Here is a 121,896-nt window from a genome sequence, read left to right as displayed (position 1 = left end):
CCTTTACCCACACACTTGAGTTTGTTTTCCGAATCTTGTCATGTGCTCTGAGAAACTGAAGTTTGAGGCAAGTATCTGCAATTAATTTTGGCTGCAATCTTGGCCTGCAATTTAGGCTTATGAGATCTGAGCAGGGATCTTTGCTGAATGAGACACCAGAAAGCTGGTTAACTCATTGCATGAGTGGATTTCTGGTCAATATGTTAAAGAAGAATTGGCCTCTTTTGTGACTCTCTCAAGGCACACACTCCTTGGCTAACTAGTCAGAGCAGGAGGGGTGGGAGCTATAGCAAAACAATGCTGCCCCTCACAGTGGAGAACAGAAAGGCTGCTTGGAAACTGCAGCTGCTCCATTCCTACCTGGCATGCAAAGACCCCAGAGGCTGCCACTCCTTGTCCCCGAGTCCCATTATAGTCTGGTTACAGTTTCTGATTGTGCAAAAGCAGAGGTCAATGCACACACAAACACAGTGTGTGTGTGTGTGTGTGTGTGTGTGTGTGGCTGCCATGTGAAGGAGGATGCATCACCACTGTGAGCAAGCAAACAGGAGACAGAGAAGCAGGTAAAGCCTCCCAAGCCAAATCTGCTGGCCCTTCCAGAGTGCTGCTTGGTAGCTTTGGCCCTGGGCTGAGAGAAGTCGGGGGGTTGGGGGTTGGGGGGGGAGTCATAAGTGGCAGAAGGTCTTGTGACTGCTTCTTGCCAGCTTTTTCTCTGCTTAGTGTTGCATATTTGTCTCTCACATACACTTTATTTGGTGGCACACTGTAAAAAGATGGTTCTGCCACTGTTCATTCCCAACCACCATGGAAGTGCATCTGACACCTTCATTGTATAGTTTTTTGTCATGAGTTGTGGAATTCCCTCCCCATCTAGCTTTTAAATTATACCACTTTTAGCAAATGTTGAAGACTCATTTCTTTACCCTGGCCTTTGAAACCTGAGATGTGTGTTTTGAGGACTTCCCCTATTTTTGTGATTGTAATCTGTTTTAACTGTTTTTAATTCTTAATTTGAAATGGTTATAAGCCACCCTGGGACCAGCTGGTGGAAGGCAAGTAATAAATGTAAATAATAATAGGTTGAAGATATGCCTCTTTCCATTCTTAAGGAAATGAGCCCTGAGTGCTCACTGGAAGGACAGATCCTAAAGCTGAGGCTCCAATACTTTGGCCACCTCATGAGAAGAGAAGACTCCCTGGAAAAGACCCCGATGTTGGGAAAGATGGAGGGCACAAGGAGAAGGGGATGACAGAGGACGAGATGGTTGGATAGTGTTCTCGAAGCTACCAGCATGAGTTTGACTAAACTGTGGGAGGCAGTGGAAGACAGGAGTGCCTGGCATGCTTTGGTCCATGGGGTCACGAAGAGTCGGACACGACTAAACGACTAAACAACAACAATGCCTCTTTACCCTGACCTGGGATAGCTCAGTTGGTGGAGCAGGATGCTCTTAATCTCAGGGGCCTGGGTTTGAGTCCCATGTTGGGCAAAAGATTCCTGCATTGCAGGGGGTTGGACTAGATGATCCTCGTGGTCTCTTCCAACTCTACAGTTCTATGATTCTGTCTCTCTCTCTCTCTCTCTCTCTCTCTCTCTCTCTGTGTGTGTGTGTGTGTCTGTTTTAAACTGGTTCTTCTGAAACTTAGCTCAGTTGCAGCATTAAGGGGCAGTCTTGCCCACATACCTGCATTTCAAATCACATGTGACTTTACCTCATAAATCTGTGGATATTGTGGAGTATAAAACATAACCACAAAAATGCTCTTAAAATGAACTGCTTACAGTATATCAAAGAACAGGCCTCGGAACCTCGGTACGCATCTTTCCTTCCCTCACTAAAATCTCTCCCCCTTCCCCCCACAACATGAAACAACTCCCCTAATTCAGCTTCACATGTGGAACACCTGTGGAACACACCTTTAATCCTTAGAGCAATTACTTAAATAGCTTGCATTCCTCTTCTGTGTTGTCAATTGGGAATAACTGTAGGATAAAACCTTAACAGATGTGGTATTATCAGCAGACCGTGTCACTTTTCTTTTATGTCATCTCCCGTAAACTAGCATATCGGCTTGTCAGTTGTGCTTAGCTACAAAAGAAGAAAAGAGTAAAATATGTAATCCGGAATAGCCAGAAGAGAATTTAAAACATTCTGTCTGTACAGATAGAAAGCTTTCCAAAGCAGACTATGAACCTGTTGGAAATTGGTGCCTATTACATCACTGTTTACATGGCATAATTTTGTAATGGTTTTTGCAAAGCAAGCGTTCAGCTTAACCTTCAAGGATCTTCAACATTTTTGTTAAATAACTTAATTACTGTGATTATAAATTTATATCATCAAATATATACCACGATGGGAAAATTGTTTCCAGCTGCCCACTCCTTGCGTTTGGAAACCTTATAATGGCTGTGGGAACCTTTGGCCTTCCAGATGTTGATGAACTACAACTCCCATCAGGCTTGGCCAGGCTTACTAGGGCAGATGGGAGCCGTAGTTCAACAACATCTGGAAGGTGGAAGGTTCCCCATAAGAAGATTCAGTAGGAGAGGGACTGTGAGTTACAGCATGACTTCAGCAGCTGCCTGAATGGCAAAGTGAAAGGGGTAGTGATACTTTGTGGAAGCTGAGGCCTAGATACAGTATTTGATCAGACTAACTTGATTCTTGGCTAATTTGTAGCAAGCAAAGCAGCAGTAACAGAACCATCAAGGACAAAATCTTTAAACTCAATTGTTTTGCTACTGCCTGGAGGCATAATGTTGCTATATTTATAGTACTGAAAAGTTGTGGGGTGGGGATTGTTTGCTGTTACATTTGTTACATACTGTATTGCTGTTGTTACGAAATTACTCCTGTAATTGTTGATTTTGTGTGTTCTAATTGTTTGCTGCTTTGACGATATGTTGTCTCTGGACAAGCAGCGTGGTGAGGATGGTGATAATATATACTGCTACGATTAGAGAGAAATCCAAACATGATATCAGACAGAATGAAGGGGATATAGGCAGATCTCCACCTGAGCTGAAGTTCCCCATTCTGGCTCAGCCAGAGAGACACCAGTGTAAATCCTTCATCTCAAAAATGGCTGAACTAAGGTTGGGGTAAGTCCGGACAAAGTGTGTGCTTTTTTAAAAACAGTTTATAGGTTCTATTTACAATCAAGTAGTATGCAAAGTGTGTTAAGTAAAATAACTATGGATTGTCTACTTTCCCTTTAGCTCTCTTTCTCGCCTATCAAAGAACCTGTATGTTTTACTTCAGGATGCAGACACACCTGGTTAAGAGTATTTCCAGAGATGAGGAATCAGCAACTGCATATTTATTTATTTAGCCAGTGCAGGAAAGGGGATGCATGACAAGATAGCCCAGCCTTCATGTGCCTGCTGCCCTCCAGATGTTTTGAACTACAACTCCCATCAGCCCCATGATGAGAGGCTAACAAGCAAGATTTGAGGGGAAAGTACTCTCCCTCCTGTGGTTCCCAGCAACTGGTATTCAGTAGCATTGCTTCCTCCAACTATGGCTGGCAGAGCATAGCCATCATGGCAAGCGGCCATCCATAGCTCTCTCCTCCGTGAATTTGTCCAACCCTCTTTTGAAGCCATCCACTTGGTGGACATCACTGCCTCCTGTGGGAACAAGTTTCATAGTTCAAGCTATGTAAAAAAAGTACTTCCTCTTTCTGTGTTCTGAATCCTCCAAGAATTCACCTTCATTGGATGCCCACAAGTACTAGCATTAGAGAGTGATCCCTATCCACTTTCTCCATGCATAATTTTATAAACTTCTGTTGTGCCACCTCTTCTCTGAACTAAAACGTCCTGAACGCTGCAAACTTTCTCTATAGGTGGAGTGACACATGCATGCAAAACAAGCACTGTTAAAAGTCACAACAGCAGACACTGGTGACAACAGTAATCTTTGAGAAGCCATGAGCTTCTCTTATTTTTGGCTGGGGCAACCCAGCCACATGGGTGGGGAATAATAATAATAATAATAATAGTTACATGTGGGTAGCCTTGTTGGTCTGCCATAGTTGAAACAAAATAAAAAAAATTCCTTCCAGTAGCACCTTAGAGACCAACTCAGTTTGTAACTGATATGAGCTTTCGTGTGCATGCATGCTATCTGAAGAAGTGTGCATGCACATGAAAGCTCATACCAATAACAAACTTAGTTGGTCTCTAAGGCAGTGTTTCCCAACCACTGTTCCGCGGCACACTAGTGTGCCGCGAGATGTTGCCTGGTGTGCCGCGGGAAAAATTAACAAATTTGAAAGATATATTTTTTTTAAAGTCAAATTTTCGATTGGGGCGCCGTCACTAGATGACCCCTGGGGTTCCCTCCCTCCCTCCCACTCTGCGCCTCCCTCCTCCTCCTCCGGGGAGGCCCTTCCTGGCTCTCGGCCAAGGCTTGGCGGCTGCCACTCACTCACTCGCTCGCCCACCCGTCCCTCCATCCCTGCACCTGGCCTCTCCCCCTCCGTCCCCGGCGCGGGGGCTGCCGGGATCCGTAGTCCCCGCGCCCTTGGGCTCCGCGCCTGTGCGGGGTGCGCGAACTATGTTTCCCAGCGTGGCCTGGCGGGCCGGGCATTTTGTTTGAAGCGCTCTTCTCCCGGCCATGGAATGAGCGCAGCGGCGGCGGCCGGGCGGGCAGGGGCTCTTCCGCGCAGACCCCGCGCAGCCTGCCTGCGCCCCCGCGGAGATCGGGCGGCAGGATGGAGCCCGGGGATCCCCGCGGAGGCGGAGCGGCGGAGGCGGAGGCTGCCCCCCAGGTAGGGCTGCGTCGGGGGGGGGGTTATTTTTGCAATGCTGCATCCGCGCCGGAGGGGACGCATCGGACCGCGGGGAGACCCCTTGGCGGGCGTGCAAGGCAATGCATGCGTGCAGGCGTTGCATGGAGTGCAGTGCAATGCAATGGCAACGCGGCGCCCTGCATGCATGCATGCAACTTCCACCGGCGCTCCGGACTTGGCAGGTGAGGGGGGTCCCCAGTGGGCGGCAGAGAGAGCCGGGAGGGCGAAGGGGAGCCGGGGGGGAGCAGCGCTGCTCCCCGAGCCGAGCCCGGGGGGAAACTTCGGCGTCGTTGCGCCGGGTGTTGGAAGCGGAGGCTGGCGGGGGCCCCTCACCTGCAAAACCTGGTCGCCTCTCATATATTTCGTGCATTGCATTCATCGCCCGCTTTCTCCTCCAAGGAGCTCCCGGGGGCGCGCGTGGTTCTCCCCGTGTTATCCTCGCAACAACAGCCCTGCGAGGTGGGTCAGGCGAGTGGCCCAAGGGAGCACCCAGGGATTGTCCTGGCCAGGTGGGGTGATTTGAACCCTGCTCTCTGCCCGGTCTTCGTCCTCATTTAGCCCCCACATGTGCATGACTGTGCATGACTGAGGTTTTCCCCCCTCGTCTTGGCTATGGTGTGAGTCTGTGCTGTTAATTAATGGGGTTCTGCCTTCGGAGAAGATGAGCCAGCCCTCAAGGAGGTGATTATGTAATTTGCTAGCAATTCATGTCCCTCCCAGCGTGACGCTGCGCGCTGACGTCACGGGGCTGTAATGGTGGTGTGCCTCGAGATTTTTTTCATGAAACAAGTGTGCCTTTGCCCAAAAAAGGTTGGGAAACACTGCTCTAAGGTGCTACTGGAAGGAATTTTTTTTTTATTTTGTTTCAATAATAATAGCTGCTGCTGTGCTACCCTTCAGGCATGCATTGTCCCTCAAGGAAAGCTTTCTAATAAAGCTTACTGTGACAATAGTCTGCTCTGCCTCTCCTTTTTTTTGGTAAATGTTTTGGGCCACGGGGGAAGCAGTAACTCTGTACTGTTATGTTATGGATGTTTGTATGTGATGCCAATAAAAGGTTTGATGATGATGAATGAAGCTTATGCGATTCTTCCATTCCGTCCCCGCTTCCTTAAGAACCCCGATCCTCCCCTTTAGCAGTTCTGCCTTCCCCCCGTTCATCAATTCTTCCTTCCTCTTTGGGAGCAACGACTGGAAGAGCGCGCCAGGGCAAAAGGCTTCGCCAGAGGCACCGCGCATGCTCGACTCTTCTCCCACTTTCGCCAATGATGCGCTGCTTCTCTGACGCTTGTCGGCGGCGGCGCGCGCTCTCCTCCGGGCCAGCTGGGGCCTCGCCGCGCGCTCCCGCGAGCACTGTTAGACGTGGCAGTTCACTGAGCGCTCCCGGGCGGGGAGAGCGAGCGAGCGAGCGAGCGGGAGAGGCGGGAGCCTGGAGCCGGCTGCCACGCTCTCCCTCCCTCTGACAAGCGCCTGCTGGACCCGCTTGGAACGGCGCGACCCGCGGAGCCTCCGCGCGGCGAGAAGGGCGGACGGGAGCGCGGGAGACTGGCCAGGTGAGGGGGGGGGCACCTGTGCCCAGGTGGGGAGGGGGGAGAGGCGAGCGTCCTGCGATGGGGGGGGCGCATCCTGGATGTTTTGCTCAGTGAGTGGAGCTCCTGTCCTCCAGGGAGCAGGAGGGAGGGGAGCATCCCAAAAGAAGGAGCAGCACAACGGCTGGAAGGACCCCAGGATGAGCCACGAATTTTGTAGATTTGGCATAGGGGGAGTTCTATGGGGAGGAGGAGAGGGGTGTCCGAGCACGAGAGGGGACTGGGGAGAGTTTATCCTTCTCCCACAGCAAGTTGGGTGCAGTTGCGGGGGGTGGTCGCCAGGATCTGAGCAGCACCAAGGAGGCACCTCCAGCCTTCTAGGGACTGGCATAAGTCGATGTAAATGGCAGGAGTGTTCAGCTCTCCTTTGAGATTCGGGAAGGTTTTGGTTTAGGGATTTGCTGTATCCTTACAGACAGTTTTAAATTTGTTTAACTTTTTTTTTTTTTTTTAGAAAGTTGCCTCTATTAGTACAATGGTAAGGTGCTTAAAAAATACACACACCATCACCTGTCTAACTAGCACCTAATTTTGCAAAGCTTCTGTGGTTTTTCTAGATTGTATAGGCATTGAAATTTTGACAGAATGCATCTGGGATGTTTAGGTGGGCACAGGATTTTCTGTGTGTGATGAGTCAAAAGTGTGATGTTGGCACCTTGGCATATTGGGAGACTGTTCTTGCCATGCACATCAGGGTTGGGCAAATCAGCCTAATCACCATAAAAGTTGCATGCTTCTTCCCTTCCTTTTTATAATCTTGGGTTGCCCACTGACACTCTTTTTGATGGGTTGTGTAGTCTTTTGGTAAGCATCTTAAATACTGGGGGCGCTGGAAAGAGATTGCACAACTGCTTCACCTTCACCATGCACCAATCATTGTAGAATACAACACAACCACAAATCATCTCACCTGTTGATCATGGGAAACTGATGTTAATTTCAGAAACTGCCACTGTCCCCAACAATCTCCTTCTGATTTACTTCTAGTATAGCCTTTGGATTAATTCTTCTGGCATAAGAAGAAAAGGAGACTCATAGAGTTGGAAGGGACCACAAGGGTCATCTAGTCCAACCCCAGGCAATGCAAGAATCTTTTGTTCAACATGGGACTTGAACTCACAACCCTGAGATAAAGAGTCTCATGCTCTACCTACGGAGCTATCCCAAACAGTTGTAGCATTTATTATTTATTATTATTCCTTATTACGTTTATTTGCCACCTTAATTTTTCAAGGATCTCAAGGTGGTGCACGTGCTTCTCCTCCTTTCCATTTCATCCTCACAACAACCCTGTGAGGTAGGCTAGACTAAGAGATGGTGACTGGCCCAAGGTCACCCAGTGAGCTTCATGGCCGAGTGGTTTGTTGATTTAACCTGATTTAATCATTTTTGTTGATTTTTAGATCTTCCTTCCTCCTTGCTCACCATTCCAGCCAATACGACATGTGTGATATGCTTATGAATGAAGGCTCTTCCTAGTGTTTTTGTGGAAAATCATGATATGGGTCAGGCGTCACTGCTAAACCAAAGATCTGTCACCTGGGCCATGCCTTGGACTCACAAAGCCCCACTCTATCCCATACTTCCTGGTTGGCAGTACTTATAGTTTGCTGTGATGTCCAAATCAGCCAAAGTAGTTACTGCAAGCTATAGTTTACCACAATACCAGAATTGCCACAAAACCATGGCTTGAACTGGGCTTCTAAAACAGTTTTGTGAACATCTGTTTTTGGCAGTAATCATATTTTGCTTGATTTGGATGTGGAAGAAAATGAGGAGTAGGCGAGGGAACTGGGGTGCACAAGGAGAGGAAGATGGAAGTATCTAAGCTCCAGGTATGGGCCAGATCACAAGGTGATTTAGCTGTGATAGCTAAACCTGGCCTAAGCATGACTAGTTCCTTCTATGGTTTGCAGTCAGTCACCTCTTTCAGCATGACTTTGGGAAGTCTACCTGAGTCCAATCATTTGACCGCACTGGTAGTACTAGAATCCCTAATAACTTTAGACATATCCTGGAGGTAGATGAAATGGCAAAGAGTACTTCCGGTTGGCCCAACAAATTATATAGGTGTAGAAAGAGTTTCTGACACATGTTTTTGGACACCTTGGAATAGGGAACTTCTGTCTCTTTGGGGAAGGGCAGTAACTCGATGGTGGAGCATCTGCTTTGCGTGCAGAAGCTCCCAAGTTCAATCACTGCTACCTCCAGTTAGGGTAGGGAATGTCCCCCGTCTGAAACCCTTGGAGAGCCACTGCCAGTCAGTGTAGACATTACTAAGCCAATGACCCACTCCACATAAGGCAGCTTCCTATCTCAAGTGGCCAAAACCAAATACATGGTTTTAGTACTGTTTTGTGTGCCCTTTGTGATTATGAGGAATGGGTTAATTATACTGAAATCTGATGTACTTTGCAAAATAGGGTTTTACTTGTACTTTGTATCGTATTTGTTTTGGGGGAAAGGGTGTGGTTTATTAAACCACCTATGTTATCTGTAATGTGTTTGGAAGTGGATATAGGCCACTAAGTCAGCAGTACTATGTTTGTATTTCTAAGAGTCTATTTAGTTGTGCATAGGAAGTCTGACGTGGCACACTGTCTTTCCCTCCTACTGAACTGTGCAGGAAGTTGTTTCCTTTAGATACTATCAAAGCTAAGAGCATTACCTAGTCCTACAACAATTGCCCTGAACTTCATTCTTTATACTGACAATGAAAATGTAGTGTAGGTGCTTTCATGCTGGCTGCTAACTAAACTTGCTGAAGTGACCGGGGTTTAGACTGCCACGTTTCAGTCTAACCAGAAGGAGGGAAAACACCTTGGCACTGGGAGAAACCTGATGTGCCTATGTGCTTTCTTTCCTATTTCGTTTTCTAAATCTTGTAGATTAAAAAGATTCCAAGAAAGGATTTGCAATTTTATATATGCATGAAACTTGAGAGGCTTGGGAATTTTTTAAACTGGAATTTGTTCAGTTAATAGAAACATTCAGTATAGATAAAACAAAACAAATATTTCAACAAGGGGGGGAAGTAGTGTACATTGCAGACCAGACCTCTACATTAGCATCCATAATCCAGAATGATAACATTGATAAATTAACACTCTCGCTGTGCGTCCTATATTAATATTCAGTGAGATATCTCCATTGAATTTGGTAAAGATTTGTTGATACCTTTCCTTATGCACACCTGAAAGTTAGCAGCATATATAAACACACTATCCACAGAAGTTAGTTTTTTTAAAAGCAGAGCAGATATAAAGCATTTTTTAATGCGTTTTCACCCTAACACTTTTTACTAGTGGTGTTTCTGCATATATATAATATAGGTAATATTTCTTCCAAAAAAGTTGATATACTCTTTCAGCACATTGAATTATTACAAGCCGTGTGCACCCGGAATACACCCATGTTGATTTCACACACAGAGAGACACTCAATCCCGCCAAATGGCAATTGAATATGGTAGCTAGGCCTGCGTGATCTTTGCTACCTTAATTTTTATCTTGGCTAAGTTGGAAGTAGATAATGGCTGTAGTCATAGGGACTGAAAGTGATAATTGCAACCCTGGTACAGTTTTTTCTAATGCCACGTCATCATACTTACTTTTTTATTTGGCATTTCCCCTCTGTACTTCTAGTTTTGCTCTGAAGAGCTAAAATGTTAAGTAGGAGATGTTATTGGGCAGGTGATTTCTTTGGCCGCAGTTCTTCTGTACATGCTTTTTCGGGAGTTAGCCTCATTGAAATCTGTGGGACTTGCTTCTGAGTAAACTTGCATAGGCTTGAACCATTAGGTCACATTTGTCATCTTTGCTGCCTTCCGTCACTGTAACCACCATTGTAATGTACTCTGTCATGTTTACTGAGTCACACAGCATGACCCCATCTGCATTTACTCAATATGCTGTATACACATCATACCTTTAAAGCACCTTCTTTCCCTCAAATAATTGTTTGTTAGCATTGTTTGTTTAAGGGTTGCCAGGAACTGTAGCTCTGTGAGGGATGAACGTCAGTGCCCAGAATCTTTTGATGGAATGAATGTGCTTCTAATGTGCTTTAAAGGCATCGTGTACGCGGTCACAAGTAAGCCTTGTCATGCTCAGTGGGGCTTAACTGAGAGCCAGTGTGAGTAGTGGTTAGAGTGCTGGACTAGGACTTGGGAGACCAGGGTTCAAATCCTCCCTCAGACATGAAACTCACTTGGTGAATTTGGGCCAGTCACACAGTCTCAGCCTAGCCTACCTCACAGGGTTCTTGAGAAGATAAAATGGAGATGGGAAGTGTGTGTACACCGCCTTAGGCTCGTGGGAGAAAAGGTGGGAAATAAATGCAATAAATAAAGAGTAAAGGGGCAAACCATTGCAACCCTCAAGAAGAAGTGGAAGAAGTGTTTGGATTTGATATCCCGCTTTATCACTACCCGAAGGAGTCTCAAAGCGGCTAACATTCTTTCCCTTCCTTCCCCACAACAAACACCCTGTGAGGTGAGTGGGGCTTAGAGACTTCAAAGAAGTGTGACTAGCCCAAGGTCACCCAGCAGCTGCACGTGGAGGAGCGGGGACACGAACCCGGTTCCCCAGATTACGAGTCTACCACTCTTAACCACTGCACCACACTGGCCTGAGTTACTGCCTGAGTTACACAACTGGAAAAACATGTCTGGATTACACTTGCAGGACTATATAACTCCTGATATGGTTGAGTTTTTTGTGTTTTGACTGGAAGTTGGAGACTAGATTGTGGTATACTCAGTATACATAATAAGTATTGGCTGCCACGGTGCCCAGTTATAGGCCAGGTCTCATGGCTGTTGGTGTGTGGCTCTTGGACTCTCTCTCTCTCTCTCTCTCTCTCTCTCTCTCTCTCTGTCTCTGTCTCTGTCTCTCTGTGTGTGTGTTGGTTACCTACCGATGACCACTTAGTTGTGTGAAGCAACTGCCATGGATGGGTTCATGCCTTTTGAATCTTGTGGTGGCAACTGTTTGAAAAGACAGATTTTGCAGCAGTGTGCAAATGAAGGTCCATAGGCAGGAAAAATGACCTGAATGAGGAATATCAGGGGCTTCTGTGTGCTCAGTGACTATGGAAACTGGCCTCACTTTAGAGCAAATATTTAGAAAAATCAGTGAGCACTGCAGTGTGTGCCCATGCACATGTGTTGCAAATTCCAACAAAATGTAAGCAGGGCTGGATCCACTTCATAAAGTGCTCCTGGCAAGGTCAATCACTAGAGTTTGAATTCTGTTGTTCCCTGGTATAATACAGGTGACAAGGATAGCTTTGGGTTCAGAATGTGCAATGGAAAGACCCAAAAGTGCAAAATAGGGGAAGCTTGGTGTTCCTACTGTGAGTAGAGGGTGGCCCATTAGTGTGGATGGGGCAATGCCCCACCAACCTCTCTTCTTACATGCAACCAGTCATGAGGAGTCTCCACCTGTCCTTGGTTTTGGCTCCACCATCTCTTAGGCTCTCTTGTCTTCTGCCCTTTCAGCCCCAATGGGCATTGTCCACCACTGCCTACTGGTATCTGATTTCCTGTTTGCATTTTCCATGGAGCTGGAAAGGCAATGGCCCTTTCTACCCAATGGTTGGATCTGTCTGGAAAGTCATCTGTATAATATTTTCAGGTGCTAAAGATAATATTATCGTGTCAAAACCGTATGGGTTGTCAAAATATGTTTGGAATCATCCGTAGACATACCTACTTTTTTCCTACATTGTGCCACAAATCAGGAAATTTGGCCATCCTACCAGATAACCACTGGGGGCAAAACCTGGTTGTTTTCACAACAAGTAACAGTGGTTCAGTCTGTGATTTATGTTATCCACCTATTCTAGCTGATTTTTTTTTTAAAAAAAGTGTTTGTATCAGTGCCTTTGCTACAAGAGAACGTCTGTGCGTTTTGTCCAGATCAAATAAATAATCTGGTAGCCATTATGCAAGAGAGCTAATAAGTAGGATGCTGTCCTCTTGCACTGTAACATTGCTTTTGGGTCATAAAGCTCATTCTGTGCTTTACCTGCACTATGTATCAGTGAAGTATTGCTGATTTTATTACTTCTTCTAATTTCTATGACAGGTTTTCCATCAGAAATAAATCGCTGCTAAAATGAATCAGCAAGGATATGTTGCAACACCTCCATATTCTCAGCCCCAGCCAGGAATGGGGGGATTCTCTGCTGGTTTGGGGCAACCTGCTTCTTCACATATGTATGGACACTATGGTGACGTAAACTCATCTTCTTCTGCATCTCAATCAGGTAAAGTAACATCAAGGCATTGGCCATATAGCGGTTGATGTCTCCACTATACTAGTGCATGTCATTATCCATATCATTACATTACTGTTCAGTGGTACCTTGGTTGTCGAACTTAATCTGTTCCAGGAACCTGTTTGACTCCTGGAACCATTCAAAAACCAAGACGCAGCTTCCGATTGGCCGCAGGAGCTTCCTGCATCAATCGGAAGCTGCAGAAGCCGCATCAGACATTCAGCTTCCAAAAAGCGTTCACAAACTGGAACGCTCACTTTCAGGTTTGCAGCGTTCGGGAGCTGATTTGTTTGGGAGCCAAGCCATTCAACAACCAAGGTACCACTGTACTTGTTTATATTTATTTTGCACTATTAGTGAAAAGAAAAGCTCCTGGTTTAATCAGGTATTACAATGGGAAGACCATGAGCAAAGAAAGATGCTTGGTCTTGGTATTATGTAGACTGTGCATATTCTGTGAGTGATCTGCCATCTAGAATTTACAGTAAATACTAGAGCATAATATAACTTCCTGAGCATTTAGACTTCCTTTTTATCAAGTCCATAAATAAATTCCATACTTATTTTGCTTTAGCTGTTGGTAATGTGTACCTCATTTATGCAGTGATTTTCTATTGTTATCCACTATGTTCATGCCTGTGTTTTACTTTAGCTATGTTGAAACCTAATGTGCCTTTCGGGTCTGCTGCTCCCATTGGTTCACCATCTAGTGCTCACCAGTTTAACCAAACCAATATCCAGAATGGGCCCAGCGCTACAGCACAACAATCACAGAGGTGATTTTTATTTTTTAAAAAACAAAACAATAAATGTGTTTATGCTTAGAATTTCTGTTTATCTGCTCAAATATCTACTACACATACCATTGAAAGCAGTTTTAAACTTGCCCACAGCTTTTTTGTCATAGCACTAATCCATACCAAAAATGAGTAAAATAATATTCTGGCTCCATTAGCAGAACTCAGGTAGTGGCTAGCACTTATCTCAATTATTTCTTCCCATCAAATACAGTATATGGTGTACAGAATAGTCTCTGTCTCTATTTGGGCATCTTAGTCCTGTAAGATGTGTGGAGAGAGCAATTAGACAGCTCTAGCTCCAGCTTTCATCTTCATTCTGATTGCTTTCCATGAGTTGTAGGGATAACTTCTGCATTGGGGAGTATTTCCTATTCACATAGGTTCCCTGTAACATGTAGGCTTTGCCATTGCATGTGGAATGCACATGAGTAGAAAAGGCTCCCATTGCAGAAGCTGTTCCTCCAACAGATGGATGATAATGGTTATCGGTGATGTGGCAGTGGAGCTATCATGTGCATCATTGCTCTCCCTCTTCACATGAAACGCAGAAGAAGGATGCCTGCACAAGGCTAGACTATAACCATATCCTACATTCCCAGATATATGCTGCACATGGCAAGCCAAAGCCAGTTTGGTGTAGTGGTTAGTGTCAGACTAGGATTAGGATCTGGGGTACCAGGATTCAAATCCACACTCAGCCATGAAACTCACTGGGTGACCCTGGGCCAGTCACTGCCTTTCAGCCTAACCTACCTCACAGGTTCTAGTTACAGGTAGGTAGCCGTGTTGGTCTGCCATAGTCAAAACAAAATAAAAAAATTCCTTCCAGGAGCACCTTAGAGACCAACTAAGTTTGTTATTGGTATGAGCTTTCGTGTGCATGCATGGTATCTGAAGAAGTGTGCATGCACATGAAAGCTCATACCCAGAACAAACTTAGTTGGTCTCTAAGGTGCTACTGGAAGGAATTTTTTTTATTTTGTTTCGACTGCCTCACAGGGTTGTTGTGGGGATTAAATGAGATTAAATGAGATGGGGGGTGGGGCGGGAAAGAACTATGTATGTCTCATTGAGCTCCTTGGAGAAAATAAATGATAAATAATAACTATTGTACATTTCTACTCAGAAGTGCCACTGAGTTCCATTAGATTTACTCCCAGATATGTGTGTGTGTAGCAAAAGCATCCCATTCCTGGAGCACTAAGGTCTATTGCCAGTTTGGTTTGTGGTGTTGATGAGGCCACAGTCCTTTGCACTCAAATCCTAACTTCATTACTGCGCATCCTGTAGAGTCCTCTCATTCCTTAAACATTTGTGTAGGTGACATACTCTCTGGATAGAACTTAGTGCTTCCTTTCAAACAAATAAAGCTGTTCACTGGAATGCTTATTAAGAAATGTCTGTATAAATCAGATTAATCAAGGGGAAAAGCCCGACTCTTTCTTCCTGGATCAAGCAGTTATTTAGATTAGAGTCCAGAGCCTAATTTGATCCATATGTTTAGTGCAGTTACTATATGGAGTGTATTCTATGGGCAGAGAATAGCCTTTGACCTCCATGCCTGATTTTAAAAGATCAAAGCAAAAGGTCCATGAGCCATAAGACGAGGTTTAGTCCTATTTCAGTTCTCTTTGTTTCTTCTACCCTACCATCTGAATGTGCCGGGCAAGAATTAGTAATGCTACATTTTATCAAAATCACAGGTTATTAATGCAAGCCCTAGTGCTTAGGTTTGTCTGCATGTTAATCATTTTAGAGTTGGTGTTGTTTTCTATCTCTGAACAAATTCAAATGTGTGTGTGTGTAAGGTGATTTAATAATAATAATAATTACAAATGAAAATATACCATAATTATGCATTTTGTCTGGTCTGGAAAACACAAAACTGGATAGTGAAGGAGTGAAGTAAACATTTCTGAACTCCTTGTGGCTGCTCTGGAGAAGTACAGTAGAGGGAAAGGAGGAGTATCCTGTGATCCTGAGGCTTGCCTGGGTTTTCTTCCATAGGTTTACAAACCATGTTGTTTAGACTTTGAATTCTAGGAGTTGTTTGTGGAGTGGATATTACATTGTCAGCTGTTTGGTGTTTTTTTGGTAACACTTCTTTTTCTCTTCAGGTTTCCACCTTCTGCACCTTCCTTCCCCCCGTACAGCCATCCATCCCCGTCCTCCTATCCAAACAGTCCACCCCCTTCTTCTGCACAGCTGGCCAATCAACTTGGCAACATGCAAATAAATAATTATGGTAAGGACTACATAGTCTTCCATAAAAGCTTCTGAGAGATCACATGCATTTTTATTTTAGCTTGGGTTGGTTCCAGAGAAAACAAATGCTCACAAGTTCAAGAGGTCTAAATCTACTGGAAGATTTTGATAAGAAAGGTTGAATTCTAATGGGACTGTTCTAAATCTTGTTGGAGTTCTCCAGAGGAGGGCAACCAAAATGGTCAAAGGCCTGGAAACGATGCCTTATGAGGAACGGCTAAGGGAGCTGGGCATGTTTAGCCTGGAGAAGAGGAGGTTAAGGGGTGATATGATAGCCATGTTCAAATATATAAAAGGATGTCACATAGAGGAGGGAGAAAGGTTGTTTTCTGCTGCTCCAGAGAAGCGGACATGGAGCAATGGATCCAAACTACAAGAAAGAAGATTCCACCTAAACATTAGGAAGAGCTTCCTGACAGTAAGAGCTGTTCGACAGTGGAATTTGCTGCCAAGGAGTGTGGTGGAGTCTCCTTCTTTGGAGGTCTTTAAGCAGAGGCTTGACAACCATATGTCAGGAGTGCTCTGATGGTGTTTCCTGCTTGGCAGGGGGTTGGACTCGATGGCCCTTGTGGTCTCTTCCAACTCTATGATTCTATGATTCTATGAAATCCCTGCTCAGCTATAATTTTGCAGCCAAACCCTACCTCGGAGGGTTATTGTGAAGATGTCTTGGGCGGTGGTGAACCATGTGGGCCGCCGTGAGTTCCTTGGAGGAAAGATAATATGAAAATGTAATACAGCACAATAGGGCTGTGTATTTATAGGTTGGAATTAAGTTTGTCCTTAAAAAAAATCCAGAGCAGCGTGTCCAGTTTGACATCCAACTCTGATCTCACTGCTGCATCAACAATTGCCTGTGAGCTTCAACAAGGTCAGTTAACAAGTATTCTCAACACAGTAATGGTGGAAAGTGTTAGGTGTGAAAGCAGCGTCCCCTCTCTCTTTTACATCTGGCCCCCTGAAACTCTCCTGCTGGGCCCCTGTTCATATGTGTACTCCATTTATATAAAGAAGACAATGCACAGGCCTTGGTTGGAGTAGGAATTTCAAACTGGCAGTGTTGAACTAGCCAGCAAAAGACTCCTTCAATAAATAGAACTTGGACAAGTATCACTTAGGAAGTAAGGCTTCTGGCAGGATATATTAAACAACACCCTCCCCCCAAAACTTTAATTTGGCTGATTGTTTTATTTTATTTTATTTCTTTTCCAGGAAATTTTGGTCCTCAAATGGCAGGTGCACAGCTGTCTTATCCAGGGGGGCTCCAATCAGGTCCAGCACAAATGGCTGGACCACAGCAGAAGAAACTAGATCCTGATTCCATTCCAAGCCCGGTGAGTAAGAGCTTCTTGTAGGAAATGTGGCTAAAACAACAGCATGAGAGGGAAAATGGGGAGTTTTCAAGCAATTCCACATTATAGTAAGGCATAACAGAATATTGGGTGGTATCCAATGAAGTTCTTCTGCTAGCTCTAGGACTTTGGGCTGTGAAATGAAGTTCCCCTCCCTCTCCTCTGCCCATGCGCTCTTGAAATTGGTTCTGGGATTCCTACAACCTTCTGGAGTTTGAGGGGAGTGGGAGTGGGCAGAGGGAGAGGAGAGGGAAGAGAAGTTCCATTGCACAAGCATTCTTCCAACAAAATGGAAGCATTTTGTTGGATACTTTCCACTGTGGTTAATCAAGCGCTTAAAGATGTAGCTTTGAAATGTGAAACTTTTCGTGGCTAAGCCAGTTCCTCAGGCTAAGGTTCAAGTTCAAGTTGTATGTTTTCTCAATGGATTTTAGCAGTATAAAGCAACCAAATGTCCATAAATAATTTATATTTTAACTCTTCCCTGACAGCAAATGAAAAGGGCTCAGTAAAAACCCAGAAATGTAGGTTCCTCCAAAGAACAATGAAGTCTTTAGACACTTTAACAAATAACAAAATTGTTGCAGATCAAAGTCTGTTTCAGAAAGGATCCACATGATCATTTCTAATTGAGACAGTTTATAATCTACAATCTTATGCATATCCCCCATCCCATTTTTTAATATGCAAACGGTGCGATGAAATGATGAAATAGTGTAATCGAGACCATAGCACAATTTCTCAAATAGGAGGAAAACAAAACAATAGTTATTTTAGTTTTACCCATTCAGTTTCCTCCTAGAAAAATTCTGAGGCACTTCTCTGGAATGCAGCTGAATCCTTTCGCTCCAAGTTTTGATCCAGAAATCTTTCCAGAAGAACCAAGCTGCAAAATCTGAGGGAGAATCCAGTTAAGGCACATTCTGTTACCATTCCAAACAAGTTTAATTGTGTATGGTTTTTCAGTTTTGGTCCACACACAGAGTTCCGGTACATCCTCAAATCTCTTGAGAAGTGTGGAGCTCTGAGCAAAGCCCCCCCAATATATTTCAGTAGACAAGGGTGTGGCTCCTGGGATTCCTATCTCTTATATCAGAAGCAGGGAACTACTTACCCTCCAGATGTTCCTGAACTCCATCTCCTATCAATCTTAGCAAGCATGACCAATAGCCAGAGATTATGGGAGTTAGTTCAGCAACACCTGGAGGGCCAAAGGTTCCTCATCTATGTCCATAAATGCTGGATATAGAAATTGTCCTGTACACATAGAAGCCCTTATTCTTGAACCACTATAAAGCTCACATTTCTTACAATTTTAAACATTTTATCCATAAGATCCAGGTTATCGAAAATGACAAAGTGTCCCGGGGAGGTCAAATCTATGCTACCAACATCAGGGGTCAAGTTCCTCCTCTAGTTACTACAGATTGTGTGATCCAAGATCAAGGTAAATAGGAAACCATTTTTGGCTTCATTTCCTATGAGAAATTGAATCCCCCCCCCCTTTCTCTTTCTCTTTCTCTTTCTCTTTTGATAGGAATGTTCATGTTTAATTTCTATGATGCCTTTTTAAATTGGCCAGGAAGATATTTTGGAGGGTTGCCTCTGTTTGTCAAGTGGACAGGGCAACAATACAGTGGTACCTCAGGTTATATACGCTTCAGGTTACATACGCTTCAGATTACAGACTCCGCTAACCCAGAAATAGTACCTCAGGTTAAGAACTTTGCTTCAGGATGAGAACAGAAATCGTGCTCCAGCGGCGCAGCGGCATCAGAAGGCCCCATTAGCTAAAGTGGTGCTTCAGGTTAAGAACAGTTTCAGGTTAAAAACGGACCTCCGGAACGAATTAAGTACTTAACCTGAGGTACCACTGTATATAGAAATGGGTTCTTGGTGAATGGTCACAATTGTGGAATTCATTTTCCTTGACAAGGCTGACTTTAAGCATCGTCTGACTACAGGCAGCCCCCCCCCCACACTTATGTGAAGGTTACGTTCCAGGCCCCTCTGTGCATAAGTGACATATTGTAAAGTGGGGAGCACCCCACTGTAATACGGAGGGTGTGTGGGAAGGAAAGAGAGATTGGGGGCGCACCCTGGAAATCACTCGGGGCCACTGCCTGGCCTATTTTGAGCCTGCCTGCCTACAGCGAGCACAGGGCTGAAGAGGCTGGCCACAGAGGGCAAGGGGTGAGAAGGGTACCCAGCAATACTGGCATCAGGATGAGGGTGAAAAGATGTCGTGGAGGGGGGAGAAGGCGCCTCTTGCCCCATACCACTGGTTGATTGAAGGCTACATTCCCTTGTCTGGGCATCAGCCCCGAACAAGGGGAGGCCAATCTATTTATGTATTTAATACATGTAAAGGCGTCATGCATGAGTGGGATGCATGTAAGGGCGGTGCTGTATAAACTTTTTTGCTTGAAATTACTTTTAGTGACTGGGTTTGTGTTGGTTCTTTGTTAGGATTGACTGGTTCTTTGTTAGGTTTGACTGGGATTTTCTTTGTTTAGGATTGACTGGAATTTGATGATACTGTTGTGTTTACTGTTTGATCATTAAACTGACAATGCTTTGAGCTGTTAAATCGTAACCAATCCTGATTTTCTTTTTCATAGAGCATAATAAAAATCAAAAGGTTTATAAGAAATTACTAAGGAGTTCAGTGGAAGGAGCAAGATGTTGTATTTAAGTAGTGCTAAGCCTCAATCTCTATACTTATTGTGAGATGTGAATTTCTGAAGGTTATTGATGGTGATGCAAGTGATGCAAACTTGCCAGTAGCTGTGACTGCACACCTTTTTTGATCCACAAGTTTTCCAGAGAGAGCAGGATGCCTTGCCCCCTCTCTGATTTGGCTTCCTGACAACACAAAGTGATGACATGGCTTTGGCATGAAGCCAAGGCCAAGTGACCATAATGCTTCCTGCTCTCACTCTGGAAACTTGTGGATTTAAAACATCAGCCAGGGAGCATGGAGTGCAGTTATTACAGCTCAGACCACAAAACAAGTGGCATTGCTGGAAAAAGTTGAGGAAGCAGTTTTGAGAAACTTTCCCACCCTGCAATCTCTCCTTTTCCTGCTCTAAAATGTTATGTGATGAACTTCTGTCTCATTATAAGAATTATAAGTTGCTTTTAATTAGCCCTAAACATGCTATTTTAATTTTTTTAACTTCATCAAATCTTCTCATTGTTTTGATTGTCCTAGGTCATGCCAGCCCTCGCTTCATTCGATGTACCACATACTGCTTTCCTTCATCTTCAGATCTGGCGAAACAGGCTCAAATTCCGTTAGCTGCTATCATCAAACCGTTTGCCAATGTTCCATCAAATGAGGTAAAAGAATAAAACTGAAGCTCTGAGAGGAAATGTTTTTGTTCACAAGTTAAGGTTTTCAGTGGCTTTGAATTCAGCTGGGATTGACCCTTGGTCTGGGGGATTGATCATCCTTTGACAGGAAAGAACAATCTGTGTGGAGAAAGTATCTATGAAACTGGGCCTCTTGTTTTACAAATTTTAAGTTCATGGTATCATCAAGGAGGATCTGTTGAATTCTCGTAACCTGTTATCACAATAAATGTCTTGAGATGCAATTGTCAAGGAGAGCCATCTTTGAACTTTAACAGGATCTTATTTATTTATACTTATTCAAAGATATAAGAAAATGCATACCCATTACAATGTGTCTTTTTATAATATACTAAGATGAAACAACTACTTAGTCTATAAGAGAACAAAGTCAGAAGGAAGAAAAGATGAGGAAAATAGAAAACTTGAAAAAAGATTCTATGGCCTTAATGTTTAGATATAACAGGGAGAATACTTTCAAACTGCAGGAACGAAGCTACATGGACAGTTTTATCCTGACTTGTTCTTGCTAAACCATAGTGTAATGGGAATTGGGGTTGCTCGTGCGTAAAGGATGCTGAAGTTCTAGGCAACGTTGCCTGGCTAAACCTTTCCCTGGCTGGACAGCCCTTCCTCCGTGGCTGTGTCAGTCGCTGGCAGAATCCGTCAGTGGGCGTTTCCTGAATTTCTTCCAACATAAAAATTCCTTGACGCCCAGTCTCCGCCTAGCCTCCCTGCGCGGAAGCTTTCTGCGTAGAGTAGGCGTAGCCAGTGGAGGTCCTGGACTCTCCCCACTGGTCTCTGTGGAAGAGTCTTGGAGCCCTCTCTCCGAAGTCCTTCCCTGGTCCCCTTCCTCCCCGGTGTCACGCTGATAACCTTCCCCAAAGGGAGTGTTCTCTCTCCCTCTGCTGGTCCCTTCTCCTGCATGGTCGGGGAGCCTTACCTCCACTCTTGGCTCCGATGGCAGTTCCCTGACACATAGTTTTTATCTCTAACCACTGGTCATGTTGACTGTAGCTTATGATGGTTGTAGTCCAACAACATCTAGAGGGCACCATGTTGGGGAAACCTGATTTAAATAAACCTCAGTTTCCTAAGTTTACTCTTCTTGATGAAATTATGGTTTCCTGCTACGTGAATGAGCCTGCATGAGCCTTGGGTTCCCTCCTCTTCTCATTTACAAACCACAAGAGAAGATTAAAAGCATCTACTTCTGATCTTTAACCTGAGGGGTTTGGCAAGTGTGAAGAGCTGTTTCAGATGCTATCAGTTTTCTATATAGTCCATGTACATGAATTTTCCACATGTGAACCATTAAGAGACTTTGATCTGTAATTCCTTGGTTCTTCACATACAAATTCTAAAAGTTGTTTTTTCAAATTGAATGATGTATTGATGAATATTTAGATAAAGACGTCCACACAGAACGGATCCAGGCTGTTCTGTTCATTTCAAATAAAGCGATTTGGGGTTCAACTGAAATAAACATTACAGCTCTCCATGTTTATCAGAACTCCATACAAAAAACAACAGCATTGGATTGTGGCAACCATCTTATGGATCCAATTTTGGGTGTACAAGGATGTGTTGGGTGTAAAGAATTCTTTGAAGAAATAATTTCTACTCAAACACTTAAAACTATATTGCTGTCTGTAGTTCTGTATTTCAGAACCTTGTCTATACAGATTCCTTCTATATTCATCAACAGAATTTCTTTTTGTTTTCCTCGCTCCAATAGGGATGACCTAGCAGGGGTATTTATAGGGTATTTCTTTGAGAATACGATATCATTGTTTGACAGAATATATTTTTAGCCGACCACTGCTTTAGCAACAGACTATAAAAATAAAAGACAGCAGCTATCATGCTAGGCCAGGCGTTCTGCAAGTTTGTTTTGGAGATGTATGACTATTTGCCAAGCCTGGATAAACCAGATGATCTTTGTTTAACATTTTATGTTACTTGCCACTAATATTATCTTGGCTAGAGGTAACATTCTACAAATTCAAAAATCTTATTCCAATTCCAGATAATATATGTATGTTTGTTTAAAATGTCTAAAAAGAGCTTGGATTGCTAGCAAATGATCCCCCCCCCCCCGTGATCTTATTACAATTGGTAAAATGTACTTTGGCAGGAGACACTGGTAAGTTGAAAGTTAAGTGGGTATTGTTATTGGTTTTCATGTTTATTATGTGTACCACCTGGGACATTTAGGGTGTGGATTACATATAAGTAACATAAATATATTCCTAGAGATTAGATTTCATTATTTGTGTAAGATTTCTCTAATAGAGGATGAAATTTCAAAAGTGGGAAGTAAATAGAATAAGAGAAGGTCTTGGAACTTAAGTGGTTCATAGTGTACATTGTCATAAGCCCCAGTACCTGTTACATACTGCACGTTTCACTAGCATAATACCAGAGTTTGAAGAGACATAGCATTCTGTAGCTGAGGCTGGTCTGAACAGTGCAGTGATCTTTGAAAGCACCCCATTTCATAGGATTTTCCACTCCTATTCTGACCTTTACTCCCATACCTATTAGCATTTAGTAGTCCAGACCTTTCAGATTACTGATGGCAGAGAATCAAGACTCTTGGCTGTAGTTTGTCTGTTTTTCAGACACTGTATTTTCATAGGTTTCTTTGAAAACATGGGGGATTGCCTATCTGGGTTTTCTCAAAGCTGACCCCCTTTTTTCTCTTGATGATGGAGAAATCATTTTGTGTGATTGCAGAATCAGAACTAAAAAGAAAGCTGCTGCCATCTTTTATTTTTTTTATTTCCAAATTCATCTAGAAATTGATTGATAGAGGCAGAATGTGAGTGGCATGGAATTGCACCAAACATGGTTTTCTTTTGCAATGGGTCACAGAAATATGTCTATGCTTTGGATGTACTTTGAGAGGTAAGAATCTAGACTCAACCTGCACATGTTTAACTCCTAGATGTAGACTCCAGTTAACAGTTTCATCCAATATGTGGACCAGGATGAGTCAGGATGTGGTGCAGGAAGCAGTTGCTGCTATTATTATTATTATTATTATTATTATTATTATTATTATTATTACTATGACGCAGGTGGCGCTGTGGTCTAAACCACAGAGCCTAGGGCTTGCCGATCGGAAGGTCGGTAGTTCGAATCCCCGTGATGGGGTGAGCTCCCGTTGCTTGGTCCCAGCTCCTGCCAACCTAGCAGTTCGGAAGCACGTCAAAGTGCAAGTAGATAAATAGATACCTCTCTGTCGGGAAGGTAAATGGCATTTCCATGCGCTGCTCTGGTTCGCCAGAAGCAGCTTAGTCATGCTGGCCACATGACCCGGAAAAACTGTCTGTGGACAAACATCGTCTCCCTCGTTGTGTGTACAGACCTTCACTCGATGGTCTTTGCTTATATACAGAGCTGCTAAACTTGCAACAGGAAGGAAATTTTGTGGTGGGAAGTTGATCATATTAGTGACAAACCTCAGTATTTATTTTGTGGTTGTTGTTGTTTTTCATTTTTGTGTGCCAGGACTTTCTACAGTGCACATGCTCTCTGTTTCTAGTGCACTGTGGCTCATCTGAATTGCCTAGGTCGATTGATGGTTGGAAGGCCTTGCATCTGAGTGCTGAACTAAATAGCACTTTGGAAATCCTGGTTCTGTTATCTTTGAGCTGGTCAAGATCTTGTTTCATGTCTGAATCTAACGAAAGTAAATGCATGCAGGCCAGGTTTTAGCCCTCTTTGGGGTAAAATGAGTAGGTAAGGGCTGTGGTCTTAGTCACAAGGACAGGCTTTACCATTGGGCAGAATGAGCTAGTCGTATTAGGCAGTGGATGCTGGGGGCACAGAGTGGCAGTGTGGTGTTGGACAACAGAACTGTCCGCTGTGCAACCTGCTCTACATTCCCTAACCTAATCACTAAAGTGGGGGCGGGGGAGCACCTCACTGCTGCTCCACCCTATCCTGGTAAGTTGCAGACACCACCAGTGACAGGAAGACAGCTCTGCCCCACCACTGGCTGCATCAAATGTGTACATTATTCAGTATTTCAATTCAGCTGTACAATTCTATTTAAGGACTCATTGAATGGCCAAGTGTCAATGTGTCACCCTTCAAAACTAACCTAAAGGTAGCAATTGCAATTCTGTGCCAGGGGAAAGCTAGTTGACAAAAGGTCTTGCTTCCCACTCAGCAAATACAGAACAGGCCCTGTGCTTTTCATTTGTTTGTTTTTTGCTCTGGCAATTATATGACAATGTTTTTGTGGGGGGGGGGTTGTCCTTTATTTTAGTGGGCTCGTCTGCACCTCCATTTGCCCTACCTCTTTTCCCCAGGAAAACCCGCAGTTTGCATCTGGATTGGAACATACGGCAGTCAGGTTTTCTGAGGATTGCTGTTTGTTCAGGTTCAGTGGTAAACAGCATATTTTCCAGGGGAAATCTGTGTGGCTAACACAAAACCTCTTGGACCTGTGCCTAGGAAGCAAGAGACAAGCAGAAAACCACTTAGATCCCTGCTTTATAGGCACAGGACAAGGAGAAGTATGGACGAGTCCATATTCTGAAATGGAAACTGTGTTCCGCTCTTTTGCTGCCAAAATGGATTGTAAGAGCAGTCATAAATTAAAGAGTGTTAACCCTGCTCCAAGCCTTAAGGGACCTTGCACATTTTACAAAGCTGAATCGGAGGAAGATTTAAGGCACTGGTTTTCAAGAAATCATACAAAGTTGTATGGAGTTTACATGTGCAAAGGAAATATCTCCTTAACTGACTTTACATAAGCACATTTCTATTTCAAACGCCCTACTTCTCAGCATTTTGAGGGTGATGTTTCATTTAAAGATTAATTTCCATGGAACTGAAGGAGCCTTCCTGGGAAATAACTAGATAGTTGTCTGGGTTGCTGTTGTTGTTTTTATTCAGGCCCAAATGATTCTCTCCTTCCCACTGGTTAATGTTGAACATAATTCACCAGTCCTGCTCTGCATAGGCTTCTACTTCTTAATTTTGATTTATTTATGATAAAATATAAAGTTGACACTTTAGATCTGCAAAGTGATCAACACTTCCTGTTGCGTGTTGAGGTTCCCATGCCGCCCCCAAAATAATTCACACATCACACATAAATTTTTGTTTAAGGTTTTTTGGCATAATTTTGGCCACAACTTTATTCAAAATACAAAAATGTGAGTGGTTGCTTAGGCATTGGTTATGACTATCTGTCCTTGCCCCAGGAACAGAACTGACTTCCGGATTCCAACGGAAGCCAGCGTGGGAAACAATTATTGGGTGAGAAATGAAGCTGGGCCTCAGTCCCTCACTTCTCACCCGCATGTTCCTGTGGGGCTTGCACAGCCCAAGTCCGATGCCAGGGACAAGGACGAAAAGAATGGCAAGCCCCTGGATTCCTTTAACGGAATTCCCTTTCCGCAACACCATTGGAGGGGTAGGCACTTACCCTCCACCAACCAATTTTAACCAATGCCTAACCGCCAACCTTACAAGTTGTGATGAATTGCTACGCAGTAGGCAAAAAGCAAATGGCACCAGCCAATCAGCCAGATGGCAAAATTCCTACCAGGCCCCTGCACCAAGGCAGATGACCCCATGACAGGCATAGCAAGGTCAAGCAAACGAACCCCCCCCCCCATTACAGGGAGGGTGGGCGGGTGATCCGGTGCAAACAGCCAAGAGGATGCCCAAAGTTGGGCATCCAGCATTTAAAACCTCTGACCCCACCTCCAAATTTGGCAACATTCAATTCTCCCCAGCGACCCAATTAACCATTTTGCTGCCTGTGTTCTTCGCCAAAATCCGCCCAGCAACAATGGGGTGGCTTGTATCCCCAACCGCAACACGTGCTCTCTCCTATGGAGAACATGCTTTCTCAGACACTTTCCTGTATATCTAGTCACTAATCCTGTTTTCCTAATGGGAGAAGAGAGAATGAGTTTGTTATATGATAGAACAGAATTTTGGATCTATGAACCCCACTTTCAGTATGAAAATACTATTTTGGGGACCATATATGCAGGGCTGGTGCTATCATTAGGCCAACTAGGCAGCTGCCTATGGCCCAGACCTCAGAGGGAGCTCTACTGACCTTTGAGAGGCACAGATTTATTACAGATAAGTTTTGTTATATCTTATAAATTTCTGATAATATTTTACTTATATTTTTTCTACAAGACATCTGTTTTTGAAAACTGAAGTTAGCAATTTGGGGTGTGTGTAATTAGTTAGCCTTACTGCATGTATGTCCCATTATAGGCATAGGAATTATTTCCTGAATGTGTTTAAAGCATCAAGAAAACCAAATTAATTTTGGGCTCTTTTGCTGGGCAGGCTTGAAGGATGCAAAGAATGAAGGGTACAGAATAAACTTTTAGTTAACAGAAAATATCCTTTATTTTATGCCAGTGGGAAACAAACAGTGATGGTGCTTGGAGCAGAAATTAGAAACTTGCAGATTTTCTCAGAACCCTTGTGTAATGGTTTGTACAAAATCACAGATACATGGTATTCTGTTAGTTCTATATGGACGGCTGCAAATATCAGTAATCCAACCACATCAGTTCAGCCCTGAGTGAAAGCCATGGAAGGCAAAGGCTTGGTATGGAAGCAGAGGCTTTGTTGTAAATTGTTGTCATGACCTTCTGATAACAAAGTTAAAACTATAACTCTCTTATTAAAGTAGCAATTACCCATCAGTTTTGCATACAAGCTTTGTTCAATTTCTTTCCTTTCAGTTCCTGCATTCTGATTGCTTCTGTTCACTGACATTTTGGAGACATGTTGTCTAAGTACAGTTTCTTGATTATCATCACGCATTCCATTTCATGTTTCTGCTTCCATCATTGGTTAATCCTGACTACTGACCTTCCCTTGATAAACAGTGTGGCCTATCATCCAAATAACAGTTCAGCACTTCAAAGCTGAGAAGTAGTTGCATGTACTTTGTCTTGTTAATTCAGGCACTCGCCCCTTGGACTCCACAATCACTAGAATTTGTGGTATTCTACTCTGCTGTCAATACCAAGCACATCATACATTTGTAAGAATGTGTGTGTGTGTGTGAGAGAGAGAGAGAGAGAGAGAGAGAGAGAGAACTACACAGAATTACAAAAATAAAAACGTCGCCTTGTGAAGATGTACACATATAAGATATTGTGGAAAGCAGAGGACATGGCCTGTTTTAATTCTTTTTTGAAAATGGACTTTGTATTTGTTAATCATGCATTGTACAATGCATTTGCAATATCTACTTAAAGAAAAGTTGTAATACTAGAATATTGTTAATGACTTTATTACATGTATTCCCTGCTGTGTCATAGTACAACCAATTGTTGGTTCAATGCATTGTCTCATCCCATTAGCTAAAAATAGCCAGATCCAGATGATTTTGAAGGTTTTAGTTGCATGGATCTTAAAAAATGACAAATTTTGCATAATTACATAGCCGTGCAACTTCTAAAAAAAAAAATACTGAAGGTCACTCACATCTGGCTTATGGCGCCAATTCTATAGATGCCACAATCCCAATTAAAATGGTGTCTTTGACAATGGAATGTGGTAATAAACCTTCAGTTTCATGCATTGGTCAATGTTGTCTTGGTTCCCTTGGCTTTGTTTGGTGGATTTAACGTAAAAGGGTTTTATTTGCCTTTTTGATTTCATGCTATGCCGGTGACATAGAAAGTGACATTATCACTTGACATCTGTGAACATGTTGACCGCCCAGGCATGCCTCTGTTACTTCTTACCTCAAATGATGGATGTGAGGGAAATTTGTGTTGGCTGTTCTTTGGATGGGGTCATCTTTGTCTTAACAGCATTCACACATTATTAAGTTGCAACATACAACAAGAAAATCTTTGAACACTAAGGCAGTTTTCACCAGAATCACTTCATCTAATTTATAAATGTCACATGTATGATGGTGTCACTCTGACCAATGCTACCATATTCTAAGAACATAAGAGCCTGCTGGAACAGTCCAATATCCTATCTAGTTCAGGATCCTATTCTCCCAGTGGCCACACACATGCCCATGGGAAGCCCCTAAGCGGAAGTCAAACGCAAAGTACTATCCCCTCCTGCAGTTTCTAGCAGCTGGTATTCAAAACCACACAGTCTCCAATGAGAAGCCCGAGCAATAGCCATCATGGCTAGTAGCCATTGATAGCCTTTATCTCTATGAATATATCTAAACTTCTTCTAGTCATCCAAGTTGTTGGCTTCAGTTCCTTTTCTTAATGGAATTTGCCTTTCTCACAGCTGCTGAGCACTGGGTTGACATCTTCATCAAGCTAGCTACTTTAATCCCAATGTTTTGTTCCTCGTCAGCCACTGCCAGTTCAGACCCCACTGTGTGTATATGTGAAATTAAGGGGAGTTTGCCACAATATGCTACTGCTGCTACTACTGTTTTAATAGCCCTGAACAATTTAGAAACACCAGCAAGCCTCCACACCTTACTGCTTACTCCTAACCCTAGATCATTTATGAATACGTTAAAAAACATGGGTCTCAATATCAACCCTTGGGGACTCCACTTTCTATATTCCTTCATTGAGAGAACTAGCCATTTATTCCTTTGTTTTGCATCCTATTAAGTAACCAGTTTCTGATCCATGAAAGGACCTTTCCCTTTATCCTATGACTGCTAAGCTTACTCAAGAGTCTTTGGTGAGGTACTTTTTTCAAAGCTCCAAGTACACTGTGCCAACAAGTTCACCTCTATCTATATGGTTGTTAACACTTTCAAATAACTAAAATAGCTTAGTCAGACTGGAATTACTCTTGAGGAAGCTATGCTGGTTCTGCTTCAGCCAGGCTTGTTCTTCTATGCTTCATTATTTTATCTTTAACAACACTTTCCACCAGTTTTCCTGGAACTGACATTAAACTAACCAGACTGTAATTTCTATAATCCCTCCTGGATTTCTTTTTTAAAATTGGTGTTACTTTGGCCACTTTATAGTCTTCATATAAGAAGGCTGCTCTGAGGGACAAGTTACATACTTTAGTTAGAGAGCCTCAATTTCACATTTGAATTTGTTGAGAAATTTCAGGTGAATATAATCCAGACCTGGCAATTTGCTGGTTTTTATTTTGCCTATTAGGCCTAGAATTTCCTCTCATCACCACCATTTGCCTCAGATTTCTAAGGCAGAAGAGGCTGCGAATCCAAGTTTGATGGCCTTCATCTTATATGATACATGTAGGAACATTGCCACACAAATTGTTAACCAGAGCCATATATGCCTCATTCCTCCAGAGAATCCTGGAAACTGTAATTTGTGAAGGGTTCTTCAAATTGTAGCATTGCAAGGGATTATATGGTGGAAGCAATGTACTTTAAATGTATGGTGTGTCTGGAACCATAATTTGTTTTTAATGTTAATTAGATACAAAATTGTGTAAATAGCATCAGTTGTAAATGCACTTTAACTGTTCTAGGATAAGCATTTGTATACAATATAAATATGAGAAAAATTAGCAATACATGTCTAGCATTTACCAATCTGATTAGGAAAAAAGTATCCTACTTTACTCTGGGGGCACTACGAATTTTACTGGTTGCTTAAGATTTAACAATAAGCACAAGCCCTCAATATCTCCTAGTACACAGTGCCACCTACAGAGAGTATGGTGGATTAAAAAGTGTGTGTTCTAAAATCTACACATCACTTTTATTCTCATAGGAGAATGAAATTATCTCCTCACCCCAGTATGAGTACAATGTGTGTACCGCATTTTAGTCAATTCAATAAGATATGTGTGCATTGTTATCAATTTACTAGGATGAGTGAAATGACAAACTTGCATACAAAATTGTTGCCTTGTTACTATAGGCTTAAAATTAATTTTAAATCTCATATGTAATCATCAAAAAAGAAGCTGCTAGCCATAGATCTGAATTCGTAGAAAACATTTTTTACAGGTTGTTGATTTTGTATTACTTGTGTTATCATTGGAAATATTGAAGCAAAAAGCCTTAGTTTAAAATTCAGAAGGGAATGACTTCAAGGAACCATAAAACTCAACCAAAATAATTGCTTCTAACAACCTTGATGGCAATCTTATGTTGAGGAGTGTAGATTTAAAATGAATAGGACATTACTAGAGTAAGTGGTTTCCTAAAAACATGAAAGTTGAACGGTACTATTTTGGAGGTAACTAGATAATTCCTGCAATGAGTGGCATTTTAATCTTATTGCAGAGCAGCTTGCATGTATTTACACATTTAACCTAGTTTAAATGGGTGATGCTGTGGCAGCTCTGATTATATGATAGCACTCCCACTCACAAAAATAAACCCCTATTGCTTCTAGTTGTACTCTGGTTGCACTATAGAAAGACAGTGTGGGTGTTTCCTTTGAATGCCTGTATTCTAATTTAGTACTGCCGACATCTAAAAAAGGAAGAAACTGAATACAAAACTATTTAAAAACACACAGTGCTAATTTTGCCTCCTTAGGGACACAGCAAGAAAGGAAAGTGGGGCAACCCACTCCAAATATGATGATAAAAAACCAAGCTGATTTGTTTTCTTTTTACTAAACCTGTCTGTAGTAATAAATTGGATACAGGCAAGGGAAAAAAAATATGTCTGCAAGTTCCTAACCTTAACCAACGACTTTTATGAGCATCCTTATTTGTATGTTGAGCCTTCTGGTTTCTGGAGACACTTTTAAGATGATGTGTTTATTACAGTTTCCCTTTTCACCTTTACAAGTTCACTGAGGTTCATTGTCCATTGCAAAGCAGTGTCCCAACAATAAATTATGTATGGAAAAATACATATTTGCATGTATACGGAAATTAATGAAACAACCCTCATCACCTCTAACCAAACTATTTGCATGTTGGACACAATCCAGCACAAAATAAATACTTAACCCTGTCCAATACTGTCATACCAATGAGAAGTAAGGCTTGCTGAGTTTAGCGGAGCTTGTTCATAAGTAATTGTATGTAGGATTATAGACATAGGGTGAAATCTGTGTTCATATGCCAGTGGAACAGACATAGTTGGTGGATTGGATGCCCCTCCCCTGCTTGCAGTCCCCTGTGCTCCCATAAAATCTTCTCTGGAAAATTGGGGGTGGGGGCTACTAAATATTGCTGTTGCAAACCTCTGCTCCATTCATTTCAAATTATTTATATCCTTATTAACGTCTGTTTCCATTCTGCTACTGAAATATATGAAGGCTATCCATCACGAATGATTAATTCCTTGTGCAATGGTTCAGAGACATAATATGTGTGACTCCCAATGCTGAAAAGACAAACTTTCGTCAGTTTAAAAGAGGCTTGTTTTTTCAGCTTCAAAGAGAGATCCATATATACTATCTAATCTGGATTGTAGCATTGGTCTGGAAAAATTGCTCTTTGACATTTTATATCAAAGCCCAGAAATTCGTCTTTCGCCGACAGAAGTTTTACTGCTAAATTCCCATTACATGATCAAAACATTTCAATAGCCATTCTTCTTCTCCCACCCCAGAATGTATCTTTTACATAACAAAGTGTTAAGCATACTTTTTGTTGGAGTGTTCAATTTGGTTTACTGGTAACAGGTTTTGTTTTCAAAAATGAAGAAATATTCATTGTAGTGTGACATTCTTGGTGAATTGTAATATCGAAGTAGCATTTTAAAACATGGGTAGCCAACATGTTCTCTGGATGTTGGACTATAATTCCCATCATTATTGATCTTGGTTGTGCTCTCTGGAGCCAATGAGAGTTGGAGCCCAACAACATATGAAAGGAAGCTCTTCTGTTTTAAAACTTTGTTAGAGGAGATAGTATTTAGCAGACATGCAATCATATTTTGCAAAAAGGGTTTTGGGAAGACTGAAAACTAATACTGGGAGAAATATTTTTTGAAATGAATAACAAACTTGTACACAGTGTGAACTAGCAAAAATAAATTAGGCAAAGCATTCTCAACAGTAAAAGAGAGCAAATTAATTTTAAAAAACATACATTTTGTGTGGGCCATGCACATTTCTTAGAAGAGACCCTATAATTTCAATGGAACTTACTTCCAAGTATATATTATCACTCTTATCCTACACAATTATGTGGGGTTAGTGGCTTAAATGTTTGTTTACAGTAGGTATGATCCAGCCAAAGTTAAGCATTTTTAAATCCCACTTGTTTTAGTGGGAGAGATTTGTGCTTAATGCTGCCATTAAAATAAGGTAACCTTGAGTCGCACATGCTTAGCTAACTGTGTTGTTCCCTAGTAATTATACATAATGCTTCAGTAAACTTGATTGGTAATCTAAAATTTCTCCATTGTAAAGAGTTGGCATGCAGTGATCTTAGATTTCCTTTCACTTGCTTCAGTTAAGTAACAGGAAAAAGATAAGCATGGTTTGTGAATTAGTGAAAACACCATTTTCTTCACACAGTCAGGATGTGAAGAAGATGTATTGATGAATCAACGCTCTGGCTTGGCTCTAACATAAAAATCCTTGTTGAGAATGATCCATGTGCTCCTTTACCATTTCCCTTTCATACTCTCATTGCGCAGCAGGTTTTGGCAAAGAAATCCTGGTTTCTCAAACCACAGTTTCCCAGGAGATCCAAACTTGAGGACTCAGCTACACAGCTGCAATGATAATGTTACAAGTGCATTATAAAAATGTGACACCAGATGACCCTGTGGATCTCAATGGCAGATTGCATTATATATTTTATAGCGGGGCTTTTTGTAGCATTTTCAAAGCGTTTTTTTATATCTGTGTAGATCCAGCCTAAGAAACTGTGGTTTAAGGGCTACCTCCAAACAAGAATATGAAACCAGCAACAATTCCAAATTGATTGGTGCTTTGGTAGTTTAGTGATCTTGTTTAATCTGCAGCTAAGTGGTTTTTTTAATTCTCCGTAGACACCCCTTTATGTGGTAAATCATGGTGAAACAGGACCTATTCGATGCAACAGGTGCAAGGCTTATATGTGCCCCTTCATGCAGTTCATTGAGGGTGGAAGACGATATCAGTGTGGATTTTGCAACTGTGTGAACGATGGTAAGTAGTACTTTCTTATTTTGAAATAATGGAAGCCGTTTTCTAAGCAAATGTGAAACTACTTAGGTCTTTATTTTTATTTTTTAAAGTAAGTTTTTGAAGACTTTGTTTCATTTTCAGCCTAATCTGCATTGACTTGAAAATCACATTAATTTAGATACCTAAGAAAGTAAGTGAGCCCAAGGTTGCATTCCAAAGTAAGGATCTGTATCTTCCTGAAACTACATGATGGATTTTTAAAATATATATACTAAATGCTTAACTTCGTGTGAACCTGAATTGCTGAATGACTCGTACATCAGAATTTTTATATGTGGTCTTCATGCTCTTTTAGACCTAATTTTGCTATGGACTTTCCTTGTGTCATCCTGGATATCAGAATGGAATTACTTAACCATTTGATCCAGGAAAATGGATGTCACTGGGAAGAGCACAGAACAAAGCTCTTGTTTTCTCTAGCCTTAAAGCTGAGAACAGTTAGAAATTCTTGCATTAAGAAAATGCTCCTTCCAGGATGCAATCATCTGGAATGGGAAAGGCATAGGCATTTTGGCATGCAGAATAAACTTTAAGAGCAAAACCTGTGTTGAGCTTTTCACTGGCTTTCCCTATGGAATGCATATGTATGCACTCAACAAGGATGATCAAACTGTTCTGAGAAAATGTACCTGAATCCTTTGTTCTGAAAAGTTCTGTAAAATAATATGGCTGCTGTAATGATTTACGCCTTGTCTGCAATTTCATTAGATTGAATAGGCATGCAGAGGAGGTTATGCCATTATATGAGATTATTTTCTGAGCAGGCTGAAAATGTGTTTCAAAGGGGGAAACATATTTTAACTGCCCAGAAAAGAGCAAATGTTTAGGTTGTTGCCTCCCTTTATGACAGAGGATTTTAATGGTTAAATCATCCATTAATTTTCCCGTGATGGGAGTTGCTTTGAACGCAAGATGCCATGCCATATTTGTCCAAGTGCAGTTGCATGTGACTCATAAGTACGAGTTCCTGAGCTTTTGGCTGGTTCCCAAGACTTTGCCAGAATGAGTCTTTCGAGACGTTTGTATCTAGTTGGATTTCCTCAGCTGGATCAAAGTGGCAGCAGAGAGCTTTCCCTAATACAGTAATCTTTTCAACTCTGAAACATGAACCTTGAAAGACTTATGCCAACTCTTGTTTGTCTCAGACCTTAATCTGCAGAATGAAATAGAGAGAGAGGGCCGTCGGCATCATGGGCTGTTAACTCAGCATGAAGTTCTCACAAATGCCTACTATTTGCATAGCAATAAGCTACCAAATTATTATTTAAACTGATATTGCAGTAAAAATAGAATCATTTGCACTTTTGCAGGGCCTTTTCATCTGTATCCTTTCATGCACTGTAATTAAAGCTTCAAGTACGCATCATAAGCAGAGGGATTAAGAGAAAATTGTCCAGTCTTGCTGAATAGGTGACTGGCAACAGTGAGACACTAGTGAGTTGTTTTGCATCGGGGACTATGAGTGAAAATTGTAATGCAAATTTTTGTTTCCACATTGGAGAAGGAAGGGCACTGGGAATCTTAAAAGAGCCACCAAATAAGACTCATGTTTATCCTATTTATACCTGCCCTGGGTTGCAGAAGTATGAAATAAGACACCAGGCTTTGTCCCTGGCTTGCGGAGCAAGGGCCCCAGGGTGTATGTTTTATTGCTGCAATCTATTCTAAACTGCCTTGGAGAACATTCAGTTGAAAAGGGGTGCATAAATATTTGAAGTAAATAAGCAACAAGACCCTAACAGCTGAGCAAGGGCTTATCCACACAGTCACCCAAAATGTTTCCAACTTATTTTTAAGAATTTTGTCGTTTTCTTGTTCAGTAGTACCATGTCTTCCCTGAACTATCATGATATTCGTAATAGGCAGGGGAGTGGAGAAGGAGGTTGAACCTAATGCTATTTTCCATTCCTTGCCATCCACTTTTATAAACTTAAACAAGATAAGTGCTTTGTTGAAAAGTCTGAATTAGCAAATTTCTAGCTCATACTGCATTTGAAGCTGCCTTATATGGGGCCAGATTATGCATTCACATGGTAGTTTATTCCACTTTCATAATGTTACCCTACCTCTTAATTTCCACAATATATTTGAGCTTTTCCATGATGTAAAAGCCACTGCCAGAACTATAGTGGGATATAGCACACACCCAGAGCCATCTGTGTGTTTCGCAAAAGGGGAGAAATCAGCTTCCTGTTTTTGTTTTTCTTTAGTTCCTCCATTCTATTTTCAACATCTGGATCACATTGGCAGAAGAATAGACCACTACGAAAGGCCAGAGTTATCTCTAGGATCATATGAATACATTGCTACTTTGGATTATTGCAAGGTAAGTCTGTTCAGCCTGGAAAACAGTTTGTAAACTTTGTGCTAAATCAAGGAGAACCCATTACATTTGTAAAACACACACACACAATTGAAAGAAGGAAAAGAAAGAAGAGAGAGACTCACTTCCATGGATTATAGAGGGAGGAAAGAGCTCTGCAGATACTTATTAACTATTTGTTGAGGAATTAGGTGCCCTTTGATCAGTGAGGCTTACTACTAGGTAAGTGTCCTTAGGGCTGCAGCCTTAATGTATACCCTCCAACATTTCTCTGAGAAAATAGGGACGTCCTAAGGAAAACTGGGACATTCCAGGTTCAAATAAGAAACCAGGACTGCTTCTGTAAATCTGGGACTGTTCCTGGGAAATAGGAAAACTTTGAGGGTCTGTTACTGGTTTAAGCGTAGTCTCTAGTTTTAGTCTGCACCAAAGTCAAGGTGATTATGTTGTTGTTTAGTCGTGTCCGACTCTTCGTGACCCCATGGACCAGAGCACGCCAGGCACTCCTGTCTTCCACTGCCTCCCGCAGTGATTAAACCCAGTTCTAAATGCATTAGGTGAAATCCGAATAAAGTTAAATGTCACATAAGTTCACATTGATTTTAATGTGGGTACTCACAGGCGTCTGCTTGGCTATTGTGAGAATAGAATGCTGGACTAGATGAACCTCTGACCTGATTTAAGTGTGACATAGAGTTGTTTACTGTTGCAAAAACTGTTATGTGTGCACCGTGCATACACTGTAAGAGCATTTCCATTAATTTCAGTAAAGGCACTCTGTCCATACCTTTTCCTTTTGCAATTACAGAATGTGTCCCTCAGTTAAACTGACTGGACATCCTGTACATGTCAAGGCAACTATTTGTACACGTACAAAATTGCACAGACCTCTCAGTCAGGTTGTATGGGGTTAAGCTATTTTCATTTTACACAAGGTTTTAATTTAACTGTTGACAGTCCCTTTTTACTGTTGACGCTCCACATTGTAAAGTCTTTCACTAGAATGGTACATTCATGATTTGGGGATAGTGTATCGAATACAACAAAAGCATAATGATGTATTTCCCTCCTACATTGAAGGAAAACCACAATTTTTCTTTGCCTTATTGAATAACAATGAGGATGAACAGCTAGAAAAACATTAACAAATAACAGCTGTTGAGTAGTGTTGCAATTCTTTGGAATGGATTTAGTAAATGCAGAATTTTTGCTTTTTCAATAAATGTCTCACAAGAGTGCCAACTTAGCCCTGCGACCAGGGGTGCCTGGAGCTGTGGGTGCCGTGCAGTGTGAATAGCCCTGGCACCGAAATTTCTGGGTGCCTGGCCCCTTCATGGGGATTTTTGTGGGTGCTTGGGCACCCAGGGAGTTGGTACCTGTGATGTGTCATGAATCTCTCCAAGGTCTTTTGCTATAGAATTTACATAAGGTATGAGAATGTTTGTCAGCCTGCTGCAAATGCAGAAACTGGAACAGCTTTTGAAAACCTCAGATCTCCACTTACATTGCTGTAGCTCACATATTTTACTGCCGGGTGTTGCTTTGGAGTCACTTGGAAATGAATGAAAGGAAAATAAGGGTTGTTATGGCTAGCCTTTAAGTATGCTGACAAAAAACCTGCGCTCGTTATCACCTTTGTTGCTGATATGTACTTCCATCTTACCATATCCATTATTAACCTGTGAATGTTTCGATGAACTTTAGCAAGTAAATTACAGGCCAGGAAGTGACTTTCACAAAACACTTAACACGTGCAAGAGCTCAGGCTGATTGTTTGTTTGATAATGGAAATATTAAGGGAGCCTCTTGTGTGTACATTCTGAAACCAGGAGTCTGCAGTGCTGGGGTTGGGGTGGAAAGTATGTTGTTTATCATCTTTACGTTTTTGGAGCAAAGGTGAGATTGCAACGGATATCTGATATCTCAGTTGACTCTCATAAATTGCCTTGGCGCTGCGGCTTTCCTTAAAAGACCTTTGAGAAACATTTGTGTCTGTTTCTTTGAGTATTTGCTTATTCTTTAAATTTCTAAAGTAATTAGTCTTCTGAAAATTGCTGAGCATTGAGTATAAATAGTGGAGGTATCAATGTATTTGATTCAAATGTGGTGTGTGTGTGTGTTATATGACGCTTCACAAGAGAAGCAGCAGCATGCAGAAATCTGTAGGTTTCTGCAGTAGTTGTGCCTCTTGGTTACATATATGACACTTGCTAAAGGATAAAAACTACCTGTTGAGGACCAGCCACATGTTGCATTAAATGGGTGCATGCATTTCATGTGCCTTATTTTACCATTACAAATAACAGGCAGATCAGAACCATAGTGCACGGGGACTTAGCCCTTTTTCTTTTTGCCGTGTTCCCAGTGAGCATCCTCCCCACATTCATCAGTGCTCTGAAGCTGCTTTTTCATCTGGGAAGCTGTCTCTTAGGGTGAAATTCTGTGTGTGTGTTTGTGTGTGAGAGAGATATACCGGTATATTTCAGTGGCACCACAGTGCATGGGGCCACCTATGTGTGCTGATCCCAGTGTCTCTTTCTCCCTGCCAACTTTGTTTTTTTAAAAAAATAAAAACAAGATACATGCAATTACATGCATTTAACCTATTGTCTTCTTGGGGTTGTTCATCAGTAAATGCTGAAAATCTGAACTCTGTTTTCTGATTGCTACAGTCATCTGAAGGTATATATTTTTGAAGCTTTTAAATTGGATAAATAAAAGCTTCATACAGAAAGAAAGAAAGAAAGAAAGAAAGAAAGAAAGAAAGAAAGAATAGAAGATGAAAAATAAAAATGGGGAAGCTACTTGTTAAACACCTAGGTGTAAATATTGTGTGAGGGGGAAAAATATTTGTCCAATTCTTAACAGTTTTACTGAAACACAAGTTTTGTCAGTAAAAAACATTATCCTACGGCAGTGACTTACCTATGCAAATAAATAAGCAAAATGATTGCCCAACAATCATTAGGGGAGTCTGTGGAAATATCTGGGTGGATTATGAATCTTTGGTAGGTATTTTATTTTTCCTGATTTTTGTGGCTGATTTCTTTTTTTTTTCTTTTTTTGTAGAACAACAAGCCTCCACAGCCGCCAGCCTATATCTTCATGATTGATGTTTCCTACAATAACATAAAGAGTGGCCTTGTTAAACTTATCTGTGAGGAACTGAAGACTGTATTGGATAGACTTCCAAGGTAAAGACAACAGTAAACTTCTAGTACATTTAGGATCCTTGCTGAAGATGTAGTAACTGCCAGGTAAAAATTCTTTGGTGTTTGCATAAAATTTGATCCATGCTCTTTTTTTCCTTCTGGATATCACTTTCTTGGGGTTCCCAGTTTGGTTGGTTTGAAAGATTCTGCTCCTCATCAAGCACTGCAGCCATGACATGAATGGCACGGAATGTCTTGGTTTGCTCCCTCCTCCTCCATGTTGTGACTGCAGACTCCATATGTACTCCATCCACTGGTTTTTGTGCTGTAGGAAGGTCAAACTCCTTCAGTTCTGTTCAGCTTGTTCAAATAATTAATGCCTTCCTGTGTCCCTCAAGAAGGCAAGCATTCCAATACTGTTTGAGATGCATGCTCTGTAGCATGTTTCAACAATGGCACGTGAGACAAGGGAGCCACAGTTAACCACTGCATATTGATGTACTGGTGTCTACACTTCTCCCTTGTTGTGAGTGGGAAAACAAGCCGACTTTAAACCATGGCTTCAAACGTTGGCTTGATTTGAAGCCACTAACCCTGGTTTCTGGGTTTTCTATGATTACATGTTGAATCTTTTGCCACTTGCACGTATCATTGGCTTATAGAACTAAATCAGGGTTTTTGGCTCCATGTTGTGTTCAAACGCTAGTGTTTAATTTGTATACATTGGGCTACAGTCGTACCTTGGGTTACGAACGCTGTGGGTTGCGCATTTTTGGGTTGCAGACCATGGCGAACCCAGAAGTACCAGAATGGGTTACTTCCAGCTTTCTGTGCTCGCACATGCGCAGAAGCGCAAAATAATGCCATGTGCATGCGCAGAAGTGCTGAATCGCATCACGCATGTGCACAGACGTGGTGCTACGGGTTGCAAACGTACCTCCCACATGGATCACATTCGCAACCCGAGGTTCTTACATACTGGACAGGAACTGGTACAGGGCTGTGGTGGTGGTTGGCAGAAGTGAGATTTGCTTTTTGCTCCCTTTACTCATCTGATTATTCTGGATGTATTTCCTCTTTCTCTTCACTCCTGCCCCCTAAAGCTTCAAACAGGCATTTAGCTTAAAATAAAATAGTAACACTTCAGGCTCCTGGTAGTGTACGTTCATCTGTTTAAATGTTTACCTGGCTTTTCCCCAACCCCCCAATTTGAAATTCAGTAGTACTTCAGAGGGCAGAGTGAGAGCAGGGGCGCCACACAGCATTTTCCTGCTTGAGGCAAAGTGGGATGTGCCACCCCACTCTGCTGCTCTGCTGTGCCATCTTTGCCTCAGCTCTGCCCACCTATACCAGCAGCAGCACCACGCCACCTCCGCTGCTGACAGAGAAGTCGAGCCGCCATCAGCACTGATTTCTGGTGAGATCTTGCTGAAATCTCGCAACATCTCTCTCGCACTGTGAAATCTCGTGAGATCTTGGAAGATCTCACAAGAAATTGGCACCAGTTCCAGTGGTGGAGGTGGTGGAGCTCCCATGGTGTTACAGCCTTGGGGGCTTCCACTGCCTGAGGTAGCTGCTTCACCCTGCCTTGTGGATGGACAGAAAGGACTGACTTTAGGACTGTCACAAGGACAGCTCAGCAACACTCTTCACATCTGCGTTTTGCTGGAGCCATGGGGGGGGGGAACAACAGCTGCCCTTGTGCTGTTTTCTGAAAGAAATGTGGCCAAGAAAAGTGTGAGTACAAATTCATAGTGGGCTCACTAGTAACACTAAGGCTGCATGCACAGATTCCCCCCCCCCCAATAATCCTAGGAACTGTTGTTTACCCCTCACAGAGCTACAGTTCCCTGCACCCTTAAACTACAGTTCCCAAGATACGTGTGTACATATCCTATTGATGTTCAGATGTGGCCTTTCATTCACTTTGTCTCAGGCTAAAATCTAAGTCTTTCATAAAGATTGTTTCTTGTTGTACAGTTTAGACACTCATGATATGGCAGTTAATTAATATTAATATGGTAATTAATAAAGCTCTCTTTTCCCCCTCCTCCATGCAAAATAATGCTTTTGAAATTTAACCTGCAGCTGTGTTTTCTAAACACTATTTCTCTTCCAGGGAGGAGCAAGAGGAGGCTTCAACTATTCGGGTTGGATTTGTCACCTACAACAAAGTCCTCCATTTCTTCAATGTAAAACGCAATCTTGGCCAGCCTCAGATGATGGTGGTCACTGATGTCAGTGAAGTGTTTGTCCCTTTACTGGATGGCTTCCTCGTCAACTTTCAGGAGTCAAAAGCTGTCATAAACAAGTAAACATACAAATTATGCTTTTTATGCTCAGGTGTGAATATCTTCAATAGCAATTACCTTGGGTGATTTCATCAATTTTCAACCTGCAAAAATTTGACAATCACATATTTAAAGACCATGGTTATGATCTAGAGAGATATGCAGGTAAAACTTGATTGTATGTGTGCTTCCATAGGTGCATAATGTCCATAGACCAACCTTCCCTAATCATGAGTCCCTCAATGTTGTTGGACTACAACTCCCATCACCCCTGACCCGATGTCTGGAGCTCATGGGGGTTATTACAACAATACGAAAGCCGATACAAGTAAAGACAAGAACTTTAAACAGTAGGGCCACAATTTACATGGCACTGTGCCTAAAGCCAAAATGGCATTTATTCACAACACACTGGATGCAATAGCGGGTGGGGTTGCCAAACTTAAATGCACTTAAATGCACTTAAGTCGCCAGCTTTCTGTATGCAAATAAATAGTATGACTAAGATTGCACTTCTAAAAATACACTATTTATAGAGTGCATACACAAGAGTCGTAATTTATTTTTGTATATCGGTGCAGTCAAATGAAATTTGCCTTACAGCATTACAAATTTGTCTTTTGATTGAGGAATTAATGTTTTTGTGCAGTATGGCTTATAATTTACTTGAAAAGTATTTTGTAGCTTTTAAAATCTTTTCACTGCATACAAAACTTCTAAATAAATTAGAAAGCAGTTTCTTCTGCAAAACAGGGAACTGTGCATAGTCTTGTAGAGGCTAATGTACCAGCAACATTTCTCTCTCTCTCTTTTTTTAATGCAGAGTTTAAATCTTTCAGCAAAGGGGCCTGGTGTCTATATGATTTATTTTCTTTGAAGGATTATCCTGTCCATTCCAACCTGTTGAAACACTGATCTTTTCCCCCTGTCATAGCTTGCTGGACCAGATTCCAGAGATGTTTACAGACACTAATGAGAGTGAGACTGTCTTTGCTCCTGTTATCCAGGCTGGCATGGAAGCGCTAAAGGTTAGAATGTTCTTTTCTGTGCAACAAAGTCTTTATTAGGACTGACTTTATAAGCCACGAAATCTCTTCTGGAGGAAGGCTAGCCTTTCCCACAGGTCACGGCAGGAAGCAAAAGGAAACACCAACCATAGTACTTTGTAATATAACTCAGAATTCAGGCATACTGCGCACAGGTGCAAAACAATAAATCCTTCAAATTATACAGTTTATAAATTGAAGTCATCTACTTCATAGCACACACACAACACTGGGAACCAGCTGTCAATCTTAACTTTCCAGTGTATGCAAAACAGATATGGACAATACTCTGTTGATGTTGTTTTAAGTCATATTTGTTAAATATATAAAACAGTACATGATTCCCCTGCCCATTTACACAGGCCCTGTATACCTGAAGGAGCTACTGAGGGACACTGAGATCCAGCTCTGAGGGCCTTCTGGTGGTTCCCTCACTGTGAGAAGTGAGGGTACAGGCAACTGGGCAGAGGGCAGAGGGCCTTCTTGGTAGTTGAGCCCGCCCTGTGGAACGCCCTCCCATCAGATGTCATGGAGATAAAAACTACACAATTTTTAGAAGACATCTGAAGGCAGCCCTGTAAAGGGAAGTTTTTAATGTTTTACTGTGGTTTTATAGTTTGTTGGAAGGTTCCCCAAGTGGCTGAGGTTATATTGTGTCCACTGTGGTGCTAGTCTAGAGTCCAAAACATAGAAAGAATCGGTGCTTAAATTACAGCGGTAGGAGAGGAAAGGAAGTGAGGTGGCACATATCACAGAATTTAGTTTTTCTTCACACAGGATTGAATCTGGAAGGGCTGTGGCTCAGTGGCCGAAAGGCTTTGGGAACAGCTCCAGGTTCAGTCCTTGATATCACCCACTAGGACTGGGAATGACTCTTGTCTCAAACCCTCGATAGCCACTGCCACTCAATGTGTATTACAAACTTGATGGCACATTTGGACATCTAAGAAACCACAGACCAAACACCAGGCAAAGTTCCTACTATAACCCCACCTCTAAAACCAAGCAGTCCCTGCACCAAACCACCCTATTAAAAATATGTGAGAAAAATTCAGTCTTTAAAAAGAGGCCTTGGTAGGTGTTGTGGGGTAATGTGGTGCCCATGGGAACCACATTGGGGAGCCCAGTAAAGTTTGATGGATCAGTAGTCTCAGTATTGGTTATAGGTTTGGTTCTTACCACAGTTTTAAAAATAATTACAGGTAGGCAGTCATGTTGGTCTGCCGTAGTCGAAACAAACAAACAAATTCCTTCCGAAAGCTCATACCAATAACCAACTTAGTTGGTCTCTAAGGTGCTACTGGAAGGAATTTTTTTATTTTAAAAAAATAATTGTGTGGCTTATTTGCTGAGTTGTCATGATGTAATCCTGTTTTGATGCCAGGCATTTTGGTGTCATTCTCAGAGAAAAGCAATATAGCTGGTGCCTTGGCTCTTTTTGTATTAAACATCAGCATGTTTCTGGAGAGGGTAAGAAAGCTGAAGCACATTTCAGTTTTCAGGAAAATGTATTTATTTTTTATAAATTTATATAAATGCCAAATGGCATCTGTCATGAATGAAAGAAATAAACAAATGTGCTGGAAGCAGACACACAGGGAAATTAAAACCAAAACCCATAAAATGAATACATGACAACTTCAAAGGGGGCAATCTGAGTCCATCTGGAATATTTTTTGTGTATATTTACCATGAAAGTGATCTCGGTGGCCGTGCAGACTTCTCGTCTCTGCATTTATTTTCCTTTGTTTCTTTTCCGCATGATGCCAACTGTGAGCAAATACAGTCAAACGTCTTATGCTACAGCATAAATCAAATCTTCTCAGTATTTTTCCTTTCTTTCACCATCTTCCTGGGAAAAGGAAATTGGTGATCGGGTAAAATGGGTGCTATTTGAAAACTTTTAAATACACATATTGGGGAGTTGGGGGGATGTACTAAACCTTGGGTAGGTCAGTAGTGGCACATAAGCAAACTGCTAAGGCTCCAGTGTGTGGGCTGTACATTAAACTCACTCCTTGTGTGAATTGACGGTCAAGACCAGTATGAGAGCCAGTGTGGTGCAGTGGTTAGTGTCGGACTAGGACCCGGGCAACCAGGCTTCTAATCCCTACTTGGCCATGAAGCTCACTGGGTGACATTGGACCAGTCTCTGCCTCTCAGTCTAGCATATGAACATAAGAATAGCCTGCTGGATTAGGCCAATGGCCCATCTAGCCCAGCTTTCTGTTTTCACAGTGGCCAGTCAGATGCCTCTGGGAAATCAGTGAGCAGGGTTGTTGTGGAGATGAAATGAGGAGGGGGAAGAACCATGTACACTTCCTTGATCTCCTTGGAGAAATAGGTGGGATATAAAGGCAACAAATAGGACATATTCCGTTTCTGGATCCTAAACTGCCCTCATGCCTACTCCCCACCCTCACCCCCTGGAACGACTATGTTCTGTTTCTGGGTGCTACCAGAGGTGTGTTTATTCTGGCACTGATGATGCTGATACATGTTAGCATCAAAATACCAGCCCGCCCATCCCCAATTTAAACCAGATTTACCCTTTCCAGATTAAATGGGGAGAAATGTAAATGGCATTTTGATGCCAACAGTTCTGTGAGGGTGCGGCAAAAAATAGTAACAATAAATATATGAGGAGCATGATTGCAATATCTCAGTGAGCAGCTTGGTAATTCAGTCCCCATCTCTAAGCCCCCTCAAGTGATAGCTATGAGCCTTATGATCTCTGACATATAAAAGTACAATTTCCACTGTTTCTTTTCCTCTTTTCCTTGATTTATACCGGGAATACATGTGGATAACTGTTCTGAGAATTATTTGAGCAACTGCGTCATTTTAGGCATCTCTGAAGCAAATTATGGAATTTGTCTTTTGAAGATGCTCAGAGTTCTTGCTAACTGTCTCAAAGCAGTGAACAGAATATTGGCTTCAGCTGGTCTCCCATCTCTGCTCAGCTGAAAAACTTGCCAGATGAATATCATGCCATTTATTTGATCTACATGGTGCTGTGCTTGAAGATGATTCAGAAACCTTCAACTGGTCCAAAATGCACCCACCAGATTTCTGGTCGGAGTTTCATTTGGAGTTCAAACATCCCTTTTTTAAAAACAGCTGCAGTGGCTATTCTGTTAGACTGGGATAGTAAACATACACATACCAGAGTCTTGTTGTGGCTTAAATACTAGCAGATTTATTGTAGCATAAATAGATGGTGATTCTGAGAGTAAAGTGTTAGAAGTAAAGTGTCCAGAAGTCTAACTCAATTCTGCTAATTCCCCATCAGCTGAGGGATTTGATGCAAAGCCATCAATCTTTGTGTTTCATCCCCGATCCACAGCAGACATTTTCCTACTGGAAAAGTTTCAGGCTGCCTAAAAGCAAACACTCCCCCATGCCCAAGCTATTTTTATTGTGGGTAAAATTGGAGGAGAAAGTAAAATTGGATTGTCTGTCATTGATAGGGGAGTGTTTGTGATGTACCTGTGCCTTTTGGCCAAAGTAAAAGTTGGGAAAACCTCTTCTGCTGCTATGTTTCATCCATCTGTGGTGGTAAAAAGCACAAACAGTGGCAGGTCAGCATTCTCCATATTATAAGTGTTTTTGTACTGCATCTAACAGACTTTGCTGGTAACCCTTATCTAGAATGCAAACCTTCTGGTATTTGCTTTCATCCTTAAGTCATCCTTTAAACCCTAGATTATTGAGTTTGGGGAGTGTTCCCATCACAGGTGTCTTTTGAAGCTGATTCACTGTTTTTTTAGACTGGATCAACAGACAGCTTGAATAGCACAGTATAGCAGTCCAAGAGCATCATACAAACACATGTCTGCCTACCTCTGCCCTGGTCTAGTCCTGAAGTCACTCACCTAGGAATAGCAAAACAGAAAGCTGCACAGGCTACAGTATTGTGTACTCTGCCAAGGTAGGCATGTACCAGAGTGCAGCATCAGAGGATCCATGACCATTCCGGCCCAAGCTGTATCCTGTACTGAACTCACAGCACCCTTCCCTAATTGCATTGCCAATTTGTTGGTCATGGCAATGCAATTAGGGAATAGCAAGAATAGTATCATTCTTCCTCTTGCATTTGAGCCTCATGAGCAGGTTAGTGCTGGCACACACCTGCGCTTAGAATCTGGCATATTGTTTCCATCCCCCTAAGTATAATGTGCTTGTTTTGGTTGATCCCTAAAGGTCAGTCCAAGAACTACCGGTACATGTTCTGGAGTAGGGCCCAGTTTGATTACGCATTGCAAGTGGATAATTTATTGATTTTTCTAATGCACTGAAATGTGTTTTTAATTCGTTTTGTGCCATTTAATAATTCCTGGCATACTGTTAGCATGAACTGCCCATAGCACTAGTTTTCTCATTTATATGTGTATATTAGCACTGATATATTGAGGTGTTTGTGTTAGATTATTTGTGGTTATTTAAAATTCTGAACTTCCCAGTTATTTTTTTCAAGGTGTCACCTAAAGTTCAAACGCTAAACAAACGCACTAGTTTCCAAAGTAGTTTATGCTGGCATTTGAGACTCAGCTGAAATTGTATGGAGATCTGGCTCAAATATTTATAATGCCAGCTTGAAAAAAGGTCATTTCTTGTGTCTTTGCAACAGGCAGCAGAGTGTGCTGGAAAGCTGTTTATCTTCCATTCTTCCCTGCCGACTGCAGAAGCACCAGGGAAGCTGAAAAGCAGAGATGATAGAAAATTGGTCAATACAGAAAAAGAAAAGGTATTTCAGTGTGTGTTTGTTTTTTGCATGCAACTTAGTACAAAATTATATGTTACTCTCAATGGGTAACGTGAAGCTATATATCTGTTTTTTACTTCAATTAATTTCGGATTCAGGGGGATTGTTATTGGGAATGCAGTGTTCCGGGGAAAGTGTTCCTCGGGACTAAAATAGCATCACCCTGAATCACTACAAGGGTCATAAAAAAAGTTCCAATTGGTGCCTGTAGGAACCTTTTAAAAAAACTTCTCTACCTGTGCTGGGGACTACACTGATTTTAGCTCTTTTTGCAGCTGGAGGCATGGAGATAACACTTTACTTATTCTTCATTTTACCGTTGGAGCCCAAACTACATGCTATGCTTAACGTACAGTGTGAAGGTATGCGATCAGGATTGGAGGTTTATTAAGCATAGCATGTAGTTTGGCTCTTATGGTAAAATGATTAATAAGTAAAGTGTTATGTTTAGTAGATATTTAATACAGCAACAATCATATCTCTAAACTGAATATCAGTTTTTGTTAATCATCTTTCCCACCCAGTACAGTGGTGCCCCGCAAGACGAATGCCTCGCAAGACGGAAAACTCGCTAGACGAAAGAGTTTTCCGTTTTGGAGGTGCTTCGCAAAACAAATTTCCTATGGGCTTGCTTCGCAAGACGACAATGTCTTGCGAGTTCCTGCTGGTTTTTTCCTCCCCCCCCCTTTGCTAAGCCGCTAAGCCGCTTATCAGCTGATCCGATCAGCAGATAAGCCGCTAAAAGCCGCTAATAGCGCTAATAGCGCTAATCCGCTAATCCGTCAATGGGCTTGCTTCGCAAGACGAAAAAACTGCTAGACGAAGAGAATCACAGAACGGATTCTTTTCGTCTTGCGAGGCACCACTGTAATTCTTTTGGTGATTCTTGTCATTGTTTAAAGAATGCCTCACAGGAGTGCCTTTATACTAAACATTTATTGCATAAGTTACTGCTGCCATTTTCCTTGAGTTTTGCTGTTAACTATTGCATTTAATGTATTGGGTTTATTTAAACTGATTCTTTCTATTTTTAACCAGAGTGTATGTTTAAATTATTGCTACTTATGAAATAGTATATTTGTAATTAATGTAAACAACCTTGGGAAGACAATAGTCTTTGAAAATGGGTTAGAAATATGTGAGATGAAGTAAAATAAAATATGCATTTGCCCTTGGAGTTGACATGCTATGTTAACATTAGCAGCCTCATACGCAGTGGTCCCATTTTGAAAGCTTCTTTATACATCTTAATTCCAAACTGCATCCAAACATAGACTAAAATGGGCTCCTTTGATCTCTGTAAGCACCATGCAAAATTTAGTTACAATATCTTAAGAGGTTTCCAAATGCATGGTGAACAAACAACTCTATGAAATATATCATATATGGGTATAGTAGACCTTTTAAATGTTTTCGCTGTGTTTGCTTTCCTATTTTTTCTGCTAATTCATATTGAATTATGTCAGGTTGTTTTCATGAATGGTGTTTTGTTTGTGTATTGCTCAGTACTTTCCTTTAAACTCTCCAGACACTGTTTCAACCCCAGACAAATATTTATGAGACCCTGGCCAGAGACTGTGTCGCTAGTGGCTGCTGCGTGGATCTGTTCCTTTTCCCAAACCAGTATGTTGATGTAGCCTCCATGGGCCTTGTAACAATGCACACTGGAGGAACCCTGTACAAATACAACAATTTTCAGGTAAGTGTCAGAAGGTTCTCTTTCTGTCCACTTGGGTGCATGGAATTTGACGTGCATAATATGCTGCTGTTTCACCTGCAAACGAAATAGTAAGGATCTAATGGTGTCCTCTAATGGACCAAATGTAGATTTGGAGATAAGTCACAGCATGTCTAGGTTAGATATTTACTGTTGTATCCGGAGTTTGTGAAAAAGCATTGCTTATTTATACAATATGAACTAGAGCAGAGCTGATACTACAACTCTAATCTTAAAAGGTAAGTGTTGAGGGAAAAGTGCAAATGCATACTAATCTTCTGCTGAACTGAGTTCTCGCAAACCCCTGAATCTTTTTAATGAAATATCTGCTACTCTACATCAGTGTTAAAAATAAAGCCATTGGCACAACATTGAAGCAGTGAATGTGGTTAAAAGCAAGCTCTGTCTCGTTCAAGAAAAAGAATTTCTGAAAAAAGAATTTCAGATCTTTTCAGTTTTAAAATGTATGCTTGCTCCAGTTATTAATTTAGAAAACAGGCATTTCATTTGTTAAACATCCATTATTGATTCTTGGATTCATTTGAAAGATGTGGGCTTTTGTCACTAGTATTACGTCTGAGAAGTTAACGAGCAGGTTGAGCTTTTTTTTTTTTAATAAAAAGTCTGCTGGAACATTGGTGAGTCTGAGAGCCCTATGAAAGTTTTTTCACTGTACTTATTAAAAGGAAAGTTGAATACCACTGAATTTCTTAAGAGCATGCAATTCTGTTCAAGTCCAGGAACTACTTTCAGCATGTTGCTGCCATCCAGTGGCAGGTCTACAATTTGCTTAAGAGATCTCTCCTTTTATGTTTTCATTTAGGTCCATTCTGACAGCCCCCAATTTCTGAATGATCTCAGGAAGAGTATAGAAAAAAGGATGGGATTTGATGCTATCATGAGGGTTCGTACTAGCACAGGTAACCACTAGAAATTGCAAGTGGCGCCTGCGGTAGAAATTGCAATGTGCTGTACTCAGTTCAGTTCTCCAATCCCTTCAACAGTTAGTCAGCATTTTGTAGTCATTAAGCACACTCATTCCTCAGTTAGCTTTTTGGGGGTTCCCTCTACATTCCTTCCACTTTTTTGTACCTCGGGGTTCCCTTAAGGTTTCTGATAGGTCCCTGATGCTTGTGCTGTTGTAACTGCATACAGTGGTGCCCCGCAAGACGAATGCCTCGGAAGACGAAAAACTCGCAAGACGAAAGGGTTTTGCAGTTTTTGAGGTGCTTCGTAAGACGAATTTCCCTATGGGCTTGCTTCGCAAGATGAAACGTCTTGCGAATTTGTTTCCTTTTGAAGCGGGAACTGGGCTGGCAGGGAGCGAGCGAGGGGGCGACCTACCTTTTCCAGAGGGATCCTCTTCTGGAGAGGGCACAGAGGAGGCAGGTGGGCTGGGATCCAGCGGATCTGGCTGGGTCTCTGCGCCTCTGCCTCTGCCTCTCTCTCTCTCTCCCCCTCCCCACGTGGCTGCTCCATTTTGCCCTAACTGCGCAAAGGCAGGAGGAGGCGGGACAAAGGAGGAGGAGGCATCTACTGCGCTTGGGCCGCCGCGAAGGCGCCTTTGCGGGGGTGGGAAGAAGCTGGGAGCAGCTGCCAAGACTGTGGGGAGCCCGGCGGCGTGGCGCAAGGTAACGGGGGGAGCAAGGGAGAGTCCGCGCCGAGCGCTTCGTGCGTCCGCCCTCGGTTCCTGGGCTCAAACTTCCTTTGGCACCTTGTGGAGAGAGAGGGAGAGGAGCGGGCTGGGGCTTTGATGTGGGACGCGGTTTGGCGGAGCGAAGACGCGGCAAGGCTTGGCGACAGAGGAAGGGGGGCTGTTTTCGTGGGGAGGTGGGAGGGGGTGTCTTTGCCTCTTCCTGGCAACAGATCCTCCAGGCTGGGGAAACTCCTCCTGCTGGGGAGCGACCTGCTTTGTGCTATGCCCGCTATACCATTATAATACAGTACCAGGGTGCATCCGTGCTTCGCAAGACGAAAAAATCCGCAAGACGAAGAAACTCGCAGAACGGATTAATTTCGTCTTGCGAGGCACCATTGTAATTGACTGCCTGAACCAGAGATAGAGAGGGAAGGTTTTTTTCTGGCCCAACTACTATTCAGCTTTCTTAGTTGCAGTTCTCCACACTTTTAGTGGAAGAGTCTTAGTGTGTCATTGGGAATCCAGCAAAAGCAGAGGAACAGGGTTAGGTCCATAGCTGTCAACTTACAGATTTGAAAATAAGGGACCAGCAGCCAAAATAAGGGACCTGAAGCCTCACCTGTTCCAGGCACTCCAGTCTTCCTGTCCTCCTGCAGTCTGGTCAAACTCATGCTGGGTAGCTTCGAGAACACTGTCCAACCAACTTTGTAACCAGAGGTTCAACTGAATAGAATCTGAATCACATGGAGCACAAGGCCTATGCAGCCTCAACTTAAGATGGCTCCCTGGCCTGGCTTTGCACTGCAAAGTTTGCAGCAGCACGTGCAACAAAATGGCGTCCAGCATTCAAAAACCTCCTCAGCTTGCATTAACTAGCCACACACAAGGCATGCAAGCTCCACCCCCCAGTCGTTCTTAGACTTCTTATTGGGTGAGCAACACAGCCAAGCAACACAGTTGGAGCCTCCCTCCTCCCTGGCCGGCAGGGAGGGAGGGAGAGGAGCTGCTTCCTTTGAAATTTAGGGGACATCATTTAAGGGACATTTAAGGGACATCCATCAATAAGGGACAGCAGCGGGACATGGCGCTAGAATAAGGGACTGTCCCTTCAAATAAGGGACACTTGACAGCTATGGTTAGGTCATATGTAAACATGTGAACAAGCCATGCATGCTTTCCAAATGAGAAACTGCCAGTGTCCCAGGATTTAATAAGTCTTTGAATCCCATAGTTCAGAATACATTAGCAACTGCTGGCAGCTTCCCAAATCTAGTAGTCATGGATAATCTGGGCTGATGTTATGGTTGGCCCCATTCATCTCTAGCAATAGTGTGTTTCTGAAGGTCAATTAACACATTGCTTCTCGAGTTGAAAATACCATCACATGGTGATTTAATCTTTTTGTCAGATTCATTTTAACATTTCGTATGAATGTTCTGCAGCATAGTGTCATGGCATTCATCGCACAAGGGCAAAGGGTTGAGAACTAACATAATAAATACCAACTGTTGCCACACAGAGCAATTTTCGAGTGAAATGTTAGCCATGTGAAACTGACAAGATAACAGAAATCTGTGGTTGCCCTTCCACATCAAGTAACTTGCACATCAGTCCTGAGGATGGAAGGAGGGCAGAGGAGGAATGCCACCTCTGACAGTCTTTCAGCTCTGGTGCTGATGCTGCTGATAGCCGGCAGTCCATACATGAGATTATTTTGCAATCTGCTCTAGGTTTCCGGGCTACAGACTTTTTGGGAGCTGTTTACATGAACAACACCACGGATGTTGAAATGGCAGCAGTAGATTGCGACAAAGCAGTGACAGTGGAGTTCAAGCATGATGACAAGTTGAATGAAGACAATGGAGCTTTAATCCAGGTAACAAGTTACCGTATTTTTCGCTCTATAAGACGCACCAGACCATAAGACACACCTAGTTTTTGGAGGAGGAAAAAGAGGGGGGGGGGAATCTGAATCCCAGAAGCCAGAACAGCAAGAGGGATCACTGTGCAGCGAAAGCAGAGATCCCTCTTGCTGTTCTGGCTTCTGGGATAGCTGTGCAGCCTGCATTCTCTCCATAAGAAGCACACACATTTCCCCTTACTTTTTAGGAGGGGAAAAGTGCATCTTATAGAGTGAAAAATACGGTATATAGGTTCATGTGCTTGGTCTGTTCAGGGTCTCTCTCTGTGATTGATAAATGTGTACAGCATTCCAGACATTTCCCCCTAAAGTAAGTCTTGTGTTATAAGAGTTTCCCAGCATTCCAGACACTGATATTTTCCCACCAGGGAAATAAGATCCTTTTGCCATGGTTACTGCAAATGTGGAATGGGAAGGCACCATCTTGTCCTTTGCCTCAGGCAGCAAAATGGGCCCTTTCCTTTCTCCATCATCTGAGCTAGCAACTATCCTGAGGGCACTGAATAAAAGGAAATATCCACAAAGTTGAAGCAGCAACTGTAAGGAAACCTTGCTCTTCTAGTGAGAAATAGGTTTGAATCTGGATGGAAGCTCCTCCCAGCATAAGCATAACATTACACAGGTTTATCTTTCTGTTCATGAGAGGGTCAATTTATTACAAAGATTGTTTCTACACCATAAGAAAGACAATGCTGGAAGGAGGAAAGCAGGCAGTTGGGTCACTTGTCACTAGCAACATCAAGCATCCAATGGTTGTCCATGACACCTGCAAAGCCACATTCTACATTCCATCTTGGACTTCCACATTGGCAATGGGATAGTGACCTCCCAGACATTTGAGGGCAGCTGGCTAGCTTTGGGTTGTACAGGGGGAACAGAGGACTGCTGAATAGTCCCCCAGCACCTGCCACCTGAAGTAGCTGCCTCACTATGCCTAATGAAGGCACTCTCCCTTACTGATCATATTGGCAAGCACGATCCAGTGCTCCTCTCATAGCAGGACGAGAGGAAAAAATTGCAAGGAGATGTGTGGATTGTTATTAGAACAGAATGGATGCAAATCTATTGCAATGAAACTACAGCAGTTTTGCTTCCCAGTGTCCTATTACAGAGAATTGAAAAGCTGAGTATTTTCCTCCTCCCCCGGCTTTTCTGCCTCAAAAGAGTTGATGCAGCAATTCTTTAAAATCTAGACATGCTGTAAACTTCCACATGAGGTGAAGACTTTTTATTTTGTCATGACTGCTTCCTCTCTCTCTCTTTTTTTTTGGTGCAGGTTGCAAATCTAGTTTTCAAGATGACCTAAACCCTTAACTTTTAGTACAGTTAGTCATCCATCTTGAAATATAGTCCACGAGTCAGCCACAAATCCTTGTTGTAAATGTGGTACAATAAAATATAATGAGCCTTGGCAAGGATGAAGGTGTTCTTAGGAAAACACATCTCTGCCCTAAGCCCTTGTATATCAAAGGGAAATCGAGGGTGTCTGTCTTGGTACCACAAGAAGAGCTGGATGAGAACCATATGGTAGTATTGCTTCACCTGAGGCTCCCTTTAAGATGGGATAGAATATCACCAGGTTTGGGGGGGGGGGCGGGTCACAAGACCCACTGTCGTTGCGACTGAAATTTTTTATACTGTTTTTAATGTGGTATTTCACATAGTTGTGACTGGCCCTGGGACCTTTAATAAATATATTAATACCAATAGTAAGAGATGAAATTACGGTTTCTGAAAAGTGAATTTCACTTTTATGTTAATTGCAGTGTGCCGTTCTCTACACATCGATGAGTGGTCAAAGACGACTGCGTGTACATAATATTGGCCTTAACTGCAGCTCCCAGTTAGCTGAGGTCTACAAGAGCTGTGAGACCGATGCACTTATAAATTTCTTTGTTAAAACAGGTAAGCTTTGGGAAGGGGAATTTGAGGGTGGCTGTGGAGCCTAACTTCTTGAGTAATGCCAAGTATTATAAATCAGAGATGGCACGTCAAAGACACATTAAGTTATTGGATGCATGAATAAAATGTCCTAGGTGTTGCATGTAGCTGGTCATCCTCTTAAGTCAACTTCTTATGTATTTGCTAGGTTCTTATGAAAATCACAATCTCATAGTTTAATTCCGCAAATTGTAAGCAACACAATAATATTGGCATATTTACGTCACATCCCAGGGGCATGCTGAGGACAGGTTATAAACCATGTTGTGTCTTGGATGTATGATAGAAACCCATTCTGAGAACTGTTTTCACTTTCATATGATTCGCATTTTAAACCAAGAAGATATCTCTCTGGGCAGGTGCAATTTATTGGACTAGGATCTGCTTTAAAAAGGTCTGAAATGTGTTTTTAAGAAGTTGATCAAATAAAACTCTGGTTAGTAGTTGGATTCTTCTTAATTCAGTAAATAAAATAAAAGGATGTTGCTTTACTCAGCCGTCTGTGAAAAGGTGGAATGGAGGAGCGAAAGAAACAACTTGAGTTTCATCTCACTTTCATACCATTACAGCTTACAAAGCCATTATCAGCCAGCCATTGAAGACTGTCCGTGAGATCCTGGTGAACCAGACAGCTCGCATGTTAGCATGCTACAGAAAGAACTGTGCTAGCCCATCTGCAGTGAGCCAGGTATTTTATATTTTCAGCTCCAAATGTTTGAGTTTTGTGCAACGTTGGCTGTTGCGGTTTAGCTCTGAAATCCCAGTTTTGAACATGGGAGTTTGACAGAAAGCTGTACCTTCTAAGGAAATATTGGCCCTCCATGTTTTTTAATATGCAGTTTTGATTTCCACCACGTCATCTAATGAGTTTTCCCATTGCAGCCTAGATTGTAAAGCCAACAGATGGCAACTCCCCCCCCCCCAAAAAAAAATAAATTCCCATGCCAGTGTAAATGCCAGCAATGGTCCTTCATATGTAAGTGTGGAACCCTTTCTCACTTGGTTACTTTTTTAGCACTGGGGGTTAAGCATGACATAATGAAGAATGCAAAAATATCACTTTGCTCATTTCCTAATTAATCAGTAAGAGAAACATTGTACATTTTTCACCAGCTACATCATCACCTTAAAACCATGGGAGGTAAGCACCACCTGCTATCTTGGCATAGAAAATACCAAAGCAAAACTTTGACAAAGTTAATTCCCTCTCGTGGATTTTTTCAGCCAAAGATATTTTCAGCTTTAATTATCATTTTCATGTCCAGTATTGCCCCCAGGTTGTTCTAGGCAAATCTTTATTTTTGTGCTATGTGTGTCCACTGTATATAAAAGAAAAGGGCAAGGTATGTGGTGAATTTTTGGTGCAGTTTCCACTGGATATTGTGTCACATCACAAACCGCTTTCCTGCTTAATCATCATATTGGCATGTGCTGTTTTTACGGTATTTTTCACTCTATAGGACGCTCCCGACCATAGGACGCACCATGTTTTAGAGGGGGAGAACAAGAGAGAAAAAATATCCCCCTCTCTGCTCAGCGCACCTTCAGCAAAGCTGCAGGAGAAACGGAGCCCCTTCCATTTCTCCTCCCGCTTGGCTGAAGGGGCGCTGCGAAGCTCTCCCTCTCTGCTGAAGCCGAGAGAGTCTTCCTCTCCCGGCTTCAGCAAAAGGAACCCAAAGCCTCCGGAGTGCAGCGGGACCTCCTGCTTCAGGCAGCTATCCCTGAAGTCTGGAGGCTCCAGGCTTCGTGTTGCTATTTCTGAAGCCAAGAAGCCTGCATTCGCTCCATAGGACACACACATATTTCCCCTTAATTTCTGGAGGGGGAAAAGTGCATCCTATAGAGTGAAAAATACGGTACTTTATATTTTTACCACAAAATCAGCCCTTATGTCACCTAGAATGTGGACAGTCGAAGGCAATTTTCAGCTACAGGCAACCCCTGATTTGTGCAGGGGTTGCATCCTGGGTCATTGTGGGCGGCAGCAGAGAGCGCACAAGTCTGTTCTGCACCATGCGCCATTGTGCACATATCAAATGCATGTAAACAGCGGCGTAACTAGCTGCTCAGGTGCCCGGGGTGACGCACCTTGAACCCAGGAGCAGGGCAAGCTGCCCATTGGGTGGAGCAAGCCACCCATGTGGCGGGGTGAGCCGGGGCAGGACTCGCTTCCAAGGAATCTGCCCGCTGCCTCCCCATCAGCTGTAGGGCAAAAGAACAAAGAGTAAAGGTGCTCCCAATTAAGGTTTATACCCACTCCCCCCGAGTCACCCTCGTCACTTTGTTGTCTTGCAACCCGATCTCGCAACCACTTTGCTTTCTGTGCTGCCACCTTATCTGCTCATCGTGACTTTGGGCTGGGTGGATGTAGGCTTCCCAGTGAGAGAGAGTCTATTAACTCTCTCTCTTCCAGTTATCATCTCCTAGCTGTTCACCACCCAGTTCTTCCCAACTTTTGTCTTCTGAAGTATGTCCCTCTGCAAACCACTGTCCCAAATCTATACTGTCCCACTGCTCCTGGGAAGATTCAGGATCCTGGTCAGGAGCAGAGAGAGGGGGAGGCTCCCACCATTGCTCATCTGTGCAGCCCTCCTCAGCACGGTCCCTGACACGCTGCCATTTCAGGCAGCGGAGCCTGCAAGCGCCCGAGCCAGCGTGTCACTCCCAGGAGAGATGTGTGGCTGCAGGCCCCTTGGTAAGTGCCACCCCCCCCTCCGTGTGGCACCCAGTGCACCCCGTCCCCCCATGTAAATCAGTCGTTGCTTGTATGTGAAAATAGTGACTGAACAAACAATAAACGTCAGCCTTTGGTTCATTCCTTTGGCACATGTCTGGTGAAATGCTCATTTAAAAATCAAACATTCAATGCTGAATGAACAAATGGTGCAGTAGTATGACTTTACCTACTTTCTTGTCTTCCAGCTTATCCTTCCGGATGCAATGAAGGTGCTCCCAGTCTACATGAACTGTCTCCTGAAAAGCTGCGTGCTGATAGGCAAGCCCGAGATTCCCACGGATGAAAGAACTTTTCACCGACAACTGGTCATGTCAATGGACGTTGCTGGCACCCAACTTCTGTTCTATCCACAGCTTCTGCCAATTGTAAGTTGTTGAGAGAGGAGCGGTACAACAGCAGGTATCAGGGCTGGCACCATCACGGACATCCTCTGGGAAGTGCTAGGGTGCTGGGAAGGCCTTATTCCATCACCTGACTGCTGATTTTGCTACCAGACAGTGACCACCACCTTGAAGCTACCCAGAGGAACAGAGTTACATGCTCACACACCAAAATGGACAGCATAATTTTACATACACCAGCCCAAATAAGGCTGGTAACTCAGAGCAGGCATACAGGCCCAGCCCTCTGCTGGGTGGGTGGACAGACTGCCTGCCTGTTTGCCCACAGCAGCAGCCCAGTAACAGAGCTGAGCCAACAGCTAGGCATATCCCACTGGACTTGAGTTGCCATCACCGCCATTTTTAGCTACACCACTGGTAGAGCCAGTGTAAGTAAGACATTGATTGGTTCTGGTGAGTGCATGTGCACAGACCTGGACACTGTACCCAAAACCACTTTCTTGCAACCTCCCCCAACACACACAACCCCTCAGCCACCTCTGAGGGCGGATGAGTGGCCCACAGCAGTTGCAGGAGGCAGCCTGGAAACATCAGACTCTGGAGATGGGCATTGAGGGCAGTTTACTCAGAGCCACGCAAAAGGAAGAGTTGCTCTTGGTAGGTACGTTTTCATACATGAGTCCAATAGGAAACATTTTTGTGCCCCTTAATGTCCATCTTTGAGCCCCTTATTCCACCTGCCTATTTCTGTACTTCCAATAACTTTGTACCATTCTGGTGATGCCAGTATAGTAATACCACAATCCACTGTTGTGGAAATGTGACAAACCCTGGTCATTCCCCAACCCGGGAACCTGGGAAACAGCCTTGCACCAAGTGGACTATGGATCTATCTAGCTCAGTATTGTCTGCAATGACTGGCAGTGACTTCCAGAGTTTTAAGATGGGTCTTCTTCAACCCTATCCAGAGATGCTGGAGATTGAATCCAGAATCATCTGCATGGAAAAGGTTTCCCTGTCTTTCCCAACTGGTTACAGAACCACTTGCAAGGCTGCAATACTGCAACATTGGGATGTTCTGCAGCCACTTCTTTTGCAATCTGTCCTGAACTCATATGTGCTGATATATTTGCTTTATATAGTCAGAAAATGACCCCATAATAAAAGGATTGAATTTAGTCTATCCAGTGTTACTGGGGGCAAGTGGAAGAAGACAGCCTACAGTTGGTGTGGCAGATGGAAAATAAAATTGTTTAGGTTCAAAAAATATTTGGAAAGGTGCATGATAAGCAACTAGAACAGCTTTCTACCATTTTATTCATCTAGCAACAATATTTGCACTATTTACTTGCAGTGAACATACTGTAAAGAAAAGGACTATGTGCTAAACAATCTAACATTATCATTACAGCACTCTATGGATGTAAAAAGCGACGTGTTCCCCTCTGCTGTTCGCTGCTCTGAAGAACGTCTGTCTGAAGGAGGACTATTCTTGCTGGCAAATGGGGTACACATGTTCTTGTGGCTGGGAGTCAGTGCCCCACCAGAGCTTATCCAGGGGATATTTAATGTGCCCTCCTTTGCACATGTCAGCACAGAGGCGGTGAGTACACATGGGGGTGTAAGATGGGGTGGGGAGAGGTGTTGCGTGCTTGCCTTGAAATGCAATCTCCAGCTTTAACTTCTATTTAATGATAAAATGTCCACTGGCAAGTACAACTTTAAGATCATCACACACACCCCTTACTAGTCAAGGGGGCTGAAAGTACAAACACTCAGCCAGTTCACAAGCAGGCAGTGGTAAAGAACCAGGGGTGGGTTTCTGCAGCTGAGGGCTATTCTAGATGAAAGGAAAATACTAAGTTTCTTAGTACGAATATTAACGCCCCTCCTCATCTGCTCAGGAAAATGGCTACCCAGCTGTTGTTCTCTGGCTGCATTAGACCCACACCCCAGCAGAGAGTAACACGTGGGTCAACGTTCTTTAATTCAAGGGAAGCCCAACCCTTTTACAGTTTAAAGAGCTGTAGTATAAACTGGATGTGCATCTAGTTTTTCTTTCTGTCCTACCCCCAGCCCATTCATAGGGCTTGAAATGCCCCAAATTAAAAAACAACAACACACAATTCTGCACACCTCCAGAGACTTCAGTATACAGTGGTATCTTGGGTTACAGACTCTTCAGATTACAGATACTTCAGGTTACAGACTCCGCTAACCCAGAAATAGTGCGGCGACAGCACAGCGGCAGCGGGAGGCCCCTTTAGCTAAAGTGGTGCCTCAGGTTAAGAACAGTTTCAGGTTAAGAACAGACCTCCAGAATGAATTGAGTTCTTAACCCGAGGTACCACTGTACCTGAAGATCATCTCCACCCCCATCGTTTGTTCAGCCCGGACACTGAGGTCCAGCTCTGAGGGCCTTCTGGTGGTTCCCTCACTGCGAGAAGTGAGGTTACAGGGAACCCGGCAGAGGGCCTTCTCGGTCGTGGTGCCCGCCCTGTGGAATGCCCTCCCATCAGAAATAAACAACTAACTGACTTTTAGAAGACATCTGAAGGCAGCCCTGTTTAGGGAAGTTTTTAATGTCTGATGTTTTATTGCTTTATTATTATTATTATTATTATTGTTGTTGTTGTTGTTGTTGTTGTTGTTGTTGTTGTTGTTGTCAGAGCTGCTTCCAGATCCTAGCTCACAGAGGATCACGCTAGCCAGCGGTCACTTGTAAAAGTCTTTTATTGAGTTACAGTTTCCATTCTCAAGCTGCTGCGCGCAGCTCTACGTCTTAAGGGTTAGACCGGCGAAGCTCCGTCTGAGTCTCCGCCCCCTGTGCACCAGCTTACTAACCTAGCCTTACTCCACCTTTTCCGCCTGACCATTCTTCTCTGGGTCCCTCTGCCCCCCGGGGTCTCTTCCTTCCGGGATTCTTCTGACGCTGACCCCCCGGACCCTCCTGTCTCCTTGCGCCGGGCTTTAGGACCTGGCTCCCTTTCCGGGCTACTTACTGCGCCACCTTCCTGTGCATTTGAACTTGGCGCGCGCGCCCAACCTTCCACTTTCCGCTTAACCGTTTCTTCGCTCCCCGATGGAGGTGTGGCCACTCCTGACTCGTGCCCTCCCTCCTGTTGTGAGCTGCCAGCGCTTGATACCTGGCGCCCTTCCTCTCCCCTGCTCTCTGTCGGTGACGCTGGTCCCGATTTCCAACTGCTCCCCTCTGAGTCCCCTCTGGCCCTTTCTTCCTGGGGTGTCCCCCTAGGCTCCCCCCTTGCACTGGCCACTGGTGCTCCTTCCTGTGAATCTTCTGATTCACTGGAAAGACTCGGAGATCTCGGGTCGTCGTCATCACTCATCTTTTCTTCTGCCTCCTCCCCCTCGCTCTCTGTTTCCTCCCTTGCCCTTGCCTCTGCTCCTGAACCCCTGACAATTATTATTACCATCACCATCACCATCAATTCTGTTGGGAGCCACCCAGAGTGGCTAGGGAAACCAAACCATATGGGTAGGAATGAATGAATGAAATAAACATTATTGAAATCCTTTTTAAAACTCTAGTACTTTCTGCGACTTGGGAAAGGAAGTAAGTTAACATAACATGGGAAGCAGAAAGGAAACACGCAAGATGCTATATGCAATTGAAAAACAAAATGTCATTTATAGACGAAAATCAGAATTTGCATGGTGTTAAGTTGCAGCGGTAGCCCCAATTTATGGGAATTGTTGTGGCGCATGTATTTAACTGGGTTTTCATGTTACAGAGAGCTAAGTTGCAGCTGTTGGCATAGCAGCCTATATCAAATTTCTTTGCTTTTTGTAATATCTAAATTGCAGCTTAATATGGGTGGTTAAGACAGTAAGAGAATGGATTTAACACTTTATTCCTTCTATGGTCCCAGTCTGGACCACACACATACACACACACACACACACACACACCCCACTGCTATTTGTCCCAGAAGAAAGTTACAATTGACACCAAATACTAGCTAGCCACATAGAAGATCTGGATTGGGAATATGGGTGGGGGCAAAGGTTTTAATCCCCTACCACCCCAGAATCTGGAAAAGAAAATGAGGCAGGCCAAAGGAAGTAATCACGGCTGCTTACTGCAACGAATACAATGTCCAAACCCATGAACAATTATAATCAAAATAAATCCACAGTTGCAAATAGTAATCCAGATTAAAATCCAATGCAATTTGGTCACACCCTAGAAACCTCCCATCTCCCACAATATGCAAATAAGCCTGTCTTTTGACCTAAATCAATTCTTTTATACATTAATTTTCTGTGCGTTTTTATCATGCAGACACTTCTTCCTGAAGTGGATAATCCCTACTCTAAGAAACTGAGATCAATGATTGATCATCTGCAGAGCAAAACACCCTATTCCATGAAGGTAACAGATTAAATTTCCCTTGTAATGCTATTTTTAGAATGCTTGCTGAACTGTGCAGTTTTGACATGGGGATAGCAAACAGAACTTCTTTCAAACCCTTTCTGCTTTGTGTTCAGTGAAGTTTGTTGAAAGGTACAACAGACTCAAGGCAGTATTTTTGAATTCTTAACACCTGGATCACAACTTTTCTTTTCAGATCCTGATTGTGAAGCAAAGGGAGCAAGCAGAAATGGCTTTCAAACAATTCCTGGTTGAAGACAAGAATATTTATGGAGGAGCTTCTTACGTGGATTTCTTGTGTTGTGTTCATAAAGAGATCTGTCAGCTGCTCAACTAATGGATGCTTGAATATTAATTCTCTTTGCATTTTGTCAAAACGGACTATTCTTAAGTGACCAACCACCAGAAGGTGCTTTTTAACGCTACTTTTTTGTACAGTTTCTAATTTCATACACTAGTGCCCCTTTTCATAATAATGTAGCATAGGCAAGTCTGCGCTCAGGTATAACTCCTATGGGAGAGCATTTATTGTTCTTTAAAAGGAAAAATATTTCTTATGGCAAGATCTGGAATCCTGGAATCTTTCAATGCTTAAAGCGTGTGGTTTTCATTTCATAAACTTTCAATAAATTGCAAAGCATTATAAAGTTGTAACCTTTGATTTTTAGTGCTCATGAACTGATCGTTTTGTTCTCAGCCCTGTTATGGTCTATTTAAAGTTTCTTGAGTTGATACACATTTAAGTAACTGTTCTTTTCACTTTGTGTGCTGTGATGCACCATGGTAACCAAAATATCAAGGAGTTGGAGTACTTTCCTTAGGATGAAAGGCTTAAAAACAGGGGTAACAGACACGGTGTCTTCCAGACATTGTAATTCCCATCCCTGACCATTGGCCATGTTGGCTGAGACTGATGGGAGTTGTAGGCCAACATCTGGAGACCATACTGCCTGCTCCTGTTGCTTAAAGCATTTGTGGCGGATAAAACAGAGAAAGTGGGCAAAAGTTTTTCTCCCCCTTGTAACGTTAGAACTTTTAGTAACTCAGTGAATGGCTGCTGTAACTAGGTAGGTCTTTTAGTTTCAGCCAGCAGGGTGCTACTTATGCACTAAACCAGTGGTTCCCAATTAGCTAAGTATTGCAGTCCTCTTGTTTTTCTGAAGCCAAGCTCTGGACCTCCTACTTTTGAAAAATGTTGATATATCTGGAGTAGTTTTTGCTTTGTGAATGGTGCCATGATACCCTCCAAAATGTCCCAGTGCAAAACTGGAATGCCATCTTCTGTGCTGCACTCCCACATGAATCACATTACCCACACGAAGGCACAGCGCCCCAAAAATGTGTGGTTTTGGGTGCTGCAATCTCATGTGTTTGGGGGCGAAAGCACAGCCCCCAAAAGCAGGCTGTCCCGGACCATTGACAGGTATGTGCCATGGACTCACTGGGTGGGTTATGTGGACCCCCAATTGGGAACCACTAAATTAAACTGTTAGTTTAGGACACTTTTTCTTAACAGCTTGATACGTTTTCCATCTTCATCTCGGTCTACCCTGTGTTCTGTTGCATCGTAACAGAAACAGTATTTCATAGTCTTTTTTTACAAGAAGCCACTATCGCTATACTACACTGTTCTTGCAAAAGGACCCTACCTGGCCAGACTTAAGTGTCCATGATGTAGTCCACCTTCATGTTTCCATAAGTGCCTCTAGGAAGTGTATAAAGGACATTAAGCCATCTCCTGGTGTTCATCCCAAGCTTCTGGTGTTTGAAAGTATATTGTCTCTGATTATGAGTTTTTGAATGTCTGATTCTTTTAAAAAGCCATCTAAATTTGTAGAACATAATATTCTTCAGAAGCTGGAAATTACTACCTTGAGAAATAAACTATTACTTTAGTCCTACAGTAGCTTTTATCTTTACTTAACTAAGACCATTTTAAAAACATATTTTACATCCCCAATTTTCTTAGAGTCGGTAATATACAGGATGCAATCAATCTCTTCCAGTGGTTCCTTCTCTCATGTAGGATGTGGAAATACACTGGTCTTCAAAAAAATCATAGGTTGCACAATAAACTGACTTTAGAATTTCGTTCCCGTTCCACTAGGTGGCAACTCTACCTAATCAAACCAAAAAGGTTAACCCGAGTCACACATTTGTCTTAGATACTGCATAAACAGTTTCACAGCTGAGTTCTCATTTACAGACTTGCATAAACTCACAGTTCTATGGAAAAATGTATTACTACAGTAAATTAGGATTTAAACCTGCAAAGCTGAACGTGAAAACTGACAAGAACCTGCTTATGGAAATAAATATATAAAATAAAGGCAAACATCCAATAAAATAATTATACATTTATCAAAAATAGTAAAAATACATTCCATCACTTAAAAAGACATTTAAAAACTGGCTTTCAGGAACCAAAGTACAAGAAATTTTGAGTCTTTACAACTTCTTCTCAGGAGGATTCCTGACAAGATGAGCTGAAATTTCATCAGATTTCATCATATACAATCAATCCATAACATCAGTTGGTTTTTTTTAAAAAAAAAGCAAAGAAAATTCAAATGATCATGGGGGGGGGGGGGAGAGAGAGAGAGAGAAAGGTAGTACAGCCTGTAGCCCCCCACTCTGTTGTTTATGTGGATCAAAGCACCTGGCTGCAATAAAAGAGCAAATGAATTCATATTTACAAGCAGTATTTTAGAAGTAATTTCCTATCATTTTGGTATTATACATACTTACAGCACAATCCAGCCTGGAACCTTCTGAAGTCCCAACAGCTTCAGCAGGAAATTCAGCATACCTGAATTTCTTCCACTAAATTGCTTCAGTTTAGTTGGACCATATTCTTAAGTGTTTTGAGCCTTCTGCAAGTAAATCTAAACTTTAATTTTTCAGCTAATGAATATGGTAAATTGTTATAGATATTATCAAGATTTTAATTTTTTTTCTTTTTTGAAAAAGGCAGCCATCACCACCACTTTGCATCATTCCCTGATTACACACATCTATGGACTATGTTCTGGCATACAGATATGAGGTATCAACAGAATACTGATAATAGGTTCTCTGCGCTTCCTATCAATCATTAGTCTCAAAGTCAATCACCTCTTAAAAGAAAAAATTAACATATTTGACACAAGTTGTTAATTAAAATGCCAAATATAATAGTTTCTGTTTACATCAGCACCAATTTTCTAGTATTGCAATGGGAACTAGAGTTGAATTTCATTAGCCTGAGAATAAATAGTGTTTAGAGGAGGCAAGCAAGGATTTTTGTTCGGTTTATGAGTCAAGATTAACAGTAAATAAACTGATTTGCAAATCGGAAAGACCGAGAGTTGATGAAAGCTCTTGAAACCACTGGGAGGTGTTTCTGCTTTGATTTCAACTTTTGTGAAGGAGATCTGTCACAAGCAGTGGATGCTACTCATCAAGGAAGCTGATGTGCTGTAAATGGGCTGGCTCAAGCAGCATGTATATAAAAAAGAAAGAATACAGTCGGTACTAAAATTCTGGACTCAGTCGCTAATAAGTACCACCTCAGCAGAACTAAGACTTCAAACAAAGGAAAAGCAGTGGTATTAAGGCAGGGAAAGATTGAGACTTTGATACGTTCAACGAGGAGGAAAGCCACCCCGGTGGGTACCACCCCGTCCTCCCCGGAACCCTCCCCTTTCCCCCCGAAAATTTGTTCTGTTTCTCTCTCTGCCCCTTTCTCCTCGGCCAGCTGAAGTCCCGCCTCTTCCTCCACCCCTCGGTGCGCCACCACCTCGGTCTTTTGGCGGCGGCGATTTAGGTCTGAGTCTCTCAATCTCTTCTGTACAGCCAGTTAGGTTGGAATTTGGAGCTGTGAAATAGGACGTATATGTTTCTGCGTTGAAGTTGCTGTTTGTGAGTGTGGGTCCCACGGTTAGCCAGCCTAAGAGGAGAAAGAAAAGCAGCAAGCAGTGAGATGCACACAGAGTTCAGTGCCTTGGTTACCACCAGACTGGATTACTGTAACACTACATAAAGTTATAGATATTGTAGGAATGGAAGCAAACCATTGTTACACACACACACACACACACACACACACCCACACACCCACACACACCCTACTAGGCTTGGTAATCAGATGCTAAAAGCAGAATCTGAACTCCCATTGCTGAAGTGCTGCTAGGGAGGTTCACAGACGAAGGTCAGATTACTGCTCGGTGGAAAGAGAAGAGAGGCAGGCAAATGCACCACCACATTTGCAGAATGTGGTCAAGAAAGAAGCAATAATTGGCCAGTATTCTTGCACTTCCTTTCCTTTGTTTTTAGAATCCTTTCATCAGTTCTCCTTAGAAAGTGAGCTCTCAAGGAGTATGCATTTATCATTGTTAGAAAATGCATGATCCATGACTCGAGAGAGGAGAGCCTATAAATCCAACATTCTAGTGCCAAAACGAAACTCTCTACAATGCGGTAACCAAACAAGATATACTATGCACAAATCTTTATTCGTACATGCCTCTCTTCAGAAAACTTTATTCACGGTTGTGATACTCAGCTAGCATTGGGGAGATCCTCCACTCACTCCAGCACTTAAGTGGAGACATTTTGCACATAAAAGTTGCATGATCTCTTTGTAAAAGGAATTCAATTTTGGCTCAATTCCAGATGACATCAGTAGCTCTGGTTATTGCACCCCCTCTCTCATTTTATCCCCGCTTAACTGGTGTATATCTCAACAAAGGGTAGAAATGGGGAGCCCTAACTTATGTGTCAGCACAACATGGCAAACCATGACAGTCTGCTAATATCAAAGAAAATGCATTTATTCTGATGCAAATGTTTAGGATCAGGGTAGGAGTATATGGGCTAATATGCTCCTCTTGTGGGAGAACATGTTTTCTCAAACTCAATCAACCAAACACTTGGAATGAATCAGAATACAATCCAGTCACTGCCCTCTGCACCAAGACAGAATACACCGCATCTTAACTCTTCTAAGATCAACCCAGCTATACATGAAAACAGTGGACCATTTCACTGAATATTGTTTTCTCTCTGACCTTAGGCTTTGGGAAAAAAATGTTCAAAAAGGAGTTAGAATAAGAATCTGCATAACAATTATCTTTCCTTCATTAATAACAGGAATTACTTAGCATTTGTGCATTGAAGATCCCAGCACAAATAATTCTTCAATTCACATCTTACACGGCAGACAGCAGAACTCAGGTTCTTGCATTCTCATTCTCATTTCCTCCACCCCACCCCCAAGTGCCTTAACTCTGAAATATTTATGTTCCCATCATGTTCTCAGTCCACTTTATTGAAAAAAATAGTCTCTTGCCTATGAAAGCTCATGCCCTAATGAATCAGTTAGTCTAGGAGTATAAGTAGATTTTGTATTTGGCTGCAACAGATTAATGTAACTACTCTCTAAAGAGTTTCTTTCTCCCACTCATGCACACCATTAATCTTTATAAAAGGTTCACCTCTCCTGGAAAAACTTTGAAATAATGATTAAGTATCAGAATCAGACCAACACTAACCTGGTCGGATTGTGCTATCCCGGCCAAAGAGGTGAAGCCGTCGTCTTCCAAGGCAAAAATGTTCAATGATGTGAAATATTTCCACTGGTTTCTCTATATTGCCAATTTCAGGCTCTTCTGTGATAATTAAATCTATGTCAACGTTAGCATGGATAAAGTCTCCATCCGTACTACGACGGACTGTTCCTTTAATGCCCATAAGGCAGTGTTCCTAGGTAGAACAACACCAAAGAGAAAGTTTTTGGAAGTATATCAGACGCACACAAGAAAATGCCAACCCTGCAAATCCACATGTCACATATATACGACTGATTGTGGGAGACAGAACACAGCATGCCACTTCTTTTGAAGATCCATCTAACTAGCCAGAGACCAAGACAATGAATGCAGAAATTCTACTTTCTCAGCCCCAGATATCTTTTAAAAATTGAGCATCAAAAGCATGAAAATCATTATTCTAAAGTGTGTGACCAAGTCCTCAGAAAGTGTTTCTAAAGTGGAAGTGATTGTTATAAAAGTGTGCAAAGTGCACAAGAGAGATATGTTATGAATAGCAAGGTTAAATCTGCCCCACATTATGGAAGATAAAAGATTGAGCAACTGAAGAAGCGTATTTTATAAACCCTCCTGAAGTGGTTACCAAAGCTGCCATCTTTCCCAGCACCTCTTATCACTAGAGGATGGCTTTGCCCTCCACCTGAGCTGACCTGCCTCTTCCAGTCCAAACCAAATGAAGTAGACAGGCACTATACAAAGAGCTTGTGTTCTGGGCACTGACTGGTGGTGCAGAGAAGAGCTGTAGGTGACCTGTATGCTCAGCACATATTTGCCGTACGCTGAATTTTAATGCTGCTCTCAACTGTGATTTAACAGCTGTATTTTCATTGACCATATAGATTGGTTGTGTTAGTATTATATAAGTCCTGTTGGCTGAAGAGCACAGAAAAGATATCTAAAATAAGGAAGTACTGGCACTGGAAAGGTACAGGATGGGGATGTCAACTTGGATAAAGTATCGGGGTCCAGGTAAGCCCTGCCCAGCGCAATCAACCACAAGATGCGGTGCACACGCACCATTTCAATGGCAATGACCATCAACTTTGGGGGTCCTAGCCCCCTCAAACTTTTTTGGGGGGGGACAAAGGGACCTTGGGCCCTAGAAGTTGGCTCCTATGGTGCAGGATGAGAAAGGAGGAGGTAGCTATGGTGATGAGAGCCACAGAGATGGGCAGACGGAGGAAGCAGCAGCAGCAATGATCCCTCAGCAGCTCTCAGCTCAGGAAGAGTGTAAAGCAGGCACAGGCAAACTCGGCCCTCCAGATGTTTTGGGACTACAACTCTCATCATCCCTGACCACTGGTCCTGTTAGCTAGGGATGATGGGAGTTGTAGTTCCATCTGGAGGGCTGAGTTTGCCTATGCATGGTGTAGAGGTTGGGGATCTTCTGTATGAATCGGCATCTCTCCCAAGCATGTGTCCAAACAGAGATATTCTCTGGAGTTCGCAGAAGGGATGTGGGATTTTCCCATGTGTCCACAGTTAAGTCTAACAAACTGAAACAAACTGAAGTTTTGGCTGACTGCCTAATAAGGTGAACTATGTGGGTCAAGCAGATTTGCTCCTCTTAGTGTCCTCCTAGTGATAAGGCTGTGGATTTAATCAACAAGGTGCCCATTAATTCTGTGCGCTACACAGTTACTTATTTTTATGCAGTGGTATTTGCAATTATAGACAAAAATAATTTCCAAAAAAACCAAAACTAAACAGTGTCAGTTTTCTGCAGCTTCTTTCCACAAATTCAAATGCTCAATAGAAGTTCATTGCAGTATGCTATGGAATCAGTACCAATTGACTTAGATAACCCCAAGAACAGCCCTGTGTCAATTAAATGGACGATGACACTCAATGTCTACTCTATTCTAATGTTAAAGATGAATGCAAGTGGCTGTTCACACAGATAGTCTACATAGCTGGTTCTGCAGGTTCTGCAGATTAATCTGGTTTTGAAGACCACCACCCAAATGGGCAATTTCCCCCAGATCATAAAATGCTGATTTACTGAAGTTGCCAGATGGTTTTCACAAAATTGCAGACATGAATGAATAAACATTTCCAGATCTCTGGCGCAAGCTGTAGGGGTTCATATTTTGAAAAAGGAGAGAAAGAAAAATGACCACTTGGACATGTACTGCAATTCTCAAAACTTTAGTCTCTGGTAAAACAGCACTGAGGTTTAAACAGATGAGAAACTTTTCTAGACTAGTGCTAGTGCTTCTACCTCAGTACTGAAAGCAACAAAGCAATACTCAAGGCACCCAAGGACACTAAAGCTGCTAATCGGGGAGAAAGAACCTATCAACATTGTATAAAAGCAGCATATAAGTAAATGTCCATTGTAGACATGAATCAACTGCTCATGCTTTCAACGTGTATTTCTCACGAGTATTTCAAGACTTGTAAGTGACCACAGAATTTAAGACACACATAGGGATAACAAAAACTGTTTTAAGCTAAATATACAATTAAATATGACAAATTCAAGAAGCTTACTTTGTAAGATGCCATATAAGGTCTATAATAACAACCAGTCACCAGGTATCCTTTAGCACGTCACTCCACCCTACTCTCCAGCTTGGCTTAACATCTAGCCTGATGAAGAGTTCTGGATAACTTAAAAGCTTGTTCAAAGTTTTGTGCATTTCGTTTAGCCACAGGAAACATATTCCTGACTGTGAGCTTCATAGTTTTTCTTAAGGATCAACATGTTTGTTGTCCTCCCCCCTCCCTCTCCACAGCATATAATGCATAACATGAAAAGTTAGGCTTCGTTCTCCTCTCACCCACTATTTCAGATTGAACCAGACAAGTGAGGAAATGCTGGTAGGATCGTTTTTGGAGAAACCTGTGTTATACGATTAAACAAATCTCTTCGCTGCTGCTGTAAATAACCTTAGTCATTCATCACAAAGAAATACAGTTGTTTGAGAAAGTACTACGAATACTTTCAAGCCCTTAATAGATTGCACCCATATGCAAATGAATGCATTCAATCACTTCTTTTCCTTCAGTCCTTCTCCAAGCCGCTGTATCATCTTTACAGACCGCAAACTCACCACAGTAGTGAGCCCATCTCAATTTACATAAAGTATTGTGTGTATCAATAATATTGAGTTAGACACAGACCTTAAAATGTGTTTGGTGGGTGACAGTTTCCTTGATGCTGCTATCATTAGGGAAACTAACAGAACAAATGTCATAGCGTTAACTACATACATATGCAACCAATTCCTGATACTGCTTGCTTCAGGAAAAGCAGCAATTTCAAGAAAGGGCAATTTGAGAGGGGAGGATATTGAACCACTCTCCAATTGCTGCCACCCAACATTGCTTTTATCTAGGGAAAGCAGCTACCAGGCTTTTGCTAAGCACATCTTAAATTTCTCCAGGTAATCCTACTGACATTTTTCCAAGGGTGGAAAGTCTTAAACAATTTAACTCTACACTAACTTATTTTTTCCGCTCTATCACTTCTCAATGACATCCAATCAAACACAAAGTAATATCCCAGAAATCTGCTCTAGTAAGAGGCACAGTTGTCTTAAGGAACTGGTGTGGCTCCAGTTCTACAATGCATTTAGCATTGTAGGGTAGTGATAGCAATCCCAAACTACTCTTGAGAAAACCAAAAGAGAACCCTTTGCTACCAATATATTTTATTTACATTTCAATGTAGGAGTCTTAATAGTTGACAAAATGAAAGTCAATCACACTGCATTCCCATCTATAGCAACAGACTAGCACAAAGAAAACTATACAAGGCATTCTACCCCCTCTTCCATCATCTCCTGAAGGGTGACAGAAGGGTAAAGTATTTCTAAGACGCCTTATCCTATCTGATCTGCATTTCAATAAGAATGACTGAATAAGAGCATTCAAAAGTTTCCCAAAAAGAACTTCATGAAGCTGTTAGATGAAGACAAGAGAGGATTTCAATATTTACTCAGATGAAGCTAAGAGTCCACAAATGTTAAAAATTACTCACCAATTTTCTAAAATCATTATCAGATAAACTTACATTTGAAAGCAAAAGAAGTAAGCTGCTCTGTAACTCCTTTCCTAAAATTACAACACCTACCAACAACAACAGAACATCTGGTGGTTTTTGTGAAACTACTAAATTAAGAGGAGATGAAGAAATTCAGACAAAGACGTACCTTTGTTCTTTGAAAGACAGCCTTAGGGTCCAGAGTCTTGGTCTTCCCAGGATTGTTTTTGTTGGTTTTAATCCAACAGATGTCTTCACATCTTCTATAGCCCCATTTACGCAAACACTGAAACATTTCAACAAAAGGGGAATAAAATTAGACAATCACTTTGTACAATACACAGAAGTAGAATAAGACATTTCACTTCTGGCATGCCTAAAAGCTTCTTCCTCTCCTGTACATTTTTCAGAATCAGATCAAATTCCAAATGTTAAAGCAAAAGCCACCTTGAAATTTCCACTGTGGTTATTCTAGCAACTCTACTAAATATTTATTTATGCAGCACATCATTTCATGAGAAGGAGTGTATGCTTAAACTTTTGCTACCATGGTGGAGATGCATTGGCATGACACTAAGCATACATACAGGGCAATCCTATGCATGGTTGCTTGGAAGCAAGTCCCATTGTGCTTAAAAGGGCATACACCCTTGAAAGCCTGTTCATGATTGCAGGCAGATACCTATATTGACAGAGGGAAGTATGGCATGGGAAGACGGCCAGACAAGGTCTCAGATGTAGTGCTGGAAAGCCTCCAGTCAATTGTACTGGGGAATTTCAACACACACACCAATCTAGGCCAGCTCAAGACTTCAATGGCTGCCATGACAACTATGAAGCTGTAAATACTTGCATTTGCTTGGCAGTTGATGCCATAGCTGGGATAGAACCTCTAATAGCGGTTTGAAAGACTATCTGGCCAGATGTTGTGGCCCAGGGATGAGAACAAGGCACTTTAAGGGGTGTGGCCAACCACATCTCTTGACCCTTGAGATTCTTGGCTGACAACAGCTTGCTAAAAAGGGCTGACTAAATGGAACCAGCGGGTGATGATATCCAACTCTTCTCTCTATATACTATCTGAATCAGGAAAGGCTGTGCAGGTGCTGAACCACTGATAGACACAGTAATGGGCTGGGTGTAACGGCCAAATACATCCATAATAGACCTTCTTCCAAATTACTGGATGTGTGAACGACCCACCAAACTGAAGCTGTTGGTGGGTGGTTCACACGTCCAGGAATTAGGAAGACGGTCTATTATGGATTGATTTGCTGAAGAAGCAGTTATGTAGCTGGGCGGATACTGCTTGATCCAGTTCTGTCACTTGAGGTCCAGATGACTGCAATGGCTAGTAGTGTCCATTTCCAATTATGAATGATTTGCCACCTATGGCCTTTCCTTGACTGAGACAGCCTGCCACAGTTCTCCGTGCCCTGGTAAGTTCCCGGTTAGTCTACTGTAATGCACTCTACCCTCAAGGATGATTCAGAAGCTGCAGCTGATGCAGAATGTCCCTGCAAGAGTCATTATACAATACTGACACTTTGAGAACCATTATGCAATACTGATTCTTCAGGTGTACCAACCTGATGGCGTACCAACCATCAATTTGCTATAAAAAAACCCTATTCAGGGCATATCTTTAATGTCCAAAGCCTTAAATAACCTGGGACCCAAACTTGGAGAAGCGCATCTCCCTACATCTGCTGGCCTAGGTTTTGACCTCATCAGGAAAGCCCCTTCTCATAGTGAAGCTTGTTGTGCAGTGACACAAAATACAGCATTCTCTGTGGTGGCACCCTGCCTGCGCAGCTCATTTCCACTGGAGATATGCTTCTCTCCATTCCAGGGTCAGAGCAAGATGCATTTTTTTGCCTTGGCTTTTGGGGTAGGAGTGTAAAGTTCAGTGATCTGTATTTTTATGTCTGGTGCTGATCTGCTAACCTGATTGTATATTTGAATGCTGTTGATTTTAATGTTGTTTTAGAAATGTTGGTGAGTATGGAATAGTTTTGTTTTTGCATACTGCCCTGTGATTCTAAGAAATGAATGGCTGCCTGAAACTGCAATAAATGAAAACAATAACAAGAGACTGTTTTAAAGACCAAGCATAAAACTGAACATGCTAGCTCCCTGTTAGCAAAGGTAGGCAGTGGAGTGGAGAGAAATTATTGGTTTAATGAGAAGAATATTTAGGATAGCAGTGCCTCCATGGCTCTTTCAATCAAAGGCACAGCAAACTGCCAGAAGAAGGCACCCTAGTGCTGAAGAACTTAAGAGATACCAAAGCTACAAAGATAAATATGATCTCTTGAAACAGTGCATGGTATGTTTCACGGGTGCCCATCTGGAAAATAAGGATTAACATTTGATTGATTTCATATCTGCCTCAACCCATTATCTAGGGAAATAGAAAGAGAATTATTCTGCATTTAAGGTGACAAGAAACAGAGACAAAGTGATACTATAAGGTCTGAGAAAGTATGTGACCCAGTGTACTGCAGCAGGATCTTACCATTCTGCCAAGATCAAGGCCCTCCCCAGAACCACACCAAAGAAAGACAAAAGAACGCGGGGAAGCTAGCTCCTCTATATCTAGCTTCATGATCTAAAAAAGACAGAACAAATGACATTTTAAGCAAACAGAGCAATGCACACAACAGGCTCATGGGTAGCTAAAAATATAACAAGCATTCATCCTGTAAAGGTTTTTCTAAAAAGCAAACTCACTTCATCCCAATTCCAGCACTTCTCATTAGCTGTAATGCCAGTCTCCCTATAGTATTCTTCCAATGGCGGCTCCAAAAGAATCACATCAAACTTGAACTTGAGTTCACGCATATCAAAAGCCTCCAAGTCAGCTTGTAAATACCTATATACACAGACAAAATACAAGATTGCTTGGCTGAATTAGTGCAGGATTTTCCAGTTAAGTTGAAAATTTCTCAGCAGTTACTGACAATGATACATATCTCACACAATGTTCATGGAATGAACAAAATATGTACAGATGAATGGCATTTCAGAGTAAATATCTATTATTTACATACATGAAAAGTAACATGCACTCTCTGAGAACCCAATTCCTACTGTGAAGCTGCACAAATTATAACATTCTTGGTTTCAGTGAATCACTTCAAATTTGGAAAACCAAAAACAATTGTTGACCACCAGACACCTCATTATATAGAAACTGATGTCTGGCCACCATTATTCTATTAAATTTTACAAATGTTGCTACAAAATTGCACTCCTAGGTAGATGAAAAATCAGTCTCAGAGCACTGTGATTGTTTTTAAATAAGCACAACTTTAATTCTATTTAAAAGACTGATGTCCAACTTTATTCTAAAATTCTCTTCAAAGAGTTTTCTAGGGCCTCTTCTTGGATAGTTACTGACCCTACAAGCAAGGTAGCGTTTGAAAAAAGCACTGTCAGCAATCATAAAAATGATTATTACTACAGCTGGTTTATACGGTGTAACAGTCTCCTCTTTGATACAATTTTAGTAACCAGTTTCAAACCACGATTGGTTCATAGAAACTGATTAGTAAAATTGTATCAAAGAGGAGACTGTTACACCGTATAAATCCCCTGTCGATGCAGGAAGCCCACTACTACAGCATCCCTGATAGGTGACCTTCCAGCTTGCTTAAAAACCTGTAATGAAGAAATACCTGCTTCAAGAGGCAGTGTATTCCACTGCATAAATGTCTTCCTAGCAGGTTAGGCTTTTTCGTGTAATTTGAACCTGTTGGTTCAAATCTTACTCCCTGGAGTAACAGATAACAAATGCTTACAGGAAGCCCAAAAGCAGGATCCAAGTGCAACACATCTTTCCCAGCAACTGGTATTCAGAGGCATACTGCCATCATGACTAGCAACCTCTGAGAGCTTTATCCACCATACATTTGTCTAATCCTCTTTTCATGTCATTCTAGATCAGGATGGGGGACCTTTGACTCTGCAGGTGCTGCTGAACTACAACTCCCATCAGCCCTAGTAATCTTTGAAGTTCAACTTGCGTATTTCAGAAATACAACCCAAAAATAGAACATGCAAATCTTAAACAGGTGCTGAAAGGGGTTTAGTTAGCAGTCTAACAATAACCAATGTTAAGCCAGTCTGAAGAACAGAATCCAGCTCATTTAATGTACTTACATAGGGGGAGTGTTCGATTTAGATATTAGCTCATCCTTCAGTCTGATAAGCTCTCGAAGCTTTGGATATTCTTCAAACCTGTCTGCTAAGCCTAAGAGAAAAACAAGCCATTTTTACGCTACAGAATTACATTTTCATAAACAGGTGGTCACAAGTGAAGAACTTTAATTTGACACAGACTCTCTGGCACAAACACTTTCATTGAACTTGAGCTAGATGCTACAACTTAGTCAAGCATAGAATCACTTTGTGTTACAACCCAAATTTCTACCCGACCTTGCCAAATGCCAGTAGTTTCAGTGCACCATTGCATGTAATATTTGAATAGATTACAAATGCCATATTTTGGGGCAGAATACTCTGCACTAATCCAGCCTAGAACAGGAGGGGAACATACACACTGCTCTGTAAATGCAACATCAGCTACTTTCCCCAACAACCATGTCAACCCTGCCAGTAGTCAGTAGCTGTGGAGATGACACTGAGATTTCCCCATGTCAACCGGACACAGGAGAATCCAACCCATTTACACTAACAGGGATATATGCTGATTATGTCCTCCTACTCCCATCCCCCAGGCAACCTGCCAGAAATGTCATTTATTTATATACGAAGTGATAATCCACACTTTCATAATACAGCAGAATACAACATACAAGAACAGGCTCAACTAAAATATACACAAAAAAACGTAATTAAAAACATCAATAAATGCTGAAAAGTCAAATGATGTGACATGTGAACCAGGCTAAGAAGTGTCTAAAGTCTTTTTACAGATGTCTGGTTGAAGCCTGCTATTTTTACTTTTAGGCATGGCTACCTGAAATCTAATTTTTGATTTCTGTGTATTACATACTTAGAGGAATTCAAACTTTTAAAACATATTAAAAAATTAATTTCTACAAAAGAAATGCCATTGCATTTGGAAGATAGATCACAAATATTTGAGATTGGATTCTTCAGCCAAGACAGGAAAAAGCAGTGATTCCCACCCTCTTCTCCACCCCTGCTCTCTGTACCATAAGTAAACTGGTATACAGCTAAACACCATTTAATAAAGCCTTCCACATAGACCACTAATTTTGCTGACACTACTCTCAAAGGCAGATCTGGAAGCATCTGCTATCCTGTTTTCTCAGGATAATAGTGAATAAAAACTCCTACAACTCTTGCATGCAGAAACCATATGGCAAACATGAAAAACCACTTCATAAATTCATTCATGTTATTCTGACATACCCACATCTCTGATGAAGTTCTGAGGCCTATGTCCAGTATCCACAAAGTGTTGGCAATAATCGTTATGAGGATTTAAGCTCTGGGTCCCCTATAGGAAGAAAAACACCCAAGAACATAGATTAGCAAAATGATGCACATCAGAGATACACTGGTTTTATCATGCCATTTGCACACGAAGGAACCCAGCACTATGCACAGGGTTTGGCTCGATTATCTTGATATCTCTTGCAGACAAGTGATCCATTATCTCCCCGCTCACTATTATCCTAACATGCTTCAATTCTAATGCACAGCGTATCCTGCTCATCCCTTTTTAATGGCATGAGGCATAAAGCAAATAGAACAGTATAACCACCATTTTAGGCAACCAACTTTGCCACCTTTCAACCTTGTCATCATTGTGCATAACAGAAGCTTCAATGTTGTGGGATGCTGCAGCTTTAGTGTTTTACGCTGGTCAAAAGTATATCTAGGAGTATGCTTTTGTTAATTCAGTATTATTTATTTATTGAATTTATATACCCCCCTATACCTGCAGGTATAACAATCCTAAATTAAAGTCTTAAATTTGTATTTCCAGTTATTTCAGGTGCAATAATGATGTACGATAGGACGACAATGGCAACACTGCAGTATATGAATTGGTTACCTTAAGAAAGGTACTGGAATCTTTGTAAATTTCCTCTTCATAGGGCAGGTTCTCTTCATCTTGTTGCAATTCTACTTCATCCTTTGGAAGAAAGCACATTTTATATGAATGTAGAGACAGGATGTTTCTCTTCTCATTCTCCTTCCACTTCTGGATAAAAGAAGACTGTCTGTGAACATTAGCTTCCTGCAACAGCAGATCATGAGTGGTTCCAATGACAGATGTTTTTGGGGGCCAGGGAGGAGAATAAAATCTAATGGTGCCAGAAAGGCCCCTCTCTGTCATTACTAAACCAATTACAAATTACATTACAAACTAAACAATCTCCTATATTACACTATTATTTCATTAAAGAGGAAAGATAAGCTTTTTGATGTTGACTGGCTATATGGATATCATCATATAGTAGTATGCTATTTAAGGCACCAAAATGGTTTCTCAACTGAGATAGCTATCAAACTATTTGTGCACCAGTATTAAAACAGGAACAGATCCAAAGACAATTCTTCAAGTCTTAAAAACCACTAAATGATAAATTGTGGCCTTAATTATTAAAATATGTAACGTCAAGGTGCTTTGAAAAAGCAAACGGTATTATATTAATGTCTTGCAAAGTAATGTCTCAGACCCCTGCATTTCATATAACTCCGTTAGAAAGACTGACAGGCATATGCTGCTATTATAAGAAGAGGGATTATTGCAACACACTTTAACCTTATATTCTTCTATTTCTTCTTCATCAGCTTCTCCCTCATCTGGATATCTGCGTTTGGCATTTGGTGCAGATGTATCATAAGCAGCCCTGCAAATGTGGAAGAAAACAGTCTAGAACTCATCTAATTAACATGATTTGAACAGCAGTTTCACTTATTTCTGGTTCTTATCTCATTGGATATGGCACCATCTTTACTTCTATGGCAAATCAGGACTCTCCCAATTTAAAGCTTACTGGAGAAACAGTGGCATGGATTCGAAGATTAATTCACTTAAGGAAGTCCATGAAATAAACGATCCCCAACCTCCACTCTGCAGGCCAGGAAAAGCCTCTCTAGAAGTGGGGAAGGCTCCTGAATAAGCTTATTTTCATATTATGTTGGACATCAGAAGTGCAAAGAAAATCCTGCTTGACATAAAGTCATACCCCAGATAAACTGTAAATTCGGGCACTGTTAGAGAGCTTACTAGAGACAATATATACATTTACAAATAAGCCCACAGTGATTAATATACTACTATTTGCCAAACTCTTTTGTCCCTTACAATGAAATGCGTTTCCAGCTTTTTGCTGACAAACTGAGCAGTCTGCATTAGTCAAGATCAAAACGAACTCAAGCTCCTTAGTGACACAGCAGTTGACACGATCTCCCTTCTCCCTCTGAACTGCTTACGGTATGAGAAATGCAACCAACCTCTTTTAGTACAAACCTGCATGCTTCCCTTGTTTCAGCAATTTCCCTCTGCTCATCCTTGCTATTCAATACTGCACCAATGCTATCAGCACTTTCAGCCCCAAGCTGGAAGAAAAGCAAAAAACGAAGAACACCATAAACAGCACACTTAGTACCCAACGAAAAGGCCAGAGATGAAAGGTTTGATATAAACATAACATACTTTCACCATTTGCAGTGGATTTGTTTGAACTGAATTCCCACTGAATTCACCCCTGAATAGGTTGTGCTGAGTATGTAATGGGGCCAAGGGCACCTGAGTAAGCTTTATACCTGAGTAGGGTTTTTAACCAGTGTCTCCCATAAAGTCTTGCCTTCCCCAGCCTGGCTGCAGCCCAAAACACCTGGAGAGCTCTGGGCTGGGGGAGCCTGTCTTCCAACACAGGCTCTCTCAATGTACACTGGTACCTCGGGTTAAGTACTTAATTCGTTCTGGAGGTCTGTTCTTAACCTGAAACTGTTCTTAACCTGAAGCACCACTTTAGCTAATGGGGCCACCTGCTGCTGCCGCGCCGCCGGAGCATGATTTCTGTTCTCATCCTGAAGCAAAGTTCTTAACCCGAGGTACTATTTTCCCAGTAGTGATGTATGGGAGTGAGAGCTGGACCATAAAGAAGGCTGATTGCCGAAGAATTGATGCTTTTGAATTATGGTGCTGGAGGAGACTCTTGAGAGTCCCACGGACTGCAAGAAGATCCAACCTATCCATTCTTAAGGAAATCAGCCCTGAGTGCTCACTGGAGGGACAGATCCTGAAGATGAGACTCCAGTACTTTGGCCACCTCATGAGAAGACTTCCTGGAAAAGACCCTGATGTTGGGAAAGATGGAGGACACAAGGAGAAGGGGACGACAGAGGACGAGATGGTTGAGTGTTCTTGAAGCTACCAACATGAGTTTGACCAAACCGCAGGAAGCAGTGGAAGACAGGAGTGCCTGGCGTGCTCTGGTCCATGGGGTCACAAAGAGTCAGACACGACTAAACAACAACAAAACTATTTCTGGGTTAGTGGAGTCTGTAACCTGAAGCGTATGTAACCCCAGGTACCACTGTATTGTATTATCACTTGGAAAAGAGCCCTGGAAAGCACACTGTTAACAGAAACTCTGAATTACTTGCTCCTTTAAAAGCAATAAAAACACCGCCGTCATTTATCATCATTATTTATAAATAACACCACCAAACAGATGTACCAGGAAACACACCACCCCTCCAAAGGTCCCAGAGATAGGAGACTGAACTATTCCTATTCAGCCCCCTCGACCTCCCACCCTCGTCTCCATGGCGACGGCTACCCCCCCTCCCTCCCCACTGGGGAGACTCGGGCTTCACGTCACAGCAGTGTGCTAATTATGAGACTCATTAGGAGACGGGAGACAAGCCACTCTGTCCCCACCCCACCCCACCACCCCGGGGAACGCGCACGCGCCGTCGTCGCTTCCCGAAGGACAGCTGCCGCCTAGAGATAATCGACTCGGGTGTCCAAGTTGCCTCTACCTGCTGAGCCAGGAGCTGCCGGCGCAATTTTTGCCGCTCTCGGATCTCCTGCAGGCGGCTGTTCATCCTCGTCCGACGGATTCGCGGGCGAAAGAACTGTCGTCGCCTACTTGGCGCCTACCTAAAACGACACTTCCGCCTTCCTCTGTAACCGGTACCATCGACGGTAAGGAGTTTTGCCAGTACTTTCGTAGGAATGAATGGAACATAATGTGCAGAAGTGAGTGGAACCTGTGCGACCGCTCTCGTTCCGGTAGCTGTGAGCGGCCATTTTTGTTGAGGGCAAGCGGAAACTCTTTGGCTTGGCTGCTTTAGTGTGGGGTTTGCTTTGGTTTGCCTTTTAATTAACCGTTTCAATGAAAGTTGCTAAAAAGCGCATTAGAAATATGCCACATAAACCAATCGATGCAAATTGTTGTTTCATTATTGAAAAATCAGGCAAACAGTTTGTTTTTCCAGGCAAGTATCTACATTGTTGACATAAACATATGGGTCAGCTGATGTTTAACTCAAAAAAGCAGGTTCATTGTCATTCTTATTTTATTTTTTTAAACAAATATCAAACAGCTCATTTAACAGGGTCCACATTGTTGCAAATACGTTGGCTCCATCTGTGTGTAGTTGGCATATGGGCGTTTTTGGTGTCTACAGCTTTCATCTTAATTTTTTTGTGTGTGTGTGGTGTGCTTTTCACTACCTTGAATACAGCATCCATATGATGCTGCAGCTGTGACACATCTTCCCCTGGCTTAATTGGAGTGTACTGTGCAGGAGTCTTCCGCCTTTTCAGACCTGGGACCTGCCTTTAACCCAAACATGGATTTGAGGATTCATTTCTTAAATTTTCACCATGGTGATTGTACTGCTATTGTGATCTTGGACCAGGTTGTGACTTAGTGGTGGGTCCAGACCCACCAGTTGAAGATCCCTACATACTATTGGGTGTATGTAGGCTTGCTTTATTGGGCTGTAGATGCACCATACATTTAAAGCGTATTGCTTTCTACCTTCCCCACAGAGAATCCTGGAGACTAATTTAGCCATCACAGAGCTACGATTCCCAGGACTCTTAACAGACTGTAGTTCACAGTGTTCTTTTGGGGAAGTCCTGTGGTTTAAATGTATGGTGTGTGCACAGCCAAGTATACCATTATGAGGCAGGGTTGTTTCAAAAACCTTTGCTGCGCAGGTATAAGCAGGTTGACAGTATTTGGAAATAAGCTCCACTATGTTCATTGTTGTCATTCCCAGTGCTGTTTTTCTAGAAAAAGAGGTGCTGGAATAATGGCAATGGTGCCCACCTGAGAGGTGAGTTTTGGCTGGAAAAAAGCCCTGGTTATTCCTATGTAAATTTGAAAAGTATTGTGCTGTTAAATTCTTCATGGGGAACCCTGGACATAATACAGCTTATAACCCCACATCACTAATGTTTTAAGATTTTTCATTATTTATAAGAATACCTATAAATAATAATGGAAGTGAAACAAATTAATTAAAATTAAAATTAGGACTTTTAAAAACAGGTATCTGGCATTATTTATTTAATGTATTTTTTATTGAAAATGATATAATAATTGAATAGTACATGTCCCCTATACAGCTTTGTGTGTGATCAATTCAATAATGCATCCTGAATAAATAACAGCAGTTGAATTAGCCTGCTGTTAACTGTCACAGTAACTTCGAAGCACATCAGATCATATTACCAGACCACTGTAAGAATGTGGTTAGGGCTGATGGAAAAAGTTCATTTATACACAATATGCTCTCAAGCAGGTTCTCTGTCTCCCACGTTGGAAATAATATAGAAATTAGGAACCAGCATTTCGCTAGCTGTGAACCTCAAGAACATATAAATTAAATCATTCTGGGTCATGTGATGGAGCTCTCTCTGGTAGAGCTGCTGAGAACCTCATTGAAAAACACACTTGTGGGCTTCATGGCACAAGTGGGGTACATTCATCCCTCGTAGTAACAAAATAGTAATAGGGAAATGGAATTTGAACAGCTGTGCATCCCCTAATACATTTTAACCCACCTCAAATCATAGAACCAGACCACCAGGAGACTGCTCCCTGTGAGCAGCTGCATACTACTGCACATTCCAAAAGTGGTCTGTGTGGGTATCCTCATACCTCACCTTGGAAACATAAATGCAAAGAAGGAATTAGTTTCACCACTTCTGCATCCAAAAATAGACTTTGTATCCCCCCCCCCAAGGTATTATCCGGACCACTATGAGCTTTTATATCCCAGTGCCCAATATTTCATGTGGTTTTATAGATTTCTGTTATATCAAATAACTGCCTGGAGAACAAATGTATCCTACTTCATTTTGTCAAACTCCCCCAACTCAAGCACGTGGAGCTACATAAATACAATTTGGCAGTATTCAGCAAAAATGAAGCGTTTTATGTCTGTTTGATTTCAGTGGAATGGATGATCATGTTCATTATTAATATTATTATCAAGGACAGCTTATTGCAAAGGCTTAACACAAACAAGGATATTTGTTGATTGTTGCTAAGCTGTATGAATATGTGATTTTCTTTTATTAAACTGGATCTCCCACCCTTAACATTGAATAAAGAATGCTTTAGTGAACTGCCAAACTGTCCCAGTCATATAGCTACTACAATATCGGTTCCCAAAACTGCATAACTCTGTTTTGAAGTGAACGGTGCTTAACTATTAATACCATTTTACATGGAAAGATTAGGAACAGTTTTTCTACGGAAAAATGCATTTTTAAGTTCTGGAAAACATGAGCTGGCTAAAAAGTAAAATAAAGTATCAAATAGCAAACCTAATTTTGAAACAGATATGCACAGTCATATCAGGGAGCAGCTAGACACATTAGCACAGGGTGTTTGGTTACTTTTCTAGTAGGAAATGCTATTTTGTCACTTGATCCACATTATAAGGAAGTAGTCAGGACATTCCTGCTGTGTGTGAGGCTAAGCTTCCTCCTTGGTTTTATCCCCCTGCCTGCCTGCTCCCCCCCCCCCCCCGCAAGAGTTATGCTCATCAGAATGCATTTGACTACTGGAAGACAGATAGGGGAAATTAATTTCAAGGGTCACTACAGAAAGTTGAGATGCTACATCGCTTTGAATGAACAGAATAATGGCACTTCCAAACCACTTTCTTATAGATTGCATGATTAGCACAAGTAGCTCAAGTAGCAAAATGATATCTTTGATTGAACAGAAACGCAAACCAAACAGCTTTAGTTATCTCCTCAATAAGATTGTGGCTGATACCTCATCATAGCAATTATCCATGTGTTGTGTGAAGCACAGATCAATCTCTTTCTTCAAACTTGGGTTAATAGTTTTGTGACATTTAATTTTTTTTTCATATTTCAGAAGTTCAGCATTCCTTCCTTGTACAATTTCTGCACTGGAAAACTTAGCCTGTCCGGTAGAGAACGTAATCGAAAATACCCATTCTGCTGCACCATTGCTAACAATTTCGTTAATGTTTGCTTTGAAATTGCTTTTTATTTCATTCTTAGAAGACTGTGCACTCCTACTGATACTTCTTTTTTTGAAAAAGGTGGGAAACTGAAATACGGCTATCTTCCAGTAGCAAGTTTATTCTTTCTCTATCACATTTGAACCGGATATCGTGCTATTGGCATTGAGTAACACATCATGGGACAAAGGCTAAGCAGATTTGGCCCGCCTAGAACCTGGATTAGAGCCCGTCAGGGAATAACACCAATAACAACAACATAGATGAGATCCAATGTAGATTTGTACATAAAATCAAGTGCTCCTGGCAACTAATTTGGGGTACATGTGTTCACTCACTAAATAAAAAGGTATGCATTACTGATTTATAATGTTAACAACATAATGGATATCTTCTGTTGTTCTTTTTTTTAATGCCATTTTGTGATTTAGTACTTCCTGAGTTACCAGCTTACTACTTTTACCACCCTGTAGATGGAAACTTCATAGAGAAACTTCATCTCAAACTACATCTCTCTTGTACCGTTAGCTGTAATGAATATGGTGGAAGTCCCTATGCAGTAACTGAATCACTTCCTCTTGGATATTCAGACTTCCCAAATATATATATCCACTGAAATGATGAACAGAGATTTGTGTGCGGGAGTATTCTATTTTTAGGACTATCTCGTAAGACAAGGTAATTTTATAACACTCTCAGTGCTGGCTGTGGCACAGTGGAGGATCACACTGCATCTGAGTGAAAAATATTAAGTTATTGGAGTTTTCAAAAGTATATACCTTATAGGAAATCTGCACTGCATTATTTTTTGTTTTAAATAAATGCTGAGCTGAACTTTGTCCATGTCCAGTCAGCTAGGGTTGCCCTTATTCACATTTTAATTGGAGAAAGAGAGGGAGCCCAGGCACAGCTGAATACTTTGAGGCTCAGATTATTTAAGCAGGAAACTTGAGCTCCTGCTTAACCCTCTCTTCTTTTGAAATTCATGGGATGTAATTTCTTGTCCAACAGTAGGGCATACTTAGAGCACAATAGCCAGTTAAATAACCATAAGTAGGGACGAAACTAGGCTTTATTTCACCTGGGTCAAAGACCCAGCTTGGCACTCCCTTCCTCCCCTAGCTAGGGCACTGCTTTAAGAGACTTAAGTTGCAAGCCAAGCTCCTCACCCACCATGCTAGGGTGGGGGATTGGATGGGGTGGAAGTCTCCCTCTCCTACCCCATCCAGTCTCCCACCCTAGCATGGTGAAGTCTCCTTCTCCAAGCCCAAAACAGCTCAGCTGACATCACTCTGGAACAGATCTTCCCAGCACAAATCAGCTGAGCATTATGATCACACCACTGATCTAAAGGTGTATAATAGGCTCAGTTCACAGCTTTAAGTGAAGGTGCCACCCCACTCCTCTCCTTCCATGTGCTCATTTGTACTCAAATTAACACGCAAATTGTCCTATTATCACCTGCTAATGTCTACACATCAAGCTGCTGCTAAAGACACAACTGCACTGGCCTATTGACAGACCTGTTAATTGCTCACGGGTGATTTGCGCTTGGATTTTCTCCTTCCTGCCTTGTGGAACAATGCTTTGGAAACCTCTCTAGCTTTCAAGAGCAACCTGTGATACGGTGGTGGTAGGAAGGTTCAGGCCAAGGTGCTGTTGGGTTCAGGACCCCAATACTTGACACCTTGCCAGGACCTCCTCAAAGTTGGAGCCAGCCCTAAGGAAAGGTTGCCGTATGTACTTCGCATAACTCTTCTATGCTGTACTTTTCGTGAGGTTTTAATTATAAGCTGACCCAACATGAGCCGAAAAATGAGTGAAATATAAACGTAAGAAAAAAATGAATAAAATAACTAACATAATTTGAAGCTGCACTATGAATGTGCTGCATATTTGAGACTCGTGTCGTACTCCACAATTTCACATGTAGATGAATGAAAATTTAAGCAAACGCATGGTTTGTTTTACTTTCTCCATGTGACTCAATGAGGAAAGCATTGCAGCCAGGCAAATTCCATGGGTATGTTAGAGGTTGGAGGAATCTGAGTGGCAGAGGACACGCTTTGCATGGAAAAAAGTAGAGCTGGCAGAGACTTCTGTCTGAAACCCTGGAGAGCAGCTATCAGCACTGTAGGCCATACAGTGGTACCTCAGGTTAAGTACTTAATTCGTTCTGGAGGTCCGTTCTTAACCTGAAACTGTTCTTAACCTGAAGCACCACTTTAGCTAATGGGGCCTCCTGCTGCCGCCGCGCCGCTGGAGCATGATTTCTGTTCTCATCCTGAAGCAAAGTTCTTAACCCAAGGTACTATTTCTGGGTTAGCGGAGTCTGTAACCTGAAGCGTATGTAACCTGAGGTACCACTGTACTGGGGTAGATGTTTTTTCTACATCTACCTAGTCCACACACTCATTATATTATTCCCCTGAAAAATGCTTCTCGGTGAACTGGCTTCATTCTGAAGGTAAAAGCCCACTGCAGATTGTTTCTGCATTACCTGAGAGTGTGTCGATCTGAAAACAGATATCGGTGGTCGCAGCAATGAGGGGTCTCCATGCCTGCCCAATGACGTTGTGGTATACCAAGATTGCAAGGGGAGGGTTTTCAAATGTGTAATCCGATCAAGGGGAGAGTTTTCAAACACATACCAAGTAACCACACCCACGAATCTGGATGGTGGAGCTACAGTCTGTCTAGTTGAAAGCAGCATGTTGAGGATGAGCATGAATCCAGGTTGTGAAAAACTACATTTTGACACCACAAACAGGCAAGTGTATATGGAGCCTAAGGCAGCTTCTTGTGTACCTGCAAAGCCAGGTGGTTGAGCAGTGTCTAGGCAACCTAGGAGCTTTAGTTTCCCTCAAATTTCACAGCAGTATTTTATACCTACCGGGCACTCTGCATATTAAAAATAATTGCAAAAACATGTACGCCAGACCTAAATGAAACCAAATGTGTTGGCTTTACAGTACATGGTAAAAGATCTGTCAGCCCTTCTTTTTGCAAGTATAATTTTCCACTGAAACCACCAGTGTAGAGAAAATCGCATATTTTCATCCAAATCGCACAGCAATCTTCTGGTTAGGTTCAACTGCGGGACAAGCAGTCAGGACAATCTCCAGTACCTTTCAGGCTTCACAATGATCTTGCATTAGAACATTTGCTAGATAATCTTGTGCCATGCTTTGCTGGCAATTTTACCTTTTAATCATGTGACAGTTGCTATAATATATGTGCACTAATACTAATGCTAATACCGTGGGAACACTTCAATGAAAGAAACAGAAGTGGAAGGACATATGATTGAAAACCTAAGATGTTTATGCCAGTAATGGTAATCACTTGTTGTTGGAATCTGTCTGTCTTGGGAAGCAATGGAGGAATGCGCCTTTGGGTTTGAAGTCAAACCACTGGAGAGTTACAGCGCCTGCTGTGGCTGTAGAGCCCAAAATGGGAGGTATGTGTTTTGTTCCAGCTGGGGCAAGTGAAGGCGTCTGTTTCTGCTGCTGCAAATGCATCATGGTGTTGCTTCTTTCTGCACTCCTCCTGGTGGTCATTCCTCCTCTGGTCACTGCTGTGGATACACAACTTGACGGTCTGTCTCCAGGCACTGCAGTCTTCTGCAATGGATTCTCACATGGCAGGGTTGTTGCTACCAGCCTTCATGTATTGTTTGCAGGCATTTTTGTAATGCAGAGTTGGTCTGCCAATGGACCTGAAGCTATCAGCATGCGAGGGTCGATTGGCCAGCTGGCTAGCCCCCAGCTGGGTCGTCTCCTTCCAGTTGTTCCACTGCGAAGATCCATCAACCTCTGCTTTGACATAAATCAGCAACCCAAGCCTCCCAGACTTGGGCACACTATACTTAGTGTAAACTGCACAGCAGATGAGACTGAGGCTGTGAATACATACTACGAACTACGGATTTCTTAAACATAAATCAAGACAAAGAAACATGTTGTCTCTCCTGTCGTCTCCTCGGAGAGAGAGTCAAAAGCAAAAGCAATACAGTGGAAGTTCCGCTTATGCCAGCAAACAGTGCATTGAGTTCAGCGTCACAATAATGTGACAAATAATAATCCTATGTCTGTAACTAAAGGTGGAATGGAAATTTCCCAACAACCTCCCCCTTTCCATGTAACCTGTGATGCAGTATTTCAACCCAACTGCAACCACTGTACATAAACCTTAACAACTTTAGACAACAGATCTGCAGGAATTTCGTTTCCTGGCATGTAGGACACCTGAATGAGTCCTTTCCGAAGACACTCCCTTGCACGATGTAACTTTATCTGCAAGTACTTGGTTCTTTGCTTGCAATTCTCTGAAGCTAGCAAAGCCAAACAGGACCTGTTGTCTTGATACACCTGTATAGGACATTTCACATTAACCCTGACATTTCACATTAATCCTGAAACAGTTGCAACAACCATTCACAATCCATAAGTGAATATGACATTGAGTTCAGCTTCACAATAATCCCATGTCTGCAACTAAAGGTGGAATGGAAATTTCCCAACAGAAGCTTCCCGCTTCCCACAGAGCATGTCCTTGGGGATCCTGCCATCTTCCATTCTGTGGACATGACCAAGCCAATGTAGACATTGCTGAGACAAGAGTGCAAACATGCTGGGAATGTGGAGTTGGGAAAGCACATCGTTTGAGACACTGTCCTGCTACATAATACCCAAAATCTTTCTGACACAACGCATGTGGAAGGCGTTGAGATGTTGCTCCTGGCAATTGTTAGCTGCCTATGACTCACTTCCATAGAGCAGCGTGCTCAACACACAAGCCTGGTAAGCCTTCATCTTGGCACTGGTCATTAGCATCACATTCTCCCATACCCTTTTGGAGAGGTGAGCTATTACCGTAGCTGCCTTGCCAATACGCTTGTCCAGCTCAGCGTCAATGAAGAGGTTGCTTGTAATGGTGGAATTCAGATAGACAACATTGTCTACCACATCAAACAGGTGGTCACGAATGCTGATGTGTGGAGTGCTGGTGACATCCTGACTCAGAATGTTGGTCTTCTTCAGGCTGATGGCAAGGCTGAACTCCCTGCAGGCTTGGGCAAAATGGTTGATGAGTCCCTGTAGGGAGAAAAATATGCCAGGGAGAAAAATATGCCAAAGATAATTGGGGTGAGAACATTGTCCTGTTTCATACCACTCTTTATTGGAAAGGTGCCTGAGGGTGACCTGTCATCCTCATTGGTGCTGTGCGTGTTCTCGTGAAAGGGACACTAACATCTTGTGAAGCTTAGGAAGACATCTTATCTTGCTGAGTAATCTATTTCCCATAATATAATGCATTTTTGTACACATTGTTTGGTTGGAGAATTGCATTGAAAAATTAGGAGAACATGTTTCAGACATATTTTGTTGACTTTGTGTTCTTTGGCCAAATTTCCTTTCTAATTATAAAGTTGCACATCTCAAAAAACAAACCTATATAGATTTTGCAAGAGTTACTCCATATGTAAACAACTGATACAGAGACCAGACTTTTATCTTCTCTCAAGGGCAATTCAAACATAATAACATCACATCTGCTGCCTATATTATTTTGATTTGAAGCGAGCTTATTATAATTGCATAGACTGCATGCTATAATTCAGAGTTATCTCCTTGCACAAGGCAACTGGAAAGTCATTTTATTGTTTTATTTTTGTGTGCCTATCTTTGTCATATGCAACCCTGTTTAGTTTACAGTAGTCATGCAACTTAATGCCATGTTTTCCCTCTACACTTTCAGCATGAGCCAAAGTATTTTACTCACAAGTAAATCATACCAAGTTCTGTGGCATTTATTCCTAAAGCAAGTGTGCCTAGGATGACAATCCTGCACTACAATCTTATACATGTTGATTCAGAAAGACATCTATTTCCATCACATTTTGACTGTTAGTCTTCCAGGGCTCAGCAAACTTTTTCAGCAGGGGGCCAGTCCACTGCCCCTCAGACCTTTTGGGGGGCCTGACTATATTTGGGGGGAGGGGAATGAACGAATTCCTATGCCCCACAAATAACCCAGAGATGTATTTTAAATAAAAGGACACATTCTACTTTTGTAAAAACACGCTGATTCCCGGACAGTCTGTGGGCCGGATTTAGAAGGTGATTGGGCCAGATCTGGCCCCTGGGCCTTAGTTTGCCTACCCATGGTCTTCCCCATGCAATTAGAGAAGGGACAAGCTTGTTAACTCAACTATCTCTGTGGAGTCACAGTGCTGGAGAGCAGGAGCCAGCCGTGCACTTGCATGATCATTTGAGGTTCTGAATCAATGGTGAGGAACCTGTGGCCCACCAGATGCAGTTGGACCAGAACTCCAAACATTCCTGACCATTGGCTTTGTTGCTGGGGATGATGGGAATGGTAGTTTAGCAACATCTGAAGGGCCACAAGTTCCCCATCCCTATTCTAAATCATGCTGGGGAGGTCTACATGAGTACAGCAGGCTCCCTGCTGTAGACATTTGTCCTCCAACCAGCCCATGGAGAGTGGTGGAGACAGACATGCTGATGCTGCAAAAGAGGCTAAGCTAGCATACTCACCCTGCTGTCCTTATCTTGTGAGGAGCATAACCCCCGAAGAGGGCCTGTGTTCAATGTGGATTTCTCCTAAGTAAGCAAACACTTGTTATCACTCTAGAGTCCTATACACCGTTATTCCAAGATACGTCTCGTTGAGGTTCATCTGTAAATGCTAACTGGATCAAATTTCTCCTCAATCCCCAGGTCTGAGTACACATCCATTGGACTGTACTTCTAGGCTGCAGTTGACACAACAGACTACGTATTAAGAATCCAGCAATCCAGGCATGAAGGCAGATAAACTGTAAGCCACAGCCTGATTGCAAAGTGATAGTGTTTCCCAGTCCGAGGCTCACTTTTATTATTACTATTATTGAATGTATACCCCACCCTTCCTCCCAAAGTGGCCCATATATAGCCCCATTAAGCACAGCCACAATCTTCAGACTTCATCAATCACAGTTTTTCCTGTCGGGTTTGAAGATACCAAAAAGCTAGTGTAAGGATGACACAACCAAACCCCACCATTCAGTAACAGGGTGCCTCTGAACACATGAGATTTTTCTTCAGTAGTCTACTCCTGAGTAGCAGAAGTTCTGTTTCAGTAACTTTGATTAAGAAGAAAAGGGGGCTTTGTTGTTGCTGCTGCTGCCAAGAGCTAAGGAACTGAGAGTTGGAAACCCTTACTGATCTATGGCAAATTGTCCAGAGATTTAGCATTAGATCTGGACCTTCCTCCTGCCACTGTCCTACTTCTGCAGCATGCCCAATTAAGCTCTGCACCTGCAATTGCATCTTTGTACTCTACTTGCAGAGTTTACAGCTAGCAGAGATTTGAACTCATCCAATCCAGTCTATAAGACACTGTGATGGAGATCTCCTTTTATCTCTTGTCTGCTGTTGAAGGTCTGGAAGGATGAGCTCACACAACCCGTTGGCGTTGCTGCTATCATTTGTCAAGCTTTAGAGCAGTGAACCTCCCTCAGTGGCTTGTAGATGAATAGAAAATGATCTATTCATAATGGCAGACACTTGTTGGGGCTTTGAAATGACCATGGAATAGCTGAAATCATATGAAAAACTTAATTGTGTGAAATGAATTTACTCCATAGATTACAGGCTTGAACAGAATTGGGATGCCCATAAGATGTGCATTGTGTTCACTGACATTGGTAGGATCCAGAATTGTATTGAAGCAGCAGTCATCATGTTAACCTGCGAAAAGAGAGATTATTCAGAAAACCAGAAAGATTCAAGAACTACTATGTCTCACACTTAGGGCAATCGTAGTAAATCTTCCTCTGGTTTTGTTTTTTACCCGCCGACTCCTGGCTTTTCAAAGAACCCCAATGAGCATTTAAAGTTTTCTGTGGTAATGCATCTGGCGAAATGCCACTATTGTTTCAGCTCCAAAAGGCTGGTTCAACAGTGAACTTTCTTCCCCTCCAACCCAGATAATAACCTCAGCACATTAATTTCAACACTGTTGTTTCATTTAGGAATTTCAATACACACACTGAACAGAGCACCAAGCGCAGGAAAGTGCCTTGAGTGGACCCTTAAGCAGAACACTTTATAGCAGAGCTCCCAAAGGAAATTGTTTACCTGTTCATTCATGCATCCTTGGAAACAAACTTGGAAAAGCATATCTGTATTGCAGATTCAGAAGAACAGCTTTGTGTGCATTCTTGACTTTTGTAACATCTATAGTACTTTTATGCTCGGAGCAGATTTATCAGTTCTTGAGAATGCTGTAGAAGTGAAGATTAGTACACAGGCATATGAAACATTATGTTAACATGCCAGGACATTCTCATGCTTGCAGACATGGGTTTCTGGGGGAGGGGTGGGAAATGTCCTTGTTTAAATGAATACAGGAGTGGGGGGTAATTTCAGAATGGAGATTGATGTGTTTGAGGGGGAATTAAACACATACAATACTTCCCGCACACCCAGTTGTTCCCAGAAAATATATCCCCAATTGGTTTGACCCCCACATGCGGGTTTTTCTTGTCTCCGAAATTAGCTATATTTACACTACATTTTGCCAAACAAAAGATCTCAACAAATTATAATCTATAATAATGCTTCCAATTTTTAAAATTATAATTGGCCCAATTTTAAAATGGCTTTTGCAGTAGTAACTTTTATGGGCCTGTTAAAGACATTCCTCTTTCACCAAGTTTTCAAAATGGAGATCTTCATCCCTGTTGGTATATGAATTCAGTTTGAATTGATTTAATGTATGTGCTATTTAAATTGTTTTACTATATGCAATTGTTTTAACTGTTTTGATATATGTAACACTTTTATTTATGTTTTTATTAGAATAAAACCCACTTTGGGATGCCTAATAGGAAGCGGTTCATAAATGAAATAAATGCAATCTGATAAATATTTTTATTATTATTACTACTACTATTTAGTATTGATTGCCTTTAGGGATCACCCTTCCTCATACAGGACCAGGTGGCTGTACAACAAAATTAGAACAAATACAATATGAATATATTCACAAAGTAACCATCATTAAAAACACAATCCACACATTGCTGTTCAATGCAAACATTGTCATATCAGACTGAAAAGGCCTGGGCAAACAGAAGTGTCTTTGCTGACATCTAAATCCCAACAAAGAGACAGATGCAAATCCAGGGGGAGATCATTCCAGAGTCGCAGCAGCCCCACCTAGGAGAAGGCCCTTCTAGGAGTCCCCTCACCATGAATTGTCTTGGAAGCTGTGAAAAGAGGCCCAACCCTGCCATTCTTAAGAACTGCAGTTGGCTGCTGTCACCCACCTAGTGATCCAAGCCCTTCCATTGGATGGGGAGCAAACCTGGAGGCTTCAGGTAATTTCTGGGAGTCTGGCAACACTAATAAAAGGAGAAACTGGGGCAGCTTCCTCAAGCTTAGGCTTTGAATCCTGAAATGGGGGCAGGAGGGGGCAGAGGGGACCTTGGCAGAACATTGTGGGCACTATGACACCTGCATGCCTATCTCTCTCTCTCTCTCTATCTATCTCTATCTCTATCTCTATCTCTATCTCTATCTCTATCTCTATCTCTATCTCTATCTCTATCTCTATCTCTATCTCTATCTCTATCTCTATCTCTATCTCTATCTCTATCTCTTTTGTGGCCACATGAAAATGGGGTATGCGTAAGTGCCGGTGGGTTGTATGTGTACTTGTATTGAAAACAGCAGCATACAGACACTAAGAAAACTGAACAGAGGAGAAGACTAGGATCCTAGTTTCACATTCAAAAAACTAAAAAGCTTTAGGGTACCTGAATCAGGGTTGGTAGGCAGTGGAGTGCTTTCAGAGGCAATGTTACATTCTCCTAACTTGCTGCCTCCGTTCAGAACATGGCAGATTAATTCTTCAGTAGCTCCAGCTCCAAGGTAGCCCCACGTAGAGCGCATACCAATAATCCAAATGCGAAGTCACCAGAGCGTGAGCTACTGATATCAAAGTATCTCAGGCTAGGAAATGCTACAGCAAGCGAGCATATAAAAAGAATTGCCAGCTCCAGGTGTAGCAACTGATAATATGTGTCAGACCAGATAAGTTGGACCCCACGTGGATGATAAAGTTAGAGCACCATTCTCGACACCATCTCCACCAGCTCAGTCAGGGAGATTGTTGGGCAGTACGCAAAAATCCCTGCTCTTCCTCTCTGACCCAGCTGCAATCCCACCCATTCTATAATAAACACCAGGGTGTCTTCCTCATTTGTGAGGTGTTCCTTAAAAGCAGTATCATGGATGAGAGAGGTTTTACTGTACACAGACCTGGTGTTTAGCAACAGCATCACAAAGTGGGAGGGCAAGTTGGTTATCACAACCCAAGATCTCTTGGTTGAAGGATAGTCCAGAAGGAGTCATAGCTTGTAGGCATCTGCTACCCCTTCTCCTATGGTTTCTTAGAAAATGCCACAGATGGCCCTGCAAGAAATAAAAAGGCAAGCCTATATAGTTACTTCTAAACACTAAAAGTTGTTAATATATTTTGTCTGCTGTTTGAAATGAATTTTAATTGCTACAATTTTTGGTAACAGCTTTGAAAACTGTAAACAAAAGATATATGAGGAGGGGGCAATAGGCCCTAAGAGAAAGCGATTCAAATAGTTTTAAGGTTCTCCTCAAATAGAAAACTGCAAATATCCACTCCATACATTCAAAGCACGTGGTTTTCTGCAAAGAATCCTGGGAACTGTAGTTTATACCTCTCAGGGCTACAGTTCCCAGGATTCCTTGGGGAACGCAATGTCCTTTCAATGTGCTTTTAAGACAATGGGATCTGTCAACGCCATTGCTAACGCTTATAGAATGCAGCTGCCATAACCCTTTCCTTAAAAATCTATAAATATGCTTTTCATTAAGCCTCATTTTCCTTTGCATTCCCATTTGCAGCCAGCAAGTTCAAATTGCCATGTTTCATAAAAATCTTTTGAGTTATTTGTCTGTGCAGGATCTGTAGTTTTGATACTCAGTATTTAATCTGGAAAAATGTTAAACACTAATCTGATTTAGCTGACATAGCTCAAATCAGTCAGAGCAAGATGGATCCCACCACCACATCACAATTTTTAATGTATCTGTAATTGCAGGACACCTTCAAGGATGGTCTATGTAAGGAGATTCTTCTTCTTCTTGATGAACAATCCTTAAACAGCAGAAACATGGAACAGCAGATCCACCAGCCTGCAGCTGATGCCCTAACAGTTTGAACAAGCCAGGTTGGAAAGTGAGAGGCTGTTTTATTTTATTTTATTATTGCCTTGCCAGCTTCAGGCATAATAACTGTTTTTAAAAATAATTTTTAAAATCCCTCACATTTAACATGGGATGACCCCTTTATGTTTTCCCTTGAGTTCAGGCCCACTACTCATTTGAAGTAGAAGCAGCCTGCATGAAAGGATTGCCCTGTACTCAGATGTTTTGAGTTCAGGCCCTGCCCTTACCACCTCCTCAGGTATGGACATCACATGTGATGGAGGTTCCACATATATCCAACACAGGTGCTGATGAAACAATGCAGAGGTTCCCAGCTCCGTTTGCACTTTCAAAGCCCTCTTCTGGCTCCGAAGGACTTGAAGTGCGTTCCTACATATCAGGCAATAACAAGGCATTTAATTCAGCAGAATGTATTAGCCACAGTGAATCAGATACAGTCTTTAACAAAATTCGTTCTTTTCACAGTTCATTTTGGACACACGTTTATGTCTCTTGTCTGAGCTTGGGTAGAAATATTTTCCACATTGCTCTTTGTTATTACTTATTAATATATACAATCTTGTTTGCCCACTACTGATTTGTATTGACTTACTTATGTTACAGCTCACAGGAAAGAGACTATGTTTCAAATAGTTGCGCCTGAATACTCAAATACATATTTTGGAACCAATGTATAGTCTTTCTTGACCTCAGTAATATAGTAACTTGACAAAACCATGATTAATAGAATATCCGAGAAGCCGTTTCATATCCAGGCACAGATTACTGCTAAATTAATTCTTATATTCCTCCGGGCCGTTGCAGTGCCCTGGGAGATATTTAATCCCCCTTTTACATTTTGTATCTGAATTGCTATCAGGTTTCCTTAAAGATGCCTTAAAAATTCCTGCAGGAAATAACAGAAATGCCTTAGTATCACTATTGCTAACAAGGAGTTGGTATTTCATTAAAAAAAAAAAAATACCAGGGGTGAAAAAGGTTCCAGTTATTCATTCATTTAAGTATTTCTACACTGCTTTGCATTTAGAGAAACACTAAAAAATGCTTCATACAGTAATAAAACATAATGAATCTAACAACAACAACAACAACAACAACAACAAATTCACTAAAACTATCACAGTGACCGGTAATAATAATAATAAAGGTCAGGGCAAGCCTGGGGGAACAAGTATGTCTTCATTTGGTAGCATAAACACCCCTGAGTTTGTGCTTGCCTAATCTCAGCATAGGGACGCGGGTGGCACTGTGGTCTAAACCACTGAACCTAGGGCTTGCCGGTCGGAAGGTCGGCAGTTTGAATCCCCGCAACGGGGTGAGAGCCCATTGTTCGGTCCCTGCTCCTGCCAACCTAGCAGTTCGAAAGCATGTCAAAGTGCAAGTAGATAATAGGTACCTCTCCGTCAGGAAGGTAAACGGTGTTTCCATGCGCTGCTCTGGTTTCACCAGAAGCAGCTTAGTCATGCTGGCCACATGACCCAGAAAAACTGTCTGCGGACAAACTCGGCTCCCTCGGCCAGTAAAGCAAGATGAACGCTGCTACCCCAGAGTTGTTTGTGACTGGACTTAACTGTCAGGGGTCCTTTACCTTTAGAATCTCAGCATTCTACATGGAAGACACCACAATGGAGAGGACTAGGTGAGCCCCATCTCCAGACTGCAGCAGTTCCCATCATTTTTTTCCCCACCAAAAAGAGGCATTGGTAGGGATCATCCATGCCATATATTTAAAGTACACTTAAAGCATAAGGCTTCCCCCAAAGACTCCTGGGAACTGTAGTTTATTCCTCACAGAGTTATATTTCCAAGCACCCTTAACAAGCTACAGTTCCCAGGATCCTTTGTGGGAAGCCTTGTGCTTTAAATGCATGGTGCGGGTGTGATTGAACGAATGAGCCAGTGTGAACCCTTTGAATCCAAGGGTGCTTCCAGACTGTTTCTGAGTGGGATTCAGTTGCACACTGGCAAATATACATTGCTCAGTAAAAGTGGATTTGGCACTCTGGAGCAATAGACCTGTTTCTTCAAAAACATAGGACTATCTGAAGTTAGGAAAGTGACAGGGAAATGCACTGGAAAGTGTGGAATAACAATTGCATGAGGCAATGACATCCTTCCCTGCAGGCAAATCAGAATGAGCACTCAGTAAACAGATAATCTGGGAATGATCTGTTGCCTTCGTGCCATGTTCAAAGTGCTTTCTTTTTACATAATTGCATCTGTGTCAGAGCCGAACCACAGGCAGGCATCAGGCAGGAGTGGGAACCACGTCTGAAGGTCAGAGCCAGAGAATAGGACAAGACAGATTATTATTGCCCAGGCAAAATCCCAACGTGAAAATAGTATAGCTTCTCAGTCAGAAGATCTGAAGTATAGGCTTGCACTATTTGCTGAATATGTGGATTTCACTGGTATCTGTGGGAGGCAGAGCTCCTTGAATACTACTCAAATCTATTATTATTAGTAGAGTTTCTTTGTCTTGGTTCTTAAAAAGCAAATCTTTTGTCTTCACGCATTGTTGCAATCCTTATTGAACACCAAATTATATTCTTGGTGAGCGACAAATTACATTCTTGACGTTCTGGAATGTTGCCCAGAATATATAATTAGCAGATCTTTTCAGCAATTATTTTCTAATGTGTCTATTACTTACTCTAAATTTCTCGTTAATAAAAGAATTGTCAATGTATTTCAATGCATGGTAAAGTCTTCAAATATCCTTTTAGCTTAGACTCAGTAATGTAATGAAGCAAACAGTGGTTTTCTTTATTCTACGTAAAAGAACATTTCAATTATAAAAGAATTGAACTTTACATTAGAGGAAACTGCTATTTGCAGTGCCCCGAGAGACCCCACCATGCTTAGCTCGAATATAAAGTTCTTTTGTGAGGGGATCATGCCAATCTGTGTTTAATAAAATATTTTTTAAAAGTTTCCCAAATAAATAATTTACTGAAAAGCTTTTAATACTTGCTCTTGCTAATGTTATGATCATGTTACTTTCCATCATTCACTTGGACTGCAATTCTATGAATGTTTACTTGGAAGTAAGTCCCACTGTATTCCATGAGATTTGCTCACTAGTGTGGGCAACCTGTCCAAATGCAAATGACTGGCTTTGTCCAACTCCATTTTCTCTTGGATGTCCTTAATTATCTAGATCAGGGGAAGCTAACATGGTGCCCTCTAGATATTTTGGACTTGAACTTGCAACGCCACAACCAGCATGGCCATTGGTCCAGAATCTGGGAGACACCTTGTTGGATACTCCTAATTCAGATGCAAGATCCGTTTTAATCTGAAGCAGCCTTGATTGTTCTGAGGGATGACCTCTGTTGAAAGAGAGGTAGGTGGAATGTAACCCTTTTGATCCCGCATGGTTCAATCCTTTCTGCCCCACTCATGTTTTTTAACATATTTATCAAGGTTGAAGAACCCATGGCCCATGCAGGCTGCATCTAGTTTGCTGGTGGCCCACCAGTCTGTGACAAAATCAGGCACCTCTTCTCCACTTTACAAGGGCCACCTTAGAAAAGTGGGACCATTGCAGCACTAAGAAATTGCTCAGCTCAGCACTGAGATGGAGAAATCCATTGCCTCTGTGTGAGTGTGGTGTATGCCTACATGTTTATGTGTATTTATGTGTGTATGACACATTAGCTTTATTATAAATATACAAATATTTCCCAGAAAAGAGAAGAGCCAAGTTTAATTTTAGCCTGTTTATACAAAGGATTTAAAAAACAACTCCTCCTAAAATGAACACGCTAAATTCATATGATCCTGTGATGGAAATGATGGGACAAGAACCACAGGGATACTTTCTGCATAGTCACGCACACAACTCTATTTATTTCCAAGCTAGATGCATCAAGCAAGAAGCTAGAGGCCTGCAAGTTGTAGGTTTTTTCCCCACAGCGGTGCTTCTGCAGAATATTTTAGCTTTTTCTTTTCAGATGAAACCTTGGTCAATGGTGCTATCAGGGCAGAGGTCCAGGGGTCCATTCAGAGAAATGAACAAGAAAGCCACAAAACTCAGCACATTTTGAATTAATATACATGACCATCTAAGAAGGAGAATACCTGTAGGACCACTGAGTTCAGAGAAACTAAGGTTACCTAGCTGCACCATTAACATTGGAAGGAAAGCAGTAACTGCTTGCAGTTTATCTCCATTATAAACAGTGATGGCATATAGCCAGGTCAAATGAAACTAAAAATTGCTGGCCTGTGAATCTGGGTTCTCCACCAATCTGGATATGTTTATGGGAAACAAATTTGCACAAAGCTGAATATTGTTGTACACCCTATAATTTTGGGGGGCTGAAGCAATTTAGTTAGTTGCAGTGGGATACTTTTAAAAGTTCATTTGTAAGGCATGTTGGTACTAAAAAATTCAAATCAGCTCTAGAGGCAAGGAAAACAATTGATACATTCATACTCAAAATTTGAAAAAGTCATGACTCTAGTTTAAATTCAATATACCATTACCAGGGAGTATGCCCCATTGAACAAAGTGGCACTTACTTTTAAGTAAACATGTATAGGCTTCTGCTGTAAGGCTGCAATCCTATGCATGCACTACTTTGGAGCATGTGCCATTTAACATAAATGATTGTGCTGCAAATCCCACTGAAACAACTGACATTCAATTGATTTCAATAGGATTTAGTCATAGATAGTAATTGGGTTGAAGCCACTTCCTATGAAGGAACAGAAGCCAGCTGTGAAAGCTTAATGTGAATGCCTAACTTTATAAAGCAGTTAAAAATGGCACATTTAAAGCTTCTCTAAGATAGTAAACGGAGATGAGCACATGGTAGAGTTGTCCTGGATCCAGGCATCGTCAGGCATTGTGGAATCTGAAGTAAGAATCTTAGAATGTGGGGAACACACCCACAGATGAAACAGAATGGCATAAAAACAACAGGGCAATTGAAAGCTAGGCAAGCATCTGGAATTGCCTCTGAAAAAAAGGGAGAGAGAAACTGAATGACATAGGTATGAATAGGAATGAATTACATTACAAAGACAAACCATGAAACTGCTTTGTATGGTGTAATCGTATTAACTCCATGGGTCTTTGTTTATTTACTGTGGAGCAAGTGGCTTGGGGGACTAAAACTTTTTATGCTGTGATCCTAAATACATTACAGTTTCTGCTGACACCAATGGATTTCCCATCTGATGTGTCTAATGGTATGATCAGGGGTGGAATTATAACCCAAGTAGAAGACAGACACCTCACCATACCCCTTATTTGAGCTGCTGAACATTATACATAAAATTGTGGCTCTGCATAAACCACCATTCAGCTTTCAGTACTCAAGATATGAGGTGAACCAAACTTATAGGTGCATGTACTGTATATGTATGTTTGCATATGTACATATGTGATAGGCATTTTGGAACCTGCTGTAGTCTGTGAATCTGGCCATCTATAATCATTTGATAGAAAATAAATGTTCTGGGAATTTTTATTTCTAACTATTTCAGTTGGTTTTCTGGTGAATTTAATGAAAGTTAGTCTACAAAATTAAAAGACGCCTGCTTCTTGGGAGAAAAGCAATGACAAACCTAGACAGCATCTTAAAAAGCATAGACATCACCTTACCAACAAAGATCCATATAGTTAAAGCCATGGTTTTCCCAGTAGTGATGTATGGAAGTGAGAGGTGGACCATAAAGAAGGCTGATGGCCGAAGAATTGATGCTTTTGAATTCTGGTGTTGGAGGAGACTCTGGAGAGTCCCATGGACTACAAGAAGATCAAACGTATCTATTCTTAAGGAAATCAGCCCTCAGTGCTCGCTGGAAGGACAGATCCTGAAGCTGAGGCTCCAATACTTTGGCCACCTCATGAGAAGAGAAGACTCCCTGGAAAAGACCCTGATGTTGGAAAAGACTGAGGGCACAAGGAGAAGGGGACGATAGAGGATGAGATGGTTGGATAGTGTTCTTGAAGCTACCAGCATGAGTTTGACTAAACTGCGAGAGGCAGTGGAAGACAGGAGTGCCTGGCATGCTCTGGTCCATGGGGTCACGAAGAGTCGGACACGACTAAACGACTAAACAACAACAACAAGTCTAAATAATAACTAGGGAGGCTGGCCCTCTCTTACTAGACAGCCCCTCCGATTCCCTTGTGGTCCTAAGAGTGGTCAGCAGTTTTCAGTGGCGTGGTCCCATAGACTTGGTCAGGACACCCTCCTAGCGTGGCCAGGCCGTTCTTCAACAAGCTCAAGAGAGCGTCACTGGGAAACTGGCACATCTCTGGGAATTGGCACGAGGCACAGAAAGGGAAAGGCAGAGCAGACACTCCCCCTCCCCTGCCTAAACCGACTTGGCTCCCGGGGTGTTTTGTTCACGACGCGCAGGCGCGCGCCAGGATTCCCGCATTCCAAAGCAGGACAGGAGGTAACGGAGCGCGCGTCACGTGCGCCGGTTTAGCGGACTTGGGCGCAGAGGCCGGTTGGTTTTGCGCAAAAGGATAGAAAGAAAAGCTGCTGCAGAAAGGAAACCGGCGGCCCTACCTGCCGCCTCCCCTAATAATTTCCCCCGGTTTCTCTCAATTCTGGTCCAGGGGGGGGGGCTCCCGTTTGCCTTATCCTGCCCAACTTTTCCCCGCATAAGGATGACGCGACTGCCAACAGATGCCTCTCGCCTCGCTCTTCTTTCTGGTTGGTATCGATGCTTTTGCGTCGGATCGCAGCGGGCCATGGTGCGCCCCGATTCCTTGGCAGGCTCGCGGAAATCTCTCCGGGTAGCCGAGATCTCCCCTCCACCAACCCGACTTTGGGTGCCTTGTCCCAGATGGAGACTGTGAGCTTCTCCGCTGTTCTCCAGCTCTGCCCGCAGCCCGAGTTTGCCCTTCCCACCTCTCTGCGCTTCCGGGTCTCTACGCCCGAGTGATTTTTCAGGGTTCATCTGGAACCAGAAGAGCCTCGAGGGCTTAGTTTCCCTCGCCCGGCAACATCAGGGCTCTCCGAATACAGTCCCGTACTCCGTCTCTTGTGCACGTGCAAAGCGCTTGCCCTCCTTCAGTAATCATCATAGCCCCCTTCTCCATATGTGCCTGACTTTTTTGGGAAGACGATCCATCTCCGAAGATGGGCTTGTCAACTCGCCCAGTCTCCAGAAAGGATCCTGAATAGTTCCCGGACAGGCAGAAATGCAAATGGTGCAGCTTTCCTGCCAACGTAGGAGGGGGAAACGCTTGACCAGTGGCATTTCTGCAGATGCTGGTATAGCTGTGAAAGGTATATGTGAGTCTTCCAAACTGGGAATGGGAAGGGGCGTCGTCGTGGGCGGCAAAGAACATTCCCGTGGGGGGAAAGAGTTGCAACTCCTAAGCGCACTTTACCAGGGAGCGCATTCCCTTGGACTCAGTGGCGCTGACGTTTGAGTAAACACGCCGGGAGTCGCGCTGTGACGAGCCAGGGCTGAGCCGCAGCTCGCACGTTACACAGATGGCGATGCGAATGGCTTGGATCGAGCCTTCGTCATTCTCAGAGGAGACCCCCCTGGAAATCAATGGGTTTGTTATGACTTGCTTAAGCCCCATTGATTTCCGCGGATTTACCCCGAGTATGACGGAAGTCTGGATTCAAAATATGAACAACGACGGCGAGACGATGGTTGGATCCAGACTTGAAGGAGACCCCCTTGAAGCCAACTGGGATAATTGAATCCTGACCAGCAAGCCCTATTGATTCCCGTGGGTTCCCTCTATGACTACGTTTGGATGCCAAATGGGAAGATACAGATGATAATGATGATGATGGGTTGGATCCAGATTTAGTCATGCACAGAGGAGAACCCCTGAAATCAAGTTAGTCACGACTAACTTAAGTCTCACTGCTTTCCGTGGGTTTACTCCGACTATGTCTAAATCGAATACCTTAAAAAGCAACTAAATATTATTATTATTATTATTATTATTATTATTATTATTATTATTATTATTAACTACGTCGTCGTCGATGTCCTTGGGTGGACGACGGCAGCTTGCTCCGAGGCAGCTCCGTGGGCGCGAGCCGGGCCGGGGCGCCGGGGAGCGTGCGGGGCGGGGGAAAGGAGTCGCGCGCTCCCCCGCCGGGGGGTGGGGGAGGATTAGTGGGACGCCGCGCGGCCCCGCCCTCTCTTTCCCCTCAGCCAGGGCGCGAGAGCCGAGGGGCGATGGACCAAAGCGAGCGCGACTGGCACCATGACATTCGCGCGCCTCTTCCTGGCGGCGGCAGTGGCGGCTCTGGGGACGCTCGCTGAGCCGGGCGCTTCGGAGCCGGCTCGCTCGCCTCTCCCTTTCGCCCCGCGGGGCTCTGCCCCCCAGCCGCCTAAGGCGCGCTCCCCGCCGCCGCCGCCTCTGCCGCTCCAGCACCACCAGCCCGCCGGCGGCTGCCCGCGAGGCGGCGGGCGCTTCGTCAACGTCACCGAGTCCGGCGCCGAGTGCCTGCCCTGGGCGGACGTGCCCACCTTCCTGGAGAAGACGCCTCAGGGCAGAGGGCTGCGAGGGCAGCGCAACTTCTGCAGGAACCCCGACGGCAGGAGCAGGCCCTGGTGCTTCTTCAGGAACAGCCGCGGCAGGGTCGACTGGGGCTACTGTGACTGCAGGCAAGGTGAGGAAGAGGAAGGGGGGGCAGGTGACAGGAGGGAGAGCGAGAAGGGTCCCTCCAACAAAGGACCTATTTGCTTTTGTATTCTGCTACCTCCCCCTGCGTCTATTTCTCTCCCCCCCGCCCGTTTTTGGAGTGTAATTGTGCATTGATGATGATGATGAAATACAGGTATATACTATCTGTCCTTCAAGGAACTCCAGGTAGTGTACATGATTCTCCCCCTCCTCCTCACAACATAAGTTAGGCTGAGAAACTGTTACTGTCCCAAGCTCACCCAATGGGGATTCAAACCCAGATTTCTGGGGTCCTTATCTGGCACCAACTCCTACGCCACACTGCCTCTGACTTCCCTATAACCAGACAGTCAAGTGGCTCCTTCTGTTTGATACAACCACTGCAACTGTATCTTCCTTGTTTCCAGGACTTAGGGCCAAACTAGATACAGTAGTAAATGATGAAGGGGAAGGATCTTGAGGTGTAGAAGGGCACTCAACAGCAGGCAAGGAAGTAGCCAGAGTGAGGAGGGGGAAGAGAAACCCACCTTCCTTCAAAGCTAATATTTGAATTGGGGTGGGGTGAGGATTCCCATTGGCACCAATGTAGGATTCCCCCTCCCAAGCCAGGGTGGGGATCCTGCAGGCCACCAGATGCTGCTGGACTGCAGTTGTCATCATCCCTGACCAATGACAATCTTGACTGACGCAAATGGATGTTGGGCTCCAGAAACAGCTGGAGAGGTTCCTCACCCCTGGCCCAAAGCAAATTGCAGACTCAGAGCAGTGGTTTTTCTCCCAAGGACATCAGTGGGGGAATAGGTAGATTTCCTCTCTATACATCTGCCCCAATTTCAATAGTTAGGAGAACAACAACGCACAACCATCACAGCTGCTGCTATTTAAATTGTTCAAAGCCTGCATAGTGAAGCCATAAAGTGTGGGGTAGTAAACTTTTGTGTGATAATCTTTGGTGTGAGAATAGGGTTGTTACAAGTCTACAAGACTACCCCTTTTTTCATCCCTGTGGAACTTTGGAAGTTTGTGAGTCTGTTGTGGCAGATGCTCTCTGGCTACCAAGCATAGCCCTGCATCCTTCAGGCTATGAGAACAATTGCTCAGGTGGGCACTGTTGAGCTGGTATTCATTAGCTTGCTCTAATGGGACAAGGTTAATTCTGGAAGAAGGGCTGAGTTGGTTAGGCAAGTTGGTTGCTTGGATGCTGAGGTCTCTGTGTGCTTGTTGGCCTGGTTAGTTGTTGGGAAGTACGTGCTGGTTGATTTTTGAAACTGTTTATATTCCAGCATGTACTGTGTAGTGTTGTGTATGTGTGTCAGCTGTTGCGATTTATGTATGAGAGAGAGATGCTAAAGACGAATGCTGAAAGTCTATTAGAATGCATTGTTTCTTTCTGAATGATATGTGGATTTCTAAATGGCTGCTGAAATGCATTCAGATGAATACATTCCAATGTATATTGTTTTAAAAAATTATGTCTGAAGACTGAAAGTTCCTGTATTTTGGGGGGCATGGATTTGTGTTGTGAGGTTTGTGTGTATGGCCTGCAGTATGCATTTATTTAAACATTTATATCCCACCTTTGAATTAAAAAATGAACCTTTAAGGCAGCTTGCAGATAATTCAAATTGTGACTGTTGGATGTAGGGATATTGGTTGCCCCAGGGTTGGGAAGATACCCGCCCTGGTGTTTTGTGCATTGGCCTCTGGAATTTAGGTGTCCTCTTATGATGTGCTTTAAGTTTGGCTCATGCACATGTTGCCTGTACTAATTGATGTGTATTGGCCGTTGGGTTGTGTGCCTTCATTTACGACTTTTCATTACAGTATTAAACTTATTAATTGCCTAATATTAATAGTCGCTATGTGTTTTACAATACTGCTTTGAAGATGCCATTTGTTATACAATACCCTAGTGGTATATTTACTGTTGACTACTTCATTTTTACCTCTTGTGTTTGTTTCAATATCTTGCTTAAGCTCTCGGCTGTGATGTGTCTGTTAGCTAGTGAGTTTTTGCAAAAAAAAAAAAAAAAAGAAGAAGCAGCAGCACCAAACCCTATAACTGGATTGCATGGCTAATGAATTATTTACTGTATTTTATATTGACTGATTGTGGCATACAGTAGTTAGTTGTGATCGTCTGTGCGGGGGCAGTATATTGTGTACTGGTAATGTGTGAAATATGGGTGTTGGTTAGTATTCTTTTTTACAGTACAATTCCACACATGTTTATGTGGAAGTGTCCAATGGGACTTAAGCCAATGGAAGTGTGAATAGGGTTTCAGTCTTAGTTACTTGTGTTTATGCAAATGGACTGCTACAAGCTATCCCCTTCACTTTTACACGGGTTATTATTTCATTTATAACTCACCTTTCCATTGTGGAATTCAAGCTGTTGCAAATAGGGTTCCCAGGTGATCTCCCAGAGACACGGACCAGAGCCAGATTTGGTTAGGCTGCTGCATCACGTCCCTTCAGACAATGCCATGTAGTGATGCCCTGTAAGTACTGTAAAGCTGGGAGAGGGGGAGGGCTGAACAGCAGTCTTGCATACTGAGGAGAATTTGCCAAAAGGTTTGGAGAAATTAACCCTCATCCTGCCTGTTCTCCAAACCCAGGTGGACACAGTGAAGGCTGCTTATGCACATTAAACTTAAGTTGTTAGGGAACAAGGGGTCTGCCTGATTCCACAGCGCAAGCACTCTCTGACTCCATTGTCCACCAGGAATCAGATCATGTAAACTTCAAGTGTATGACAGAATGTCTCCTGTTGTTTAAAGTGCCAGTGGAAAGGCGATCTGAGTGTTTTCCAAGCCAATTTCTTCCAGAATTATTTAAACTGGAAGGCTGACTCCAACCTTGCAGTTTGTATGCCTGAAAAGTGGGAAGGAATTTGCACCCAACGGGCCAGGTTTTCCTCCTCTGCATTGACAACCAGTTTGAGCTCCTCTGCTCAAGCAGGAATCTTTTTGTTCATCTGCACAACATTGCTTTCAAGGGGGTGTGCACTCGAGACGCACATTCAAATGCTCATCCCAGTTGTAAGCACCACTTACAGCTCTAACATGCATACATCTTAACCCTGCAGATCTTGAACCAAAAAAGATTCAGCATAGGGAAATATGCAGGCTGGAAAAATAAAATAAAAGGATAAATGAAAAGGTTCTTCTGTTAGCCCTGCCTTTCTTCTCTCTTTCTCCACTCCCTTTAATTATTTTATGGGTCCACACTAAAGAGGGTGTAACAACACGTAAGTACATAAGTAGGACTTGCTACAGCAGGCCAGTGGCCTATCTAGTCTGGCATCTTGTACCCATAGGCATCTAGCTGGCCCCGTGAGAAGTCTGCCAACAGAACCCAAGCGCAAGAGAACTCTTCCCTCCTATGGTTTCTGACAGTTGGCATTGAGGACAGCATAATTACGGCAAGGGACAAACCATGATCACAAATGTGGTTTTCCCAAGGTGAGGCTCATCCACTGCACTCTAAGGGCTTCTCCAAACTAACCTTTCCTCCACCCTTTCCGGGCAGGGTCCATGCTTTAAGGCTGCATGTCCAAGCAGCTCCCCCACCCCCTTTGCTTTTTTGCTGTGGAGCAGTCCCCATGAAAACTTGCTCTTTAAAGCTCAGTGGACCAAACTGCAACCCACGGAAAACCTGAATTGATGCTTGTTCCGATTGAGTGCTAAAGGGTAGGTTTTCATGGGGAAAGCTCCAGGGCAATGAAATGAAATGCTTGGACACAGGCCTTTTAAGTGTGCCTGGAAAGAGGGGGGAGGGGGAGGTAAGATAACCCCTTAAATTTGTTAATCCCAGTAATTTCCCCAAATTTGGGAAACTCAGCTGCATAATTTGTGATCCAGCAGGGTTATTCATCTGTATCACATACAGGAGCTATGTCTTCTATATATACAGGTGTACTTTCATTTATATTTCATACATATGAGACGGTGTCTAAATTTATTCATTTTTAAAGAAAATGTAACTTTTGTAGTGAAGTATATTAATACAGTGGTACCTCGGGTTAAGTACTTAATTCGTTCTGGAGGTCCGTTCTTAACCTGAAACTGTTCTTAACCTGAAGCACCACTTTAACTAATGGGGCCTCCTGCTGCTGCTGCGCCGCTGCTGCACGATTTCTGTACTCATCCTGAAGCAAAGTTCTTAACCTGAAGCACTATTTCTGGGTTAGCGGAGTCTGTAACCTGAAGCGTATGTAACCTGAAGTGAATGTAACCTGAGGTACCACTGTATACAAATCATTTGGATGTATAATGTATTGACTGTAGTAAATGTCAAACTAAGTTGGATCTCATTTTCAATAAGTCTGCCAGGTAGTTTCATAAGCAGGCGATGGGGTGAAAAATTATATTAATAAGAAGAATCTATCAGAAATAGTGCAACAGATGTACTGATATATGTGGTTTCATCACCACTAAGGTTAAACTGTTATTACCGTATTTTAGTAATAATATACTGTTCATATATCTGACAGATGCCACGTCATTTGAAGTTCTCCTTGCCTTTCTTCAGCATAATCATTTACAAAGTTTTTGAGATACTAAAGATGAGAGAGGTTTATTGATACGGCTGGGCAATTTAGCTTGCAGTCACCAGCAACTACATTTCCATGCTATGGTTTACTTTAGAGCAGAGGTGGCCCATCTCTTGCACTCCACAAGTAAAATCCAAGGTAAGATTCCCAGCCCTGCCCTCATACCTTGGTTTGACTTTGTTGTTGACAGTGCAGTACAGAAAGGTGGGGAAGGTGTGTTGGCCAGGATCATATTTTGCAGCCAAATCTCCTGAACCTGTCTAGGAATGTTCCCCCACAATCAGAGGCAGTATCATTCTAAATACCAGTTCTTGGAAACTGCTCGAGAGGGGAGTGTTGTTGTGCTCAGGAATGGCTTGTGGGCATCTGGTTTGTCACTGTGAGAACAAGATGCTGTACTAGATAGTCTACTGGCCTGATCCAGTAGGGCTGTTCTTATATATCACTTGCAGCACCCACTGCATACTCTTGTTTTGCTAGATCATGCCCCATTGCACACAGAAACCCACGAATGAAGCTCCATTTAGTTAGTAAGAAGCTTCTGAGTGACTGTTGTAGCTAGTAGTTCTGATAGCTAGGCTCACTCATCTTTCCTCTCGCAGCACCCGGTTTCTCTTTGGACTTAGAGCATCAGAGAAGAACAAGGACATAGCTGCTTGCTGAGACTTGCTTGTTGCTTCTTATCCAAAAAGATGCTGGTTGATGTCAGAGGGAGGATCTCAGTGGGAGGCACTAAGAGAGGGTTGGAAATGAGTTCTTTTACATTACAGTGTTCATTGGTAGCTACTGGAACAAATAACTGCTACAGTCATCTTGAGGCTTATTTCCATATGGAGCCTTTTTCATTGGCTTCTTTGTAAGCCAGTTCTTCAAGACTATTCAGAGTCCATCAGGAGCAAACCAGCTGTATGTTTTGTCAGTCTGGCTGTGTTCCATGGCATTACATTTGTTTGTGGTAAGCACTGTCACGCTAGGTGTAAACATTTCCTTCCACAACAGACTTGTAGCATGAAGCATGAAGCACTTCTCCATATGCATCTTGATATAAACATGTGGATAGATCCATGCTTGAACATATTCTTGAAGAGTAACATGGTATTTCCCAGGGTCCTTTAGGAAGCAATGTGGTTTTGTATTGGAACATATTCTATATTATTTATTTATTTATTATTTAATTTCATTTATGAACCTCTTCCTGTGAGTCATCTTAAAGTGATGTACAATACAACAAAAATAAACACAAAACAATTATACAGTGGTACCTTGGTTTACAAACTTAATCTGTTCTGGAAGTCTGTTCTTAAACCAAGCGTTCTTAAACCAAGGTGTGCTTTCCCATAGCAGCTGGGGACTCAGTTTACAAATGAACACACTCAACAGGAAGCGAAACACATTCTTATTCCAAGGCAAAGTTCACAAACCAAAACACCTGCTTCCGGGTTTGCAGCGTTCTTAATCCAAGTTGTTCATAAACTACCGTAAGTGGTTCTTAAACCAAGGTACCACTGTATAAATAAAATGGTTAAAGCAATTACATATAAAACAATTAAGCAACAACTATCGCATAAATAAGATCAATTTCAAATCCAATACAGATACTGACTAGGACAACAATCTCTACTTAGAAGGCTTGTTGAAAGAGGAAAGTCTTCAATAAGCACCTAAAGTGGCATATAGATGATACTTGTCTGATATATAATGGGAGGGAGTTCCAATGGGTAGGTGCTGCTACACTAAACATCTGGTTTTGACATTGTGGGAAATGGACCCATTCAAAAGATGGCATCTGCAGGATTGGATGAATATATTGGAGATGAGTTGCTCTTTTAGGTATGCTGGTCCCAAGCAGTTTAGGGCTTTAATCACCATTTCTAGCACCTTCAACTTAGCCCAGTAGCTAGTTGGCAGCTGTGATGGGTATATCTTTGCTACAGATATGCATATACTACAAATTAATAATCTATGGTAAACTAGTAAAGATTTGTCAGAAACAAGGCCAGAGGTCATACCTCTTACCCCCAGTCTTGGAGAAATGGATTGCAACACATTTACTATTAAGGGAGAACACTGTTCCTTAGAATGTTTGGGAGATAATAGCCTGGTCCACACATCACATGAAAAATAAACTATGGTTTAAAGCATGGGTTGCTAGCCCTCAGTGGAGGGGTCCAATTCAGTCCCACAAGCAAATTTTTCTGAATGCTCCGCCTCCCCCCCCCCCAGGCACCACCAATTTTGGTGGCAGCAAAAAGGAATGAAAATAATGTGAACACAGTACTGGGGTGAGTGGAGGCCAGTGCCCTGATGGAGATGTCAGTTTCCCCCTACCTCGTCATCAGTTTGATTATTTGATGAGTGGAGAGAGAGCAGTAATCCTTCCTCCTCAGCTGATCAGCACAGGACAGCACATGGGTCGTGTGTGACTGTGTCTGCTTGTGTTTATCCTGTATAAATGTGAGAGCTACGAGTGTGAGGTGGGCATGACCACTGGGACATTATGGTGAAGGGCGGGTGACAGATGATGATGATGTTGATGATGCAGCCCCTGGAGGTTGAGCAAAGGCCAAAAATTTAGCCACTCCTGGCTTAATGAGATGCATGCTAGTGCATGTGGCTCAAAGGTCACCTCTTATGTTCTACTTCACTCTAGAATGCTATGGCGTTGAAGGGTGGAAGCAACCCAGAGGATGACTTCACATTATGTGTGAACATTATCGTTGTGGTTTGTTCACCACTCATGGTCTGTGTGAAGGAAACAAACTATGATTTCTGATTTACATGTAATATGTAACCATCTTCTTGTTTTGTTTCCTCCATCTTGCACCAAAGCAAGGAGAAAAGCAGGGACTTTTCAGCAGCATGCACCAGCATACTGCTTGTTTGCATTTAACCATAGTTTATTTTTAATTATGGCTTAATGTGTCATGCAAACTGGCCAGGGCAGAATAAGAAAGAATAACCCCTGCAGCCTGGAATTTCCACCTTCATGTATTTACCCTGCAGAGCATAACAATAGAGTGTAAGTGTTTTCCACTTGAGATCATCTAGGAATGAAAATGCATGTAATTTTAGATCTGTTACAAAATGGATTCTGGAATATAGTGTCATTCAAGCTAGAAGTTGCTGGATGAATGATAGATGACTCTTTCTGGAGGAATAATTCTACTTATTTATCTGCAATTCTGTAACTATGAAATTTGTTTATACTTTTTGGAAATACTTTCCGATCTCATACTGAAGTTTTGGTAATGAAAGTGGCTAACATTAGCTTGTTAAAAATAACAATAAAATGAAATGTACAGATTCTTTATAACAAAATAATAGAACAACAGGAATATGCTCATCGTGAAAGCAAGAGCGGTATCTAAAACTATTTCTCAGCTCTCAGTGGTCTGGTCTCAAAGGTCTGTCAAACAAACCTTTGCTGATCTTCTAAAAACCTAACAAAGTAGAATTATTTTTCCATTCTTTCTCTAATCCAGAAATCGTTGAACAAATTTAAAAGAGTACAGGGTGAAGGCCAACTTAATATGGAAGTATTTGTATTGTACTTTTTTTCAGAAAGTGAGATGGCTCCTTGGGAGCCATTCTCATTATACCCCCAACCCCCTCCCCTTACTTTAATTATTTCCAGCTCAATAGCACATGAGACAATTAGGTCACAGGCCATTACATGTCTTTTATTTCCATGGAATCTTAGATCATTGATCAATGAGCTGTAGTACTGTGAAGGAACTATTGCAGACAAGTACACAGCCAATACATACATTGCTTTGGGACTTTCAGATTTCAGGAGCGATAAATGTATAGGAATTCAGAAACCCTCATTTGTGTGTGTGTGTGTGTGTGCTGGGAAGTTGATGGAGCTATATTGTATGCATAAAGGACATTGATTTTCAGCAGCAGTAAAACAGGTTGGAATCAGCTGAGAGTTCCTTCTTGTCTGCCCTCTTTCATCTACGTTCTATGCTTGGTCTTGCCTCATGCAGAGCCCGTGACAAGTGTTAACCAAGTAAATCTCACCCATGCTAGTCTGAATTCCCCTTCCAGCTTGCACTGGAAAATGTAACACAATCTTCTCTAAAGGGTAACAGGAGGTATCAAATACTTCTGCTTGGGGCCATTCCAAAGGAGCTCTAATTGCCAGGCTGAATATAAACAGCGTGAACTGACTCTTGGTGACTTCAAGTTTAAAGGTTTGGGTGGAGTCCAGAGAAAGGCACATCAGAATCCCCACTGAAATCACTGCAACTTAACTGATTGGAACCCAAAGCATGGCTGCTTAAAGCAAGGTCTTTCATTCTTTGAAGCTTTTGGAGCAACTCCTTGTCCCAACACTCTATTGTAACTAAGCTGAAATGGTGTAACTGAAATACAGTGGTACCTCTGGTTACAAACACTTTTGGTTACAAACTCCGCTAACCTTGAAGTAGCTGCTCCCGGCAGCAAACTTTGCCCCAGAATGTGAATGGAAGCTGCACGCCGGAGGCCCCATTAGCGAAAGCACACCTCAGGATAAGAATGATTTAGCTTAAGAACAAACCTCTGGAACGAATTAAGTTCATAACCAGAGGTACCACTGTATAACATGTATTATTCTTTACCTGTTAACTCCTGCCTCCATTTCCCCCTTATTATTTCCCCCTTGTATCTATTTGTTTAGTAAGCCTCTTGGGTTAGAGGTTTGTTAAGCCTATTCTGTGTAAGGTGCCATGTGTTTCTATTATGCTATATAAAGTAAATAATAAGAATCAGTTGCAAGGAACAATGTTTAGAATCAGGTTGTTAACTGAGTGCATCTGCTGGTCCCACTGAAATACTTTTGATTTTAGTGGGCTTAAACACGACTAAATTTCCTTACATTGCAACTAGAATGACTATTCCCTTTATTATAAGAGTGTGAAATTAGTGAGGCAGGGGAAATGTTACATTGTTCATTCTCCTTGACCTCTCAGCAGCTTTCAATACAATCAACCATGGTATCTTTCTGGAGTGGCTGCCTGAGTTGGGGAGGGGGTGAGTAGCAGTGCTTTGTGGTGGTTCCAGTCCTAGATGGATGGACATTTCCAAGGGAGTGATGCTTGGAGAATGTTTGGCCCTGTGGAGCCTTCAATGTGGGGTTTCTCTGGGCTTGATTTTATCCATTATGCCAGAGCTTTCCAAACTTTTCATGTTGGTGACACACTTTTTAAGACATGCATCGTTTAGTTCCAGCAGTAACAGGACCAGAAGACACCCAAAGCAGTTATTATGTCCTCTCAGGGAATCCTCATGGGCACCGTAGCCAGGGTTAATTTAGTGTTACATGTGAAACAACCCATATAATGTTCTGCATAGAACTGAATAGTTTGCATGGGTGTGTAGCTAGAATGTTTTGAAACTGCTTGTGGATTTAAGGGATAGCTATCTCAGTATAACCTGAAATAATCTATGGATCTTGATTGTGTAAACAAGTCCTCAGGGCTAGAATAATGCAGTCAGGAATTTTTAGTGTCGCAATTACATGGGATCCATATCTCTCCTTCTCTGACCTCAACTATGTGCTGTGGCATCTTCCTTTCCTTTTGATGAGGAACCTGTAATCCTTCAGATGTTGTTGGATTCCAGCTCTCATCAGCCTCATCTGGCATGGCCAACGATCACAGAAGGAGAGAGTTGTAGTCTAACAATATATGGAGGGGTTCAGCTTCCCTGTTCTGTATGTAGTGAACATGGAAGTGGCCTGCCTTCTTGATGTGCTGTTTGTAGAGAAGAATGGTCAATGGTCCCTCTAGAAAAAAAGAGATCAGCCCACAGATCAATACTAAGCCTAGCTGAAGGTTATACTGAGGACCGTGGCTCTAATTAGGACAAATATGTTGGTGGCTAAAGAGCAGAGCAAATGAATAAATTCATTGTATGCAATATTGGCTATTCAGGCTGGTATAAAATGTAATCCTATTTGGCCGACAGTTGTCAAATTATAGAGGGAAAGAGTAAGGGACCTTTAATGAAATCCATAAACTCCAGCCCTTTACGTCCTTTAAATCTAGCGAAAGCTCACATGGAATACACTTCTGTCCAGGATATAACGTGCAACCTGTACTTATAGTGGCTTTTACAACAGTTACATAAATGCCCAATGGTGATATATAAAATGTTTCAGCTTCGTTAAACAAGGTAACAAGTTTCTCATTTGTATAAACTATTTTCTCAGTTTTCCATATCTGCCATGTGTGTGTTGCTTTTGCTACCCAACCATGGGGGTGTTTTAATGGTGGGGGTGTTTTCTTATTTCATTGCTAGACTTGAGGAAGTACAGACCATAAATTCACATGAGCTTTGTGAAGTGGTGTTTGGTTGTGGTCAAGTATGAACAAATGCATTCTTTGGCCTGAAATAAACTCCTGGCATCTGTGTCATGTATAATATTATATGGGTCACTGAAAAAGCTATGTAATCTATGTGATTGTTTTCTAATGCCTTTTAACATGATGGAATTAAATGAGAGGTATTCATCCCTGGCTATATTTTGTGGTATGCGTGTGTATGTCTTAACGCCTTTTTTAAAAGGAACTGCAAATTCTGTAAAGCTGATATTTCTGTGCCTATATAGACACTGAGCTTCCAAGGAAGAAATGGTATTGTCACCGTTCATTTCATTTGTAGAGAAATAGTATATCAGGCTGGCTGTGATGCAACTTGGAAGTAACCTCTGTTACTCTGCTCCCTCATCGCTACCCTCTGGCATGCCTGGCAGCAAGTTTAGAAGTGGGGTTGGCCAAACACAAATTTGTTCACCATATTAATACATTCCATGTAGATTTCCATTGAAAGACTATTTCAAGGTTGGTAAACAACAGCAAACACTTTTACAAATTTGCCTTAAACTTAACATACAATTCCAACACCAATCAAACACTACCCAAGTAAAGTAGTTTCTTGGCTGAATATATCAAAGAATGCCAGTGGAGAAAACACTGAAAACATAATGGAACTAGGATATGGATACCTTTAACACCAAAGTGATATGAACACTGCATCTTCTTCTCCTCCTCCTCCTCCTTAATCTACTGCTATCTGTCTCCATGAGGAATTTGCCATGACCCCAAATACAGCAAATGCTATTGAGAAGGGTTTTCCTGTAGGATACAGGGTTTCTGTTTTTTAAATGGTTGCTGTAGACATTTCCAATATTTCATCTATGAGAAGGATTCTAACACAGAAACACACAGCTTATCATCATTATTTTTTAATATATAGGGTCTGTGAGACTTAAAGGTGGCAAAAATGAGTTTGAAGGCACAGTTGAAGTTTATCTGAACGGAATATGGGGAACGATCTGCAGCAATCATTGGGATGATACTGATGCATCAGTGATATGTCAACAGCTTGAACTTGGGTAAGTGCTATATAGCTCTTAATTCACATGGGGTTATAAATGGTGCCTTACTCCTACACATTGTAGGAGTAAAATGGAGGTCAGTTCTCAGTTGTCTGTATTAGTGGACGTCACACTTGCTTGAAATAATTTATTCACTAAAGTTTGATAATTCTAGAGGCAATACTACTTTTATCTGGAAAGCAGGGAAAGTTAATAATGTATGTAAATGACTTCAGTAGAAAGCCAGTGGCTTTAGAAATCATTTAAATAACTAAGTAATCAAAACAAGAAAGTTCTGAAAATTTCACTTTAATGTAAAAACAGCTTTCTGTGCTCTGGTTCTAGAAGGAAGATATAAAACTGGGATATTAGATTTCTTAGGGTACTCTAAAATAAGGACAAAATCTTAATTATGAACAGTTTCTTTTTAAAAACAAAGCAAAACACTAGTAATTGAATCCTTTTTTTGAGGGAAATGTGCCCTATTTTTTTTAAAAAAATACAGACAAACAAACAATATTTTATATAGGTGATTGAAAAGCTCTGTGTTGCAGCTGTATAGCGGATAACAGGATCAGACTCCTGATGGAGCATTTCAAAGTAATTGCCATTCTCCATCTTTTTTCTTTCTTTTAATTCTCCAGCTGTATTGGTTTCAGAGAGAGCCTAGAAATCTGTGGAGTTCAGCTGCTGCCATCTCAAGATATGCTGAGTCTTCTTCAGCACCCCGAAATAGCAACTTGCCTTGTTTCTGTGCCCTTGCCTCTGGTGTTCACATAGTCTCTCTCTCTCTTTACTCTATGCCACTGTTCTTCTTTTTGGCTTCATTTCAAACAGTTTTCTAAAAAAGTGAAAGGTGATGCTTAAAGCAGGAACACTGAAAAACAGAAAAGAATTATTAGGTCTATGGAATCTGTATTGATGCTACAGTCCTGCATACATTACAGATTTTCTGCACAGAATACGAAATAGCATTAAATTAGCATATAGAATGTTGCAACATTTTTTTCCATTTCATAAACCGAGGCAAAATATCACATTGGGAGCATGACAATCTATACTTGCATTGCCTACAATTACCTGCGTGGATATGATCCGCATGTAGGAAACCCATAATGTTTGGATATAAGTGGTCCTCTATTATTCATGCACAAGTCCCAGTTTAATCAATGGCGCTGACCTGCAGATAACTTATGGCGGGATTGCACAAAGATTGTTATATAACTTTGTATTCATGGTCTTGGGTGATTGCCTGTTGTGTCTCGTGCAGTGGAACTGGTTCTCCCTAGAATAATTTGTAACACCAGTTCATGCCTTGACATAGCAGCTGGTGGTTTTAGAATAAGAAGAGAATCTGACGACAAAGAAGACGATGATATCTTGAGGCTGGATGAAAACACACACCACTGAACACAAAAGAAGCATGTTAAGGACTGTTGTTCTGTTCAACTGGGATAGGCCAACACTTGCCCAGGCCCTACCTAGCCCAGATCCAGCCTCACTGTACTCTGTGAAATTCCTTGTTGTTGATGAAACTAACAATTATACTGTAAATATAAACTATGCATTTGAATCATTCTCAACTTGGTTTGAGTTTATTGAACCATACATTGCTTTAACATCTTCCTTAACCATGTGGAACTGCTTCCCACATGAAGTTCTACCCAGAGAGTTGCATTTTTCATATATGCTATGTAAAAAATTCCCCAGGTGAAGAATTGTTGGTCCAACAGTCAAGAAGCTGGTTACAGCATGTACTGTAGGAGGATGTGAGGGACAGATGGGGCTCGTCAACCTGGGAAGGCAGCCCATCTAGGAGAAAAAAAACCACTGCTGCCTTGTGGGATATATTTGTGAAAAGAAAAGTCTAAGGAGTAAACCCTACACAAATCCAGAGTGGAGTCCCTAAGACGGTTGGATGGCACCTTGTATACCTCCTTCCGGCAACTCCTACAGGCAAGCTGGTGCCAAATGTATTGCTTTCCTTTCCTTTGGACCACATCAATGAGGCTGAGAGGGGCAGTGGCGTAGCGTGGGGGGTGCAGGGGGGCCCGGCCACACCGGGCGCAACATCTGGGGGTTAGGGTTAGGGGCGCAAATCCACGGGTTAGGGGGTGCAAATCCATGGGTTAGGGGTGCAAATTACTTGCCTTGCCCCAGGTGCTGACAACCCACGCCATGCCACTGGAGAGGGGAGTCTTGTCATCTAGGTAGCCCAGGACCTCCATGCACACTGCCAAGGCTTGCACCCTGGGAAGGTTATTTCAGTGCTGCTAATGCAGTGGTTTGACCTCAGCTCTGTAGGGGCATTCATTGTCTCTCAAGACAGATACCAACCAAAAAGAATCAGGAGTACAGACTCTTAAAGCAAGCTCATTATTTAGTAAAATGGTAGGGAATTTTATATGAATAAACTTTAAGTCCACCCTTTCACATTTGATTATCCTTCTCTGACAGGCTGGAACATAAATATTTAATTAATGCCATGTGACAGGTTGGCATCAAAATAATGAAAAATCAGCAGGTTGCTATGGATACATTATAGAAGTGATTAATTAACCATTTGCAACTTCAAGGGAGTTTTTCAGGAAATAATGAACACCCAAGTGAAGTTGTTGTATTCATCTGTTAATCCTACTGGGTTATTTACCTCTCTTCAATACATATTTAATCGTAAAATTTTTTTTTAAGAGGGTGATGCTTGAATATGTGTATTTTTCAACTGAAAGCAACTCAGCTAAATTCAAGTTGTAACAAAAGATTGGAGAATGTTAAATGGAACAAAGCATGACAAGTACCATGCTGGATTTAATGCAGGGCAGAGCGGTGTGTGTTTGGAAGAGAATTCTAGGGCTGCTGTGGCTTGCTATAGCCAAGCTATGATCCTGGCTAAGGTCACCTGTGCTTCTTATCAATCCTATCCCATACTGAATATTACAATGGTGTCACAAGTAGTGGTACTGCTAGGGCAGAGGACAGGGAGGCCAACAGTAGGTGGAAGCAGAGTTTTGTCAGCATCTTCCTCCTTGTTAAGTTCTACAAAGGTAAACCTGAGACCAGTGAGGAATCTGACAGCCAAGTCCGCCCTTGCACTGGTTGTGCATAAGGAAGCAGGCTAGCTCAGACTGAGGTTGGTGGGGCAGTGTCCCATTTGTCCTCATGGAGCAGTGTCCATTGCCTGTCACATCCCACAGAGTAAGGTTGCCTTGATTGTTCTTTTGTGTTATGGCCCTTTTTTAAAAAAACAAACAAACCGAAGCTTTATTGGGTTTGCTTAGAATACATGCAATGTGATGTTAACTAGAGATTATTCTACTCTTCTTAAAAGAGTGGCCAGTTTGAACAGACTCTGAGCTGTTTTGTAATGTCTAATATTAATCTGCACATGCCAAACCAATTTATACAGATATGTGGATTAGATGAGATCAAAGTCCTGCCCATCTGGAGGTTGCAATTTTGCTTATGGTTTTAGCTGTGTGTTACGTGCAATTTCTCTATCTGGTTTTCATATAAAAAGGTTTTTGCTCCCAGATTTCTCAAGGTATGAGCGATATAAGCTGCCAGCGAGTCTGCTTGAATTATCTGTTTGATATTAGGATGGTTTCAAAATGAGCAACTAATTTCCATATAAAAATGGAACACATGTATGGGCTCTCCTAGGCTGCTACCTTCACCCGAGTGTGAATACCTGGTACAATGTATGGAGAAGGCTGAAGAAGAGATGCTGATTCATGTACATTCATCTAGAACCCTATAGCTGACTACTTGCCTAAAGAGCTTCTGGAACTAGAGCTCATATTCTGTGCTTCAGTTTATGGGGCTTACCAGTGGCTTCTAGAATTCTCTATAGCATGATCCAGTGCAGTGTGCTAGTGCAGTGCACTACAGTGCACTCATAGTATTTTAAGAGTGCTCCCAGGAAACCTTCAAGCTGTTTTTAAAATTCATGTACATTTAAAAGAGACAGCTTGGGGGATTGGCATGAAAGTTGCCTGTTGGGAAAGTTGCTGAAGAAATAGTCTGTCTCTATTGGCAGCTCATGTGAGAATTTTAAAAGCGATATTGGAGTTCACTGCAGATAAGGGAATATTTAAAACAACCTGTTTAATTTATGAATCACTCTTCACGAAACATCCCAGAGTGATGAATCATAAAAACATCATAAAGCATCAATAAAAAAAATGAAAACAATTACAGATCCAGTACACATGCATATACATAATATCCATTGAAAGGCTTAGTTGTGCCTCAGAAACTGCAGTGAAGCATGTGGTATTTAATTTGGAATAGTACATTAACAAGGAGTTTCTAGTTATCTCAGTTGCCTTCCTCATTGCTTATGTTTGTTGCTTTTCCCACAGGGAGAGAGGCACAGCGAAGCACACCCCATTTTCTGGACCAGGCCTTATCCCTGTTTACTGGAGTGATGTACATTGCCATGGCGATGAAGAAAACATCTTACTTTGTGAAAAAAGTGTCTGGCAGGATGGAATGTGTCCTCAAAATATGGCAGCTGCTGTTGCATGTGGCTTTTCCCATGGTAAAATACAAGTACACATGCATAATTTGGTTTTGCCTTATGTAAACAGCATAGTTATCTTCAGAGATGATTTATTTTAAAATAGCCTTGTTGAGAACAGTTGGTGGTAAAGTAGTTAAGGGTGTGCTAAATAATGGCATCATTATTCTCCTCCAAGTCGTATTTAATTGAAGCCTAAATACCTTTTGAGCTAGCTGGAATTATTCCACAATGGAGATTTTGAAATCGGTATCACATGCAGAAGGTTTTGTATTCAGGGATTAGAATGATAGTTTCAAGGACTCCTTTCTCTTTTCTTTGGTCCTTGATGGTTTTCACTAGCCTTTTAAGGGACTCTTCAGAGCAAGGATGGACATGTTGATAACACCATTTCCTTCTGTGGTTTTCTGGCAAGGCCACTGATGGGCAGGGCCAGAGTGGGCAGGACTGGACTCTACAGTGACTAGGTCCAGAGGCTAATGTTGGTGGCCCACTTTCTCTCTGTCTCCCTTTTGGTTGTACCTTCCACCACTTTTCCTCCTTCTTTTACCACCCACATGAAATTGGTCTGAGAACCACATAAGATTGGGCTGAGGACTGTCTGTGTCCCTATGGCTGCAGTTTGACCACCTGTGGCCTATGTAATGATTGCCCACTATCTTCTTGTCTGAGTCCTTCTACCTAAAGGTGTGTTGTGGTGTTTCAGGGCACTTGCCTGCACTCTTGACTGTGTAATACAATGGGTAAATATTTGTGAGCTTCCTTAATACCTTTGAAGTTCTCTGAGCATCGCTAAAGCAAAGACAAAATTAAGCTGACCGGCACAATTCATTCTCTCTTGAGATCTAGACAAAAGCAGTTCAAAGCAGAACCCTTAAAGGTGCCCAAGAATCAAACCCCAAAGCCTGTAAAAATAATAATAGGGGATTCCACATGGCACACAGCACTATTCATCAATGGAAGGTGGAACACTTATGAGGCTCACATTGCTGCTTGCAAGATGACATCATGTCTCCCTGAACAGCTGCCTGCACCTCCTTGGGAAGGCATGCCTCACCCTTTGAGAATGATGCCTCCAGAATACATTGTGTGCATATATGCACTTGTCTAGGCCAAAAATACTTGCTGGTGTTGCAATTTGTCACCTTCTGAAAAAGTGCATTCTGTACTTTTTTCTCTTTCCAAGTGAAGCATCATGATTGATGATATTCAAACCATTCTGTTCCTCAGCGAGTTTGTCCAGCTAGAGGAGTGTACAGTACTGACATCCTTAATTATGTTACTGTATAGGAACTGCACAGATATGCAGAATTTTTTTAGGGCTGCTTTATTCTTTATCAGACCATCGTACGAAGAGCCTCTGTGGCATCTTTTTCCAGCCTCCAGTATATTTATATATAGGAGCAAAAATGTAATGCAGAAAATGATTGTTTCCTAAGGTACTGTATAGGGAAAAGAGAGCTCGCTGAGTACAGTGAATTGAAAAAGTCATGTGAGCAGGGCTAGTCTGGGCTATGCTTAGAATTCTGCAGGTTAGTTCTTGCAACTACTTTACCTATGAGCAATCCTAACATTTCCTTAGCTACAAGCAGGCCTTGTAATCCCATGGAGAAACAAGTTACAAAATGGGCTGTATGCATATACAACCAGCAACTATTTCCACAGGTCAGGAGCTCTTTTTCTAGTTACTGTCACCATGTGGATTGCTTCAGCTGTATAAATGCAC

The 121,896-nt window shown here is 42.3% G+C and overlaps 3 protein-coding genes across 7 annotated transcripts in view; 2 read left to right on the top strand and 1 right to left on the bottom strand.

Moving 5' to 3' along the window:
• Positions 1–6,155: 6,155 nt before the first annotated feature.
• SEC24D (SEC24 homolog D, COPII coat complex component) lies at positions 6,156–62,425 on the top strand. Its single transcript, XM_083460419.1, has 23 exons — positions 6,156–6,353; positions 12,479–12,659; positions 13,324–13,447; positions 15,589–15,748; positions 16,535–16,607; positions 16,949–17,070; positions 18,424–18,535; positions 20,303–20,430; positions 33,335–33,473; positions 35,723–35,838; positions 38,905–39,029; positions 41,107–41,298; positions 42,213–42,306; positions 46,955–47,071; positions 48,618–48,788; positions 49,630–49,726; positions 52,176–52,321; positions 54,133–54,271; positions 54,877–54,995; positions 57,230–57,409; positions 58,797–58,988; positions 61,689–61,778; positions 61,975–62,425. The coding sequence occupies exons 2-23, from the start codon at positions 12,509–12,511 to the stop codon at positions 62,113–62,115; spliced, it is 2,928 nt and encodes a 975-aa protein (XP_083316545.1). The 5' UTR covers positions 6,156–6,353; positions 12,479–12,508; the 3' UTR covers positions 62,116–62,425.
• Positions 62,426–64,120: 1,695 nt separating this feature from the next.
• On the bottom strand, positions 64,121–80,516 carry METTL14 (methyltransferase 14, N6-adenosine-methyltransferase non-catalytic subunit). 2 transcript variants are annotated; one of them, XM_083460267.1, is made up of 11 exons: positions 80,352–80,516; positions 78,832–78,920; positions 78,115–78,208; positions 77,407–77,487; positions 76,758–76,845; positions 75,519–75,609; positions 74,088–74,229; positions 73,873–73,965; positions 71,524–71,640; positions 67,310–67,520; positions 64,121–65,706 (listed from the first exon to the last, which is right to left on the bottom strand). In XM_083460267.1, exons 1-11 carry the CDS (start codon positions 80,415–80,417, stop codon positions 65,402–65,404), a joined length of 1,377 nt encoding a protein of 458 aa, XP_083316393.1. In that variant the 5' UTR covers positions 80,418–80,516; the 3' UTR covers positions 64,121–65,401. The 2 variants fall into 2 exon arrangements, with proteins under 2 accessions (XP_083316393.1, XP_083316394.1); XM_083460268.1 differs by having other exon boundaries at positions 78,121–78,208; positions 80,352–80,515.
• Positions 80,517–102,588: 22,072 nt separating this feature from the next.
• The window catches only part of PRSS12 (serine protease 12), a 58,592-nt gene continuing 39,284 nt past the window's right edge, over positions 102,589–121,896 (top strand). Inside the window, exons 1-3 of one of the 4 annotated variants that reach the window (XM_083460258.1) lie at positions 102,589–102,935; positions 115,531–115,669; positions 120,013–120,191. In XM_083460258.1, coding sequence (XP_083316384.1) covers positions 102,908–102,935; positions 115,531–115,669; positions 120,013–120,191 — 346 coding nt within the window. In that variant the 5' untranslated portion in view covers positions 102,589–102,907. Of the gene's footprint in view, positions 102,936–103,079; positions 103,720–115,530; positions 115,670–120,012; positions 120,192–121,896 lie in introns of those variants that run through there. The other 3 variants (XM_083460256.1, XM_083460259.1, XM_083460257.1) reach the window with 3 other exon arrangements.

Source organism: Podarcis liolepis (assembly GCF_965112155.1).
Source record: "Podarcis liolepis genome assembly, chromosome: 9".
Taxonomy (NCBI): domain Eukaryota; kingdom Metazoa; phylum Chordata; class Lepidosauria; order Squamata; family Lacertidae; genus Podarcis; species Podarcis liolepis.
Note: the sequence above shows the minus strand (reverse complement) of the source record. Positions and strands in the feature narration are given on the sequence as shown.

Bases quoted from the DNA above. Each gene is read 5' to 3' on its own strand.
- SEC24D (XM_083460419.1), top strand. From the start codon at position 12,509: ATGAATCAGCAAGGATATGTTGCAACACCTCCATATTCTCAGCCCCAG. The intron at 33,474-35,722 runs GTAAGTAGTACT...GTTTTTCTTTAG, and splicing joins TTGCAACTGTGTGAACGATG to TTCCTCCATTCTATTTTCAA. The intron at 54,272-54,876 runs GTAAGCTTTGGG...ATACCATTACAG, and splicing joins AAATTTCTTTGTTAAAACAG to CTTACAAAGCCATTATCAGC.
- METTL14 (XM_083460267.1), bottom strand. From the start codon at position 80,417: ATGAACAGCCGCCTGCAGGAGATCCGAGAGCGGCAAAAATTGCGCCGG. The intron at 73,966-74,087 runs GTGAGTTTGCTT...TGTCTTTTTTAG, and splicing joins AGTGCTGGAATTGGGATGAA to ATCATGAAGCTAGATATAGA. The intron at 65,707-67,309 runs GTTAGTGTTGGT...TTCTCCTCTTAG, and splicing joins GGATAGCACAATCCGACCAG to GCTGGCTAACCGTGGGACCC.